General features: G+C 44.6%; 2 protein-coding genes across 4 annotated transcripts in view; one reads left to right on the top strand and one right to left on the bottom strand.

Annotated features, from left to right (window-relative positions):
• NOD1 (nucleotide binding oligomerization domain containing 1) overlaps positions 1-13,999 on the top strand; it is a 33,800-nt gene extending 19,801 nt beyond the window's left edge. The window contains exons 7-13 of one of the 3 annotated variants that reach the window (XR_014796133.1): positions 512-595; positions 1,851-1,934; positions 2,619-2,702; positions 2,792-2,875; positions 6,993-7,076; positions 8,069-10,013; positions 10,177-13,998. Coding sequence is in view for 1 of the 3 variants with exons in the window: in XM_084896843.1 (XP_084752969.1) it covers positions 512-595; positions 1,851-1,934; positions 2,619-2,702; positions 2,792-2,875; positions 6,993-7,076; positions 8,069-8,141 (493 nt within the window). In the remaining 2 variants the exon portion in view is untranslated. Of the gene's footprint in view, positions 1-511; positions 596-1,850; positions 1,935-2,618; positions 2,703-2,791; positions 2,876-6,992; positions 7,077-8,068 lie in introns of all 3 variants that reach the window. The other 2 variants (XR_014796132.1, XM_084896843.1) reach the window with 2 other exon arrangements.
• A 13,381-nt stretch (positions 14,000-27,380) lies between these two features.
• Positions 27,381-87,447, bottom strand: ZNRF2 (zinc and ring finger 2). Its single transcript, XM_084896818.1, has 5 exons — positions 86,231-87,447; positions 48,140-48,235; positions 32,596-32,701; positions 30,934-31,013; positions 27,381-28,889 (listed from the first exon to the last, which is right to left on the bottom strand). Exons 1-4 carry the CDS (start codon positions 86,685-86,687, stop codon positions 30,956-30,958), a joined length of 717 nt encoding a protein of 238 aa, XP_084752944.1. The 5' UTR covers positions 86,688-87,447; the 3' UTR covers positions 27,381-28,889; positions 30,934-30,955.
• Between the last annotated feature and the right edge of the window lie 56,732 nt (positions 87,448-144,179).

Genomic DNA, 144,179 nt, shown 5'->3' with positions numbered 1-144,179 from the left:
TAAGCCACTCACCCCAATCCTGAGGGCTCCATCCTCATGACCTACGCACCTCCCAAAGGCCCCACCTCCTCATGCCATCACCCTGGGGGTGGGGATTGTGGAACATGACCTTGGGGAGGACACACACATTCAGACCAGGGCACCCATTTGGCTGCAAGGGGGAGCTTGCCTTACCCGGTGGCAGAGCAGCAGGCCTGGAGGAGGGCACTCACCTTGACCATTCGCGGCTGCAGCCAGCACCTCCTCACTCTGCTGACGGACACGAGTGACACTCAGAGGTCACTTAACCCCAGGGGCCGCTCCGGTCGCCGAGCTTCTGCAGGGGGTTACCATCACCTGGAGTGGAATCCTGACTGGTCTCCTCTGGCCTTCGGGTCCTTCCGAGTGGGAGTGTGGGTCCCAGAGAAAGGCCACGCCCCCGAGAGGGCCCAGAGGGGCTCTGTGCTGGGATGAGGGTGACCGAGTCCCCTCCCAGCAGGAGGCAGACGCGGGCTCAACTCTCTCTCTGCAGACTGGGGAAAAACCAGATAACCAGCGAGGGAGGCAAGTGTCTTGCCCTGGCTGTGAAGAACAGCAAATCCATCCTGGAGATCGGGTGAGTATGGACAACTGCACACGTGGAGAGACCAACAGCCTGGTCTCTCCGTGAGCACCTGCCGCTCTTCTTGCTCCGAACACACCACAGGCCGCTGGGCAAGCCGTGGGAGGCACAGGAGCTTTCACCGGGCGCTCGGGGCCCCACTGGCTTCTGCCCAGGAGATGCTCTTTATCCTTTTGACTCTGAAACCCCAAGCAGCTCACTGCAGGGCTGATAGGTCCCTAAAAGATGACAGCTCACTACTGGGCTGACAGCTCACAGTGGGCTGATGGCTCACTAGGGGGTGACGGCTCACTAGGGATGACGGCTCACTAGGGGGTGACGGCTCACTAGGGGGTGACGGCTCACTAGGGGATGACAGTTCACTAGGGGATGACAGTTCACTAGGGGCTGACGGCTCACTAGGGGCTGACGGCTCACTAGGGGCTGACGGCTCACTAGGGGCTGACGGCTCACTAGGGGGTGACGGCTCACTAGGGGATGACAGTTCACTAGGGGCTGACGGCTCACTAGGGGCTGACGGCTCACTAGGGGGTGACGGCTCACTAGGGGATGACAGCTCACTAGGGTGTGACGGCTCACTAGGGGATGACAGTTCACTAGGGGCTGACGGCTCACTAGGGGGTGACGGCTCACTAGGGGATGACGGCTCACTAAGGGGATGACGGCTCACTAGGGGGTGACGGCTCACTAGGGGATGACAGTTCACTAGGGGCTGACGGCTCACTAGGGGCTGACGGCTCACTAGGGGATGACGGCTCACTAGGGGGATGACGGCTCACTAGGGGGTGACGGCTCACTAGGGGATGACAGTTCACTAGGGGCTGACGGCTCACTAGGGGCTGACGGCTCACTAGGGGATGACGGCTCACTAGGGGGATGACGGCTCACTAGGGATGACGGCTCACTAGGGGGTGACGGCTCACTAGGGGATGACGGCTCACTAAGGGATGACAGCTCACTAGGGGGTGACAGCTCACTATAGGATGACGGCTCACTAGGGAATGACAGCTCACTAGGGGCTGACAGCTCACTAAGGGATGACAGTTCACTACGGGATGACAGCTCACTAGGGAATAACAGTTCACTACGGGATGACAGCTCACTACGGGTTGGCGTTAAGAATTGCCTCCAGGCCACAGTTCCAGGGATGGAGCAGCAACGCCCACCTGCGAGTGGACAGCCCGCTGTGGCCCCACCAGCAGGCCAGGGGGAGCGGGCGCTCCCTTCACTGTCTCGCCTCTGCCCTCAGGATGTGGGGCAATCAGATCGGCGATGAAGGAGCACAGGCCTTCGCAGAGGCTCTGAGGAACCATCCCAGCTTGGTCAACCTCAGGTAACCGCTGTTGTCTGACCCCATGGACTCCAGGGGCCAGCCTGTCCCTGGGTGGCAGGGGAGGAGCCAAAGGGAGGAGGGCGGCTGGCTTTCCTAATGAGAAAGGTGTGTGTGTTTCTTTTTAAACGTTTCTGTGGACATACAGGAGACATTACATTAAGTGAGTCAAGTCCACGGCTCTGTGTTCAGCTCGGTGCTCTTACACAGGCACCCACCCATATAACCACCCCCAGGCCTAGGCAGAGGATACTGCCAGCCCCTCGGCCATGTCCCCTTGCCCCGAGGGGGCGGGAGGGATTCTTAAGTCCAGATACACTGAGAGGGGCACTGGGCAGCGGATTCCTGCCCTTCCCCATTCTCAAGGCGGGTGCTGGACAGAGGGACCCCTTGTCCTTCTGGCCAAACCTCAGAGCCTCAGTGTTCCCACCACTGGTGTTCTTCCTGCCCCTGGAATGAGTCTGAGACGGTGGGGCAGTGGCAGTCCCTGCTCTGGGAGGGCAGACCGTGCCCGCTGTCTCCACCTGACCTCCCGCGCTGAGCCTGTGCCCTGGAGCTGCAGCGCCTGGTGGCTGCCGGTGAGGCTTCCTGTCTCCAGGCAGCTGGGCCTCCAGCCAGTCTCCGGGCTGTTCGGGCTGCGGAAGCCAACGCCTCCTGCAATGATCCCCTCACGTGTCTTCCTCCCAGTCTGGCTGCCAACGGCATTTCGACAGGAGGAGGAAAGAGCCTCGCGCAGGCCTTGCACTGGAACACGTCGCTGAGAATATTCTGGTAATTCCCAGATCCCTCCGCAAGGCTGAGAATCCCTTAGGAAGGTGCCCCAGACAGACCCTCCGAGTCACCGCCCCCTTCCTCTCCAGGCTCACCCAGAACGCACTCGACGATGAAGTGGCAGACAGCATGGCAGAGATGCTGAAAGTCAACCAGACGTTGAAGCATTTATGGTAACTCAGAACCCTGGGATTCCACACTGGGCTGCTTTTGAAAACGTTTGATTAAAACCAGTGGTCGGCAAACTCATTAGTCCACAGAGCCACATATCAACAGTACAACTATTGAAATATCTTTTGAGAGCCAAATTTTTTAAACTTAAAACTTTTCCTAACTCCACTTCTTCAAAATACTTGCCCAGGTCGTGGTACTTTGTGGAAGAGCCACACTCAAGGGGCCAAAGAGCCGCATGTGGCTCGCGAGCCGACCACGGATTTAAACTGCGTATGCCATACAATTCACCCTTTTGATTCACCACTGCAATATTTCTCAAGGTTGTGCAATCATCACTACTATCTAATTCTAGGACAGTTTTACCCACCCACCTCCCTACCCCCAATACCTGTATGATTAGACACTCATTCCCCAGCCTTCCCCTCCCCTGCTGGTCCCGCAACCACTACTCCGCTTTGCCTGTTCTGGGCATTTCGTAGACGTGAATCACAGCATGTGACCTTTTGTCTCTGTGTTCTTTCGTAGTGCACGTTTTCAGGGTTCACCTACATTTTAGCACATATCCGTGCTTTTTACGGAGGGGCGACATTCCATTGTATGGTTCTTCCACATTTTCTATGTCCGTTCGTGAGCTGGCGAACATCTGGGTTGCTTCTCCTTTTTCACTATCATGAACAATGCTGCTGTGAACATTCATGTGCATGCCTGTGTGTGATCGTGCATCTTCATTTCTCTTGGGTGTCCACTTAGGAATGGAACTGCTGGGTCACGTGATCACTGTGAATGTGTGAGGAATTGCCAGACTGTTTTCCAAGGCATTGCTCTACTTTGCATTCCCATCAGCAACGCAGGAGGGTTCCCCTTTCTCCAAGTTCTCTCCAACCCTTGTCATTGTCCGTCTTTCTGAATCTTGCCCTCCTAGTGGGTGTGAAGTGGTGTCTCGTTGTGGTTTCGATCTTCATTTCATTGATGACCAACAGTGGTGGGTGTCTTTTCATGTTGCTGTTGGCCGTTGATATATCTTCTTTGGAGAAATGTCTCTAAATCCTTTACCCGTTTTTAAATTGGATTATTTGCCTTTCTTATCGCCGAGTTGTAAGAGTTCTTGATATATTCTGGGTACCAGACATTTGTTAGATATTAGAGGCCTGGTGCACGAAATTCACGCAAGGGGCTCAGCCCTCGAAGCCCCGGCTTCATCCGGGAAGGTTGTCCGGCTGGTGGTTCTGCTGTTCTGCCATCTGGTCTGATTAGCATATTATGCTTTTATTAGTATAGATAGGATTTGCAAATATTTCCTCTGTGGGGTTTCTCACTTTTTTGTTTTTAATGGAAGTTGTATTCCTGTATCATCTCAATAGTTTCTTCCCTGTGCCCTAGCTGGTTTGGCTCAGTGGATAGAGCATTGGCCTGTGGACCGAAATGCACTGGGTTCGATTCTGGTCAAGGGTACCTGCCCCGGTTGTGAACTCAATCTCCAGTGTGGGGTGTGCAAGGAGGCAGCTGATCAGTGATTCTCTCTCATCATTGATGTTTCTATCTCTCTCTCCCTCTCCCTTTCTGAAATCAGTAAAAATGTATTTAAAACAAAATAGTTTCTCCCGTGTATTTGCCCTTATCCCTTCCTTTGTGGTGCGATGTGGCTGTTTGTGTGGGGATCTCCCTGTGGTCTCTGTCCAGCGTTAGTGGAGTGCTGGCGGCTGTGCTGGGGATGCCCATGTGAACAGGCGCAACGTTAGCTCCCTCCCGCCGCCTCCTCCAACGGAGACCACGTATTCCTTCCTGGAGCCCTGCACTTCCTGCCACTGTGTGGCCCTTCGCAGTGTCCCCGCACGCCTGAACTTCATCAGCCCTTCGGGCCGGTGTGGGCTGAACTCCGCATCTCTGCCTCAGCTCCTGGGAAGAGGGTGACGGGAACGTGGGAAGGAGCCGGCGCCGGTCAGGAGCCACAGAGATGGAACTTCCCTTTGACCGCGGGCGCTTCTGCGATGGCCGCAGACGGGACGAGACCCAGCGCTGCTCTGGCTTTTCACTTTCTGGATGGAGGGCGACCTCTGAAGCGCAGCAGCTTTGAATTTGGGGAAGTCCGGTCTGTCTGTTTCCCCTTTGGCTGCTTGTGCTGTAGGTATCTTTCTAAGATGCAGGCCCCAGAGGTTCACCTCTCGCCACTCTCTGAAGTGTTGTGGTTTTGCTTTTGTCTTGGTCTTCCATCCGGGCAGGTTGATGTTTGCGTGTGGAACGAGACAACGGGGTGCAGCTTGGCTCTCTCGCCCCTGGTTGTCCCAGCACCACTCGCTGAAAAAACCATCTTCCCCTTTCCCACGGCCCTGGCACTTTTGCTGAAAGTCAGTTGACCACCAGAGTAGCGTTTCTCGGGTTATTTCTGGGCTTTCTCGTCTAGTCCACGGATGCCCGTGTTCGCCCTGTGCCAGCAGCGCTGTGCTGGTTGGTCAGTGCCCCTTCCTGGGAAGTGCTGAGCTCGGGAATTGGGAGTCCTCTAGCCATGTTCTTTGTCCTCAAGGTTGTCTTGAGGACAACCTGGGTCTTGGCCATCCTGGGCCCCTTGCATTTCCTTACGAATTTTAGATCGCCGTGTCAGTTTCAGTGGAAACAGCCAGACTGTGCTTTTTATATAATTTGACTGATTGGTTGGTTTCCTTTCTTTTTCCTGGCCGGTAGATTTCCTCTTATGCGCTTCCCGAGGCCAGGCCAGCCCCCCCGGGGGGAGCGAGCTGGCTGGGCCTGGAGAGGGAGCCTGGGCTGCTTCGCGCCAGCTCAGCTCTACGGGCCCGGGTGGGGGCAGCCTGGAGGGCGTGTGCCTGAGCCCCCCGCAAGGCCAGGGGTGGCTGCCGCGAAGGAAGTCACTGGAAAGCGGCAGAGCTGAGCTGAACACAGTTGGACTGAACGCAGAACTCCGTGCCCACGGCCAGGTGCTAGTTCTGCTTTTGGCAAGCATGTCAAGTGACATGCAGTCATGCGTGTTAGAAGGTCATCACCTCTGCATGGGGTCTGAGGTCCAGCCTTGAGGAGAGGGGGCTGGAGCACTGGGTCCCAGCTGCAGGCTGCTGTCACTGTCCTGCGTGCGTGGGCAGTGATGGCAACACGGGCGCCCCTCCCCTGGGCACCGCGGCACGGACTGCGAGAACGGCTTCAAACATGTCGTCCCATTCAAACCTCACACCCTGCGGGTAGGAAGATGCTCTCAGTTGCTCCCATTTTACAGATCAGGCACCTGAGGCACAGAGAGCCTGTGTATTTCTTCAAGGACCCATCGCTGGGGAGTGGGGAGTTGAACCGCTGTGATCTGCCGCCTCTTTAAGGGGTTGGCCCTTTCACACTTTGGTAAGGCTGCCTGCTTGGGTCAAAGCCCAGGAGGTCCCAGGGTCCAGTTCGGTAGTAGCCTCACTGCAGATGGCCAGGAGTGAGGGGAGAGCCCGTGGTGAAGGCAGACACACTGCTGCGGAGGGAGCTGCCCAGGGGGGCGTTTCAGGGACAGCCAGGCTCCCGGCGGCCTGCACCCACTGCTCCATCCCGATCGCTGCTGCCCAATGAAACGGGGTTGCTCCTCGAGGCCCCGTTATCACTGCTTCCCCACGAGACCCCGAGGGGCATCAGGACTGTTGCTCCTCTCGCCCTCTCAGGGCGGGGAGGGCATGGCCCCCTCCTGAAGCCGTTGTTCCCCCCAAAGAAGAGAATGGCCAGCTGGTTGCTACTTCAGCTTTGAAAACTGCCCTGCCTTCCCCTCACCACCTGGAAGGAGGCCTGCCTGCCCACTCCCCGGTGTGCGTCTGAGAGGCTGTGTGGTCTCCAGACATTCCTGATTGGGCTCCTCTGCAGGGAGCTGGGCCAAGCACACACACACATATATGCTCACCCGTTAAGCTGTCTCTGTGGGAACGCACGGGTGTATGATGCTCACTGGGGAAGAAAAAATAGAGAAATCAAGCATTCCAAAGGCTGGATTGGATGTAGGTGATCTTACCCAGGTTAAAGGTCATGAGGATTCAGTTCTCCCCGGCCCCATCTTCCCCCTCCATCCTGTCAGGTACCCCGGCGAAGGGGGCAGGGTTGATCTGGTGTCGTGTGCCTGACACCAACAACACATCCTTCTTCCAGGCTTATCCAGAACCAGATCACAGCCAAGGGGGTTGCCCGGCTGGCAGACGCCTTAGAGAAGAACACCGGCATCATGGAGATTTGGTAAGACCCGCCCACCCCTCGTGCTGATGGCAGTGTGTGCTCAGCACCACTGGCTGCGTGCCAGGTACCCTGGAGGGCAGTTCCATCTATTCCCAGCGCCGTGAGCCGTCCCTAGAAACCAGTCCAATCCCACACTGCATGCAGCAGCTTCCCGTGAGGCTGTCTGTGAGGGAGGGCCGGCGTCCTGTCACCGCTGTGTCCCCAGGAACTGGCGCTGCTCTTCGTTCGTTTGCTGAATAACCGAGTGCTTGTGTTGGCACTGACAATCCAGTGGCGAAGGGAATGGAGCTGCCCTCGTAGGTTTATCATCTAGTGAGGGTGGCACAGTGAAAAAAACACATTCAAACCCAGCCGGTGTGGCTCAGTGGTCGAGCAGTGACCCATGAACCAGGAGGTCGAGGATGGATTCCCAGTCAGGGCACATGCCCAGGTTGAAGGCTTGATCCCCAGTGTGGGGCATGCAGGAGGCAGCCAATCAATGACTCTCTCTCACCATTGATGTTTCCATCTCTTCCCTCCTCTCTCTGAAATCAATAAAAACATTAAAAATTATTTTTAAAAATCACTCAAGTAATTATTTAACTAAATCGTGGTGAGTGCTACAAAGGGGAAAGCTAGGAAGGGGACCTACCACAGGTGAGGACCCGGGACGGTCTAAGGCAGTGGCACGGGAAGCCAGCCATAAAAGATGAGGAGTCAGCCGGCGGAGTGGGAGGGAAAGTGTCCAGGCAGGCGGAACAGCATATGCAAAAGCCCGGAGGCAGGAAGGAGCATGATGTCAAGGAGCGGTGCGCCTCGGGGCTCAGACAGTGAGCGAGAGGGTCAACGGGGGCCGAGGACGGGGAAACTGGACCACAAAAGGCGTGTGTGTCCCGTGACATCGTTGGGTGTTTATCCTAAAAGCTGTGGGAAGTCACTGAAGGGTGTGCAGCAAAGGGGGTGTGATCAGATTGGCATTTTACTCTGACCATCATCTTCTCTTTCTCCAACAGCCTAAATGGGAACTTGTTCAAGCCCGAGGAGGTCAGAGGCTTTGAGGGTGAGAAGCGGCTGGTCCTTTCCTGAGAGAACGCCTTCCTGTCCGAGGCTCTGGCCCTGGAGGGGCGCTGGCAGCAGCAGCCGCTCTGCGGTCACCCGTCTTAGGTGGCATCTTGCTTGGGGCCTGCCGGGAGCCCAGGGCCTTCACAGATGCTCTGACGGGCAGTTTCACGGAGAAGCGTGGGCTTTGTGAGCCATATTGTTACTGAAAGCATACATGCAGAGACGGTCCCGAGTGCCCACGATCATGGAAACCGCATCCAGAGGAATGGCTGAGCTCATACGACGCCAGCCCTGGCGGCTGGGGGAGCGGGATGTCGATGCTCCCCTCACCGAGCCGCCGAGGACACGGTGCAGAGATGCTCCGTGAACAAGAAGTGTTTTGCCTGCAATGTGATGCTGTCCCTCCCACTTCGCAGCTGCAGCTCTGAGGGGTGCCCCGTGTGGGGTGGCAGTGAGTGCCAAGGAGAAGACTTGGCACAGGCTTTTTCTTTTCTTTTTTTTTACATATATTTTTATTGCTTTTACACAGAGAGGAATTGAGAGGGATAGAGAGTTAGAAACGTCGATGAGAGAGATGCATCGACCAGCTGCCTCTTGCACACCCCCCACTGGGGATGTGCCCGCAACCAATGTACATGCCCTTGACCGGAATCGAACCCGGGACCTCTATCCACTGAGCCAAACGGGTTTCGGCTCGGCACAGGCTTTTTCATCCTGGGGCCTCCCTGCCAACCAAGACCACTGGCTGCTCTAGCTGAGCGCGAGGGCGATCCGGCTTTCCCACGGTGAGGCTGGCCTCCAGAGACTCCCGCTGAGGCAGAGCTGCTCTGCGCCAGGAAGACTGTCCGCCCCAAGGAACAGGCGTGGCTTACCCTTGTGTCCTGGCACCCACAGAGCCCCTCTCCCCTGCCCGCCTCAGGTCTCCGGCCTGAGGAATTGTGAGGGTGACGGAGTTGGAGCCAAGAGTCAGGCAGCTCTGAGGATCCGTTAGCACGTTGGGTGCTAACGGGGGAGGGTGGAGATGGGACCAGACGACCTGCCCTTTTGCCAGTTCGTTTGTTAATAAAAATAAATACTGAACACATTGTTTCTGGTTGCCTGAGTCCGGGATGCCCTAGGGACTGGATCTGGTGAGCACAGTTTCCTGATCCCCACACTGGCACCTCCAGTGCACTGGGCGGGGCCCTGGGTGACCGTGGGGAGAGCCTGGTGCTGTCAGAGGCGTCTTCATTCTGGTCTTTCACAGGCCTCTCTGTCCACCACCAAGTCCAGACAGTGGCTGCTGGGAAGGAATGACTGAGGCAGGGGCGGGGGCCAGGGCATGCTGGCTTGGACCAAATCTCAAGGCCTCCCCGCTGTGCCAAGAGAGGTCCTGGCAGGCCAGGCCCAATGTCCACTCTGTTCCTCGGCCCTTGGGCTGAGTGGAGGACCCAGAGGTACTGAGCTGAGGGGTCGGACACGAGAGGGGAAGGGGAAGCAGCACCTTTGTGTCCTCGGCAGCCTGTTGGGAAGGGTGCAGTTCTACCGGTGCCTGGGCTGCGGGGGAAATTCTGTGCAGTCACCAGCCGCGTGGTGGCCATTCCCATAGGCGCTGTTTGGCAGTTCCTACCCACCTCACCTCTTCCCCCAGATCTGCACATTCACCTACAGTCACCCTGAGGCAGCAATCCTCCTCTACCAGAGAATCGGCACAGCTATGCCAAAAGCACCACGGCGGAGGCACAGAGCCAGAGAGCCACATTTCTTAGCCGACACACTAGTACTGGATTACACCCCTCGCTCTCAACTTTTGAGTCTAAAATTTATTCGGAAACGACCACAAGTGACGGCTTTTAGAGACTCAAAATCTACATGCTGTTGGCTTACGTTCCATTTGGAAATACCTTGGTCTTCTAGGTGAGGAATGACAGGTTTTTTCTCTCACAAAAGTAGACTCAGGACCTTAACTTGCTGGGCAGAGACGTGGGGACTTTCCTAGGCAAGACAGACACAATGGAAAATGGGAAAGGAAAAGAAAAAAGAATTCCGAAAACTCGGATACAATTCCTTCTTTCCACAGGAAAGAAGCCACAGCTCCCACGTTTCAGACGTGCATGTCTGGCTCGTGCCTGCTGACTGTGAACTTACCGGGCGGCGTCGGGCTGGTCCTGAGTGAGGCTGACTGGAATCTCATCTCCGCCTTGAAAAGGGAATGGAGAGCCCCGACTGGCAGGGTGGGTTGAGGATGAAACAGCTGATTCAAGGAAAGCAGTCACACACAGATGGCGCGGCCGCTGCTCAACACGCGCTGATTATTATCAAACCGATGTTTCTCTTTTCCGCTCACAGTAGAACCCACAGGTTGTCCACATCTCTTAGGTTTAGGGAACTTCTCAACAAGGTCAAACATAGGGCTGGAAGGTCTCAAAGTCAAGTCCAAAAAATATTCAACACTGAGCTTCCTGCAACAGCCTAGCTTTGTCAGTGAAAAGCACAGGCATTAGTTTCCATCATTGTTACCAAAGAGCCCTGCCATGTACGCATCACTCACTGAACTGGAGGCGGGCCCATGTCTTCCTGGCACCGCGGGGAGCCAGCCCCAGCACACGAAGCCGGCCCAGGAGCCTTTGCCAGGCATTTCCAGCTCCTGAACTGGGAAGGAGCAGTTGGCACTCATCTACTTCAGTAATTACTCAAACAACCACCAACCAACCAACCTTGTTGTGGAGCTGGAAGGCAAAGCCATGACCATTATCCCGGCACATGGATAGGAATTTTAATAAAAGTGGAATTCACTCGTGAGGAGGCCCTGGATCAAGTGACCCCGCAGATGGGCAGAGCTGCAGGGCCCAGGGCCATCCCAGCACCATTCTCTCAGCCTTAAAACTGCATCAGCTGCACCTACGATCAGCTTAGAACCTTTAGTGGCACTAAGCACTGAAACAGTCATGGGCCCCTGATGATCTGTAACTTAAAAAAAATAAATAAATAAACAATAGTAAATTATAAAGTAAGTGCCAGGATGCTAAACAAGTTTCTGGTTTTTCCCATGACAACTTGGGTACTTTCTTGGAGAATAACAAATATCAAAATATCTCAAATTTCTTTCATTATTTTTTGTCTCAGTGCTTTATTTTTTAACTATAAAAGCAATATCACAATATGGAAATAAAAATTTAAACTTGTGATAACATTATACTAACACAGTATTTTACTTTTTGCATGTCATCTTCCCGGGTTTTGCCTTCTTTGTTTTTACTGTGGTAAAATATATAACATAGAATTTGCCATCCTACCCATTTTTAGTGCAGTTCAATGGCATTACATGTAGTCACACTGCAGCGCAACGATCACCACCACCCAGCTCCGGGACTCTCTTGTTCTTGCAAAACCGAAACTCTGTCCTCATTAATGCCACATCCTCTCCCCCGAATCCCCACACCCATGTTCCTGGCAACGAGCCCTCTACTTTCTCTTTCTATGATTTGACTACTCTAATGCCCCTATATACAGGGATCATGCAGTGTTTATCTGTTGTGTCCGGCTTCTTTTCCAACCTGTGAGCCCATGCAGTGTAGGGGTGAAGCAGGTGGTTTGGAAGCAGGTGGAGTGAGAGAACAGAAGGAAGCCAGCAGTGTCCCTTTGAATAGGATCGACACTCCTGCCCTGGACTCTCGCCTCAGATCAAGCATGTCAAACTCAAAGGCTAACACGGACCAAATAAACAAGGTTTAAGTTTGTGGGCCACAAAAAAATCAAAAGCTTCAATTCTCATAGAAAGGTAGGTTTATTTCGGGAAGTGCAGTATAAAAAGAACAAGAGCGATGACAAAATTAATGTTTCTTCCTGACACTTGGCTTCTCTCCTCTGCCACCATCTTTCCTACTTCAGGGGAAACCTTGTTTGCAGTGATTACTTCCAAAACTGACCAAGGTCAGTGTCAATAATTCTGGGATCTGGACAGGAGACCCATTTCCTTTCATAACTGTCAATACTGCTCACACCATTCTGTTGGCTGGGCCGCAAAAATATTCGTCTTGGGCATGCTAGCCCTAGGTCAGCGGTCACCAACCAGTGGTCCAAGGTCCGAAAGGTTGGCGACCACTGCCCTGGATGGTGTTCAGGCTGCCCCACCCCCACTCTCAGCCCTCACTTCCCCACACAGATCATAGCTCAGAAGGGCACAGGCAGTAACTACAGCTGGGCTGCAGGGAAGATGAACGGCCCACAAGTTGGCATCTCTTTGAAGGTTGATGCTGTGCTAGAGCCACTTAGTAGACAGGTCAGCTGCGTTTTCAAAATCAGGTTTCCTTGATATAAAAGTATACATATGTATGGCTCTATCAGTGGATAGAGCGTCAGCCTGTGGACTGAAGGGTTCTGGGTTCGATTCCAACCAAGGGCACATGCCCTGGTTGCAGACTCAATCCCCAGTTCGGGGGTGCAGGAGGCAGCCAATCAATGATTCTCTCTCATCTATGTTTCTCCCTCTCCCTTCCTCTCTGAAATCAATAAAAATATATTAAATAAATAAAATATTCGTATATATGGATGTGCCCTTACTTTGCCTAAACAAACCCAATCTAATCGAGCCCATTCACACTGGGTCTGATGGCAACTTCCTCTCAGCAACCCCGTGAAGAAGGACTGATCTCATGAATAAGAAAACAGACCCAGTGAGTGTGGATAGGCATCATGTCATACTGATCAGGACGCATGTAAAGATGGAACAAGTCCTGGCCGGTGTGGCTCAGTTGGTTGTGCGTTGTCCCATGCACCAAGAGGCTATCAGTTCCATTCCTGGTCAGAGCACTTGCCCTGGCTTCTGGCTCGACCCCCTGTGGGCTGTCATGCAGAAGGCAGCCAACTGATGTTTGACTCTCACATCGCTATTTCTCTAAAAACATTTTTAAAAAAATGGAACAAAAGAAAGGCAAAACCCTTCAATGAAGACATTTTGGCAAACTTAGAAAGTTGACGAAGTCTGAGATGACAAAACCCTTCGTGTGGCCAGTGAGGACACGTGCTAGCACGCCCACGGTCACACACGTTACGGGCAAGAACGAGGACATGGGCCTTCTGCTGGTGTTACTTTGCCCGTTCTGACTGTGTGACCTTCGGCTCACTCAGCAATAACCTTTCTGCCACACCATTCCTAGTAAACCTAGCCATTGGGGCGGTGAAACAATGACCTCCCTGCCCTAGGGTTCACTGGGTAGCCTGGTCTTCACGCCTAGGTCCGAGGAGCTAAAAGCGACAGGATCCAGAGTCCCATGTGCAGGCCTCGCTGTCTGAGAGTCGCAGGGACAGGAGCTCCTGGCGAGTGAGCCAGCGGCTTCCTCACTGGCCATAGGCCCTCCAGCCCCCAGCACCGGACTGACCAAAGCAGTAGGTGCACAGGGAAAGCTGGAGGTCAGAGTGGGCGATTCTCATCACAAGAGGGCAGCACACGCCCAGCAGTGACCCATCACGCACATGGCCCGGAGGAGTCGGGACTGGTGACGGAGGGTGACTGAGGGTTTTATTTCGGTAAGACTCCCTCCAAAGCACATGGTTTTAAAAGCAACTGCATTGCTCCAGCCCATTCGTCTGAGTTCAGAGACACCGGTAAGCAGGGAGGCCGGCCCAGGGCACCCAGAATAGCACTGTGACAGACCGTTCTTGGGTGCTAGGATCTGGGTTCAAACCCCAGTGCTCCCAGAAGCGGCGTGACCTTGGACAAGTGACTCAGCTTTGCTGTGCCCGAGTTTCCTGCCCACACCAGCAGCTCCCCTCGCAGGGCTGTTGTGCGAAGTAGATGAGTGTATGTAAAGCACATGGGGTAGGGCTCCAGCAATGGGAGCTCAGGTTGCCTCCAGCTCCTTTTCCCTCCAGCACTGCCTCAGTGAGGACTAGGGACCAGGCGAGAGCAGAGGGCCGGCGGGCCATCCTTCCCGCACCCCCTCTCCCTCCCCCCCTCCCCGCCCCCAAACAACAACACAGCTATTTTCAAACAGCGCAAGCTCCCGACTCTCAGCAGCCCGGAGACCGGAGGCCATGGCCAAGGCTGAACACCTGTGGGCTGAGAGCCAAGCAGCCCCGACACGGGCACGCGTCCAGCCGTTCAGAAGCTGCATCAGGAAAGCCCGAGCCCACGTGCATCCCGATCTGACTCCACCAGCTGCTCTCCACACGGAAGCCCTGTGGCCCAAGGGCACTGAGTTCTTTGATGGCAGCAGGTGGCTCCCAGGTCCTAGTGTTTCTTCCTTTCCCTCGTCACCATGGCTCTGCATGAAGCAGAAGGGAAAGAGGGGCGTCCTGAGAGCCAGCAGGAGAGGACAGAACAAAACAGACCAAATCAGGAAGGTGGAGGGGGGATGGGCCAACTCCGGAAACCCTGACTTCCACCCTGCTGTCGCCCTGGGGCCAGGAACCGGCCCCGTGTGGACAGAGTCCAGTGGAGCCGGCAGCTCGTGGGCCAGAGCAGCTGTGACGGGTGCCCGTCTGCCACCAGCGCTTCCAGATGGCCCAGGGGTGCCCACAGGCAGCGTGCAGGGCTTCCTGCTGCTGAGAGGCGCGTACTTCGCTCCCCTCCCCCAGGAGGCCTTGGTGGTGGTGAACGAGGCCCTGCCATTGGAATCCAGCTCCACCTGTGCTCACCGCCGCCCCTGGAAGATTTTCTCACACCGTTTCCCTCCTCCCGCTCCCACCATGACATTCTGACACCACAGACAAAGTGTGTTTATGGACTTGATGTACTTGGGATCTTTGGAAGGCCGCAAACCACTGAATACCAAGTTCTTTTCTGTCCCCCAAGAACCAACTTCCACTCCCTTAGGGGTGACATCGCCCTGTTGAGAGTGCTCAGTCTAGGCCAGTGCTCAGCAAACTGCAGCTCTTGAGTGTGGCTCTTCCACAAAATACCACGGCCTGGGCGAGTCTATTTTAAAGAAGTGATGTTAGAAGAAGGTTAAGTGTAAAAATTTGGCTCTCTTGCAGAGACCGGTTTGGCTCAGTGAATAGAGCGTCATCCTGCGGACTGGAAGGTCCCGGGTTCGATTCCGGTCAAGGGCATGTACCTTGGTTGTGGGCACATCCCCAGTAGGGGGTGTGCAAGAGGCAGCCGATCGATGATTCTCTCATCGATGTTTCTAACTCTCTATCGCTCTCTCTTTCTCTCTGTGAAAGATCAATAAAATATATTTTAAAAATTTTGGCTCTCAGAAGAAATTCCCATCACTGTACTGTTGATATTTGGCTCTGTTGACTAATGAGTTTGCCGACCACTGGTCTAGGCAGACACTTGACAGCTCCTGTAACCCTAAAGGCCGACCACTTTCTACACACCCACTGCTCAGCTTCTAATGAAATAAATCTCAGTGAAGGTCACACATTTAACCTCCTCACGCGGCCTCTCACGCTTCCATCTGCCTGAACACAATGGGATCCGTGTGCAGGGACCTGGCTCGTGCCGTGGCGAAAGGGGAAGTGGGCGCTGCAGTGCTGCTGGCTGAAGCCCTAGCCCACGTCCCAGTTCCCTGGAGTGTGCCCGGCTCCTGGCACCAGGGCCCGGGCACAGCCTGAGGCGACCACATTCGCCTTTGCTCTTGCCCCACTTCCCTTTCTCACTTCCCGGTTCCCCCGCCCCCACCCCCCCTGCAAGAGGCCCGGGAATGTCCAGACTCCCCTTCTGAACGGAACCCGGGCCTCTGCCCGCCTCACCACAAACCGCTACTGAGCCCAGCGAGCTATTAGGACAACCAACTGACTCGGAATGAGCGCGGCTGCCTGCCGGAGGGGCGGCCCCTGACGGGCAGTTCACGTCAGGAGAGGAGCTGGCTGACCCTGCCTGACGGAGGGGCGGCCCCTGATGGTAGTTCACATGTCAGGAGAGGAGCTGGCTGACCAAAACCTCCTCCAGGCCGACACACACAGAGAAACTTCTGTCCCCTGTCATCTCCCTCACGGTCCTGAGCAATTCCAGCACGTGGCTGGGTCTTCTGAACGCATCTGACCCCTGCACTGTCTTAACCAGCCACTGAATGGGAGATGTTTGCACGGTCAAATCCAGTAAGAGATTCATACCTAAAACTTATAAAGAGGACTCATACAACCGAGAACAAATCCCTAACGATCTGATTAAAAATGGACAGAGGACCTGAACAAGCGTTTCTCAAAGACACACAGGAAGATGAAGAGGCCAATACGCCCATGAAAAGGTGTTCAGGATCACCAATCAGGGAAATGCAAGTCAAAGCCACAATGAGCTGTCACCTCACTCGAGGCCCTGCAAAAGGGGAGTGGGGGGGAAGAGAGGGTTTGGGTGCCAGTTTGGGGAAAATGAAAAGGAACAGGGGATTAAGAGAAATGAAGATTTCCATCCTCTCTGAAATTTTTATGAAGTATTTCAAATGCACAGAAACTTAAAACACAATGAACATTCATATCCTACATATATTAACGATTATTAGCTTTTTGTTATATTTACCTTTCTCACTATACATTTTCAATGTATTTTTTCTTTTTGTTATGGCACTTAAAAGATATATATATCATTGACTTTATCTCAGTAGTATTTTAGTATGCATCGCCTAAAAAAATAGGTAATCGCCTACAAAACCTAATTTAGGAGATACTGGTAAACATTCCATTTGCATTTACATAGGTCCGAAGAGTAACTGAAGAATAAAATAGTCATTTAAACCTCAGTAAAACCGAAATTTACAAGAAATGAAAACCAGGATGACCTTTCCTATAAACTGGACTGTCTCTGAATGAACGGCTTTAGATATTTTCTCTCATTTAATCCTCACAACTACCCTAGGAGGAAGGTTGTAATCATCTCCATTGTGCAGATGAAGAAGTGAAGGTGCTGAAGGATGAAGGCCCAGAGCCACATAACTGATAAGCAGAAGTGAAGGTCAGTGAGCCCGGGCACCTGACGCTTGACCTTTCGCCTCCACAGGGAAAGCCAAGAGCTCTGCTGGCGAGAGCGCATCCTGTGCGGAAGAGGGATGCAGGGCGCCCTATAGCTGTAACTGCACCGCTTGCTTACGGCACTCTAAGTACGGGCAAACCTAAGGTTAGCCTTTCAAAGACTGCTTTAGCAGAAGTATGGATTTGGCCACAGTCAGCCCATGGGGCTTTGAGAAACTGGGCCAATTAAACCTCAGGTAAAGAGGTTTGGGCCTTAAGCTAAAACATCATGGCTACAGTGGTTGCAAGAAATGAGATTTCATTTTTTTAAAATATATTTTTATTGATTTCAGAGAGGAAAGAAGAGGGAGAAATAGAAACATCAATGATGAGAGATAACCACTGATCGGCTGCCTCCTGCCCACCCTCTACTAGGGATCAAGCCCACAACCTGGGCATATGCCCTGACCAGGAATCGAAGAGTGACCTCCTCCTGGTCCATAGGTCGACGGTCAACCATTGAGCCACACCAGCTGGGCAAGATTCCATTCTTTAATTGCCAATTCTACTACTCTAAATTTAGCATGTACTGGTAAATATTTCTATATACAGACCTGAAATACAATTTAAAAACAAAACCGGTTTGGCTCAGTGGTAGAGCGTCAGTCTGCAGACTGAAAGGTCCCAGGTTCGATTCCGGTCAGGGGCATGTACATTGGTTGTGGGCACATCCCCGGGGGGGGGGGGGGGGGGGGCAGGAGGCAGCTGGTCAATGTTTCTCATCGACGTTTCTAGCTCTCTCTCCCCCTCCCTTCCTCTCTGTAAAAAATCAATAAGATATTTATAAAAAATAAAAAAACAAAACCAATATGATTTTCATTGTAACCAATGCTGATATCCACTTAACTCAGGGTTAGTAAAAATAGCCTCATAGTTCGATGCATCCAAGGTGACGCAGATGTCATTTAAATGTGAATGGCCAGCCTAATTTGTGCATGAGAGCTGTAACAGGTATGGCAGATGGCTGCGGTGAATGCCCCCCAATAAATCACATTTCCCTCTGTGACTTGCACTGGATAATGGTACCATGCCAAACAAACGCAAGCAGAAGCCTTGGCAATCAGGAGGACTCGCCCTCTTTCTGCTGAGAACCCCCCACCATCATGTGACTAATCCCAGGCAAACCTGCTGGGGACACGGGATTCAGCAGCCAGCAGCCAGCACTTCTCTCCCGCCTGAGGCAACGCCAGACCCGTAGGTCCTTCCCCTCGGGCCCACCTGCTGTTGTAGCTGCAGGAACAAGTACAGGCAAGAGCCTACATTTCTGACACAGAATTATGAGTTAATTAATACTGTGATTCTAAGCCATTCAATTTGGGTTGGTTTGTTACCCAGCAAAGGATAATTGAAATGTATCTCTCTCTCTCACACACACACACACACACACACACACAAAAAAAAAAAAATTAAGGAAGGCTAACTGCTATAATAAATGGATTCCTAATTGCATGATGGCTTACATACAACAGAAGTATATCTACTGCTTATATAAATAGCTAAATATACTGTTGGCATACTTTTGAATTATTTTAACTACAAAATTCCTTCTTTTTGAAAAAAAAATTCTTTTAAACATTACTTGCTTTTACATTATCAACATAAAAATTTCTTGCATTTGGATATTTCTTATGTTTACATTTTGTCTCTAACTCTTTGCCTTTACCAATTTGAGAATAGAACTGCCATGTCTTTTACAGCTAAACGTTCTCGAGTATCCTGGGATGACTACAAAGGTAACCTGTGATTTGCCTCTTCACCTTATAAACGGAAGAATAAAAATAACTAAATTTGTTTGGTACTTCATATTTTAAAATATATTTTCATTTACTTCAGAGAGGGAGAGAGAGGGAGATAGGAACACCAATGATGAGAATCGTTGACTGACTGCTTCCTGCACGTCCCCTACTGGGGACTGAGCCCGCAGCCTGGACATGAGCTCTGACTGGGAATCCAGTGGTGGCCTCCTGGTTCATCGGTAGATGCTCAATCACTGAGCCACACCAGCTAGGCAGGTATTTCAAATTTCAACTAACTTTCTCACGTCATTACCCTTTGGTGCCCCCTAGCAGCCACTAATGGTCTCACAGACTGCCTTTACCTCTTCTCACGGGGGCATCTCACTCGCCCATCTTCTCTGATGGAAACAAAGGCAAAGCTCTCTTCTGTTTGTCCCAGTCCACTGCTACTCCTCTAGATCTGACTGCTGCATCCTTTCATCTTGTCTTACCCCCTGACAGAAACTTAACAGCTGTTACTTTATATGCCTCCAAAGGTAGGTCCCTTCTGTTATTTGCATTTTCTTCACATCTGAACCTAACCTCAACGAAATACTTCTGCTGAAATTCTTACAGTACAGACATTACAAGCTCACTAGGAGGGGGAACAAATCCTGGGACTATCTCTGTGGCAACTACCAGTCTATCCTCTTTGGAGACTCTTTACCTTCATTCGGAGAATATGCCTGCCTCAAAGGACAGATGGCTGGCTCATATCTAATGTGGTAAATGTTATTTACACTCCTAATATAGTCTACCCCCATCCTTGCTTTCATTATTTTTTTTCAACCAATATCATGATTTGTGGGATATGGCTAAAGCAAGGCATAGAGGAAAACCTACAGCATCCTGTACAAACCCTTTCAGAAAAGACGAACACTTCCCAACTGTTTAATGAGCCCTCCATTACCATGACACCAAAACTGACGATACTGCAAGAAAACTATAGACCAACAGCCCTCATGGATACAGATGGGGAGTGGGGGGTACCCTAACTAAATAGTAACAAATTGAATCCAAAAGTACTTTAAAAAATTGGCTTAACACTAAAAAAAGAAAAATAAATTCATCATATCAGCAGATAAAAGAGGAAAAACCATATGATTATTTCAGTAAATAAGCATTTAACAAAATTCAACATTTATTCATAAGTCCTCTAAGGAAACGGGAACAGAAGACAATCCCTCAGTTTTGTAAGGGCACCTACAAAAAAACCTGCAGTTAAATAAATGTAACAGTAAAAGACTGAGTGTTCCCTTTACGTTCTCAACTTTTAGCACTTCCATTCAGATCAGTCTGGAGATCTAGCCAATGTACTAAGGGAGAAGGAAAAAGGAACCAAGGAAGGGAGAGAGAGGAGGGGAGGAGAAGAGAGAAAAAAAGGGGGAAGAAAATAAAGAAGAAGTTGACAGGAGCTAAAAATAAAGAAAAGGGAAAAGAAACAGAAAATAAAAGACCGATTACAAAGTAATGATCTATTTATAGACACTATGACTGTCTATGCAGAAAATTTCTAAAGCATCTACAAAAAGCTACTAGAATAAGTGAGTTAAAGAAGATAATAGGATACAAAGTCAATGTACAAAATTCAATTGTTTTTATGTACTAGCAGTAAACAACTGGAAATTAAAAATTTAAGGACAGCATCATTTACAATAACACTATAAACCATGCAATAATTAGATATAAATTTATCAAGATCCATATGCTGAAAACTATTTAAAAATACTGAAGACTGTTTAAAAAACCGAAATGAATGGTGATACTAATGTGCTCAATGGCTGGAAGAGTTCATGTTGTGATCTATAGATTCAATGCAATTTCAAAGTACCACAGGAGTTTTTTTTTGTTTGTTTAATATATTTTATTGATTTTGTATAGAGAGAAAGGGAGATAGAGAGTTAGAAACATCGATGAGAGAGAGTCATCGATCAGCTGCCTCTTGCACACCCCCTACTGGGGATATGCCCGCAACCAAGGTGCATGCCCTTGACCGGAATCGAACCCGGGTCCCTTCAGTCCCCAAGCCGACGCTCTATCCATTGAGCCAAACCGGTTTCGGCCACAGGAGTTTTTATAGTAATTGACAGATTGGTTCTAAACTTCACATGAAGGACCAAAGGAACTAGAAAAACAAACATTTTGAAAAGAAAAAAAAGAAAGTTGGAATACCTACATTCCCTAATTTCAAGATTACTGCAAAGCACGAAGATATAATAACCAAGACAGTGCAGCATTGGGGAAGGGCAGAAATAGGCAAATCAGTTTGGCAGTACCTTACAAAGGTAAAAAAATATTTACCATACCACTCAGTAATTCCACTCCTAGGCATTTATTCAAGAAAGATGAAATCACATGTTCACATAAGGTTTATATAAAAATGTTATAAACACTTTATTCATAATAGCCCCAAATTAGAAATGGCCCAGGTGTCTACCAATAGAATAGTTAACGAACTGTGGTATATTCATACAATGGACTACTACTCAGCAATAAAAAAAAGAACTGACTCAAGCAACAACACTGATGCCTAGCACAGAGCCGATGCACAAAACAAGGGGCATTCTGAGTGTTTCCATCCAGTCCACAGCGACACGAAGCAGGTCAGTGCTGCCCAGGGCTGAGGGCGGATGGGTAGGTGGGACCCGAGTGGAAAGGGCTGGCGGTAACTTTTGAGGGTGATGGTGATACAAATGTTCCCTATTTCAGTTATGACGACAGCTGATCAGGTGTCCAAACTCATCAGACTGTACCCTTCCAATGGATGTTTTTGTTGTATATAAATTAGAACTTAGCCGAGTTGATTTTTAAAAAAAATATATTTTATTGATTTTTGTACAGAAAAGGGAGAGAGTTAGAAACATGAGAGTCATCGATCAGCTGTCTCTTGCACTCCCCCTATTGGAGATATGCCCGCAACCAAGGTACATGCCCTTGACCGGAATCGAACCCGGGACCCTTCAGTCCCCAAGCCAACGCTCTAGCTATTGAGCCAAACCGGTTTCGGCTTAGCCGAGTTGATTTTTAAAAGCTGTGGGGGAAAAATGGGTTAGAAATATAACACCGTTCTTGTTGAGGAAACAAGTCTCTAAAAATGAAAACGAGTTCCCACATCTGTGTCTGGCTGGCTGCACCGCACTCCGTGTTTGCAGCACTCTCACCAGTTTTCATCTGCTTCAGCAGCACTCACACTTACCAGTCAGATGAAGAATTTTCCAGGGACTTTACTTCTCTTACCCTTGACAGGTCTGACACAGATGCTTATTCAGGAAGTAGGTTTCGCACACCCACACTAGTCATATATTTCATATGCCATATCCATTACCAACTTTTGCCTGGAGTTATCATTTTCCCCAGGAGCTGGCCCATGTTTCCTGGTCCTCCTCTTGCCAACCTGACCCACCCATCCCAACAGCAGCATCCCTCAGACAGCAATATTCACCCTTCCCGTCTTGCTACTTCCATAGACTTTGCTCCCAACAGCAGCTTTCTTCTGGTGTGAATGTCTGAGGACACTGGTAGGATGGAGAGATATGGGACAGATGAGAGATATGGGACAGATGGAGGAGGGGAAGCACAGCCCTCCTCCAACGGGCATCTGTGGGTAGGAGGGGGCAGGGATGCCGGGAAAGGTCCAGGTCAGCCAACCTAGACATTCAACTTACCCGCACTTATCGCCTCCTCTAATAGCACTGGCAACAACTGTGTCTAATACCTCCTGAACCCTAACACACGCACGCACGCAGGCACTCCCCTGCTTCCTCACAACTTGCCCAGTATTCCTGACTGGCTTCTCAAGGCTCTGCCTTCCATTTAAGATCCAATCCTTGGTGTCAAAATTGGTGTTCTTTATCTCAGGTTCTCCAGCAGATACTTCTGGCATAATCAGCTTTTCCCAGGCAGAGATCTTGTCCTTAACACACTGCAGACGGATCATGAGAATTCTCGTGTTTTCTGTTGTAAGGCTTGTGGCCAATCCTACTTTAAAAAGGTATTAGCTTGTAAGAACATGTAATAAATAATTTCAAAAGCAAGCCTTTAACATTTATGTAAAACAGTTTTGTACTCGTTCAATAGCAACTTATCTGGCCACTGGGTAAAGCTAGCAATAAAACTATGGGTCCGCAGTGTATTAAGATGTGATAAAAGTACAACTGGGAGTTGTCCTGGTATTGTCTTTCATGCCTTACATTAAATGACCACCAAAATGAGTTGTTTCTACAGCACTCTTACCGCTAGTCTCCTCCTTTTCTTCCTGATTTGTCTTTTTCCTGTTTAAAATCCTTCAAGTATAGTTTGGCACATACATCCCTTCAGGATTTGTCATCTGCTTAACTATCTAGATATAGCAACTCCAAGACTGTCATGTTTGGCTGAGGTATGCTTTCTGCCTTGGGAATACCCTTCCCAAACTTCCCACTCCACACGTCCTTTTATCTGTATCTCCTAGAGCAGTGGTCGGCAAACTGTGGCTCTTTGTTCTCTTGAGTGTAGCTCTTCCACAAAATACCACATGCGGGCATGCACATACAGTACGATTGAAACTTTGTGGCCCATGCGCAGAAGTCGGGTTTTCGGCTCTCAAAAGAAATTTCATTCATTGTACTGTTGATACTTGGTTCTGTTGACTTTGAGTTTGCCGACCACTGTCCTACAGCTAGGATCTGTTTGCTCATAAAGACTTGGTTTAATCATGACTCTCCTTACTACCTGAACAACACACTGTGGAACTGGCAATCCACAGCATTTATTATTCTTTATTATGTTACCCTGGTTCACTTCACTCAATAAAGATTAGTTCCTAGAGGTCAGCTATCTTTGATTTCAATATTCTTGGTCCCCAACAGTCCATAGAACCAAGTAGTGCTTCATATATAATTGCCAAAATAGGAAAACTCTAGATTTTAGCAAGAGGAAAGATCAGAACTCACAATGTCCTCTATTATAGTTAGGTTTCTTAAACACATCAGCTTAGGTCTAAGGCATTACTCCTACACCTTATGACTGGAGAGACTAACAAAAATATTTATTCATAGACGGCACATGAATTTTCATTGTTCATAATAACCACTGAACATTATTAGATGCTCTAGTGTCTGGTGCCTTTAATCCTCACAACTTTGAGGTAGGCAGCAGCATTACCTTTTCTATAGGCAGAGGCGAGGCACGGAGAAGGTAAACTAGGCAGTCTGGTTCCAGATAGAATCCATGCCCTTAACCACTTAACCACTACGCTACAAACAATACTTCTTTCATCCTGAAAACTGTGCTGCAAATACAAAATTTACAAATAGGTTTTACATTAGAAATTTCCAAGTATATCTCTACACATGGTTAAAGTAATGAAGAAAGAGCTTTTTCTCCACTACAACCACAAACAGCCATTTCTTACATTACCACAAAATTTTAACCAATACTTTTGGATCCAATTTTGTGATAATGATTATACAAAAGCAGATAGAGAAACTGTAATATTAATCAACTCATGGTAACCTTTTAGCATTCAGATAACTCTATTTAACTGTTATGTACTGTAAACTTGTAGACATAAAAGTGGGAATGGCAGATTTTCTTGAAAGCATTATTCTAAATTACAGGATACTTTGGCAAGATCATTTGGAAGCTTTATTAAAAATATCAATTAGGAATTGTTACATTTTAATTAAGAACTAGATATCAAAGAAACAAGTTACTCTGTGTCTAAGACTTAGGTCCTGACAGGTGCTCCACAGTCCAGGGCAGAGCTAAGCAGTACAATACCACTTCCAAAAATTTCATTTATTGCTGGGGTGTACGTTCATACCATGCTGCTCTTTGCCTCTCTATAAATAAGCAACCAACAGTCTACCTTATTATTAGCTGCTGGTCTAAAACTAATGATGGCTTCAATACCTGAAAATGTACTGACTCCGTTAAGAAAGTAACGCTGTATTTTCATCAACATCAACACATCTGGTTTTCTTCAATGCCTTTTACTTTCCACAGTAAAGTAATGTGGAAAGTAAACTTGCCTGACATAAAAGACCAGGTATTCCCCATTCAATGCAGGAATTCTGTGTTTAAAAAGAACATTCAATTCCCTATCTTAAGCACAGCATTCACAGAATATGATAGGCACTGCAAGTGTTCTCTGGCTAAATCATTACGGAAGCTGCACCAGCTGTTCCTGAGTAAAACTCACCACTGGAGCACAAGTAGCCACTTCCTCTGTAGAAAGCCAAGTGGCAACTTAGTTTCTGAACGGAAAGATCCCAGTAGAGATGAAAAGTTCCCAGAAAAAAGATAACTGAACTATTGTTATTCACAATACAGCAAAGAAAACATCAGAGGTTACATATCTCAGGGGGAGGGGGGGGAAACACAAAATATTGGCATGCCAGAGTTTTTAACTTAGAAAATATCTGTACAAGAACAAGGGACACATCACATTTAACCACCATTGCCAATACGTACTGAGCTCACCTCAGAATAAATCAAATTGCAAGAAAATGGCCCAAATGAACTAGAAGACTTCCTGCAACACACAGTACTATATTTACTAAGCAGCATTTACCTCTATGCAGTTTTATAAAGTTCCCAATAACCGAATCTATATGGACACTTCCTCTGCAAAGAGTAAGATGATTTCGTTATTATTATCAATGCATAATGTGGATGTCAATTAGATGTTAATTCAATCATTCATGAGTTTTTAATTAAAGAATCTCATGCTTTGTTCAAATGTAGCTTACTGTTAGAAAATTTCCCTTCTTCCACTCTCCAAGTCAGTAAAAAAAAATTAGGCAATATTTACAATGAATTTACAATCTGTTTCATTTAAAGGAAGACCCGTATGTCTTGTTATGATTATGTTAATTTAAATGATTGCTCTTACAGGTTACTAGACCCAACTTTAGAAAGTAAAATAAGCTTTGAAACAGAATCTGCCATTTTTATTAACTGAAATACATATTGCAAATATGCTGAGGGTGCCCTCAGGCATTTGGGCTAAGTATTCCACTAATTTAGTGGGTGAAAACTGAAATAATTGTATAACCTATAAAAGAAATAGAAAACATATATAGTAAGTAACAGATAACAGCATGTTTTTAAATGTTTCAGCTACTACAGAAAAATCAGTTATAGAAACCATTATTTGTATTTCAATCATAAACACTGCTCTTAGAACACAATCTATATCTGATTCATAACCACCTCTGAAAAACACAGGTTAATGTGCTTACTTAGTCTTTTTCTCTGGCAAAGAGCCAAAAGTCAGACAATAATTCTGCTCTCTTACACCTCCTGAGAGGGGGAAAAAGTCAGATCTCAGTAAGACAGAGTCAAAACTGGCAGTTAAATCCATTATGAAGAAGGTGCCAGTGAAGTGAAATTTCAGAACATACTGCTTCCTATATTTGCAAGTGTGATCTTATTTGAAAATAAGTATTTACAAAGATTCTAGAAAGCTATCACCAACTTGACAACTTAGGTTTTCAATCTTTATTTTGTCTCCATAATATTCAGCTGCCAGTACTTTGAGCTACACATTTAAATATCTAATGTCATTTTATGTCCTACTTACACTATTCAGTGTCTGCATTCAGGTTATAAATATTATGTGGCATTATGTAGAATATTACTTATAACATCTTCCAGAAGAGCAACACTGAATAAAAACTAGAGCATTGGGGGCTTGAAAAGCATTTTCTTTTCAATTTCTCAGTTCTTTTTAGAAAGTTATTGATGGAGACTGAATTTAAAGTAAAATTTTTTTTAACTTTTTTAAGTTTTAATTAAAAAAGGACTGCTATAAACAAGTTAATAATGTTCCAGACAAACGCAGTGACAAGTCGCGCTTGACACTAACAGACGCGGAGCAGCTGCAGCACAGACCTCACAGAGAAAGACGGAGACGCGGCCCAGGATCAGCGCAGAGGGGAACCGAGGGGAACCTAGGCCGACACACTCTAAAAGTCAGTGAGCAAATCACATCAGAAAGTCAACTTCCAGAAGAGCTCTGGCAGTGAGCCACCACTGCTACAGTAAATCCTTTCCTTCCAGAATGGAAGAAAACAAAGTAACATTATACCAGAGGTAGAAAAAAATGAATTATTCACATTATAAGAGGTTTTTCCTGCGGTATGGGTGTGTGAAAGCTTACAAAATTGAAAATGTGGAATAGATTCATAATAAGATTTCGTGATAACAGAAAAAATTTAAGAATATTTCCCTTGAGGGAAAAATATTTTCCAAAACTGATTCAGAAAGCACCTATGAAACTGTGCTGTCAGCTGTCACACTGGAGGTTTGGGCTTCTTTTATCAAGTACAGCATAACAAAGGCATTTCACAGCATAACTTTAGGGAAAATGTTATCTGGTCCAAAATCACACAGAAAGCAATAAAAAACTCTTTTAATTGTTTATAATACACAAATTTTGCTGGGTAGCAGCAGTTGCTCCTGTACATGCCCTTTAAGAAAACAAAAACAACACACACACACACACACACACATGAGAAAGAAACAGAAGCAATAGAGAGGAAAAAAGAGAATAAAGAATAGAAGCATTAAATAGAAAAACAAATACTTAAATACATGAAAGAAGGCTTAAGACAAGAAAATGTTTCTGTGCAACTTTCACTTATGCCGAGAGAAGTGCACTGCTTAAATGCTCACTGATAACATTTCCCCAGGTTGAAAATAGCAATCTACTTATTGGGATTTCTGATATTCAAACACAAAAAAAGGAAAAATAGGACATTTCCGTATTGCAGCTCTAATCACTCTCTCCCAGTATTTTTTAACCATTCAGATGTATTTTGTGGGAATATTTATTCACATCATTTTGTTTAACACATTTCTTTCTACACAAAACTGAATTTAAATGTTCTATAACATTTTCAATTACAGCAACAACACACTAATAAATTATAAATTAACAAAATCTTCATATTTGCTTTAAAAATCATTTATCAAACACTAACTTCCAGATTATCTGGAAAATTAAAGATGCAAACTGCTGTAAATCTGACATCCTAATTGATTTCTGATTTTTAAAAGTATATAAAAGTCCCTCAAATTATTCCAAGTTCCACTCAAGAAAATTTTATTTTACTCTTTTCATAAGTTATGAAGCTTACAACCTGCTAAAACATTTTACCCAAATGTGGGAAAACTGCCTGGAGATGCAAAGCACAATTAAATAATTACATGAAAAGAACAAATGAAAATACCCGTTAAAACAACATTACTGCAGCTGGCAGCACTTAAAACTGATAATTTGTATTTTTTTTAAATTGCATAGCTGCAAGATGATTCGTTGCTGATTGGCTGTCGAGCAGTTTTATTTAAGAGGAGAGAATATGCTTAAGAAATTACAATTCAGTAGACAATCCAATATTTAATTCATTAAAATGTAATTATGTAACCTGATTTACTCTTTGGACTGCATTCTGTTAACATTAAACTTTTAATTTAAAATGTTTAAGTATTTTAGCTTTCCTATGTAGAAGTCCATTTTCCACTTTTTTTGGGGGAAATATTAGAACTTGAGATCATGGTCTACATTCAGAGAATGTTTCACTGCTTGATTACATTTCTTGGTTTCACATTTAAGACTTTAATTTATAGGAAGAAAAGTATGTAGTCTTCAACTTAAAAATAGATGAATGCAGAAACATCATGTTGGAGAAAATAAAAAGACCCCCAAACTAAAAAAAAAAACAATCAAAACACTAGTTGCGCGGCTCTAGAGAACTTAATAAAAAGTAAATCAACTTTTAAATCAGTTAACTTTGGCGTCTGCATACAAAATGTTTATCAGCATTACCGATGTAGATGACTAGTAAGGGATGTGCAGCATTTTCAAAATCCCTGTGAGTCCTTATGTCATGTTTGGTGCACTGAGTTCTGTGGCAAATGTCCTCCCTCCAGCAGGGTTTTTCCCTATATGATTGTCCACCTCTGCATCAACTGAGTTGCACAGAACTCAGATTTTGGCTGAGTATGCCTGCATTTTTTGTTTTTCCAGAGACAGATCCCCATTTCCTCTTGTTTTTTTTAAGCATCTTGAGAAGAAAACCTGTGTAAAAGTAGATACATTTTTATTTAAGCAAAGGTCCACACTAGTAATACAAATCAAAACAAACATTCATTTCCCCATGAACACTGCTTCAGTTACCGTAAATTTTCACACACTATTCTAAAAACTCATAAAGGTAGTGTTCTTCAAAAGAACAGATCAAGAACCAATTAATGCTTAAAATATCATAAAAAAATCACCATCACATAGTACTTTCTCTCTACAATAAAGACTATGTCAACACTTCAACTTTGTCATCATTCTATTTGTTATGGTGATCCGTGATCAGTGATGTTTGACATTACTAACGTCATTGTTTTGAAGACCACACGCCATGCCCACATAAGACAAACTTAATGCTGAGTGTGTTCTGACTGCTCCAGCAACTGCCCAGTCCCCAGTCTCTCTCCTTCTCCTTGGGCCTCCCTATTCCCCGAGACACAACAATATTGAACAATGGATAATTACTAACCCTACAATGACCTCTAAGTGTTCATGTGGAAGGAAGAGTCCCACATCTCTCACTTTAAATCAGAAGCTAGAAAGGAGTAAGCGTAGTATGAAAGGCAGGTTGAAAAATAAGATAGGCTGAAAGCTAGGCTCTTGTACCAAACAGTTAGCCAAATTATGAATACAAAAGATAAGCTTTTCTTTTTCTTTTTTAATTATTGATTTCAGAGAGGAAGGAAGAGGAAGACGTAGATAGAAACATCAATGATGAGAGAATCACTAATCAGTTACCTCCTACATGCCCCCCCACTGGGGATCAAGCCATGACCTCCTGGTTCATAGGTTGCTCAACCAATTAGCCATGCTGGCTGGGGCCAAAGGATAAGTTCTTAAAAGAAGTTAAAAGTGTTACTGCACTGAATGCTCAAATAAGAAAGCAAAACAGCTTTATTGCTGATATGGGCAAAGCTCTACTCGTCTAGAGAAGATCAAACCAGCCACATGCCTCCATGCCAAAGCCTAATCCAAAGCAAAGCCCCAACTCTCTTCAATTCTATGGAGGCTGAGAGGTGAAGAGACAGAAGAAAGGTGTGAAGCTGGCAGTGGTTGGTTCATGAGGTTTAAGGAAAGAAGCCATCTCCATAACATAAAAGTACAAGGTGAAGCAGCAAGTGATGATTTAGAAGCTGCAGCAAGTTATTCAGAAGGTCTAGCCAAGGTAATGAAGGTGGCTACATTCTACCACACACTTGCATGGAGACAAAACAGCCTTACAGATGTCATCTAGGACTTTCACAGCCAGAGAGAAGTCAGTGCCTGGCTTTGAAGCTTCAAATGATAGGCTGACTCTCTTGCGAGGGGCTAATACAATTAAGTTGAAGCCAATGCTCATTACCAACCTGAAAGTCCTGGGGTCTTTAAGAATGCTCAACCTACTTTGCTACATAAACAGAAAAACAAAACCTGGAGAACAGCATGTAAACCATGGCTTACAGCATGGCTACTGAATATTTTAAGCCTACTGCTGAGACGTACTGCTCAGAAAAAAATTCCTTTCAAAATAATACTGCTCAGTGACAATGTACCTGGTCACCCAAGAGCTCTGATGGAGATGTACAATGAGATGATTGCTGTTTTCATGCCTAACAGAGCATCCATGCTGCAGCCCAGGAAATCAAGCACTAATTTTGACTTTCAAGTCTTATTCAAGAAATACATTTCGCAAAGCTGTATTTGCCAGTCATTCCTTTGAAAACCCTCTGGAAGGATTTGATATTATAGATGCCATTGAAAACATTAGTGCTTCATGGGAAGAAGGCAAACCATCAACACTACAGGGGTTAGGAAGTTGATTCCAACCCTCATAGGTGACTTTGAGGGCTCTAGACTTTAGTGGAGGAAGTAACTGCAGATGCGGTGGAAACAGCAAGAGAACCAGGATTAGAAGTGGAGCCCGAAGGTGGGACTGACTTGTGGCAATTTCATGAAATGCCTGAAAGATGAGGAGTAGTTTGGATAAGCCAAGAAAATGGTTGATAATGTATAATACAGATAACACTTCAAAAGGCAATTAAAACAAAAAAGGTAGAATTACCTATAAAACAGGAAGCTGATGCTTAATCTGAAGGGTGCTCAGGGCAAGATCTATTTACTTCAAACCATTCATCTATGCAGCTAGAAAAGAATAAAACCAGAAAAGGTGAAACACTTATGCTTAATTATTAACGTCATGATAGCCATAATAAAAATGCTTACCTCTTTGCAAAAGAAAAATGAGATACTTTTAAGTTATCATATTTGGCATATACATATAAGTAAAAGATAAAAATATGTTTATTACATTTTGCTTATTCTAAGCAGTTAAAGAAATATTCTTTGTAAAATTATGCTATAAAATACTTTAAAATTTAAGCAACAATCATTATAAAAAGAATCAAAAGAACTACCACTTTACCAATATTCAAAATCAAAGGACAAATCTGAAAAAAGCTGTTTCTTTTCAAAAGTCATTCATTTATATAAATATCAACCTAACAGAGTAATCAAAAACTGCTTTTAAATCTTGACAATACTGCATCACATTTTAAAAGACCATATTTATATGTGAATATTAAATACTTATTTTAACTCTATTCTATCCTGTAATACATATACATACACAATAAGTATATCATTATCCACTTGCATTTATGAAGTGTTTTATGATTTTGTTGGGAAGTTAAATATTAGGGTGCACACCATTATCCTGTCAATCTGCACTGTTCAATGCAGTAGCTTCGTACCACATGGGGGTGTTTAGACTTAAATTCATTAAGGTGAAATGAAGGAAAAGTGCAGTTTCTTAGTCACACCTGCCACACTTCAAGTGCTCAGCAGCCACAGGGCTGGTGGCTCTCTGCTAACAGTACGGATACAGAACCCTTCCATCACCACAGAAAGCTTCCTGTGGCAAATGATAAACTTAAGTAACTTGCCCAACAGCTAGGAATTTTCCCCAGCAAGATGCAAACTATTTAGCATTCTCTCCGTTGACACATCTCAAGTTTGCACATGCCATAAACCAAGGTGGTTTGGCTCTTGCTGGTTTGGTTTAGTGGATAGAGAGTTGGCCTGGGGTCCCAGGTTCAATTCTGGTCAAGGGCACCTACCTTGGTTGCAGGCACTATTGCCAGCCCTGGTCGAGGCAACCAATCAGTATTTCTCTGTCTCTTCCCTTCTCTTTAAAAAAAATGTAAAAATACATCCTCGGTGAGGATTAACACAGAATACACGTACACACACACACAAACAAAAACCACCACCAAAAAAAACCAGCATGGCTAATACTCTTCTTGTAGTTAATTTAAAATTTTTCCTGTGTTGCTCTAAACCACAAATACGTTAGAAGAAACCAGGCCGAATCTGGAGCCAAACAGACATGGGCAGAACCTGGGCTCTTCCATTCACTAGCCAGGTGACCTAGAGGTTTTTACTATGGTCCCTCAACTTATTTCCTATTGTGAAATGAGACTGATACGAGGCTTACAGGAGAGACCTATTTTAGAAGCTGTGAACAATACCTGGGTCACAGTAAATGCTGGACAAATGATAGATTTTTGGGTATAAACAGATATGGGCTAAAATCTTAATTCTAGCAGTAAAAAGGGGCATTATTTGTTAAGAAATGGGGGGAGAGCCTTTTCCTCCCTCAGTACAATGTCTGAGACGCTGAGGGAGATCTTGGCCAACATCGGTGTGAGCGAAGAGATAAACTCACCCTTTATGGTAGATGCACAGACAAGGCAGCCGTGCTATCGTGTCCCCCTGCTGCAGGTCTTCCAGGCAGATCGCACATTCCCCAGTGTCTTTACTCAGGACATCCTCTGAGGAAAGAGGAAACAAATGCAGGACAATAAGCAGAAAAAAGCACCACGTGAATGCTAACTGATAAAGAGTGATGACTAGCATGTTTTGTCAGGAATATATAAAACTCAGCACCCGTATTTGAAGTAAAGCGGAAAGAATGCACCAATCTCTACCTAAACGCTGAAGACAGAGTAAGGTAAGGAAGTTTCCAAAAAGTATTTGTACTATAAAAACCAACAAATTTAGTTGTGCCCATAAATGTAATAGTTCCTTGTAGAAAAGTACATTCCATAAGCATTCCCCTTTAGTTATTAATTTTGAGACCGCAAATTACGAGGAAACACAAACTCCATGTGGCCTATAAAAGAGAAGGTAGCAGCAGATGATTGACCCGAAAGGCTGGAGGGGGTACCAGGGCAACTTCTGCAGGAAAAAAAAAGGCCTTAGCAGAAGGATTTATGCTTTTGAAATCTAGGGAATACGGCTGAGCTGAGTATTCCTTAGATAACTACTGAGTAGCACACAAGCTAATATGTCACAGCCAGAGTCTTAACCTGAAAAGGATTTCCAGACAAGTAAAGCTCGGTAAATGAAAAATGCTGCTTAATAATGGCCCCTCAAGTGTTGTTTTTTTTCTTAACCCTGGAGGTCCCACCCACTACCCTAACTCCACTTCATCCCCAACCCCAAGTCTTGCCTCCTCCTCCTTTTTTAAATTCCGGACAGCTTTCCACAGATAGGGAACCAGTTTAATGTAAAGCACCTATCTAATTAGTGATAAAGTTAATTGGTATATGGAGACCCACAAAATAAGGCCATCCCAGTGGCCCCATCCATGTCACAAACCTAACCCAAAATCAGCATGCACTAGGGGAACACCTCACTGCCAAGGGAACCTAACACCAATCAGTCCTCCCACTCAATTTCAGCCAGCTTACCGTACCCTAGAAGGTAGGACCTGGAGCTCCCCGCCAATCATCCCTTTCTTGTCTCTTTGAACACTCTATCAAACCTGCTCCTGCCCCAAACCCCTCAGAAAGTGATAGTTAGGCAATGCACACCCCCAAACCCTGGGCTGGTTTCCAATGAATAAAGAACATCAAACTTATTACTAAATTGTTTTAGATTTGACACTAGGATGATGATAGTAAGAACAAAAAGAAAGGGATCTGAAGAAAACACTGAGAGTCTATAATTCCAAATAATCTATAACAATAAAAGCGTAATATGCTAATTAAACCAGTTGACCTTCCAGATGAAGCCAGGGCTGTGAGGGAAGCCTGGGTCCCGAATGCCAAAGGGAAGCTGGTGCTGACAGCTGAGTAAAGGAAGGCCCACCCTTTTTAAAAATTATATTTTATTGATTTTTTACAGAGAGGAAGGGAGATAGAGTTAGAAACATCGATGAGAGAGAGTCATTGATCAGCTGTCTCCTGCACGCCCCCTACTGGGGATGTGCCCGCAACCAAGGTACATGCCCTTGACCGGAATCGAACCCGGGACCTTTCAGTCGGCAGGCCGACGCTCTATCCACTGAGCCAAACCGGTTTCAGCTGGAAGGCCCACTCTTACACGAATTTTGTGCATTGGGCCTCTAGTATGATACTAGTATATTCTCACCACTTAGATTTTTTTTTTTACCACAAAGATATACCACACATCATAAATTTTTTAAAAAAAAGAATCATCACTTTTTATCAAGCATAAAACATCAATGATTACCTATTAGTTTTACATATCATCAAGTAAGGGGGTAAAATGCCTCTATTAAACTATAATACAAAAACAAACAAAACAAAAAAAACAACCTATCATACAAATCAATTTTAAGATGCATCTCATTTTTCAAAGTATGAAGAAGTGTGTCTTAAAATTGATGAAATAGGGTATCATGTTTTCTATATTAGGAATACATGAACAATGCATCTAGATTTAAGGCTAAATGAGCCATAGAATCTCAAATGTCATAAATTAAGAAAATAAGATGGACCAGATTTTAATAGAGAAAAAGTATTACATTTTTGCCATAGAAGTCTACATAACAGAAGTAGAAATTCACTAAGTACAGGCTTCTGAATGCTTTGTTCACAGAAAAATAACTGTCTATGATTGTCAAGTCTCATTTGTTTACTGCAATAGTATTTTTATTAATCTTTGATTTGGGATAACTTTAACATCTTAAAAGGCCTTGGTTTTATCTTGTTTATAAGACCATTTATTTACAGTGCAACAAAGATAAATCTAATCCTATCTAAAAAAGAGGGAATATGCTAATTGACTACCACGCTCTCAAAGATAGCGGTGCCCACAGCCAATAAGGAGGGCATATGCTAACGGACTGCTACAGCCTCAAAGATGGCAGCACCCTCAGCCACAAGATGGCAGGACCCAGTTCCCTCAGCCCTGGCAGGCGTGCAGCAAGACCTGCCTCTGAAGTTCCCAAGTCCCTTCATCCTCCCAGCCGCTCAGGGCCAGTCTGAGGCACGGGCAAGCCTCGGATGGCAGCTGCCCAGCTGCCCAGGGCCGTCTGAGGCTTGTGCTGCTGGCAGTGGCAGCAGCAGAGGTGTGATGGTGGTGTTGCCTTCCCCTGATCGCCAAGTCACCTCCTGCCCGAGGGCTCCTGGACAGTGAGAGGAGCCAGGCTGGGCTAAGGGACACCCCCGTACCATGCATAAATTTTCATGCATAAATTTTCGTGCTGGGCTGAGGGACCGCCCCCTCCAATGCATAAATAAGTTTGCATATAATATCTATCGTAACAATGTATTTTGAAAAATAAGAATGTTATGTTATACTTTGTAGGTATTAAGTTTAAAACTTTTTGTTTAATCTAGAATGCCATATTAAAATCAGTCATGTTAATCATAGGCTCCCTAAATCTTAGTAATGAAAAATTATCAGAACTATATTTTTTATGTTAAGAAAGGCACACCTATATAGAAGGACATTCCAAGTACATTAATTTCAACACAGGAGTAGCCCTCTGTTTATTCACTGTAAAGTTTCTAGTGACACGATCTCTGATCAGAAAATTAAAAGCCAATGTTAGCATATTATTGCTCCTGCTCAACTGCATTTTGATAAGAATTTCTGAGTTATAAGACAGTTCACTCACTGCAAAACCTCAGTAACTGCCTCAAATAGCAAATGCTTAATTTTCAAATTTGAAAGTAATTTCCAATAGAATCTGTCTTTGTATTTTTGAAAATATGTTTTTTTGAAAATCCACTACACAATGTGATTAACTGTAGCCTACATGAGGGTTTGCTAGAGTATGCACCTCTCCCACTTCATCAAGACATGGTCTTTTCATTCACTTTTGAGCTTATTAGTAATGTGGAGCATTCAGAGTTAAAAATGGCCTGCAAATACCACTAAATCCAGGACAATGAAGCATCTTCAAGATAGCTGATGAAATATTATTAAAAATCTTCAGCCAAGCCCTAGCTGGTTTAGCTCACAGGACAGAGTATTAGCCTGTGAACCAAAGGGTCCTGGGTTCAATTCTGGTCAAGGGCACATATCTTGGTTGCAGGAGGCAACCAATCGATGTGTTTCACATCAATGTTTTTCTGTCTTTCTCTCTTCCACTTTCCCTAAAAATCAATGGAAAAATATCTTGGGTGAAGATAAAAAACAAAAAACAAAAAAACTTCAGTCAAGCAACTGAAAACATTCATGAAGCTACTTATTGCCCATGGCAATAAGGAAGCAATGCCTGAGGCCTGGACACAATGAGAGCAGACCATTAGTATTAAGGAGCCAAAACTGATCTCGGGGAAGCAGAAGGGGAAACACTAATGGACTTAACTTCCAGAGCTGGCTACTCTGGAACCCTCCTAGCCACCAGCACTGATCAAATGGAGAGACAAACCATCAAGACTGTGAACAGGAAACGAAACTGAATTGCTTTTTCAAGTGTTGTTGCTCATCTACCTACATATCAGTCTTATTCATGTGGTCTACACACTAAGTTATCTAGATGTACTGAAACAGGAGAAGAAAGATTAAACCTGGAAGAAAGCAATGATTTTTAGCCAGAGGTGGGCACCAGAATCACTTGGGTATGCATTCTGTCTCAATGTAAGAAAAAAAATTACATATACCTGGACGCAACCCCAGAGACTCTGAAATATACACCTACCTGAAAAACACAACTACTATCAAGGAAACAGCATATTGAAGTAGAAAGAGCATAAGACTTAAAGTTGAAAACATAATATGAATTTCCATTCTCACTATTGGTTAGCTAGGCAACTGCAAAATGTTGGTCAACCTTGAGTTTCCTTTCACTCTTTTTTAACATAAGTATAATAAAGGCACTCAAATATTATGGAGATGAAATTTTAAAGAATTATATGGAAAATTTTGTTGTAAAACTATATAAAATATTAGAAAGTACTTTGCAGACTTCTCCAATAACCACGTTTTTTTTTCTTTTTTATTTTCCCCCCTCCCCATTCTGGTATTCTGGCTGTTTCAATTTTACATGATGTCAGAAATAATGCCTTGTCCACCAGAAACTTCTACAGAACACTCCTGACCTGGCCACTTCTAGAGACCACAGGCTGGGAACAGCCCCAATCAAATGATACTGCCCAATTAATTTAAATGTTTTGGCTTCATTCTACATTTAAAGGTATTATAAATGTCCTCTTTGTTACATGCTTCTAGACATTTAAGTCTTTTAAATTTTTTAATTTTACGACTTAACTGATGCTACCTCCATTTTACTGATAAGCAAATTGAGGCTCAAAGAAGTTAAGTAACTTACCAGAAGTTACTACAATGAGTCCTGGACTCAGAATTCAAATTTAGACTAATTACTTGGCCTTTTTACTACTTCATGAATTTTGGTACAAGAAACAATTTCACTTTGAAATAACATAATTACTAACGCAAATGAATGTTTTAGGCAACTGTAAGTTTGAAATACTCAAAATGGAAATGGCTACCATATGTGAAGAAAATGGCTCAAGGCTAGTCATATACTTCAACTTGGAAAGTTACTAAACTGTTATAAAAACTGGCACCAGAAATGAGCTCACATGTTGCTGCTAACTTCCTCCTACTGGACAGGAAAACAGCGCTGTCCTCAGAACTCTCCGTGACCACAGAAACAGTCCCTCCTCTGTGCTGCCCAAAATGGCAGCTGCAAGCCCTGTATGGCCCAGAAGGAGCACTGAAATGTGACCAGTGCAACTGAGGAATTACAGTTTAAATTTTATTTAATTTTCATAAATATGAAACCTAGAAGACCAGGAGCGTACAATTATAAACTAATTAAAAAAAAACAACTTTGATATTTCACTTGTAGCCTCAAGCTCTTAATTTTCATTGCCCAAAGAAATTACTTAAAATTCAAGCAGCCAAATACATAAAATTAAAATATTTAGCAAGGACAAGCACATATCCATACAATAATTGCAGATCAAGACACATGAATAAAAGCAGACAGCCAAAATCCTTTGGGGGGGAGGGGGGGGGGAAAGAAAAATGACAAAAACAACCAAATTTGTTAGAGTCAGCCAAGAAAACTCCATGCGAAAATTTCATAATCATCACAATTTTCCGATCAAGCATCCAAACAGGTATATGATCTTTTCAGCAAAATACAATGCCAAGCACTATTATGTATCAGGCTTTTTACCTGAAGACTTATTTTTTGTTCTTGAACCCTCAATGATAGCAGTAGAAAACAAAAGCAGCTGAAATGTGAAATAATCCCTAGAAAAATCAAGAATTAAAAAAAAATTCACAACATTAGTAAGAAGCATTTACTCAAAGTATGAAAAATTGGGGCTTGCAAGGTTTATTAATAAGTATTTTTTGACAAAGTTATCTCTAATGAACTTAAAAGAAGTTAACATTATTCTAGATTTAGATCCAAGAGCTGTTATTGTATACCCAAGAGAATAATATTTTAACAAAGGGAAATTGTCATTTTTAGTGTAAGACAAATATATCAATAAAAACATGGGATAGCATTCATTAAACTGTTTAAAACTCAAAGTTCCTAGTCAGCATCAGTTTTTATAACTTCTTATGAAACTTACTCTGTTTCCAGTAGGAATTACTAGCTTCCTCTGCATTGACAATTACTGCATGATGCTTTCTTTAGTTTAAATATAACTGAGAACTGACAAAAACATAGCCAGTTTTCATCTGCACTGTTAGAAACTTAATTTAAAACTACGACTGACCTGGCTGGTACGACTCAGTTGGTTGGACCGAGAGGTTGCCAGTTGGATTCAGTGCACATGCTGGGGTTGGGAGCTTGATCCCCAGTAGGGGGCATGCAGGAGGCAACCAATTGTCATTTCTCTCCCTCTTCCTAACTCTATCTCTCAAATATATATATATATATGAATGACTAATTCCTCAAAAGGGAAAAAAACTTGTAACTTTCTGATGATTTTTAAGAAAAAACGTGTATTCCTGGGAATATTCTGAAAATTGAAATTGGGCACCTTCTCCAAGAAAATGTAAGTAAAATAAAATGGAACCCAAACTGAAGGTAAAATATACAAAAGGACACTAACTCAATACTTACATATTTAGCTTTCTTGGGCCTTTTTGTTCTTAACTTACCTAAAAAAACCTAGCTCAGGATAAAGTACTTTATATAATTAATTATCTCACAAGCTGCAAAAAGTCATACAAATCACCTAAGAAATTATTATACTGCCTAATCTTTAAATCAAATTAACTTTCATATGCCCTCTTTGTAAAAAATCAATGATAAACCAAAATTTAAAACCAATTGCTACACTGATTTGCTGAACCCTAAACAAGTATTTTCTTAAATATGCTGTCCACATTAAAAAGAAAACAAATGTATGTATATATGTTTTTTGAAACTGCTGAAAATATACAAAAATAGAGTAAGTATACTTTGAATTAAACTTAAGTTTCAGGTCCCCTTTTGTTTTGAATCACTGCAGAGCAAAACAGCAATCGGAAAAAAACCCCACACCAAACCAAATGTAGCCTCATAATGGCAACAAAAAAGGAACCAAACAATCTGATAATATGTTATTATATATAGTTCTAGGTTCAAACTCCAACTCTCCATCTTATTCAGGAAATAATGGGGATAACAATACCTACTTCATACAGCATGGTAAGAATTAAAAAAGATTATACTTGGTACATGTCTAGCACTGTACCTGGCAAGAGCAGGTTTGCTCTGAGGAATAGCTATGTGATTAATGGCAAGAAAGAAGTCTTCTTGAGTTTGGTTCCTCCAATCTAAAAAGCGATGAAACCTGCAGGCTGCACCTGTCTCTCCAGATTGCTGAGAAGATGTAATGAGACAAGCAAATGAAAGGCAGTCTCATGGAAAAAGAACAGGCTTGAACTTGGCACAAACCTCTTTGAGCCTCATTTTCTTCAAATAAATTGTAGGTCATTAATATTATACCTACACCTGACATTTTCTTTAATATTGACGATTAAAAATAAAAGAGCTGATGAACGTAAAAATACTTAAATACAAAAAATTTACATATCACCTTAATGAAGTAAAGTGGAAAAAGTCAACTCAAGTGTGTATGCCTATTGCTTTTGTTGATTGAGGCTAGAGTGTAACAGTCTTTCCCTTCTGCTTCCACCCCATCTGTAAGAAAATTAGTAGGCTGAGTGATAAACATTGTACAAGGATCACAACTCAAATGCCTAAAGGGAGTTGCCAGAAAACATTAAAGTAGCTCATTTAAAAAAAAAAAAAAACTGTTTAAAAACAGTCCATTTGTGACAATAAATGCCACCTGAACTTGGCCTAGGTTTCAGGGATTAATAGGTAACAGTGACAAATTGGTACACACAGTCTTACTAAAAAGGCATATATATTGAAAGGAGCAAGCTGCAAAGTTAAGTTTTCAGGTGACATTTCTTATTTTCAAAAAACACTGACTCAAAAAACTTTTTTGATACTGTGTAAGCCAAACAAAAAAAGTCTGTGAAACAGATGTAGCCAATATTTTGCAACCTCTGTATTTAAGAAATAAGAATAAATTCTATCAGAGCACAGAACCTAGATTTTGCTTATTCTAGCAAGTAGCACAGTATTTTACACATAGTAAGTTCACAATAAATATTTTGAACAGCTAATGAAACATAAGATCTCAGGAGACTTAGAGAAAACACAAAACAACAAATGAGCAGCCAATGGACAAAGAAAATGCCCAAAAGCCAGGGGTTTGCTGCTTCAGTGACAAACTACAGACAAGCAATATCATAAGTCCAGGGTATTATTTCCCACCACTTCTTCTCAAAAGATTTATATGAGGATGAATTTCACCTAACCAAAGATACCTGGAAAAACGCAAAACCAGTTTGAAATTCAAATGGTAAAAACAAATGTCATTCGTATCAGTAACAAAACTATAAAATGCCAGACATTAACTTAAAAAAAAAAAAAAAAAAAGCAGCATTGAGCATAAAACAGTGTATATTTTTCTTAGTTATTTATAAGTTAATAAGGGCAAAACACACAATCCAGTTGAGTCTTACATTAATAAATAATAAACTATGTGCACTCATCTGTACACTGTAATTACCATAAAATGTCCAGAGAGGAAGACTTCAGAATAGAAGTCCTCACTAAGAATTCCACAATATAAAACCTAACAAAACTAACTCACATTTTCCCTCTAAAACCTGGGGCTTCTAAGAGTGGCTCTCTCATCACCCTAAATCCATTTCATCAACTATTATAATGTTGATAATACACTAAGATTATGTATTTCAAATTATATACGTACCACATACCGTATGTTTTAGTGTGATCTGGGGATATTTAAAATCTTTATAGAAAGCACATGAGAACATTTTGAAAGAAAAAAATCTTATACATACAACTAATGGAAATGTTAACTTTTTTTTTAATTGAAGAAATAAATGACTTGCCTCGTAGGATTAAGTCTCAGGTTAAACTTTTACACTTCTGTAGGATGTATTGATGGGCTGATCCACTCATATATTTATTTCATACTTTGGATTGTAATCCAATACCATGCCATATTAATCGTGTTGCTCTTTCAGGTTGTTTTGCGTGTCCCTGGACCAAATCTCCTGTTTTTGGTGTTGAGCAACTCCTGGCTTTCAGACAAATAGATCTCCAGCCTAGAACTAACCCTTTATCCAAGGAGCCTGGTTCTCTTTACCAGAAAATGGTATTTCAAAACCAAGAACTGGTGTCAAAGATTTTTTTCAGTTAAAAAAGCATTACAAGGGAAGTGCTAGGAAGTGAGGTGAATGCTAAGAAGTACAGTTTAAAGGGGTTAAAAGTAACTAAAATCTAGGAGGTGCTGGAGGGTCAAGGACCCCCAAGATCCCAAAATCAGTTTAGCAGAAAATGAAAAATGAAGTAAATCATAAGCACTATAAATATTTAGATGGCAAAGGAATAAGACTATCTAGAATATTTTTCTTTTTTACTTTTACTCTTACATTACCTTAATACACTGTTAAGATGCTAAGAGTTAATACAATTCTCCAAAGGCAGAGCCTACCCTGAAACCAAACCCCCAGGGAGTGGCTGGGGAGATACTTCTCAAGGCCACTCTGAGGCAAATCCAGGCAGTGTTCTGAATTATCAGGGCCAGAGTGACTTGGGGGGGTGGGAGTGGGGGCGGAGAGAAAAGCATTTTTTTTTTTAAAACGTTATACAAGCAATAAGTGGTCACTGAAAAAATATTCACAAGTCCAGCAATCACTAAAACCCAAGTCTTCCTATGTTTCTGTATTAATTTCCTCCTCCCAGCACATCATAACCACTTCCCACATAAAGTACCATACTGTTCTCCAAACTGGTCTTAAATAAATTTTTAAAATCTGTTTTCATGTTGACAGTATTACAGATGTCCCCATTTCTCCCCTCCTGGCAGCTGCCCCAACCGAGGCCTTCAAGGCATTACAGTCTGTGTCCATGGGCTATGCATACATATGTTAATAAAAGCATAATATGCAAATTGACCCAACAGTAGGACGACCATCCAGGTGACCTTCTGGATGACCATGCTATGACACCCACTGGTGTCAGGCCAGCCACAAAGGGTAGGATTTGATTGGTTGGGGGCCTGGCCATCACCCCATGATCGCCCTGCAAAGGGAGGCCCAGGCCACAGGCTGGTGGGGTGATCAATCAATTGGGGGGCTCCATGATCGCCCCAAAGAGGGAAGCCCAGGACACCAATGGTGGGCTGTGGCAGGTGGGTGGGGCCTCCCTCTGCAGGGGTGATCCATCACAGGGCTCCTGGACTGCGAGAGGGCACAGGCTGGGCTGAGCCCCCTCCCCCACTCCCGGCTTGCACGATTTTCATGCACCAGACCTCTAGTCTACATATATAAAAGGCTAATATGCTAAGTGTCTGTTCGACCATTAGCTATGACATGCACTGACCACCGGGGGGCAGATGTTCAACACATAGGCAGGCATGGAAACATGGAACAGACTGTAGAATCTCAGAGGAAAAGTGGGGGGAGGGCAGAAAGAGATTAACCAAAGATCTTATTTGCATACTAGAGGTCCAGTGCATGCATTTGTGCACCAGTAGGGTCCCTAGGCCTGGCCTGTGCACTCTCATAATTCAGTACCCCTCGAGGGATGTGGGACTGCCAGTTTCAGCCTGATCCCCACAGGCTAGGCCAAGGGACCCCACCAGTGCACCTGTGGGGATTGGGCCAAAACCGACTTTCCAATATCCCTCTAGGGGTCCTAGATTGGGAGGGTGCAGGCCTGGCCGAGGGACCCCACCGGTGCACATTCCCAGTGGGGGGTGTGCAAGAGAAGCCGATCAATGATTCTCTCTCATCGATGTTTCTAATTCTCTATCCCTCCCTCTTCCTCTCTGTAAAAAAAATCAATAAAATATATTAAAAAAAAAAAAAAAAAAAAAAAAAAAAAAGGTAAGATCACTCCACAGCTGTCAGAATGCCTGTCATCAATAAATCCACAAATAACAAATGTTGGCAAGAATGTGGAGAAAAGGGAACCCTGGTACACTGCAGGTGGGAATGCAGATTGGTGCACCCACTGTTATTGGATTTGGTGCCTGTGTTCATGTGTTTGAATTGGTGATTTCTATGGCTGAGTTTTAATCTAAGTGTGATTCCCGATTGCAGTTTTAAGTGACTTAACAAAGATTACATTACAGAGCGGAGCATTATGGAGTTACCCCCCAAAATGTAAAATGGAACTGCCTTCTAACTCATAGATTCCACTTCTAGGAATTTGACAGAGGAAGCCCAAAACACTAATTCAAAAGAATATACACAACTATGTTCACTGCAACATTATTTACAATAGGCGATAGTTGGAAGCAGCCCAAGTGCCCATCAGCAGATGAGTGGATAAAGAAGCTGTGGTAGCCATAGCCGGTTTGGCTCAGTGAATAGAGCTCTGGCCTGTGGACTGAAGGGTCCCAGGTTCGATTCTGGTCAAGGGCACATGCTCAGGTTGTGGGCTTGATCCCCAGTAGGGACTGTGCAGGAAGCAGCCAATCAATGATTCCCTTTCATCATTGATGTTTCTAGCTCTCTCTTCCTCCTCTCCCTTCCTCTCTGAAATCAATAAAAATATATATATATATTTTAAAAAGCAGCTGTGTTATATTTACAGAAGGTAACTATTTTTCTATAGAAATCCCATGTAGGTTTTAGAATAGTTTTGCCAACCTCTTCTGGGATACTGCCTATTTTGAAATTTCCATAATATAGAGTAAGAGATGTGACACTTCCTACTGCATTAATTTTTTTACTTCATGGCTTGACAGCCAATTTATAGTACAAAAAAAAATCACTTCACTTCAATGCCGTTCTATAATGTAATCTTTATTAAGTCACTTAAAACTGCAATCAGGAATCACACTTAGGTTAAAACTCAGCCACAGAAATCACCAATTCAAACACATGAGCACAGGCACCAAATCCAATAACAGAAATCAGGCACTGTCCCTTCTCCAGGAGCACATCCCTGCCTTTCCCCTTCCCTTGCCTCCTCCCTCCCCTCCAGCCTGTAATTATCAACTTCCTCACTCCCAAGCTCCAGTGGCCCTTCATCTGCCTTCATAACTTGTTTCCTAAGCCCATTTCTTCTAGAAATTACTTCTTCTACCTCTATAATTTACCAAATAAATGTTCTCTTACAAAAAGATAAATAACAGAAGTCTTCCACAGAAGGGCAAGTTCACAGAAACTCAGGCAATAACCACCTCCTTATTTAAAATTCTGCTTGGTGGTTGCTGGCAATTTTTTTTTAGCCTCACTTGTAAGAGACATGCCCATTCAGAAAACATCCTGAATTGAGAAACATTAAAAAGTATGTGTATGTAAAGGATGTGTGTCTTAAAACCAAGAAAATGTAGTATGTAAGGCAGAAAGCAAAGTGTATAACTTACAATGGGAACCACAACTGGCTGAAAAGCCAGACAGTACCCAGAGGGAGGAAGCACGTTGCCGCCGCCTGCACCGCGCACACGGAAGCCAGGCACCTGAAGGCTGCGGGAGCACACTGAACAGGGGGCCTGCAGCATCTGCCTCCACATTCCAGTGAGCTTGACAGCACTTCCTTCCAAGGACAGCACACGGGTGGATTCCTTTAACTCACTTTCATTACAGAATCAGTTCCCTACCAAATGACTCAATACTCATTTTTTCAAGTATGTCAATTTAACAGAGTAACATCTTACTTCTTTCTGATGATTTGAAAAAGCTCTGCTTTGATTCACTACATGAGTTTATCATGAATTCTCAGAAGACAAACTTATTTCAAGCTACCCCTCCCCTCCAGGTACAAGTGCACATACACAAATAAAAGATACCAATTAAAGATAAAACAAAGTTTTCTTAAATACAAATCTTACTGCCCTCAACCACAGAATTCTAAAATAAAAACTGAACTTTATATAGACACAAAACATGCTAAGATCCGGTGAAGTTTAAAAACCAACAAAACCAAGACTAAGAATTTGCTGACAATGTTTACCTCATGTTTTGGCTCGTTCTTAAACATTTTAGAAGATGGGGAACAAGGAAATGAAGAATGAGTATGCTCGTAAAATTTGTATCATGTTCACCGACTACACAATGAATCTCTAGGAGCATAAACTGAAGTACGAGAGAGAGGGAAGGTATATGAAGTAGGCAGTCCCTGATTTAAGGGCAATCTATACAGACGGACACTCACTGTGGCGTTTTGAAATTTTCCCCATCCTACCAAAATACCACCAGTAGTAGATAACCACCCACAAAACTCTGAATCCTCCCTCTGTGATCACTCTGGACCTCCTATCTGAACCTCTGCTGAGCCAGCTGCCTAACCCCTGAGGAGCTTCTACCTCATCAGTCAATTCTGTTCTTCAGTTACTGGGACTTTGATATTTTGATATATTCACAGGTGTTTTTTTTAAGTTGTTGTGGACTAGGCTAACCTTTAGAATATCATCTCTGTGAGTATGAATTTGAAACTGCAAATTACCAACTTATATTCAAGTTTCTACAATTCATCCGCTTCTAGAATTTGATTATAAATACATCCAGCATAAAAAGTCCAGTTCTCCTTGCTAACTATGAATGTTTGTACAGTTAAGTCAATATACATATAACATATAGAATTCAAAAATTCAGATCTAGCTACTTTAGATAAGACTGCAAAAGGTATAAATTAATAACCACTATGCTGAATAAAATTCTCTTTTGAGTTGTTAAAAAAGAGACAACAGGCCAAAGATGGAGTCACTTGTGCTAAGTCCCAAGTCAGCAAATCAAAGCTCAATGCCTCACCTAATTGCAGTTTCAGCCTCTCCCAGGAATGTAACCTATAACCAGTCAATCTGAAATTAGCTGATCAACACTAGCTAGGTAATCTGCTGGACAGACCCATCTTCCCCTCAAGAAAGATGGTCTTGCCTCAAACTACTGGCTCTTTCATAACAACTTCCTTATCTGGCCCCACCTTTGCCTGGAAAAGCCCTTCGTTATGTACAGTCCCAGTATCAGCTAGATGGGATATTGCCCAATTCCTGAAACACTGAATAAAGTCAATTAAATATTTAAATGTATTCAGCTGAATTTTGTTTAACAACACAATTTAGATGCATATTTCTCTAAGGAATCAACTTCTAGCAATTCAAATATGAAGCTGTGAGGTGTCCAGGTGATTAAAAAGAGTCTTGTTTCAAAGATTCTGACTCACCTAAATCTTCTGTTTACAGTATCTCCAAGCAGAAAACTACCTATTGGTTCTTTAAGATCTCAAACAAGCGATATAGAAAACTTTAATGACTTTATCCAAATATTGACACATAAAAGACTGTTTTCTAAATATATTGTACAAAAAGTAAATGTACAGAATACTAAGACTGTGTGCAACTATTTTACATGGTCAAAAGAAATACATTTGTGCTTTTAAAGTTCAAGGCCAGAGTAATTAAGATTTAAGGATATTTAAAGACATCGATAATAAACATAATAATTATAGAGTTAACAATAAGATAATGGTGTAAGTATAAGAAAGCCCAATCACTTTTGCCTGAAATTTAAGGGGAAATGGGAAAGCTTTTTTATTTCTTAAGTAACTGAAATTCAACTGCATTATGCAAAGTAGCCAATTCAATTTCATAACATAAAAAGGTATGGATATAATCAAAAGGTACATTTACTAAACCCTACTTTTTACTTAGGGAAAATGGGAAAATGGGAAAAAGTGTTCTATTGTCACTACTATAATAGTGTGGCCGAAACACTATCTTATAAGAGATTCCTAAACCAATTTGCAAAAAAAAAAAAAAAAAAGCTACTCAAAGTAACATGTCCATTTCAATGCTAAATTCTACCTCTCCCAACATTATTTTTTAATGAGAAATCCCAGATTATTAAATGTTCCTACGCAGATTAACCTGTAGATGATCCCAGATTGAAGGATCCATTCTGTTTTAGTCAGTTTCATCTCAAGTTCCTAACACCATACTTTAACTTAAGTGTATTCACAAAACATTTGTTGAATTAAGTCAATCTTTCAATTGGATTCACTATTTACTGGTATTCTTCATACTTATTCTATTTCAAACCAAACTGTACATCTGAAAAATCTGAAATTTCTCATAATTTTTGAATTTTGTCCTTCTATTCATGAAATTTTAGGAAAAGCTCTCATTTTTCCTTTATTTTATTCCATTTATTTAAAGTCAGGAGTGAACTATTTGATTTTTTGTTTTCAAGTCTATTTCAAAATGTACCAAAACCACATGGAAAATCTCTCCTGGGGTTTTGAATATCTAGAGACATTGTGGTCAGGAAATAATGGCACAGCCAAAGCACCAAGCCTAACTGAAACACCAGCAGGCCTCCAGGGCTCATAGTGGTGCTTCCTGGCCTTTTAAATTTTAACTGAACCAGGAAGTTCATTAAATCTAAGGTAATTCTCATTTAAGACATTAAATTACAGGACTTACCATTATAGGTTATTCTTGGCTTGGTTAAACACATCACAAGATGTAAATCCATTTCATCTGAGGGTATAAATTTTGAGCATACAGGGCACTTAAATCCTAAAAAGTAAAAGAGAGACATGTTACTTAACTATTACAAATATTCAACTATGATTTTGTTTTACAAGCATGAAAGATAAAGAGCATTTAAAACTTTAATATTATACTTACAATACTATACTACTTATGTACAACTTGGGATATTACAGTTTGTGACTATAATATCCAACTTAAATCAGTTTATAAGTTCATCCCATTTCCAATAAAACAAGTTCAAATGAGGAGAATTTGGTTCACTACAAAACACCCCTATCTTTTTTTAATTTAAGGCCCCAACGCTCTCATATCTTTCTCATTTTTTTACATTAACCTGAACTTATGATTGTATTCTAACTGTGCTGTGTTAATTACCTTTCCCAGCTCAGTATAGAACAACTAGAGGCCTGGTGCACGAAAATTGGTGCACTGGGCTGGAGAGGGGAGGGGTCCCTCAGCCCAGCCTGTCCCTCTTCACAGTCCAGGAGCCCTCAGGGGATGTCCTACTGATAGCTTAGGCCTGTTCCCTAAGCTGCAGTCTGGCCTCTCTCTGTGGGAGGTGACCGGGCTGATCAGGGGAAGGTGCTGCCCCCATCACCCTGCTGCTGCTGCCACTGCCGGCCACCACAGTTGCCTAGGTGTTTTCATCAACATGGAGTCCAGTCCCTTCACCACGAAAAAAATGACAACTTTCTTCAGAAATTTTCAAGATTTCTCTTTCATAGGATATAACATTTCTTTCTTTTTCTTCTTCTTTTTTTTAATCCTCACCTGAGGATCTTTTTCCAATGATTTTTAGAGAGCATGGGAGAGAGAGGGAAAGAGAGAGAAACATCAATGTGAAAAGGGCACTTCAAATGGTTGCCTCCTGCATGAACCCTGACCTAGGCCCCGGCCAGGGAGGAGCCTGCAACCTAGGTACATGCCCTCGACCAGAATCAAACCCGGACCCTGTGGTCCATCCATAGGCCAAGGTCTATCCACTGAGCCAAACTGGTTAGGGCAGGATATGCCATTTCTTAGTCCCTCCAGTAGGGGACCTTTGTTTTTTCCTCCAGGAGTGAGATTTTGTTAAGGGCAAAAACAGAATATTGGGGACTAGCTTTGGTTATGGGAAATATTCATCATGCTGTTAACCGTGATTGCCTGCTTAAAAGAAAAAACAATCTAACCTGGCTGCGCATTGCATGTCCCCAGGGAATCTGGGAGACAACCTGGAAGTCAATGTTAGAATGTGGTCCATTCCCATTCCAGAACTGCCTATTATCATGGAAAGATTAACAATCTTGTTGTCCAAACAATAGAGTCCCAACCCAGCCTGCACTGCCTACTTCCCCATGTAATCTTTGTCCTACCCTATATAAGCAGCTGGCTTATGGGGGGCTGCAGAGCAGACTTCAGTGGATGACCTGCTGCTCTCCTATACTGCTGGCAGTATTGGAATAAAAGCTCAGATATGATTCAACCCTATCTCTGCTTAACAGTCAGCATGGACCCATTGACGGTCTGGTTTCATATTCGAACACTATTTTCCACACTGTATTAAAAATTTTTTAAGCCGAAACTGGTTTGGCTCAGTGGATAGAGCATCAGTCTGCGGACTGAAAGGTCCCAGGTTCAATTCCGGTCAAGAGCACCTACCTTGGTTGCGGGCACATCCCCGGTGAGGAGTGTGCAAGAGGCAGCAGGTCAATGTTTCTCTCTCATCAACGTTTCTAGCTCTCTATCCCTCTCAATTCCTCTCTGTGTAAAAATCAATAAAATATACATATATTTTTAAAAAACATTTTTTAAATTAAAAATTCAGTTTTGTATATTGTTTTCTCTCCTTGGGCTTTAGTTTATCACTACATTAAAATATTATTACTCATCCCAGATCAGCAAAAACTCAAAAGCTTGACAATGCACTGCTGGCGAGGCTGCGGGACACAGGCACTTCATCCACTGCTAGTGGGAATATAAAATTGTACAACTCCACACAGGTACATTGCAGTAGCTCACCCTGAAGATGTGTCGCCAACAATACCAAATTACATATGCAAGATAGAAGATTCTGGGAAGACAGAGTAGGAAGAATCTCTCCATCTAGACAACCGCTGCACGAGGGCATCTACCTGACGTCACTATTTTGGAACTCTGAAGTCTACTCAAGGCTCCTAACTCCCAGGGGAAGACTGGAACAGTATACTGTGGTTAATTTTAGCTCAGCTCAGTAGCAGCTTCCCTTCCTCCACTCCAGTCACATGACGGGCGGCAATAAACTGGTTCCTGGAGCAGCTTAAACAGAGCTTGCAGGAGCCAAGGTGGGCAAAAGACTCTGCCCACCAAATACTGGGAACCTATGCTCTGATAGCTGATTGCTGCTTCTGACCCAAGGGATCAGAGGGGCACTTCTGTCCTTGGGCCACCATGCCTTTGGTTTAAGCTCCTTGCACTCTGGCTGAAGAGACTGCAGCCCGAGCTTCCACCTACACTTGCTTGAGAGACTCCAAGTGAGAACCCCTGAATCCCATCAATTGATCCCCGTTACTCACAGAACCCTGAGAGAAAAATAAATTTATGTTTTCATTAAATACACACACAGTAATTTACTGTAGCACTCTTTGAAATAGCCTATGGTCAGCAACAGATCTGGTGAATAAAACATTATTCATCTATACAATGTAGTACTATGCAGCTATTAAAAAAGAAATGGAAGGTAATATAAACTAATAAAGAGAGGTTGATCCAGGCTTAACTCTGCAATGAAAGTTTCTTTGCAAATTGAAAAAAAGATGTGCAGTGGGCAATTTCTTTTCCCTTGTTTGGTTCCTGATTTTTCAGAAAACAAAAGTACTCAAGGAATAACATTTTTACACCCTTGGGACTAGGTTCACCCGTGCTGTTAAGAAGAGGGACTTCTCCATGTTCACTATAATTAACTCCCACACCATCTGGGTGCAGGTTTAGGAGAATGTGAATGGGACCTATGGAAGCATCTAGGATCTACTCTAATCTCCTTCTAAGATAAGAAAACTCAGTGAAGTGAAATTTTTGCCAAAAGTCATAAAACAAGATAGCAGTAGAGCTAGGGCTCTCTTCATTGCACTCTGTACTACACACACCTACCAGATCTCTCTCATAAGCATTTGTAAATAAACAATTTACAGTACTGTGAAGGGTGGGGTCACCACATGCTAACCTACACAAGTTCAGGGAAGGCCTGCATGGCAGTACCACAAACCTAAAGACCTAAAGTAACCACAAAAGATGGTCAAATTAAAACTTTAACTAAAAGCAGTTATGGTGGGTAGTCATGTCCTAGGCCAGTACTTTCGCCGACAAGATCAACCTTCACCTTAACTGAGCCTATCCGTCTTTTGGCATCTACAATAACATAGCCTTCAAATGTTTGGATAATTTGCAACTTCCCTTTTTCCAGACCTTTTGGGGCACAATCTAATGTGCCTGAATGCCAGGACAGACACCAGAAATACCTCCATTGTTATTATCATTAATTGCTGACTGTTAACGATCCTGCACCCACCTAAGTATGTGTCTATCATTTTACTTTTTATCCAATACCGAGGTCCGCCCCCGCCCCCCGGCTTTGCTTTCTCCCATCTCTAATCTATCACCAATGGATTTCATGTAACCCGCCTAAGTCCCCTCCTTTAATTGCAATGTATAAAAATAGATGAGAAACCAACATTCCCTGGAGCATTATCCCAATCCCTTGAGATACTGCTTCCCAGTAATTGTCGACAGTTTGGCTCAAATAAACTCACAAAAATTCTTTGAATATTTTTACGTTAACAGTATCTTATACACAAAAATGTTCTATCCATGCATCCTTTAGAGGGGATCTATTCTGATCTTGCTTGTTTTCAAAAAGAAGGAATGACAGACTTTATGTCTTCAGCAGATTCATAATCTACAAACATGTCCAGTTTTTGCTTTTCCTTTTTTCTCTCATTATTTTATCACCTTACTACCAATCCCCCCCCAATATCCCATAATCTATCATCCTATATTTTGCCTTTTTTAATTGTCTAGATTGTTTTAAATACATATAACCTACAAATATGATATAATAGAGAAACTCTGAAAGATATTGATGGTCAGCCATTCAGATAGCTGTTACAAAATACTAGAGATTAGGTAACTTATAAACAAGACATTTATTTCTCCCAGCTCTGGAGACCAAGGTGCCAACACAGTCATTTGTGGTATCCTCAGCTGGTGTAAGGGGCTAAGGAGCTCCCTGGAGCCTCTTTCATAAGGGCACTAATCCCATTCATGAGGGCTCCACACTCATGACCTAATCACCTCCCAGAGGCCCTTATCCTACTACCATCATCTTGGGTGTTAGGCTTCAACCTGAATTTGGGGGACACATTGAAACCACAGCAGTATGTAATGCATTTTTGGAACTGAGCATGAGTGAACACATTCAGAGCCTATTTGTTTATTTTCATAAATAGGACAAAAATAGCTTCTGCTATGATTTTTTTTTTTTTTTTTTCTCAGTTGGGTGAAAGGTGAAGTAAAGAAGAGAGTAACTGCATTTGCTCTGGGAATTCACAGAAAAGAAGGAAAAATACATCTTTGAGCCACCGTTTCTCATCTAAGATACAGTGCAGCTGAATAAAGCCCATCAGCCGCCATGGTCCTAGAGTAACACAGAAGTCAAATAAAGAGCAACAAAAGTTTAACTAAAATTTTCAGAATTATTACAGAACCCTAACCATTACAGTTACTGTTTGCACTCAGTGGCTTAAAGCAAAAACATTTAAAACTCTGATCAGAACACAGTTAAAATTCACAATAAATTCAATGTCCCAAATAGTTTGCTTCTAAATATTTGTTTCCAATTCCGTTCAGTTGCAGAAAACTTATGACCAAAGTTTGATCATTAGCTCTAGAAACAGTATCAATGGAGGTAGAACCTCCATGGCTTGCAGTTGTTTGTCTGTCAAATATACACATTATTCCTATCAGATTTATATTTATTGTCTAACCAAGTTTTAGCTACTATAAAATCAATTTACTAAAGATTCAGTGAATTTTACTAAAGCTCTAAATTTCTAAAAGTACAAATGAAAACAAAATTCAATATGTAGTACCAGATTTCATTAGACTTATTTTAAAAATACAGGTACAGTTATCATCTTAATGAAACTATTGTCAAACATCTTCAGAACTTTCAAATAAAAACACCAAATATTCCACTGAACTCAGTAATGTAAGAATGATTTTAAAATATATCTTCTTCATATTTCACATCAAGGTTTTTTATTTACTTCACAGCAGCATGCCAGATCAGAGTAGACAACTCAAAAAAACATTTAATGAATGACAACTACATCCTCCCTCTTATGTATACTTTCGCCCTCATTGAAGACTAGAGTCCTGGTGCACGACATTCGTGCACTGGGGTGAAGGGGCCCCTCAGCCCATCCTGTGCCCTCTTGCAGTCCAGGACCCCTCGGGGGGTGTCTGTTTGCCAGCTTATGCCCACTCCCAGCAGTCGAACATCCCCCCAAAGGGTCCTTAGCACTGCTGCGGAGGCGGGAGAGGCTCCCACCACCACTGCAGGGCTTGCCAGCTATGAGCCCAGCTTTTGGCTAAGTGGTGCTCCCCATGTAGGAGCACAGTGACCACCAGGGGGCAGCTCCTGTGTTGAATGTCTGCCCCGTGGTGGTCAGTGTGCATCATAGTGACTGGTTGTTCCGCCATTTGTTCTATTTGCATATTAGGGTTTTATTACATAGGGTAAGTGTGGAGTTCTCAGTCCACAACTTTTTCCTTAGTGCTCAAATTAAGAGTCACTCTGAACAGCTAGCTAAAGGACATTTTTAAAGTATGGCTCACTGTGTCTCCTTCCTCCCTTCCCCCTTCCTTTACCCTCCTACTCTCTCTTGCACATGTACATGCACTGACACACAACACGGAGATTTTACTATGATGTTAACTATCAGATTTAAATTTAAGTCAAAGATAACACAACATGCCTAGAAGAAGATGGGATGGAGACCTAGACAGAAATTCCAAGATTTGTTACTTTCTTAATGGAAATCTGTTTTAAGTCTCTATTCTTGGGGGAAATCCTTGCTTTAATTTCTAATTCCATGTCTATCAGTAGATAAAGTATCAGCCTGCAGACTGAAGGGTCCCAGGTTCGATTTCAGCCAAGGGCACATGCCTGCGTTACAGGCTCGATCAATGATTTCCTCTCATCACTGATGTTTCTCTCTCTCTCCCTCCTCTCCCTTCCTCTCTGAAATCAATAAATACATTAAAAACATAAAATAAGTGAATAAACAAATAAGCAAATAAATAGCTAATATACAAAGTGTCCCCACAGAGACCTGGAGCTTGATTGCTTGCTATGACATGCATTGACCACCAGGGGGTCGTACGGAATGAAGGAAGGCCCTGGCCAGGGGCCAGAAGGCCCCTATTGGCCCTGATCACTGGCCAGGCCTAGGGACCCTACCTGTGCACGAATTTTGTGCTAGTCCTATATAATAAAGATGTAATATGCAAATGGTCATTATGCCTTGAAGCATAATGACTGTGTAAAGACCAGATCATGGATCAGGAGGGTAGGACAGCAAGCTACAAGTGGGCAGCAGAGCACTACAGGAAGGGGCAGGGCAGCAAGCTATGAAGGGGGCGGGAGGGCAGGGGGAGCTACAGGAGGGCAGACGGGGTGGAGAGCTACTGGAGGGTGGCAGCAAGCTACTAGTGCATGGATTTGTGAGCTGGGCTACTAGATTTTTAAAAAAACCCTAAAAATTTGTGGGTACTTTGTTTCTAAAGGAGATAATCTTTTATCTTGATCAAATAAATCTTAATATCCCATTAATAGACATGGAATTAAAAACTAAAACAAGGATTTCCCCCAAGAACAGAGACTTAGAACAAAGGGTGATTACTTCATAAGCTATATATATTTCTGATCATTATGTTGTACAATTGAAACTGATATACTGAATGTCAACTAACTGAAAAATATTTGGAAAAAAAAGAACACCAGGTTAAACAAATATATACCACTTAACTATACTATTGTTTTCCATGAAAAGTTTTATGGCTTTGATGTTGCAGAGATTTTAAAAATATATATTTTATTGATTTTTTTACAGAGAGGAAGGGAGAGGGATAGAAAGCTAGAAACATCAATGAGAGAAATATAGATCAGCTGCCTCCTGCATACCCCCTACTGGGAATGTACCCGCAACCAAGGTACATGCCCTTGACTGGAATCGAACCTGGGACCCTTCAGTCTACAGTCCAATGCTCTATCCACTGAGCCAAATCGGTCAGGGCCAGCGGTTTTTTAAAATATATATTTTTTATTAATTTCAGAGAAGAAGGAAGAGGAAGAGAAACATCCTATATAATAAAAGTTTAACAAGCAAATTGTTCCCTCCACCAGGAGTTCAACCAGGGTGCGGGGCTGGCCAACCTCCTGCGGCCCATCCCCCAGGCCAGCCTGGCCCCATTGGCCCAACTGGGGTGGGCCAGCTGGATCCCATCCATGCACGAATTCATGCACCAGGCCTCTAGTCAATGATAAGAGAAAATCATTGATTGGTTGCCTCCTACAGGCCCCACACTGGGGACTGAGCCCAGCAACCTGGGCATATACCCTGACCGGGAATCAAATCCTGACCTCCTGGTTCATAGGTCATCACTCAACTACTCAGCCATGCCAGTAAGGCATAGCAAAGATTTCTTATCCTATCGAATAAAAGAGCAATATGCAAATTAATCATCACTCTGCTACACCCAGAAGCCACACCCATCATCCAATCAGAGAGAATATGCAAATTAACCCCAACCAAGATGGCTGAGGCCACAGAGAGCAGGAGGGAGGCTTGGGTTTCCCTGGCAATGGAAGAAGCCAAGCTTTCCACACACCCTGGGAGGCCCAGGCCTCCACTCACGGGTACAAAGTTTCAATGACAGAAGGTAAATAAATTCCAACAGAAATGGCGGCAGCCATGGAACTGGAAGAGGAGGAAGCTAGGGTTGCCCCGGGCGATGGAGGAAGCCAAGCTTCTGCAGTCCTGGCTGGCTCAGGCCTTCACTCCAGGCTACAAAGTTTCAATTATAGAAGATACATTAATTCCAACAGAAATGGCTGCCGCCACAGAGAGAGCAGGAAGCTTGGCTCTGCTCTGAGCTACAAAGTTTCAATTGTAGAAAGTAAATAAATTCCAAATACCAGGGCCTCTGCTTGCCAGGGGGGCATGGCTGGCCTGCAAACCACCATAGGTTCCTCACTCAGGCCACCCCATACCCCAAGGGAACCCTCACCCTGATCTGGGACACCCTTCAGGGCAAACCAGCTGGCCCCTACCCATGCACCAGGCCTCTATCCTATCTAATAAAAGAGTAATATGCAGATTGACCAGCACTCCAACACACAAGGTGGCTGTCCCCCTGTGGACACAAGATGGCCACCACAAAATGGCCAGCAGGGTAGGGCTGTTGGGAGGGACCAGGCCTACAAGAGAGGGCCAGGTGGGGGTGATAAACCCTGCAAGGGAGGGCAGTTAGAGGTGACCAGGCTAGCAGAGGAGAGTAGTTGGGGGTGACCAGGTCTGCAGGGAAGGGCAGTTGAGAGGGACCAGACCTGCAAGGGAGGGCAGTTAAGGGTGACCAGGCTGGCAGAGGAGGGAAGTTGGGGGGCAAACAGGCTGGCAGGGGAGCAGTTAGACATCAATAAGGCTGGCATAGGAGTAGTTAGGGGGTGATCAGGCTGGCAGGCAGAGTGGTTAGGGGCAATCAGAAAGGCAGGCAGGCGAGCAGTTGGGAGCCAGCAGTCCTGGATTGTGAGAGGGATGTCTGACTGGTGGGATCAGGTCTAAACAGGCAGTTGGACATCCCTTGAGGGGTCCCAGATTGGAGAGGGTGCAGGCTGGGCTGAGGGACACCCCCTTCCCCGTACACAAATTTCATGCACCAGGCCTCTAGTCAACAATAAATGTGAATATAGTAATTCAAAAGCATGTGTATGTAACATAAATCTACTTATCACAAACACTACATCTTTACCAAATAACTATTTTTAGATACCTAATCAAATGCAAAATGTACCTAACAAAATTTGGTAAGGTTTTTAAAATGCTCTTGGCAACTGGAGCTTTAAAATCTTAAACATATTTGGCTAAAAAGTGTTTTCTGTTATTGTTGATAATTTAAATTTTTTATGGCCACCATGACAAATGAAGAGATAATTATGAAGGCTAAAAATACATTAATATTTAGTATCACAATAAAAATAATGCCAATTGTAGCAGTTGAGCACCTGACTGTAATCATATTGTTTTTAAGTAGATTAAACTTTGCCCACATTTTTAATCATATAATCAGACCCAATGTTGCCAGTAATTCCTAATACTATGCATATACAATTTAATCCTTGTGACTTAACTATGTCAAATTTGATTTAGAATTAAAGGGCTGGTTCAATAAGAATTTTTTTAAGTTTAGCAGAAGACATATAATCCTATCTAATAAAAGGTTAATATGTAAATTAACAGTCACTCTGTCACAAAGACGGCAGCACCCATAGTCACAAGATGGTGGTGCCCAGTCCTCTCAGCCCCACCGGAGTCCTCCAGTCCCAGAGGGGAGGCCGCTGAGAGAGGGCAGTGATTGTGAGCGGCCTGGCAGAATGCTTGCCTCAGATGGGCCTCTGGGCCATGGAGAGTCTAGGTCCTGCAGAGAGCTACTGAAATATAGATTCCTGACCAGGGCTACTAGTTGTTAATATTTGATATTCCACGCATAGCATAGGCTAAAAGAAATGCCAGCTCCCAAGCACAAATCAAGTTCCCAAACTACTACACTATAACCCACTTCTACTTTTTTAAGATATCTGTATTCAGTCTGACAAAAGTTATTGACTTCCTTTCCCATAGGGGCTGGCCTCTGGAAACCCTCATTGGTATGGTGTTAATTATCTTCTTAAAGATACAGTTCTTCAGGGACTTCACTCTTCATTAATTATTTCCATAGCTTGCTTATAGCTCCTCGTTTCTATGTGTATACCTGACTCTTGGGACTCCCCAAAGTCACAAATGAGAAGAATGAGATAATAACATTACAGATTTGACAATTTATAACTCCTTAGGAATAAAATGCATTATCTTACAGCCTATTTGCTATTTATCTTGAAAGTTTCTCATAAAGAAACTTACTTGAGATAACTCTGGCAAACTATGGACCCTTGGGCTAAATGTCTGCTTTTGTACAATCCTTGAGTCAGGAACAGTTTTACATTTTTAAATAGTTGGGAGGGGGGAGAAAATCAATATTTTGTGACACATGAAAAATAGATGGAATTCAAATTTCGGTGTCCACTAATAAACTTTTGTTGGGAAACAGCCATGTGCATGCATTTATATATTTCCTATGGCTGGCTTCACACTACAAAAGAGATGACAGATCAAATGGCCTAAAATATTTACCATCTGGCCCTTCACTGAAAATTTGCTGATCCCTGAAGTGAGTCATTAAAAATTGTTCAAATGTCTGAATATTTGTTTCAAAAGGGGAAACTAGGAAAACCCATTTGAAAAATTTTGGTTATGAAAAAACCTGTTAGCAAGCTACTAGTGAACTTAATTAAAAAAAAAAAATGGAGTTTACAAAAGAGCTGAGGAATAATGATGTTCCAGTCAGGCCAGTACTGTCACTGCTTCCCTGAAGCCACACCTGTTTATTCTGAATCCATTTCCAACCTGTATATTTTCCCTCCCAAGTATTTGTCAAGTTCAACCACTTCTCTAGATTTCCATCACCACCCTGTATCTAGCTACTATATTTTTTTTTTCTTGGACCCATAGTTACCTCTATACACACCTGCTCTAGCCCACCCTCTCCCCAAAAGCCATCTTCAAAACAGAGATCTGATTATGTCACTCTTCTGCTTAATACACACTCACACATACACACTTACACATTTTTATAAGCCATCTTCAAAACAGAGATCTGAGTATGTCACTCTTTTATTTACTACACTCTAAAACACACACTCACACACAGACTTTTTATTCATTAGAGAAAGCCTTGCATTATCTATTTCCTCTCACCTACGTCCAGGCCTCATCTCTTCCAACCATTAATCAACATTAAAAAAAAAAGATATATTACATGCTACATATCTGTAGAGTAAGCATGATTTAGTTTAACTGAATCATTATAATGCAAAAATTACTGAGCACCTTTTATCCTGTATAATTACATGTAATGTTAGAATACTGAATTGCTGCCTTCATCTACCCTATAAGTTATCTATATTTTCACAGGTATCCAACAATGACCAACAAAATAGACATTCAAAATATACTTATTGCTTGATTCACTATAAAACCTTAACTGTGTTCTTATTTCTGCTGTAAGTTTATTTAGACTGGGATGTGCTGATTCAGGGTACTGAACTCAGCAAACTCGACTGCAAGTACTGACAGATGTGAAAGATTGTATGTATGGGCTTTCAAAGGGCTGCTTCTAATAATAAAAAATTAGAATAAAGTCTCTTTTATTTTTTTTTATTCTTTTAATATATTTTACTGATTTTTTTTTTTTTTTTACAGAGTAAGGGAGAGATAGAAACATTGAGAGAAAAATTAGCTGCCTCCTACAAACTCCCTACTGGGTATGTGCCCGCAACCAAGGTACATGGGACCCTTGAGTCTGCAAGCCGACGCTCTATCCACTGAGCCAAACTAGTTAGGTCTAAAATCTTTTTTAACTGTCATTACATCATTATATAAACTGAGTTTATTCAAACTAACACATTTCCTTATCCCTATGTACCAATAAAGCCTAGGTTAATCAGTTTAAAAAACCTGAACTTTTGACTGTTGGGAAACAGAACACATTCAGTATGATTATCTAACTGAATATATTAGAAGAGTGAATAGAATGCTGAAAGACTAAGTTCATTCAAAATCTCACAATATTGCCAATGGTAATAATCTATAAACTGTCCTTTGCCCTTCAGATTTTTTACATATTTTAATGTGATGTTGCTCTAACTTTTTAAAGTAGAAAAGGCATTCAGTAATAAACACATCATCATGTAAGAAAATGTGTATTTCAGACATGCACATTTAAGTATGTGGGGTGAAATGATAGGGTATCTGGCTTAAAATATTTCAGAAAAAAGAGATAGATGAGATGAATATGGTAAAATATAATTAACTGGTAAACCTGGGTGATTTATTAGTTCATGCAATCTCTCTCTAATTCTGAATCTATTTGAAAGCTTTCCTAATAATATTGTAAAAGGCTTCATTAACTCTAAATCAATTTTTCCCCCAGTAAATCTGAAAAGGCAAATTCCAACTACAGTTAGAAGTGAATTCAGAAACTACTGAAATTCTAATTCAAAAAAGCAAAACTGACAGTAGTAATTGTTGGAGACTGCTGAGCAATGACGGACTCTCACCACCACCAATCTGAGCAAAGTTGACACAACACACCGGAACCTCGGTTAAGGGAGGCTGAAGGCATGCACAGCCCAGGATTCAGAAACTCCAGTTCAAGGTCTACCCCAGAACAGTGATTTTCAAACTTGCGTGAGATTCATCTGGAGAGCTTGTTTCAGTTCCCTGGGCCGGAGACACTGATTCAGTAGGTAAGGGTGGGGCCCGTGATCTCGCAGTTCTAACTAGCTCACAGGTGACACCACTGCCGCTGCTGGTCAGAGGACCACACTTTGAGTTAATACAAAGAGAACTCACACATGTGCACCGAACACATTAACAAAATATTTACATCAGTAGTGTTCTTAATAGCCACTATTAATGGACACAAATATCCAACAATGGAATGGTTAGGTTGTGGTGTATTCATGGAATGGGATAATTAACCACAGCTACCAAAGAGCAGCAAAATAGACCACCCCAAAATATGCCTCTGGGGTATTATTTTCAGCTGTAGGGACTTAAAAAACAGCAAACGGTCCTAGCCAGTTTGGCTTGGTGGATAGAGCATCAGCCTGCAGATTAAAGCATCCTGGGTTCGATTGTGGTCAAGGGCACATGCCCCGATTGCAGGCTCCATCCCCAGTAGGGGGCGTGTAGGAGGCAACCAATCAATGATTCTCTCTCATAATTGATGTTTCCATCTCTCTCCCCCTCGCCCTTCCTCTCTGAAATCAATAAAAACACACATTTAAAAAAAAACAAAAAACTCTTATCTGCCTGAAGATGGATCTTCCAAAAGGAAGGAAGGTATTTGTCAGAAGTGTCCTCCTCGGAAGTGTCATTAGCCAGGGAAAAATGACTCTTATCCCTCAGGAGGAGACTAGATGTGACACTACACCCAGGCAGACTTCATCACAAACTATCGTACCTCCCATCTATTCTTCTAAAGGCCCACTTACTTATCCTAGAAATCATTTCTTCTCCCCTGAGGCCTACTTCCCCTCCCCCCTGGCCCTGTTAAGATGATGGTATTTAAGCCTGAATTTGAAGCCATCTTGAAGGATGACTCATTTTTTTCCTGGGTGACAAGTAGATATTACTGTGATAAACATATTCCTACCTTTTTTAAATAATTAAAAGATTCAAGAATCTTGACGTATGAAACAAGAAATTGAACACAGAATAGGATATTTAGCAATTATGAGTCAATGGATGAAAACAGTATCATTTAATGAACCTGGGCTCAATCTACAATTCTGCCCAAAGACAATAGTAATTATGTTTTTAATGTATAGAAAAACATCTTACAGATAGCTAACTGGCAAAATTTGGAAATATTCCAAATACAGTAGGAAAAATAAAAATGCGGGTATGAGAATCTTTCTCCTTCCAAACCCAATGACCCCTGCCCCTCCCCCCCAAAAAAAAGGCAGAAAGAAGGGGAAGAGTGCAAGCTCCCAGAAAACATCACTATGAAACACACAAATGATGGATGCCATCTGACACAGCATGCAAGGACAGAAGAACCTCCAACTAAAGTCTTATTCATCTACACACAAACAAGGCAATAATGAAAACCTGGGAACCACAGAGATAGCTGAAGTCTACAAAGTTTTCACCAAGACAGGTGAGGTTAAAAACTTCCTCACTAGGTCAAAAACTTTGTAAATTTTATTTACATACTTACCATTAAACTACTGGTTCCAGAAGGGATACAGGTAGCAGAGTAGAAAAAAAAGGGAAAACCCAATCAATACTAAGAACAAAAAGTGGCAACACAATCTTAACTCTAGGCACCAAGAATAAAACAGCAAATAAACACAAAAGACACACCTTCTGGACTCTCATTCCTGTTTTGCTTATTAATTGGACATAAGAGTTTCTTAACAAAAAGCAGACTTGGGTAGGCAAAGAGAGTAAAGCCTGTAACTTTTATCATGGACACCAGTCAACATGTAACTTAAATTACTAAGGGACACAAGAATCCTTTTCTTAAATTCTATTCTACAGAAGCTGGACTATGCAGTATCAGGAAAATCACCTATTTTTATCCAAAATATTTTCTAAAACTAAAATAGCCACTGTAACATGTCGGTGAATAAAGTAGATGGTTTTATTATTTGCAGGTATGGTTGGAATCTAACTGTTATCCTGAATAAATGAAAGGTTATTATCTCTAGATCCACCTTGATCATATGCATCTAATGTGCTATCAAAAATTGGATTTACTCTTCATTACTGTTGCAATGCTTTTATCACTTTAAGTATTTCGTGTAATCTTTTACTGACTATAAGCTTTCATACCCACCATTTACGGCAATGTGCAGATAGAAATTACTTTGATAATGTCAGCTCCCACTTGCAGAGCACTTTACTATGAGCCAAGCAATTTGCTTCTGCTACATTATCTCATCTAATCTTAAACACCACTACATGAGGTAGGTACTATTATCACCACTTTAATTTTGAGAAAATAGAGGTTCAGAGTTTAAATACTTGGGCCAGAGTCACAAAGACCCAATGATAGACCCCCAAATTTAAACCACTATATTATACAGATAGTAATAAATAAGCAACTTAGAATATTTTCACAATGTTTCAATCTTGTTTTCTTATTCCTGTAAGTACTGAAAATATGTATGACAGATAAATGTAACATAAAACACAAGTCTTATGAAATACTTTCCAACTCATTATCTAAAGTACCAGAACATAAAGACATCAAATATAAAACAAAACTTAAAACTTACAAAGTATCAAATTCTAGTCGTAAGTAAAAACACGAGAGAAGTCATGTTTCTTAGCATCAAGAGGTCAACCTCATCTATACCACTGGTACAAGAATTAAGTCACACACACACATCCACATTAAAAAGAAGAAAGTAGGAGAACCAAGATGGCGGCATAGGCAAACGCCTAACTGCAGCCTCACACAATTTCAAAAAATACAACTAAAATATAAAGTGGACATCATCCAAAACTACAGGAAAGTCGACTGACTGGAAATTCTACAACTAGAAGGAAAGAGAAAACCAGAAGGAAAATCAGAGGAGCTGTAAAAGCCTAAGGTATGGAGACACAGTGTGCACGTGGGGAGAGGAAAGTGCCTGGCTGGTGTTCCTTAGCGGGAAGGAGATAAAAGCTCCGGACTGTGCTGAACCCCAGATCTGGCAGCACTGAACCCCAGTTCTGGGTGAGACCCTGGGGACCCAGGCTCATACAGAGGGATTCTAAGCTGTAAGGCGGAAACTCAGGAGAGCGGCAAAAAGCAGAGCCCCTGAGTCGAGTACATTGCGTGCAGAGGACTGACTGTTGACTGTGCCGCTGGATTGCCCTAGCAGGAAGTAGACAAAAGCTCCGGACTGCACTGAACCCCAGTTCCAACTTCATTGGACCCCAGTTCTGGGCTCATTGGGGAAGAGACTAGACTGTCTGGTAGTGGGCGAAACTCGAGGGCACCTTTCTCTCAGAGGTGCTTGCAGCAAATACCAAAGCAGTGAGTACCAAAGGACACCAAGGAACACAGACTCAGGAACCTCATAGGGCGGGGCTAACAGGAAGCCAAGCCTGTAGGCTCCTCCCTGAAACTCCGCCCCATCCAAGCTGAGCACAGAGGCTTTTGAATAAGGCTGTCTCCCGGCATAGACACAGCTGATCCTCACAGCCAATTGGCCTGGAGGTCAATTCCTTCCAGTGATACCAACAACAATTAAGACTTAACTATAGCCGGACTGGTTTGGCTCAGAGGATAGAGCGTTGGCCTGCTGACTGGAAGGTCCCAGGTTTGATTCTGGTTGAGGGCATGTACCTTGGTTGCGGGGACATCCCCAGTAGGGGGTGTGCAAGGGGCAGCTGGTCGATGATTCTCTCTCATCGATGTTTCTAACTCTCTATCCCTCTCTCTTCCTCTCTGTGAAAAATCAATAAAATATATTTTATAAAAAAGACTTAACTACAAAAAGCTGTACACACAGTCCACAAAGGGGAGCACCAAGAGTGTCTACCTCAGATAACTGGGAGGCTAACCCACTGAACCATATAGGACACCTTAACACACAAAGCCACCCTACCAACTCAGGGAAGCAGCAAAAATGCCGAGACAAGGAAACAGATCACAAACGAAAGAAATGGAGGACAAGAAGCAACTGGATATAGAGTTCAAAACCACGCTTATAAGGTTTTTCAAGAATTTCCTAGAAAAGGCTGATAAAATAAATGAGACCTATGAGGATATGAAAAAGGATCAACTAGAAATAAAGAATACATTGTCTGAAATAAATATTATACAGAACCCTAAAAACAATGGAAGATCGCAAGAATCAAGTCAAAGATTTGGAACTCAAAGAGCCTGAGGACCCTCCTCCACAGAAGCAAGAAGACAAGAGAATCCAGAAAGTTGAAGATAGTATAAGAAACCTCTGGGACAACTTCAAGCGAACCAACATCAGAATTATGGGGGTCCCAGAAGATGACAGAGAGCAAGATACTGAAAACATATTGAAAGAAATAGTGAAAGAAAACTTCCCCCACCTGGTGAAAGAAATAGACTTACAAGTGCAGGAAGGGCACAGAACTCCAACCAAAAGGAACCCAAAGAGGACCACACCAAGACACATCATAATTAAAATTCCAAGAGCAAAAGACAAAGAGAGAATATTAAAACCTGCAAGAGAAAAGCAGGTAGTTACCTATAAAGGAGCACCCATACGATTGTCAGCTAATTTCTCAACAGAAACCATGCAAGCCAGACAGGAATGGCAAGAAATATTCAAGGTGATGAATAGCAAGAACCTACAGCCAAAAATACTCTACCCAGCAAAGCTATCACTCAGAATCAAAGGCCAAATAGCTTCACAAATAAAAAAAAAAAGCTAAAGGAGCCGAAACCGGTTTGGCTCAGTGGTAGAGCATTGGTCTGCGGACTGAAAGGTCCCAGGTTCGATTCCGGTCAAGGGCATGTACATTGGTTGCGGGCACATCCCCAGTAGGGGGTGTGCAAGAGGCAGCTGGTTGATGTTTCTCTCTCATCGACGTTTCTAGCTCTCTACCTCTCTCCCTTCCTCTCCGTAAAAAATCAATAAAATATATTTTTTTAAAAAGATTTCTAAAAAAAAAAAAAAAAAAAAAAAAAAGCCAAAGGAGTTCATCACCCCAAACCAGAATTATATGTATTGCTGAAGGGGGTTCTTTAGGAAGAGGAAGAAAATAAAGATAAAAATTATGAACAACAAATATTTAACTATCAACAAGTGAATCTAAAAACCAAGGGAATTAAAAAACGTGATGAACAATATTAACTGTTGAATATAATAGGATCAGAGGTATGGAAGGGAAGTGGACTGGTGATTCTTGGGGAAAAGAGGAGTGGGGGTGCGGGAAGAGACTGAACATAAACTGTGCACCTATGGATGAGGACAATGTGGGGTGGGAACCTGGTGGAGGGGAAAAAAAATGAGGAACTTTTGTAATATGAATAAAGATTTAAAAAAAGAAGAAAGTATACTTCTGTATTCCTTCTTGCTACAAGAAACTCAATAAATTAAACCAATGGCTTACAAGAAAGATAAATTATATGTGGTTATTTGTTATAAAGGAACTACAGGCCTGGTGCATGAAATTCATGCACTGGGGGGGAGGGGAGGCGGTTCCCAGCCTGGTCTGTGCCCTCTCACAGTGCAGGAGCCCAAAAATCGATCGCCACCCACCTTGGGCTCCTTGATGGATTACCCCAAAGAGGTAGGTCAGAGCCAGAGGTCCCGCCTCTGTAGCTACAGGAAGCCCAGCAGAAGCTGTGCAGAATGGCCACCGGGGCCCCACCCCCACAGTGTGTGTGTGGGGCTGTGGGAAGCCCACCTCCGCTGTACACACAGCCATCTTGTGATGGCACGAGGGCATCACATGTGAGGGTGTGATGACTACTTAGCCTTTTATTAGTAAGGATATTTTTTCAAGGATACCTTTAAATAACAATGTTTCAAAAAACTACAAGAACAAATTTGCAAAAAATACTGTATATCCTATTTAATAAAAGAGTAATATGCAAATTGACCATCACACCAAGACACAAGATGGTTGCCACAAGATGGCCTTCAGGGGAGGGCAGTTGGGGGGGGGGAGGGACCAAGCCTGCAGGGGAGGGCAGCTGTGGGCGATCAGGCCAGCAGAGGAGGGCAGATGAGGTGACCAGGTCAGCAGGGGAGGGCACTTGGGGGAGACAAGGACTGCAGGGGAGAGCAGTTGGGGGTGACCTGCTCTTCAGGGGAGAGCAGTTGAGAGCCAGCAGTCCTGGATTGTGAGAGGGATGTCCAACCACCTGTATCCGGCCAAACAGGTGGTTGGACATCCCTCAAAGGGTTCCAGATTGGAGATGGTGAAGGCTGGGCTGAGGGACACCTCCCCCAAGCATGAATTTCATGCACCAGGCCTTTTATTTTAGTATATAAATAAAAGCTAAATAAAAAGTTGTATCTTTCTTTACACTTCAGATATTTAAAAACAAAACAAAAACATTTGAGTAGAACCAGTAACTCCCCATTTCCCCAAGAACAATGAAAGCTTTATACATAAAATTAGAGGCCCAAACTTCAGAAAATAAGTACATTTACAGAGATGAAAGGCAACTGGTACCTCAGAGGGCAAAATTTTACACCTAGGGGTGTCCTGGTAGATGCTTAGCAATTGTTCTCCAGAATGGGGAGATGGGGGAGGTGTGAGGGAGGGTGTCCTGATTTTTAAGTATTTGCTATTGCCATCGTATAAACTGTCTGTGTCCAATTTTGAGCTTCCTAAGTGTCATCCCTGAACAAAGAACTGGGAAGAAATGAGCAGCAACATGTCATTACATAGTATTTCCACCATATAGATACAATAGATGTCAATAATCTTAAGAATACCGATAATAGGAAGAGATGTAATAAAATAGGAAGTTATGAGTTTTAAGCACTTACTATGCTTTGTCTTAAATATAATTTGTTGAATTGTAAGTCTATATCATTGAATTTTAATGATGGTTACCAAAATCCTAAATTTAACAACCCACTTCAAGAAGAGCCAGTTCCAGCATACCACTTGGCATTCGTTTTTTTCATTCCACCTCTGGTGGCTTCTCAAGGAAGAAAGCTGTAAATGCTTTAATTACCCAGCTCTCTCAATTATTTCTTACTAGAGACCCAATGCACAAAAACTGTGCAAGAGTGGGCCTTCGTTCCCCCAGTTGCCAGCACAGAGGTCCCTCTGGCACCCGGGACCCAGGCTTCCCTCTGACCCCTGACAGGCACCTGGGATCCGAGCTACCCTCACAGCCCTGGCTTTGAAGGACGTCCGGTCTAATTAGCATATTACACCTTTAGTATAGTTAAGTCTATGTGAATGTTCCTTAAGTCTACCTACTCTTGCTCTTCAGGTAAGCAAGGCCAACCACCTCAGACCCCTAAACATAAGAGACTGGCAATATTTGTTCCTATTTTTCTCCAGTCTTCATCACTGAAAAATTGCCACTTGTATTTGCTGCAAACATACTTCCCACAACCTGCTCCTTTGACATGACAGTGTTTGCCTGACATATGCTCTTTTTACATTTCCTAAAAAGACCACAATTTACATGTACATCGATATCATTTACAACCCCTGTCACCAATGATATGTTATTACTTTCTGCCAATCTGACTTGCATAAAATGTTACCACATTACTATTTCAGCTTGCACTTGCGTACAAAGCAATCTGGTAAAACCTACTGAACTTAATAATGGAGAGTGCTGTTTCAGGAGTGTAGTGGAATGAGGGATTAGAGCAGCCCTCCTAATAGAAACAATTCAAAATCCAGGATTTAAAATGGGAGAAGATTGGAAACCCAAAGCAGTAAAGTGAACAGTAATAGCAGACTTTTGCCTTGAGCTAGGATACCCTCAAAGGGTTGTAATTTCACTATTAAGATACATTACAAATAATTCTTCTTTTTACCCGCCTCCCAGCACTAAATGGAGAATCCACTTAACCTCGACACTAGGTGGGGAGGGTGCGGAATATCACCACTGGGAATATGAATATATTATATGCTGCTTCTGCCATTTGAATTCATTTCTTGATGGTCTAAAAACCTTAGGCTGAAATTCTCACGCTTCAGCATGCAATAGAATCACACGGGATGTGCCAAGCCCTGTAGTGGGGGTTTTGCAAATACTATGTCATTTAATCCTATTCAACCTTGTGACGTAGGTTTAATCATTTCCATCTAAAGATGACTAAATTGAAGCTCACAGACTAGCAGAAAAATATTGGTGACAGAAGAGCGGAGACCGGTTTGGCTTAGTGGATAGAGCGTCGGCTTGGGGACTGAAAGGTCCCGGGTTCGATTCCGGTCAAGGGCATGTACCTTGGTTGCGGGCATATCCCCAGTAGGGGGTGTGCAGGAGGCAGCTGATCGATGACTCTCTCTCATTGATGGTTCTAACTCTCTATCGCTCTCCCTTCCTCTCTGTACAAAATCAATAAAATATATTTAAAAAAAAAAAAGAAAAAAAAATATTGGTGACAGAAGAGACATAATGCCCCTTGGGTAACTTGTTTAACAAAGCTTCATTTGGAGGCTCTTTCCATTGCTACAGTCAATTATGTCCTACTTCTGAGATACCTTCTTTAAAAGGAAAACATTACTGTACACACACACACACACACACACACACACACACGCGCGCGCGCGCACACATACACACGGCTAATATGCTGTGTCCCTCCCACAATCCAACCAGTTGGTCTGAAGCACACTGACCACCAGGGGGCAGATACTCAATGCAGGAGCTGCTGAGCTGCAGTGACTTGGCAGCGGCAGTTCTCGGGTGATGCACCCTGAAACCAGGGAAGAGGAAGCCCAATTTCTCATGGGGCCGTGCGATTCCATCTTCGGCTGTAGGTTATGTTATTGCTGGGGCACTGTTGGCCCTGAATCTGGTTTACTGCACAATTGTGTTTTCGTTCCACACTCTTTACGACAGCAACTTTACCGAGTGCCCTCTCGCACGCTTGATGGAGTGCTGGTTTCCGCACCATCACCGCAGGCCAGGCCGAGAGACCCTACCTGCCAGAGGGACCTCATTCACTCCAGAAAAGCCCTTCGAGCCAGGTGCAGCCAGCTGGGGAGGAACCGTGGGAGACTGACTACAGGGCGTGTCCGGCCAGTCTCAGCCACCTTCTAATTAATCTCCTTTCTATGTGCATGAATCCATGCACCTGGTCACTAGTTTAACATAAAAGTTCTATGAGTGTATATCTCAAGGCAAATGGAATTGCCAATCACATAACAAAGGGAGTACAATGAATGGTTCCTGGTCCAGAAGCATCAGCAACACCTGTTAATAGGTTAGCAATGCAAACTCTCAGGCCACGCCCCAAACTTACTAAAACAAAACTGTGGAGGTGGGGTTAATTCTCATGCCCATTAAAATTTGAGAGCCACAAAACAACAACAAAGGATTAAAGAAAAACGAGTCATGTTGCTATTAAGTTAATTTGGAAAATGCTGAATTAAAATGAATTAGCTAGATTTCTTTATTGTAGAAATTTAATAGGTTATAAACTTGCTTGGTTACAGAACACTTCCTTTCAGGAGAAACTTATGGGACCAAATTGAACTCTTAAGGATGCTGTCCAGTATAGGGTTTGCTCCTTAGTCTGAGGGCTAAGGGAACACACACCTGCAGTCGGACAGACTCAACAATGAATCTGAACTCTAGAAGTATGAGTAATGTAGGACAAGAATAGTTAACAGTAAGAGTGGTGATAATGATGATTATCACTACTAATTTTTTTCTGCTTATAAAAGTCACATAATGATTACTATAAAAATAAAAAAAATGATAATCCTAAAATGAAAATAGGGTAGAAGTATCCATACTAGTCAGAAATAACCAATCTGGAATATGTGGATCTTCTGGCCTTTTTTTCATTTATGTACACACCAAAGGCCTGGTGAACGAATTCATGCATGGGTGGGGTCCCTTGGCCTGGTCAGCAATTGGGGCCATGTCGCTGAGTCCGGATCAGGGCAACTGGAGCCAGCTGACTGGAGAGAGGGACCACAGGAGGTTGGCTGGCCATGGGAGGTTGACTGTGGGAGCACACTGACCACCAGAGGTCAGCACTGAGCATCTACCCCCTGGTGGTCAGTGAACCTCATAGCTACCAGCTAGTCATCCAGTCATGATGGTCACTTAGGCATTTATATATATACTAGAGGCCCAATGCATGAAATTTGTGTAAGAGTAGGCCTTCCTACTCCTGGCTGCTGTCACCTGCTTCCCTCTGGCACTCAGCACCCGGGATCTGGGCTTCCCTTAGGCTACCAGCAGGCACCCAGAATCTGGGCTTCCCTTGTAGTCCTAGCTTTGCCTGAAGGTAGTCTGGTCTAATTAGCATATTATGCTTTTATTATTATAGATTATAGATAGATATACACACTAATTTGTTAAGAAAATGGCCAAAACAAATTTTATACCACACTGATATTACTTGTTTCTAAGCTATCTATCCACTTTAAGAGTTGGTTAAGAATGATATATTTGTATAAGCAGATCCCATTCTTAAATTTACCTTTGATATATTTACATATTCAAGCCTTCTACTATATAAACACTTTGAGTATTCTTAGTTTTATTGTCCACACATTAGAGGACAATGTTACTATACAGGAACTGACTGAGGAGGGAGTGACCTTTAGGGGACAGAGCAGAGAAAATAGGATGGGCAAGAAATAACCTCATTCAGCTTTCCAATGTCTCCCATTTCTAACTTACCCTCAACATGAAAGAGTACACGTTGTACACTCCATTTATATGACATTCAAGGACAAGCAAAAGCAAGCTATAACAAAAACAGGCAATATGAACCAGCCCCTGGGTGAGAATGTCTGGGAAGGAGCATGAGAATTTTCTGGATGAAGATAGTGTTCTCTGTTCTGACAGTGTTGCTGACACAGTGCACTGTCAAATGTATTTGTCAAAACTCTTCAAACTAATACACTCAGGTTCTGTGCATTCTAACAAATAAAATGAATCCTATATTTAAAAAAATAAATAAAGTGGCTGCTTTCTTTCCACAAAGAGGTCCGTAGCCAACAATAATAAAATTAGAAGGCTCATAGAGAAAATTAAAATAGTTAAAAAAAAAAACAAGATTGAGAGAACATGACAGTTACTCAGCTCAGTAAAAAGAGGGTCCCGTGTGTTACATTCATTACCAACAGCACCTAGCCTCATAGCAGAATTTAATAATCTGTTTTATACATAAAATTCCAAGTATAAAAGAATCATACAAAAAATCAGAGAACTATGCCAAAGACATTAAGAATTTAGACATTAAAAAATGCATTTATATGGGAGGGGGGGGTAATGGTAAAATATGTACACAGATAATAATTTAATTTTAAAAAGTAAAAAAAAATGCATTTAACTGTCTTTTAGATAAGGAATTCTTTATAACTTTAAGGAACAGGAGCTTATAGCTAATTAAAGTTTTTAAAAAATATATTTTATTGATTCTTCACAGAGAGGAAGGGAGAGAAATAGAGTCAGAAACATCTATCAGCTGCCTCCTGCATACCTCCCACTGGGGATGTGCCCGCAACCAAGGTACATGCCTTTGACCAGAATTGAACCTGTGACCCTTGAATCCACAGGCTGACACTCAATCCACTAAGCCAAACTGGCTAGGGCTAAAGTTTATTTTCAAAATATTTTTTTACAGTTTAATGTCAATCATTTTTCTTTCTATCCTACAGATAACTCATTATATATATATATACACATACACACACACACACACACACACACACACAAATATATATATTATTTATTTCAAGAATTATCACCTTGTGGTGGGCAGAATAATAGCTCTCCAAAGAGACTGCTACCTAATCCCCGAGACCCTCCAGTGTTACATGACAAAGCAGATTTAGGTCGCTAATCACTGCTCTTATCATAGGGAGATCATCCTAGATTATCTGGATAGATCCAATTTAAGAACAGGCTTTAAAAAAAATGTAGAAGAAAATAAAAAAGGGGGAAGGGGACACATAATACTTTCAACAATAAAGATAAATTAAAAAATAAAGAAAAACTTGGAAACAGAAAATGGTTTTTAAAAACGTCAGAGAGATGGCAGTTTGAGAAAGACTTGGCCCAATGTTGCTTGTTCCAAGATGGAGTCACCATAAGCCAAGAACTGCAGACATTCTCTAGAAGCTGAAAAAGGCAAGGAAGCAGTTCTCCCTCAGAACCTCCAGAGCAGCCCCCCAACACCTGCATGTTAGCCCAGTGAAACCTGTTTAGAACCTCTGACCTCCATAACTGTAAAGCAATGGATTTGAGTATAAATATTCATAGATATTTATTACAACACCAGAAAAGTAAGAAGGTATAAATATTTTAATGCTTCTCAACAGAAGGGTTAAAGAAAACACAGCATGTGCATATTACTGAATAGCAAGTACTAAGCAGTTAAAGTTCCATTTATATGTCCTCCCATGTAAAAACCTTCTGAACACATTAAAGAGAAAAAAAAGGAGGTTTTAGAATATAGTGTGCCCACATTCTTGACAATAACAGTCTCCATGGCAAAATCACATACAAAATAAAACTTTTTCTCTGTACTTGTAAGAATGTATATGAATTTATTAAGACGTTAGAATGTGAATATAACACTGACAATGGAGAGAGTGGAATCATCATTGAACTGAAAATGACTTTCATTTTATCTGAACTGTCTAAATTTCAAAGAAATGGATTCATATTTCTTCTACAATTAAAAAATAAGAGAACTTGCAGTTAAAGATGACTGCATAATCAAATTTATCAGTCTCTGTGAAGACCAAACATCCTCCTAAAATTACTAAAAATGTATTTTTTTTAAATACATTTAAATATGTATAAAAACCTAAACAACTGGCTGGTAGCTATGACATACACTGACCACCAGGGGGCAGATGCTCAACACAGAAGCTGCCCCCTGGTGGTCAGTGCACTCCCACAGCCAACCTCTCACGGTCCCTCTGCTGAGCCAGCTAACCTCCCAAGGTCCCTCCCCCTGGCCTGCCCCAAGTGGCCCGATCACTGGCCAGGTCGAGGGACCACACCCATGCATGAATTCGTGCACTCTAGTAAGCCTATAAAAGGACAGAGAAAATGAAAAACAAAAAAAGCAATACCACAAGACTATTAAAAGAAAATAAATGACTAGTAACTTTAATTGCAGAACGAGGAAAGCAACCTAATTTACATCAAGCACAAGAATTGGCAGGCAGAAAAGAGGCCTAAAAACAGAAATATTCACTGCATGTTGTGTAAGAAGCAGTTAAGAGTTTTCCAGCTGTCCTCCTTGACTTCAAGCAAGTAGGCAACTGTTCCTCCGCAATGCTGGCTTTAGACTCTGTTATTTGGAGAGGGCAAGGTTTTTGCACTTGGGGACAACAGAAGTATATAATGGCAGAGGTACCTACTGAATATGATGATTAAATGAAGAGACCATATTGAGTGTTTATGACTCTCAACTGTCTTCTCATTTTGTTCCTAGAACTTGGTATTAAAAGAAGTATGTTTTCCAGGCCAAGAAAAAGGAGAAATGCCATTTTGGAAAATATGACCAGACCAAGACAGTAATTTAACATGGGTGACCCTGCATTCACGGAGAGCTTCCAATCTGCTTTGTTAGTGCCTTAATTTAAAGTATAATAACCAGCCATGATCACTAAACATTTGAAGAAAGAACCAAACCAGTGACTGAAAACAAACAATGAGAAAAAGCAACTGGGAAGAAACTGAGTAAAAAAGGAGGAAAAAAAACATTTACACACACAAATGCACACATAAGTACAAATCATTAATATTCTTAGAAAAAATATTATGCCCATAAAAGAAGAATAGAATATATGGGGGGGGGGGGGGAATCAATCTTTTTTAAAAAGCTCTTGGAAATTAAAAAATTATAGAAACAAACAAAAATCCACTAAAGTACTAGAGATAAAAATTGGGGGGAGTCCCCCAAAAAGAAAAAGCAAAGACAAAAGATAAAGAAAAAGATAAAAAGATAAAGCAAAGGAACAACTCTGTATAAGGCAACAAGGTGGAAGAAGTAAACAGTGGGAGTTATTAAGGAACTGAGAGTTAAGGTGACAAGTGCACTGTATCTGAAAAAGTGCTATACTGGATAAGAAATCTGGAGAATTCCAAATCCAGACCTTAGAGCTCTGAGATTGGAGGGTATCAAAGCCCCAGCCAATGTAGTGAATTGCTTTATCAAATGCCAAGTCATCCAGGTTGCCTGAGATACAGTAAATCATACAGTAACTATAAGAGTGCTAAGTTTTTCAGATTCTGCCCTGGAGAAGTAGCATGCACTAACTGGCCAGACTTGACGTCTCTCCAACCATCACACCCATCTCCAACCACCAACACAGCACATTCAGATTGAGTAAGAATATCTTGCAGCACATTCAAATATTTATAAAAGAAGAGCTATAAAACACAGCATAATTTTATTTCTAAGACAATTTTATAATTGTCCCAATTTGTATAGTCCACATTATATCTATTTGCTTTGGTTCAAAATTCAGTTTACATGTATTTTCTTTATGCAAATAAAACACATTTCTTTTTGGAGCAGTAAGTTTTTATATATGATTTTAGAAAACAATAATTTGGTAATCAAGAACCTTGTTATCAAATACATTTTGAAGAACAGTTTTTGGCATGTGGCTAGAAATGTGCTTTAAACATAACTCAAATATTCAGGGGAGACTCTTAGAAATAAAACACATATAAAAACTAAAACTAAAATTTTTTATTACTTTTGCAAGAGCTGAGAAGTTGAGAAGAGGAAAGTACATGGTCTTCTTGAAGAGGAGGATGTGGAGTGGAGTCTGGGTCTTGAATGCTTTCATTTTTGATAGAGAGGTTCAAGTGTTAGTTAAAAATATATGGTATAATGTAGCTATATAAATGTCTTTAATCCTCATATATCTACAAAGCAAGTATTCTTACCCTGATCTTAGAGATGAGAAAAGTAAGGTGTACGATATAAAGAGGTTAAGTAACTTGCTTAAGAAGTAAATGGACTCAACCCAGGAAACTCGACCTGAAGACCCAAGCTCTTCCCATGTTAATAGAATGCAGCCTAAACACAGGCATCCCATCTCATGCTCAGTGACTGCTCTCTAGTTAGGCACAGTGTGCAAACCAGCGTCCTTCTGTTGGAAAGGGTGCAAAATAGTCCCTTCAGGCCTCTCAGATCACAGGTGAAGAAAGTAGCAATGGCCTACAGGCCACCAGCTTAAAGAAGGTCTACAGAACTCAATAGAAAGGGACAAAACTAGGTAAAATGCCAAAGGAGACCAGGCAGTGGGTGTGGGTACGTTCAGAACTGCTATGTTTCAACTCCAGGAACCTTGATTCCTCCATTGTTCCTTCAATTCCGTGAGCTACCTTTAGGTCCTAATAACTTGAGACAATATAGTATTTGTCCACTTAATGCTATTTTGAGCTGTGTTTCTATCATTTGCAACTGAAAAAGTCTTAAGATTCTCTGACCACAATGCAATACTAAAAATTACAAAAACAGAAAATTTACCACCTAAAAATGTTAAAGTTACACTTTTAAAAAATGCACTAAGAAGAAAAATACAAAATTAGCTTTACAAATGAGAAACTAAGGGTTAAGAGCAGAGCTAATGAAATAAAAATAATAAAACTAGTAAAATTCTTTGTTCAAACCAAGAGCTGACTTAGAAACAAATTACATTCCAACAAAAATTAGGATATACAAGATGGTCAGAATTTATTAAATTCAAACGATGAGATGTACTCTTCTTTGACATACTAAGTTTCTTATTGTTAAAAAAAAAAAAAAAAAAAAAAGGAGCACTGAATAGAATAATGATTCTGACAGACATTACTCAAAATTCAACTACCCATGAAAGCAGGAATATACACTGAGTGGCCATATTATTATGACCACCACATCAGTACTTCGTTGGGCCACCTTTTGCTTTCAATACTGTGGCGATTCTTCTTGGCACTGACTCCATGGGATGTTGAAAGGTGATGCGAGGAATCTGACACCATGCCTGATGAAAAGCCTTGTCCAGTTCTGTGAGATTTGATGGTTGTGGTACCAGCCACCTGATGGCTCTTTTAACTTCGTCCCACAAATGCCCAATTGGATTTAGATCTGGTGATTGTGGGGGCCACTTAAGCAAGGTAAAGTCTCCCTCATGTTCTTGAAACACCGTGCATGGCACATTGTCTTGTTGGAAGAAGCCATCTCCATTGGGATATGCCGTCAACATGATAGGATGAACTTGATCAGCAATGATACTTAGATATGTTGTGCTACTCAGACATTGTTCCACACGAATTAAAGGACCCAAATCATGCCAGGAAAACATGCCCCAAACCATAACACTGCCCCCAACAGCTTGAAAGGTTGTATTCATGCAGGCTGTGGGTTGCATGCTTTCATGTTGTTTCTCCCAGAAATTCTCACTCTGCCATCTGCATGATGCAACTGGAAACGTGATTTATCAAACCACATGACTTTCTTCCAATGCTCGAGTATCCAATCCTTGTATTCCTGTGCGAATTGGAAATGTTTTATCTTGGTAACTGCAGACAGCAAAGGTATTTGAACAGGCCTTCGGCATCCATATCCCATACAATTCAGCGTTGAGCTAATTTGCCTACAAATGTCAGGTGGTCATAATAATCTGGCTGCTCAGTGTATATCCTATTTCTTCAGACAGCACTTAGCAAAGTAGTTCTCATTAAATATTTGAGTAAATTTTGGAATACTGGGCAGTCATTTTAAAAGATCATGTTATAGCCCGGCTGGCATAGCTCAGTGGTTGAGCATCGACCTATGAACCAAGAGGTCACAGCTCAATTCCCAGTCAGGGCACATGTCTGGATTGCAGGCTCAATCCCCAATGTGGGGTGTGCAAGAGGCAGCTGATGAATGATCAAAATTTTTGGGATTCAGCTAATGCAATTTTTGGAGGAAAATTTATAACTTTAAAGTCTTATATGAGAACATCAAAAATGTATAAAATCAAAACATACAGAATGAATGCCTCAAATTTTGAATCTAAAACTAATGTGTGTGCATGTGGGAGTAAACAGTGTGAGGCAAAAGTAGGTTTACAGTTCTGAGTACATGAGACAGTTTATTTTTGCATTCTTACTTACTAGAGGCCCGGTGCATGAAAATTAATGCACTGGAGAGGGGGTCCTTCAGCCCAGCCTTCCCCCTCACAGTCTGGGAGCCCTCAGGGATGGAAGGCAACCCAGAGATCAGGGGAGGTGATGCCCCATCACATCTGTTGCTGCCACTGCCAGCAGCACAAGCCTCGGCTGGCCCTGGCTTGCCAGCACCTTGGGCCAGTCCTGGGCAGCAGGGGAGCTGAGGGGACTGGGGGACTCCAGAGGCAGGCAGGCCCGGCCTTGCCACATGCCTGCCGCCCCAGTGGGGCTGAGGGAACTGGGCACCAGCATCTTTGAGGGCATGGCAGTCAATTAGCATATTCCCTTTTTATTGGCTGTGGATGCCACCATCTTTTGTGATAGTATGAGGATCAATTAGCATATTCCCTCTTTATTAGGTAGGATTATTGTACTAGAGGCCCAGAGCATGAAATTCCTGCATTGGGGGGTTCGGGGGGGAGAAGAGGAGGAATACCTCAGCCGAGCCTGCAACCTCTCCTATCTGGGACCCCTTGAGGGATCCCAAGGATCGGGCCTAAACCAGCAGTCAGACATCCCTCTGACAATCCTGGACCACTAGCTCCTAATCGCTCACCTGCCTGCCTGCCGTCCTGGTCACCCCATGCCTGCTTGTTCAGTCATTTGGTTGTCCCTCACTAAGCATCCTGCCAGCCTGCTTGTAGGCAGCCATCTTGTGATAGTGTTAAAGTCAATTTGCATATTACCTCTTTATTAGATAGGATTATTTTCCTTTCAAACAACTATAACCTACTTTTGCTCCTTCCTGTATATCTGTATCCATATCTATATCTATAAAAAGTAGACATCAATATTTTTATTCTGGTAATCCGATTACAAATCATTTTCAGTTATTTATTTTATTTTTTGTATTTTAATTTACTCTAATGAACAAATACTTTTAAAATTAAAAAATATTTTCCTTCTGTTTCAATTCTAATTTCTGGCCTCCTACTCTGCCTGACTCTTCAAGTTCTTGCTCCCCAGAATTTCATGCTTGCTCTTCAATTTATAGCCATCCCTTAGGAATCCTACTCACTTTTTGGCTTCACTTATCATCTGCAAAATGACAATTTCTCAATTTTTTTGTAGTGTCCCAAATTAAAGACTCATATTTCCTTCCTACTGTTTAAGGTTGCTTCTAGATGGGAAATCCTATAGCCACTCAAAGTTTAACAGGCCTAAAAGAACTCATTATCATTTCTAAAACTTGCTCATCCCTGCTGTATTGTTAGTATTGGTAAATGACATCACTATGCACTCAGGTTTGCAATCCTATCAATTAATTCTACCTAAGAAATCTCAATGAAATTCAACTTTTCCTCTCCCTCACCAATTGCCATGATTTCAATTTAGGCATCCACTAACTATCTTATATAGTAAAGTGGTGATATGCAAATTAACCCTAACGCCCCCACAAGATGGTTGCCTATAACCAGGCCAGCAGGGGGAGATTAGTGAGAGACAACCAAAGGACTGAATAGCAGGCTGCGTGGGGCGACCAGGCTGGCAGGGGGGTTAGTGAGGGACAACCAAACGACTGAACAGTAGGCTACGCGTGGCAATCAGGCCGGAGGGGGGGAGGCCGTGAGGAGTGACCAGGCCAGCAGGGGGGGACAGTTAGGGGCGACCAGGCCAATCGAGTGGGACAGTGGGGATAATCAGGTTGGGGGAGAGCAGTTCGGTGCTACCAGGCTAGCAGGGGAGCAGTTGGGGGAGACCTGGCCTGTAGTGGGGGGGCAGTTAGGAGTGACCAGGTCAGCGGGGGGTAGGGAGAGGGCGCAATTAGGGAGACTAGGCAGGCAGGAAAGTGAGCGATTAGGACCCAGCAGTCCAGGATAATGAGAGGGATGTCCAACTGCCAGTTTAGGCCCGATCCAAACTGGCAGTCGGACACTGTAGAGTGCGCATGGGAAGGCACACAAGCATTTCTTTAATTATTGTCAACTGAATCCAGTGGCATTGGCAGAGCCCTGTCCTGGAAACACACCTTGCCAGAGGCAGGAGTGTTGTCAGCCTGACCTTCAGCCCAGGCACCAGGGAATGGGTTTCATTATCTAAATCCAGCCAAGCACCAGGAACAAACAGAAGTGACAATTACAAAGAATGTTCATAATCTCCTTCGTCTTGGGCTTTAGTAAAATTTCCTGGGTTTTGCTGTATAAAATAAACGAGGTGTATTGGCTCTGGGTCCATCTCTCCATCAGAGGGCAGTGGTCCCATCCAGTCCCAGCTTTCCCTACTGTATTTGTGTGTCTCATTTTCTCAATCCCCCATCACCCCTACTCAGGAACCAGACTACTGTCTAGCCACGCTGGATGCGGAGAAGAGAGAAACATTTATAGGACAACCCCCAAGGGGTCCCAGATTGGGGAGGGTGCAGGTTAGGCTGAGGGGACCCTCCCCACCCCTGTGCACAAACTTCATGCATCGGGCCTCTAGTATTCTAAAGTAGTTCTAGTTTATCTTCCTGGTACCACTCTCCCCTCTTAACAAGTATTGTATACAACTTTCAAGGCTGAGCACTATACTTCTTGGAAAGCTGCTACCCACCATTAACTGACAGTAATGGTACCCTTGGCCTGATCATGACTTACCCTGCTTTTAAACTTGGTAGGGTTAAACAACTTAAGAGTACTATAAAACCCTTCTGCAATTGGTCCAAACCTATTTTTCAAGTTTCATGTTCTAATCATTCCTCCTTGCACCTTACAATCTAGAGACATTTAAATCTTTAGTACACCCTATAAAAATCTGAGGCATTTGTGGGTGCTTCCTTGAATCTGTAGTATCCTTTCTGCATCAAACTTCTAAATGCTTCAAAACAGTTCAAATGCTCCTTGCTCTGAAGTAATCTTTGTCTGCTAGACAACATACCCTACAAAGCACTGTTAGTAGTCCTATTACAGCACCTGTATATAACAATCTCAACCCAGAGCTGAGCAAGACCAGGAAGCAGCCCCATATTAGTACCCCTAACAACACAATGCCCAGCCCCAAAGGGGATCAATTCCTGTTTACTAAACTAACACCACACACATCATTACTTTTTCAAAATGAATAAAAACAGAGTTTGAAATCAGAACAGTTGTATGTTTAGCTGGTCAATCTAAGTCTATAATCTATGTGGCAGACAGACTGCTTGTCCACACTGATCCCTGCCTTTCTGTCTTGAGTGTGAATAGGACCAGTGAATTGCTTCTAACCAATGGGCTGCGTGTGATCACTTCTACATCCTAGCCTATATAATAAAAGCCTAATATGCTGTGTCTGACTATTCATCTGTTCCTTTGACCGTTCGACCAGTTGCTATGATGCTCACTGACAACTAGGGGCAGATGCTTCGACCAGTGGGTTAGCTTGCTGCTGGGGTATGGCCGGTCGATCGGGACTAGGCTAGATGGGCCAGACACACCTGGAGCCCTCCCACAATCCCTCCCTCATCCCGATTGTGCACTAGGTGGGTCCCTCGGCATAGACTGTGCCCTCTCACAATCCGAGACCCCTCAGAGGATGTTGGAGAGCCAGCTTCAGCCCAATCCCCACAGGCTAGGCCGAGGGACCCCACCAGTACTCTAGTATTCACATAAGAGTGCAGCACCAGCTCACCCTGCTAGGTGCTCTCCTTTGCTGTCTTTGAAGAAGCAAGCTGTCCTGAGCTTTAAAACTATGAAGAAACGAGTTCTACCAACAACCTGAGGGAGAGAGGGAGCTTGGAAGCAGACCCAATCCCCATTGAGTCTCCAGATCCAAGTTCTGGCCAACACCTTAATTACACTCTTGCAGAGAATCCATGTTAAGCTGCACCCAGACTCCTAACTCATAGAAGCTATGAGATAAATAAATATATGCTGTTTTAGGCAGCTAAACTTGTATTTATTAAGTATCACACAAACTAACACAAGGTATTTTTGAGCCTTTTATTCATACAATGGGCATATTTCCCCCAATTTCTAAACTGTTAAGTATAAAACAAACTTAATTCATTAGTTAATGCCAGTCAAGTACACGCAAAATTAAAATATTTAGAAAGTACTTTGCTACATAAAGCAGTTTCTATACTTCTCTTTTAACATATTTACTAAATATACCCATTTGTATTTATACCCAGTATATAAAACAAATATAACATTAAGGCAATTCTCCTTATAGACACAAGCTGGTATCTAATTAATGTTATTGGTAACCAGGAAATAAGAACCTATTTACTAGTTACCAGGCAAAACAATCATATTGAAGGGGGCAAGGGGACTTGCTGGAGACACTATCTATTGGTGAAACAGCAGAGCTCTTAGTGGCTTCGCAGCCAGCAGAGCATCAACCGTACTTAGGCCAGGCAGCTGCTATCAGATGATGTCCAGTGCAACACAAACACGCCTCCCAGCAGCCCACCATCCACCTTGCACTGTCAAAACATTCCCAAAGCCGAAACTTAGCTTCCACACTTTAGCATTTAAAGAAGGCATAAAACACACAGTATCGCCTAGAGTTTAAACTATGTGGAATTACAAGTGAGAAACACAAATTATCAGAGTTGTTTTGGGGGAGTGATGAGTTATCATTAAAAGTGTCATTTTCTTCTGTCACACCCCATAAAAGTTTTCAATTGAATAAAAGAACATTCAAGAATAGGAAGTAGATTAATCACAATAAACCCACATCTGTCTTGAAGATTAAGATAAATAAATCTGCTTAAAAATGGAGATTTTATTTGACATATTCAGTTTTAAGAGATAACCCACATTCCTTCCATATAAAGAAGCTTGTTTCTTAGATAACAGGTGGCACCTGAATTACAATCAGCCTACTGAAATACTCAGGGGCACACCACACCCAAACAAACTCAAGCCAATCAGGAAGAAGTCAAAAGCAATCCAGTCCCACCGGTTAATAGTCTATCTAGATTAATTCATTTTACATTTTCACTCTCAGGCTCATGAATATTTTATTAGAAACCCACATGATTTCTTTAGAAATAATCTCTGTTCACTGGTATATTTTTATAGTGCAATTTAGCTCCCTCATCCTTGCTGGATCTTAAAGACTGGATATTATCACCCATAATAATTACCTTTATGAACACTAGCAACTTGACAGCAGAAAAAAATGTAGACATAAAATAAAGCAAGAAAATCCTGTGAGATACTAAATTTTTAAATATTAGACTATAACCTTAAGACCTGTTGTAAACAAAGGTGATAGACAAGAGAAGGCTTTTGTTCACTTTAATACTATTATACTCAGCAGTTTGAAACTAACAACAACAACAACAACACAAGAAAAACATACCTCACCTAAAAACTCCTGTATGGTCCAGCCGATGTGGCTCAGTGGTTGAGCACTGACCCATGAACCAGGAGGTTCTGGTTAGATCCCAGTCAGGGCACATGCCCAGATTTCGGGCTCCATCCCCACTAGGGGGGATTGCAGGGGGATCGCTGATCAATAATTCTCAGTCATCGATATTTCTATCCCTCTCTCCCTTCCTCTCTGAAATCAATACAAATATATTCAACAAAAACAAAAAACACTCCTGTTTGTATTATAACAACATTCTGATGTTTTATCCAACAACTCAGTTCTAGGAAATGTCTGTAAACTAAGACATCTCTATTAAGCGCCTCTACTAACTCTCTCTAAACAGAGAGAATTACAGGAGTGTACATCACCAAAATACATGTCCAAGAGAGAGCAAAACAAACCAACACAGAACACCTCATTTATTGTAATTTGGTAATTCATTATGATGGAACCGAAACAATTCACCTTGCTAAAACTAACAAATTTTAAAAAACAAACATAGTACTGGTTTAGGTTTTCCTTTTCTATAAATTATCTGACAGCCCATAAGAGAATAATTCTAAATCTTATTAGTATCAATGAATGCAAACACCAGTGAAAATAAGTTTTATAGAATTACAGTAATAAATTTCCACTAATTCAGAAATATTCCTTTACTCATTACTCAGATGGAGTTACTTTATATATGCACATTTGTACACTTTGTAACCGAATAAACATTAATTCTATAATACATACTAAAAATTAAATCAATGTGAAATATAGTAAAGTCTAATTTCTAAATAAGAATTATCATCTGGCTCCCTAAACCTCAGGATGAGAAATATGGTTCTATAGAGTTTCCCTGACAAACTCATCCACTGAAATAGAGGTAAAAATCTCATTGAAGCAAATGTCACTGGAAAGATTTGGTGTATTCTATCTTCTGGTCTCAAGTAGGACTTAAGGTACAAGCACTTAGCAAGTTTTTCAAGAATCCTCCTAAATGCATAGAAGAAATAGTTAATTGCATACAATAGATGCTTTAGGTCATTAGTGCCGATTCTCTACAAAGACCTAATTAAGAAAGACTGCCACACGTTCCTCACTGTTTTGCTGCTAGGCCCAATTACCCTAACCACAAAAGTACTAAAAAAAGCTAAACACAAAAACCTAGGGACTTAGATAAAATAGATGAGTGCTTTACCTCTCTAACTTTCAGGAACTAGGTCTTTTTCATTTGCTAATTTACTATGACTTAATAGCATGGGTGCCAACTATTTGTCCTCTGCTCTGACTGGAATGCATTTACTATAAGAAAATAAACCCATACAAATATACTGACTCTTTGTTAAAGGATATCAGCCCTTAAAAAAAAAAAAAAAAAAAAAAAAAAAGACAGTAATCAGTATACTAAAGAAATAAGAACTATTAATTTGACAAGCCTTTTCCTTCTTCCCCTTCTTTAGCAAGCTTTAAACATACATCTTTTGATCATCCTAACTGCTAAATACAAGTTTTCATTTAAAAAAGAAATATTTTTAAAACCAGCTATCTTTTATTGTTGTACTAATCTCCCATTCTCAAGAAACTGGCTTTGTTATTCCTCCATGTGGTGATTACAGTACCTTCAACTGCATTTATTATACTCAAATCAAAAGGAGGAAAACACTAGTTCTTTAAAAAAAAATTTTTTTTAAAGTGGCCCAATTTTAGGAAGCATTAAGAACTTTTATTTACATAGCAAAATGACTTTATAACAAGTTATTGAAATAAGGTAAAGAGTTGTTTTATACTGACTGTGCAAAGCAGTACTGAAAAGATGGAAAAAACTAAACATGACATTCCCATCTTTAATTCATGCCAACGTGAAGGCTGACAGCACAGAACATCAGCACAGAGAGCTAAATTACATTATTGGACATCCCACTTTACCAACTGTCTACTCAAATTTCTCACGTTTATAAACATGAATAAAAAGGGCACAGAAATGAGGGGATGGTGTGTGCAGTTTATCTGTGCTCAGTTGTGGATGTTATATCAAGATACATAATGCAATGAGATGGGAATGTTTACCTCCTACGGCATCTCTAACCAGACTTAACCCCTTTCCCCTCCCCCCTGAAGTGGGAAGAGAGGGGTGTCTTGATTCATTTCCTGTAACTGTTCCGAGGTAGCGAGGATCACCCTAAAACATAACTGAACAATTGCAACTCATTTTCCTCAAATCAAGTGCACCCTTCCTGCCGTTCCTGCATGAAAACACATCACTTTGCTACTAAAAATTTCCATTCCTCACAAGTGACTTTTCCTGAACTCAAGTCAACACTGCTCTGCGCCTAGGCTTCCCTCTGCACCTTGTGGGCAGAGCTGTGACAATTACCAGTCCCTCCCCTTAAACCGTTTTCAGTGTCTCAGATGCTGTCCCAATGGAGCAGGGCTCCCGTGGACCAGCATATAAAGCAGAAGTTTACTGGGGCTAAAACACACACTTCCCATGAATACATCCATCCCATCCGAGTGTGCACAGTAGGTGGGACTATTTGCAAACTTAAGCATTCGTTTCATACTAACAACCACCCAAAGGAGATGGTTCCCTCCGCTTTCAAATACTCGAGTTTAGGTGAGACCCTCTGACTTCTGGCCTTTCAACGCCACTCGCCACTCGAGTCCCAAGATAGAAACTACATTTTGCAACGGGTCTTCTGACTTCCTGATACCAAAACCCACAAGCACCAGGACTGCTGCTGCGTCCGGGCGGTTATAAAACACCATTTGCTCCTTTCACCTTCCGGGGGGTGAGGGTGGGGGGAGAGCCGCGGGGAGGTAAGGGTCCCCCGTTGTTTAAAAAAAAAAGCAAACACGCCAGGGTCTGGCCGGGCGGCGGGCGTCCCGGGGGTTAAGGGGCGACCTTCCCGCCGGGAGGCTGGCCCGGCCCGCGGCGCCCGGGCTGAAGGAGAAAAGGAGAAGGCAAACACACACGTGCCGCCGCGGGAGCCGGGGAGGGGGGTAGGGAGGGAGGACGGAGGGGGAAAGCGGGGGCCGTACCTCCAAACAAGTGCGGCGAGAGGTGAGCCGGGAGTGAGCCGATGACCAGGCGCGGCCCGCCGGGGCCCCCGCCCGCCGGCCGGTCCCTGCCGCCGCCGCCGCCGTCCTCCGGGCTGCTGTGCACCGAGTCCTGCGAGCCGTACTGGCCGCCGCTGCTGTGGGGGATGCTGAGGGAGGACTGCGCGGCGCGGGCCCCCGGCGCCCCGGCGCCCCCGGCCCCGCCGAGAGAGCGGCTGCGCGGGGCCGCCGGGGCCGCCGCGGCGCCGCCCGAGGCGCTGGGCTGGTGCGCGCCCGGCCCTGGAGCCGGGAGCCTCCCGGCGGCCGCGGCCCGCGCTCCGCCGCCGCCCGCGGTCCCATTGGCGCCGCCGCCGCCGCCGCTGCCGGAAGGTACGTCGGAGCCCGAGTAGGCGCGGGTGCGGCCGTTAGCGGCGGCCGGGCCGCTCTGCTTGGCGCCCATGGCCGCCCTGCCCCGGGCCGGGCCCGCGCGCAGCGCCCAGAGCGCCGGGAGGGCGGGGGCGAGCGCGGGAGCGGGAGGGCAGGGCCGGGGCGCCGCGGCCGGCCCGCCGGGGAGCCCGCACGTCCAGGGCCTCTGCCCGGCGCCCCGAGGGGCGGCCGGCGGCCGGCGCGCTCTCCTTCTGGGGGGGACGGCGGGTGCGGGAGGCGCGGAGAGGCGGGAAGGAAGACGGTCCGGGCTCGCTCTTCGCTCCGGGGGCGGGAAGGGCGGCTCAGGTGGCGGTCCGGCTGCCGCTGGTTTCGGTTCTGCCGCGCCGCGCCGGGCCGCTGCCGCTGTCTGCCGCCGCCGTGCTCTGCGCCGCGGGCCTCGGCACCGCCTCCTCCCGGGCGGCCCCTGCTACCGCCGCCGCCATCCTCCGGCTCGCACGGCGGCTCGCGGCTGAGTGGGAGGCGCCCGCCCACACTCCGCCGGGGCCACCTTCCTCCTCCCCCAGCCGCCCAGCTGTTATTAACGGAGAACGAGGAAAAACGGGCGGCGCGTGAGGGGAGGGATGGCGAGGAGTCAGGAACAGCGGCGCGCGCTTCCCGGCAACGGCCGCCGCCGCCGCGCCGCCCCGGGGACGGAGGGGCGGGGGGCGGTGTGGCCCACGAGGGGCGCCCGGGAGGGGAGGAGGCGGCCGAGCCTGGAGCCGGAAGGCCGGGGAGCCTCGCAGGTCCAGGGTGAGCCCGGGCCCGTGTGTTTGGGTCGCACGCGGTGGCCCCGCCCCCTCGTGCCTTGCCGCGCCGCGGATTGGCTCCAGCCGCCCTGGCCCCGCCTTCTCCAGCCGAGGCCTCCGCGCCCCGGTCCCGCCCCCATAAGGTACCGCGGTGTGGTAGGTGCTGCCTCCCCGAGGGCCCGGTGATGGACAGGTCGCGGGCCCCGCCCTCCCCCCCCCCCGGAGCGCGCCCCCTCCTCCACCGCGGGACCCACGCCGATTGGTGGGATTCAGCCCCTCCGGGCACCAACCAAAAGGCGGCCCCTCCTCCCGCACGTGGCCACGCGATGCAGTGTGTGTCCCCTTCACCTTTTCCCGGCTGGAAATGGCAGTAGCCTGTCCCCTCCGCCGAGCCAATCAGTTTGGGTGGGTGTTACGTTCCTTGTGGGTGTTATTAAGTGAGTGTGTCTTTTATTTGAGACAGAAGATCGGCAGTGCTGATGGTAAAAACTAAGAACAGTGGGAACAAAAGAAACAAGGAGGAGGCAGAAGGCAACTTAATCTGAATCAGCCCTATCCGATCAAACACTCGGACCTCCAAGGGAAGAAGCGCATTGTTGGAGGAACTAAGGATAATCCAGCTTAACCTTCAGTTGCTGGACAAGAACCCTGGTGTAGAGAAAGCTGCACCCGATTAGGAGACCTTGGGTCTAGGTCTGGGACCAAATTAAGTTACTGTATTGAGCAAGTTATTTTGCCTTTTTTTTCTTTTTTTCTTTTTTACTTTAGTTTCCTTTCTGGGGTATTTGAATATAAATCCCTAGGGCACTCGCAGCTTAAAAATTCAATAATTCCTCTAAAAAGGAATTTTTAAAATATATTTATTTCAGAGAAGAAGGGAGAAGGGGCGAGAGAAACACCAATGATGAGAGAGAATCATTGATCAGCTGCCTCCTGCATGCCCCGGACTGAGGATCTAGCCAGCACATCCCTGGCATGTGCCCTGACTGGGAATGGAACTGTGACCTCCTGGTTCATAGATCCATGCTCAACCACTGAACCACGCCCATTGGGCTAGAATGAAACTTATTAAAATTACCTGTGACCTAGTATCTTGGTAGTAGAACCTGGCTACATGTCTAGTGACCAGCCTGCTCTAACCCTCCCCTTTTGAAAATGCCTAAAGTGTTTTCTATGCGAAAATAATAGCAACTGTTTTCCTTTTTTTGTACAAACTACAGAAATAAATTTTTAAAAAGTTTCCATGCCTGTAATGCCATTTATGTAATGATTTTCATCACTTTGAAGTATGAGAATCAAGTTCTTAAACAAGAGAAGAATATATATACATATAGATATATAGGGGTGGGCAAAAGTAGGTTTACAATTGTTCGTATGAAAAATAATACAATAAATAAGAATACAAGAATAAACTTAATGTCCTTACAACTATACTTTTGCCCACCCCATAAATACATTGTGTATATGTGTGTAAATATATCAGATACCAGTGAAATATATATCTCTAAGTACATATTTATATTCATATATGTATGTACATGTATATACACATACACATATACATCCTGTTTATGAGCTTACTGAAACCAACATTTACTTGTTAAGCAGAGAAATGTTAGAAAGGCCAAAGTGGTTAGCAGCATGACAAGTTGCAATTCAAGAAGGTATTTAGTGATTTGATTTGGTTTACCTTTTACTAAATGAGGCCTTCATTGTAAAACTCTGGCCCAGCAGTAAATTGTTTCCAATATCCTAAGAACCTACTGCTACTAGAGAAAATTATAAACACCGATTTTCAAAAAGGAGTAAAGGACTTTTGCAAGTCCTCAGGGAGCTAACAGCTGGTAAGTGAGAGTTTCACAGTCATCTTCACACATACATTTATGAAGCACACCTCATTCAGCAGTTAAAACTAATAAATGGAAAGATATAACAATAAAACCTGATGACTCTTAGCTATATTCAGATTTATGTTATGCTGTATCACATCCAAACTTGGCTGTTTTTGTCACTTTTCCCCAGATGGTAATTATACCTTACACGTGCTCTACATTTATTCCTAACTAGGAACAAAAAACCCTTATAGTGCCAGGTTTCCTGCATTCACAACAGTTGAAATGTTACATTTCTTTCATTTATTCCCATGCCTAACAAGACTGTAAATTTCATGGTGGCATGGAAAGAGTGTGTTTTTTCAATCTGCTTGGCACACAGTAGCCTGCAGGTAAGTATTGGTTGAGTAAATGAGTGGTGAGCAGACCACTTACAGGCTGAATGTTGGATGTAAGGGATAGAAATTGGATTTGTAGTGGTCATTCACTCAGTGTGTTCTGTTTTAGTCGAGGCACAGCACAATATCAGGGTACACTAAGCCAGTGTTTCCCAACCTTCTCTCATGATGAGAATCACCTGGTGGAGTTGTTAAAACACAGATTCCTGAATCCCAACTAAGAAGTGCTAAACTAGAATTTTTGGGAACATATAGGTAAAATTGTATACTTAACTAGTGCTCTAAGACAGATTTTATATACAGAGCACTAAGTTAGGTATGCAATTTTACCTATATGTTCTCAAAAATTCTAGTTTAGCACTTCTTAGTTGGGATTCAGGAATCTGTGTTTTAACAACTCCACCAGGTGATTCTCATCATGAGAGAAGGTTGGGAAACACTGCACTAAGCTACACAGAGGGGGCAAACCCCTAACCCTCAGGGCTGTGATGCCACAGAGGCACAATGCAAGGTCTGTTAGTACACCCTCTCATCTCTGTCTAAAAGGTGCCCCCACTTGCGGGGCAATCCTGGGTGTCTCTTCTGCAAGTGGTGACTCAGGACCAAATGCTCTTATCTGTTGCCTAAGTAGGCCCCTGGAATTCTGGGTCCTTCACTAGATCCTGCGCACCTGGCTGGCCAAAGAAAAAAGGCCAAACCTGGAGGGTTTGCAGCCCTCCTTCTCACTATCCACTCACATGGCCTCACCCAGTGGTCAGCAAACTCTTCAGTCTACAGAGCTAAATATCAACAGTACAACGATTGAAATTTCTTTTGAGAGCCGATTTTTTAAACTTAAACTATATAGGTAGGTACATTGTTATTAACTTAATTAGGGTACTCCTTCAATCACGCTGTACGTGCGCGCCCACACGTGGTATTTTGTGAAAGAGCCACACTCAAGGGGCCAAAGAGCGGCATGTGGCTCGCAAGCTGCGGTTTGCCGACCACTGGTCTAAGCTAACTGCAGAGGGGTCAGGAAATGTGGTTTTAGGAGTGCTTCCCAGGAAGAGAAGGAAAGAATTTTGGCAAGCACATGGCAAGCATGCCTTTTGCCACACACAAGAACTGTTGTCTGACTGTCAAATATCTACGGTAAATATTAAATCTTAGTAAACATTTTACAATAAAAATTGTTATATGAAAAATGTATAACAGTTACTAAGCCATCAAAATGTAGTTTTAAGAAAACTAATTTGTGTGTGTGAGAGAGTGGAACAGCTAGATTCTATCAATATTTGCTTTAAATTGTGTTTCTAGCAACACCATCTAGCACAACTCTTAATTCAGACGTTTAGATCAGTGGTCCTCAAGGGATATTCCACATCATCGGGATCTGCATTGCCAAGGAACTTGTCAGAAAGAAGATATTCTGGCCCCACCCCACAACTACTGAATTAATGGTTCTTGAACAAGCCCTGTGAGAGATTCTGACACATGCTAATGTTTGAGAGCCACTGTTGTATGTAATCACTGATTAGTTTCAAAACAGAATATCATATTACAGCGTGATCATCATTTTGATTAAATGCCCTATTCACCAAAACTGGTGTTGCCCAGTGGATAGACCATCGGCCTGCGGACTGAAAGGTCCCAGGTTCAATTCCGGTCAAGGGCATGTACCTAGGTAGTGGGCACATCCCCAGGTGGGGGTGTGCAGGAGGCAGCTGATGGGTGTTTCTCTCTCATCCATGTTTCTAACTCTCCCTCTCTCTTCCTCTCTGTAAAAAATCAATAAAATATAATAAATAAATATTTTAAAAATAAATAAATGCCCTATTCATGTGGATGGCCCATCACCCCTCTCCCAGCCCATTGTCACAGACTGGCTTCAGTTTCCCACTCAGTGCTGTGTTAATACTGCCTCTACAGCACTGATCATGTTGTTGTTGTTATTATTACTGATCTTGATTGTCACTAAGTGATCTGGTTCATGACAGGCCTCACATCTGTACACCCAGACTAGGAGGCTAGTCCTAACCAGTGGATAGAGCATTGGCCCAAGGACTGAAGGGTCCTAGGTTCAATTCTGATGAAGGGTCCCAGATTCAATTCTGATGCAGGCTCAGTCCCTGATCCCCCATCAAGGGCAAGTGCGAGAGGCAACCATTCAACGTGTGTCTCTTATGTCAATGTTTCTCCCCCGCTCCTTCCCACCTTATCTAAAAACTGGGGTGGATATCTTTGGGGAGGATTAACAAAACAAAACAAAAAGAAGAAGAAGAAGAAGACTAGGGGGCTAATGTAAGGCAGGTTCAAAAGCTATTAAGAGAGCAGCCTTGCTGAAACCTGTTTGGCTCAGTGGATAGAGTATCAGCCTGCAGACTGGAGGGTCCTGGGTTTGATTCAGGTCAAGGGTTGCGAGCACATCCCCAGTGGGGGGGAGGGTAACTTTCTATCCCTCTCCCTTCCTCTCTGTAAAAAAATCAATAAAATATATTTTAAAAGAGAGAGAGAGAGAGAGAGAGAGAGAGAGAGAGAGAGAACAGCCTTGCTCAGCCTGCATGGCTCAGTGGTTCAGCGTTTGTCAGCCTATGAACCAAGAGGTCACTGTTCAATTCCCAGTCAGGGCATATGCCCAGGTTGTGGGCTCCATACCCAGTGGAGGGTGTATAGGAGGCAGCCAATCAATGATTCTCTCATCATTGATGTTTCTCTCTCTCTCTCTCTCTCTCTCTCTCTCTCTCTCTCTCTCTCTCTCTCATCAATAAAAATACAATTGGATGCCACTGGCTGAGAAGAAACACCCAGGGTGACAGGTAAGCTTCCATAGCAAGAGGTAGGAAAGATCAAGCTTGAGAAGTGGGGAGATGAATTCAGCTTTCCAGGGCAGAGTGAAAGCAGCCTTTGGGTGTGGCAAGGCAGGGGTTCAGTCCTGTTGGCTAAAGGCGTGGATGCAATGTCCAATTTGCATGGAGGTCTAAACAGGTCCCCTTGGCCGGCTCCTCAGAGCCCTGGCCTGCACTGAGCACAATGCTTCTCGGTGCTGGGGCCACAACTCCCATTCTGTCTGTGTTCAGTGGTGCTGTCCCCAGGGTGGACGTCCTGAAAATGGGGAGCACCGGGCGGCAGAGTTAGGGCAACCGAATACTCCTGCTGGGTGTGGCAAATTTCTTGTCCTTCATTGTTAACATTCCATGAGCAAAGGAAACGGAAGCCTTGTTACTTTCTGACAGTCTACTGTACCAACAGCAGCTTTCTTTCATACCGAATTGGCCTATTAAAACGTTCATTCCCTCGTTAAGCAATAAAAAAAAAAAAATCCATTACCTCAAAAATTGCATCCTATTATTATTTTTGAAATAATGACTGTGATGGGCAGACAAATGCCCACCTAAGGATGCTATGGCCTCATCCCTGGAACATGCGGATTAGTTACCTTCCCAGGAAAGAGGGGCTTCGCAGAGACAAATTAAGGATCGTGAGCTAAGGAGATTGTCCTGGGTTACCTGGGTGGACCCCATGAAATTACAGATTCCCTTACAAATGAGAGGAGGAAGGGAGAGAGAGAGCGGTGAGGTACAGGAGCCGATTAGCTATTGCTGGCTTTGCAGACAGAAGCCATGAGCCCAGGACAAACAAAGAAATGCACGCTTCCCTAGAACCTGCACAGGAAGACAGCCCTGCCCACACTTTATTTGACCCGGTGAGACCCATTTCGGACCTCTGACCTCGAGACCGGTGAGAGAATATACGTATGTTGTTTTAAGCAACTAAGGCGGCGGTAATTAGTCACCTCAGCCACAGGAAACTTATATACTGACTGTTCTTTAAGGTTTCAGAAGCCCCCAGATTACAAACTGCCTCAAAACAAAACTAGTCAGCACAGCCATAAAGTCCTCATGTGGCTAACCATACAGTTTTTCTTGGCTTCCTGCCCCACTCTGAGCCATGGAGGCATAGGCCGCCATGGTTTCCTGAAGGTGAGGTAGCAAACTGCTTTTAAAAGGCCTGGTGCCAGCTGGGACTTGCCATTGCCTGCCCCCAAAGCCCTGTGGGCTGCCCTCCAGTGAGGGACCACTGAGATGAGAAAGCGTGGCGTTCCAAAGAGCTGCCTGGGGCTCAGCGTTTCTGTGCTTTAAAGTAACTGCAAACTTCTCAGCGTTTCTGTGCTTTAAAGTAACTGCAAACTTCAGCTCCGTACATAGACCATCCGGTTTTCAGTTCTGTGAACAGCCCTGTGCCTGCCAGGCTGCAGAAGGGCCCTGGGTGTGACGCGGGGACATCCCCCAGAGGCAGTGCACACTGACACCTAGTGATCCAAAGCCGCACTGCCGAAGGCTGGGACCTGCAGCAGCCGGCAGCAACCGGCTCCTCCTTTTTGATGCACCTATCCCCCCCCCCCTCCCCCCGGCAGCCACCCCCCTCACCCCCACCCCAGGCTCAAGACAGTGCAGACCGCAGTGCAGACTGCAGACCACATGACTTCAGCTGCCGAGGTGCAGCCAAGGCTGGTCATGTTCCTTTGTCTTGTGTGCACCGGTGCAAAGTGTAACCGTCTAAGAGTCTTGCCCCTTAATTTTTGAAATGATTTCTGCACAGTTTAAAGTGCAAGTTTGTACTTCTAAAGACCTCTTGGTGCTCCTGGTGGCTAGACACTTGAATTCCAGCAGAGCCTAAGAGCATTTCTATTTTCTAGGCTCACAGAACAAGCACTGTGTTAGGAGGTCCTGAGCAAGGAATGACCTGCCCCAGGGATAGGACAGTGGCTGTGGATCCTTGCCCTCTGCGCTGCTTCACCTGCGTCCCATTCTCAAACAATGCGTAATGACTGTGATAGGCAGAAGAATGCCCACCTAAAGACGGCTGTGTCCTCATCCCTGGAACCTGGGAATAATTACCTTCCCAGGCAAAAGGGACTTCTTCTGATGCCTAAGGCACAGAAGAGACGGCAAAGAATGCCCCCTCCATCTTCCCCTTTTCTCCTAGCACACAGTGAAAATAAGTCGGCAGAGATAAGAATTCTATTTCCTTCCTGAATGGGAGCAAAATTAGAAGCAAGACTGAATTTTGAAGGCTGTTGCAGTACCCAAGTGAAAAATGATAACGGAGTTGCACAACCATGTGAATGTACTTAATTCCACTGAGCTGTACACTTAACAATTCTTAAAATGGTACATTTGAGGGAGAGAGGGAGGGAGGGCGGGAGGGAGGGAGGGAGGAAGGGAGGGAGTGAAGAGGGAAGGAGGGAAGGAGAGAAGAAGGAGGGAGGAAATAAGGGAGAGAGGGAGGAGGAGGACAGGAAAGAGGGAGGGAGACCCTCAGCAGTAGCAGTAGGAATGGAAGAAGATTCTATAGGTCTTATCAAATGATTGGATGTAGGTACATTCTCACATCATTCTCAGGGGCAAAATGTGCAGATTAAATATTAAACCAGAACACTAATGCCAAAAACACTCTTGCAACCTTCTCACTGAAATAAGCAGATCTAAAATCATGAATAATCAGATTGTACAATTAAATGTGGTTTTCTCCATACATTTATAACATTTTCTTTTATGCCATGTACATATCAAGCACACCAGGCAGATGGAAAATAAAATGTGCTTCACTAAAAGCACACACATTTCACAGAAAAAGGGGGGAAAGAAGCATGCGACGAGGCATGTCTTATTCTGCTTTGACTGTCAGAAATACGAGACAGGCAGAAACATTGCCAGAATTCAGTTGCTTCTGTGACTTGAGCACAAAAGGAAAGGATAAATGGGAAGGAACTTCAGACATGACATGTGCAAACAACAGATTCATAGGTTTTGGTAATGAAGATTTGTTCCTCTTTAGAATTTGTAATCTTTTGAAATAGTGATTCATTAAAATTCTAGGGGAGAATGAGAAGAAATCTGTAATTTCTTCAGTAACATGTAACAATTCAATTAAATGTTCAGATGTGCTTTTCTAGGGTGTCTTTTAACAGATTGCTCACTAATAATAAGTTTGCTCTGTCCCTTCATCCCACCTCCAACAAGGACTGGGTAAATAAGTGAAGAATATTGTCAAGACCAATATAAATGAGGAGTATAACAGCCATAATTAGAATTTCATTTTAATGCCGCAGGATTTTTTCTACTGAATTAAAGTTACTTGGTAATAGCTCATGTGTTTCAACGACAAAATAATTTATTTGGGAGTTCACAAAGAACTTAAAATGTACAACTTAAGCCCTGGCCGGTGTGGCTCAGTTGGTTAGAGCGTCGCCCCAGGGACCAGAGGTAACATAATGCGGGTTCAATTCCCAGTCTCCCAGTCAGGGTCCACACCTAGATTGTGAGTTCAGTCCCTGGTGGAAGTGGACACAGGAGGCAACTGATCAATGTTTCTCTCCCTCTACCCCCGCCCCCCCACACACATTCTAGAATCAATGAGGAAAAACATACCCTCAGATGAGGTTTTTTTTTAAAAAGTACAATTAAAAAATATACAATATAAGCCCCACCAAGCAGAATATTTACTTAGCTTCATACACAGGGACTTCAGAGAAATGAGTTTTGGGAAGCCAGGCCATGTCCGCTGGGTTTCTGTAAGCTCAGTCATTATGCGGGGGAAACCTGCCTTCTACCTTCAAGTCACCCTACTGGAATGACAGGGACCCACAGGCACACTTGAAATGGCCATGGCTTGATAATCTGAATAATAGAAACTATCTTGTTTTTCATACTTAGTGCAATCAAGCTAATGGCTTTTGAATAATTTTCCAAACTGCTTAATGGATATTTCATTATTTAAAATAATTATCTCTCTTGCCAAGCAATAGATGAAGAATCCAGAATTCCTCATGTGGAGAGTGAAGAGCCTCAGGAAGAAGTTTATTTCTGTTGGGACAGTAATTCGAGGCATGGATCTACAGACCTACGCCAGTCTGTGATGACGTGTTCACAGTGAAACAAGAAAAGTTAGGACAATGCAGTTATTGCTTTTTTATCCATGAAGAGCTAAACACTGCCCTGGCCGGGTGGCTCAGTTCGTAGGAGCGTGGTCCCCTACACCAGAGGGTTGTGGATTCGAATCCCAATCAGGGCACATACCTAGGTTGCAGGCTCTATCCTGGTTGAGGCACTCTTTGCCGTGAAATGTTAGCAGAGAAAGGTTAGAGAGCATTGTGCTCAGTGCAGGCCAAGGTGGCCTGTTTAGACCTCCATGCAAATTGGAAATTGCATCCACGCCTTTAGCCAACAGGACTGAACCCCTGCCTTGCCACACCCAAAGCCTGGTTTCATTCTGCCTCAGAAAGCTGAATTCACCTCCCCACTTCTCAAGCTTGATCTTTCCTACCTCGTACTATGGGGACTGGGAAGTTTACCTGTCACCCTGGGTGTTTCTTCTCAGCCAGTGGCATCCAATTGGTCTTCAAGACCGTGAAGGCTACTCTCTTTCTCTTTTTAAATTTATTTTATTTTATTTTTAATTTTTTTCTCTCTCTCTTTTAAAGTGTATTTTTATTGACTTCAAAGAGAGAGAGAGAGAAAGAAACATCAATGAAATGGGAGGCAGTCAATTGATGTTTCTCTCCTTCCCTCTCTCTCTCAAATCAATGAAAACACATCATTGGTGATCATATAAATAAATAAATGAATAAGTAAGTAAGTAAATAAATAAATAAAATGCTAAATGTTCCATGAAACTTAATGTATATTCTGGGATGAGTCATAAAATGTTTCTCTGAATGTGGGCAGTAGTCAGAGAAGTGAGAAGACCGTTGGATTCATTAAATGATCTCTATGATAGATTATTGTGTAAAACTGTATGAATGTCACCTTCACAGTAAACACAGAAGTCCCCCACACCAGCTCTCCATCCCGCCAACAAATCCAGGAGAGCTTTATTCATCCTGGAGGTTAACATGGCTTCTTGAGAGCAATCTTCCTTGATTCCTTCATGCAGATTGGGACATCAGGCCCACCTCCAGATCTCTCTGGTCTTGGGGTACTGATTTTTATAATGCTTATTCTACTATATATTACTTGTCCATCTCCCCAGCATGCTGTGCTTGTACTTCAGGCATACATAAGAGAATGAGTAAGGGAAGGAGGGAGGGAAGGAGGGAAGGAGGGAGGGAGGGAGGAAAGAGAGGGAAGGAGGGAAGGGCTGTGTTTGCCTAAGCAGTGGTTTTCAGACTGCTGTCACACCAGAATCCCCTGGGAAGCTTTTAAAAGCCCAGCACCCAGACCACACTCAGATAAAGCAGAATGCTGTCAGCGGAGCCCAGGCATGAGGAATCTTTAAAGCTCCCCAGGGAAGTTCAACATGCAGACAAGGTTGAGAGTCACTGGTTTAGACCAGGACCCGGTCTGTTACAAAACAGATTCTGATTCCCTGGGGCTGGAGCGGAGCTCAAGATTCTCTCTAACGAACCTCAAGGTGACATCAATGCTACTGGTCTACAGACTACACTTTGAGGAGCAAGGGAAGAGTATCAGATGGATGCTGGCAACAGAGAATGAGCTGGAAGACAGAGAAGGTCGTGACCAGCCATGTAGTTCCTAGAATTAGCTGACTGGCACAGTTTCTCACTAGCTATGTAACCTTAAAGATTTCCCCCTCTGATAACGGAGATATAACAGTATCGCAACTCAGAGAGTGGTTGTGAGGACCAAGCAGCACACTTCATAGAGACCCTCGCACATACATGTGCATTTTTCCAGTATTCTGATCATGCACCCCAATCCACTCACTAGCTTTGTGCCCTTGGTGAATGACCTAACCTCTCTAGCTTCAGTTTCCTCAAATGTAAACTGGGAAAATCACCATATCCATCTTACAAGATGGGCTTTATGTAAAGGAGTGGCATGTAAAATGCTTAGCCCAGTATTTGACCCGTGTGCATATAAAAAATAGTTACTCTTCTAATTAGTTTCATTTGTATTGAGGTAATTCATTCTGACTTCCCGTAGGTACATCCTCTATGTAGCCATCTGGCAGATCTCAGAATCTCCTTTCCCCACCCTCTGCAGGCCCCAGGCTGTGGGGACAGATGACACAAGATGGGGAGGCTCATCTCACTCTTTATTTCAACATGTGATACTTGAACAGCAGGAGGTCACATGGGTAGGTTTGGGCAGCAGCCATTTTCCTTATCCCTTTACAGATGAAGGAGAAATAAACTTGGCTCTGACATGTTAGATTTTCTCAAGCAAGTCCCATATGGAGGATAAAAGCTCTTCATTCTAATGAGAGCCAGAGAAAATACTGGTGGTTTCATGCTTCCTTAAAATCTCTTTTTTAAAAACACTTTGAAGACCTGCTATGTGTCAAGTGTCATACCGGATTCGAAGTAGAACCCATGACTGAGGTTTGAGCGAACGGCCGCTGTAGGATCATGGTGGGCACCTGGGGGGTGCGGGCAGCAGAAGGGGATGTTTCACAGAACAGGTGCTATCTCGGCTGGGCAGTGAAGGTTTTGGGGGAGTTGAGAAGTGGGAAATAGGGGAGGGGAGCGGAAAGAACAACATGGACAATGATGATGCGATGGGAAACAGCTTGGCATGTTTGGGGAATGGGCATCCATCCCTGCTTACCTTCTTAGAGTGGTGGAGGGGGAAGCCAGGCTGCATGCTGCGTGTTGAAGACTGTATGGGAATGAGTACCAGGAGGCAACTGTAGACCGCTCTTTCCAGGGGGTCAGTAACGACCAGCAGGAGAGGGAGTGACAGCAGCTGGGTGGGACGCAGCTTCCCTGCTTCATTTTCCTAATACTGTTTAAGTCTGCTGCAAACATGTGATTAGAACATTAAAGAAAAAGCAGCTGAATTTACCCCAGGCCCCTGAGTCTCACTTTCAGTCATGAGACTTGAACTTGAAGTGCTTTTTCTTGTCCAGAGTATTGGTGGCGTTAAGCCTTTATGTAGAGAATGCTTTTTTTTCTTGGCTTGTAGTCAGATGTAACTTGGTAATGGTCCAGTTAGAACATTTTGGTGTAGAATGCTTTTGCGCATTAGTGTTATAGGCCACTATAGCTTACATATTATGAAGAGTGAAAAGATCAATTAAAATAATTTTATAGGATGGTTATTCATGATTCTTTGTAAGACAAAGATGGCTGAATCAATGCCCTCGGAGCCTGCAGGAAGCAGAGCCTTTCCTAAGATAAAGATGCAGTAGGGCTCCTGGAATTCTCAAGGCCTTGACGAACATTGATCTAAAGACATGCAAGTCAACGTGGTCCTCATGGTGGGTCCCTCCAACAACAGAGACTTGTGGGCCCCTCTGTAATATGAAGCTAGAGAGAAAACTAGTGATTTAAAGTTCAGGGAGAGGAGATTCCCTTGAAGAATGAGCAGAGAGGGCAACTCCATGGGGACATGCAACGAGCAAGGGCTGCAGTTCTTGCCTTCACCTTCTGGTGCATGAAGGGGTAAGTGACAATAATTTGCTGGCATTCCCGAATGTTCCCACTGGCAGAACACATTCGTTTTAATGGTAACAGCTTTCCTCTTTAATCTTGGTATAAATTCCAAATACTTATCGTAATTCTCATTTAAAATTTCTTGGTCATCCTGTACCTGCATCATGTTCTCTACCATTGCTTTATCACGCAGGCTCTGCCTGGAATAACTTTTGTTTCTCACATTTCAAACACTGACTCTGCTGCCATCCATCAATCTCAGGGAACTCCTCCACAGTCATGGGGATTCAGGCACTTGGGCCATCTATTTCTCCCCCAAGTAGTATCATCATCTCAGAAGATTTAAAAATCCATCTGGACATTTTCTGTCTTAGTCTGTTTGGGCTGATAAAACAAAATACCATCAACTAGGTGTCTAATAAACAACAAATTCATTCCTCACAGTTCTGAGGCTAGGAAGGCCAAGATCAACATACTGGTAGATTTGGTGCCTAGTGAAGTTCTTTCAAGAAGGTCATTTTTCACTGTAACCATACATGGTGGAAGAGGGAGCTCTCTGGAGCCTCTCTTTTTATAAAAAAATATTTTAAATTAATTTTTTACAGAGAGGAAGGTAGAGTTATAGAGAGTTAGAAACATCGTTCAGCTGCCTCTTGCATGCCCCCTACTGGGGATGTGCCCGCAACCAAGGTACATGCCCTTGACCAGAATCAAACCCAGGCCCCTTCAGTCCACAGGCCAAAGCTCTACCCACTGATCCAAACCTGTTAGGGCTGAAGCCTCTTTTATAAGGGCACTAATCCCAGTCACAAGACCACTGCCTTCATGACCTAATCAACTCCTAAATACCAGCATCTTGGGGATTAGTGCTTCAACACATGAATTCTGGCGGGGGGAGACAGACACTTAGCCATTATATCCTCTCATCAGCCTAACTCCAAATCCATTGCTTGCTCCCCTCCCCCACAGCAGTGTCATTTACTTATACATCACTCCAACTATCCATTCCCATGATCTTGTTATTACTCAAAACCATTCCACGTCTGAGAGTGTATAACTTCAGCACTACTTTTTCAAAAACACTCACTCTTTTACCCCATCAATAAAGACCCCATTGGAGTAATGACAGTAAAAATGGCAGAGTATGAATCTCCAAAAATTTTCTCTTCCATAAAGCAATGTGAAAATGGACAAAAATGGCCAGAATGAATTTTTTTTAGAACTCTAGAAATTAGTCAAAGACTTGTGACAATCCAGTGAGTGTTTCCCGAGGAAAAAGAGTTGAATCTCTTAAGAACCCTGAGCTCACTTTGCCCTGTTCCCATCACCCACCTCTCTCAGCCCTGTGGTCGTCTTGAACATCAACAGCCCACAATCACGGTGAAACTGGAGGAGACAAAATAGGACCAGAGCGTCTCCAAAGCCTCGTTTTCAGAGAACTATCATGGTTTGACCCGTCTGGTAGTTCCCTGGAAGACTCCAACTGCAAAGCGGTCTTTATCTGTCTTGATTTGGAGCTCGCCCAGTGTGAAAAGCCATTTCCCTGGGGACTTTTCTTGAGAACAGACAGAGGTAATTGTTTAATTGCACATCCACCTGAGACCATGGATAACAGTTGGCAAACAATAGACTAACCAAAAAGCTTAAAAGGAAAAGCTGGGGAATGAGGGGCTTTGCAAACATATTCCTGGGAAACTAGCAGACCATGTGCACACATAGGGCTGTGCAAGTGTCCAGGGCTATGAGAGTGCTCAGGAAAAACCAGAGAAGGCCCTAAGTTCTCATCTCTATGCAACCTAACCTGGAAGCTGTGTACGAACAGGAAGTGAAGGAGAAGGCAGAGTTGTCAATTGTCTGGCTGGATGTTGAAGGCAGGGCCCCCTCTGCAAAACTGGGAGACTTATTGGATTCCAGCATTTAAGAAAAATGTCTTCATTTTTGTGGTACTACACAGGGAATTAAACAGGTGCCACATAACTGATGGATATCTGCCTAACCGTTACCTGCCACTAAGCTAACTGAGCAGACTTATCTGTCAGAAACAAACATAAACTGTCAGATATGAAGGGACAAATAGACAATTCAACCATAATAGCTGGAGACTTCAACATATTGAATAATAATAGAACAACAAAACAGAAGATCAACAGGGAAACAGACTTGAGCAACACTATTAACCAACTGGACTTAAAAACATCTGTAAAACACTCAACAGATCATAATACACACTTTTCTCAAGTGCACCTGGGACACTCTGCAACACTGACAATATCCTATGCTATAAAGCAAGTTTAAAGCAAATTTACACATAAAACAAATGTTAAAAGACTAAAGTGACAAAATGTCTTCTTGGACCCATTGTGGAATGAAACTGAAATCGATTACCAGAAGGAAATTTGGAGAACTGGTAAATAAGATGTAAGTCAAAGAAAATCACAAGAGAAATTAGAAAATACTTGGATAGGAATGAAAATGAAAACACAACATACAAAAGCTTATGAAATACAGGGAATTTTATAGCTGAAAACACATGTATTAATGAGAGGAAAAGATATTAAGTCAATAACATAACTACTAGAAAAAGAAAAGCACCCTAAACTCAAAGCACATAGAAGGAAGGAAACAATACAGATTAGAGTAAAAATAATTTAGAGAATAGAACAATCATAATGAAAATCAATGAAAACAAAAGTTGATTGTTTGAAAACAAACCTATTATTTCTTCCATTTTACGATTGACAAAACTTAGAGAGATTAAATAATTAGCCCCAGATCACACTGTTAATAAGTGGTGGGTTAGGATCTGAAATCAGATGTGGCTCAACAAACAGAATTGTCAATTCACTTAATAGAAACCAGGTTTAATGGCCAAAACTATCTTCCCTCCATCCTACTGCTGTTTCCTCTGTATCGCCCTCCCCTCTCCCCACGATTCCCCAATGGCATTTTTCTACAATTAGCATTAGCAAACAAATCACTTACTGCTCTTTTTAAAACTAAAAAATACCATTATTTCTTTTAATCTTAATGATTTTTAAGGCTCTATGCTCTCAACCCAAGTAATGGCTACTTTTATGTATCAACTAGAGGCCCGTGCACAAATTTGTGCACAGTTGGGGTCCCTCATCCTGGCCGGTAATTGGGGCCGATCGGGGGGCCCAGCCAGCTGGAGGAAGAGACTGTGGGAAGTTGGCCCCAGCAGCAAGCTAACCAAGGGCCGATTCTGAGAGGAATTGGGCTCCCTCCTCCCTCCAGTCTGGGTCCTGGATGTGGGTGAATCAGATTCGGGGCTGTCAGGGCCCCAGCTGCAAGGTCTGGGTCAGTATGCAGTATAGCTACTGGCAGGTCGTCCCAGTCATTCTGGTCATTCAGGTGTGTGTGATTGCTTAGGCATATATATATATATATATATATATATATATATATATATATATATATATATATATATATATTTGGCTAGGCTAAGGGATGCCCAGACCACCGGTAAGATTACTTCTAGGTGTGTCTATTGGGGTTGTTTTGGAAGATTAGCAGTTAATCAGTATGCTGAGTAAAGATGTGTGTGTCTCTCCCTCCCCTCCCCTCTGCCCCCACTGCTCGCAGGTGAACATCATCCAATACATTGAGGAACTGCGTAGAACAAAAAGGTGAAGCTAGGACATCATCTTTTGTCCTTGGATATCACTGCCTAGGTCTTTAGCCTTCATACTCATACTGAACTACACCACCACCTTTGCTGGTTCTCCAAATTGCAGACAACAGATTGTGGGACTCTCAATACACAGTATAATGATCTACACACTGTCTTGATATATAAAGGTAGATAGATAAAGATATATAAAGATATCTCTTCATATATCCTACCAGTTCTATTTCTCTGGAGAACCCTGACTAAAACAACTAAGGACCATAAGTACACCAACCCTCCAAAAGCCCACAGCACAAAACTTTCAGGTCAAACTGCAAAGCAAACTCTTTGATGTCAGAATATTTGGTGGTGCTTCCCAGTGAAATCACACCTTCTAAAGAGAAGGGTGTCCCTGAAGACAAGAGGATTTAACATGGAAGGAAATGTGATTTTATTTAAAAAAAAAAAAATGGCCAAAAGCCAGGCAGGGGAGCAATAAGGAAGCAAGCTGAGTGCCCACTCTATACCATCTCCCATCCATTCAGCAGGACACACAGGGAACCTCAACACCATCCAGTGGAACAGATATTTCTAGAGAGCTCAGTCACGATGGAAAGCCCTGGTGATTTCAGTCATACCCTGTATTAATCTACCATGTGTCTGTTCTGTGTGAAGTCCAGGGACAGATGTTGTAAATCTAACCACGGTCATGATCCACTTCGGGGCATCTGAGGGTGACGGTTGGTGCCAAGGCATGGGAGAACCTGATGCGTTGGACATCTGTGGCAAAGAGAATAAGTGACTACACAGGGAAAGCCACCTTCTGGGATTTCCCTGTTCATAGCTTTTAGAGACATATGTTGAGTGGCTTTTACTGCTCATTAGTCCAGATACCTCTGAGAGGTTCTGCCTAAACTACTATCAATCTCTTATTCAAGCAGCATGTAGATAGCCATGTATATTCATGAGGAGAAGGGGAAAAGCTATTGTGTGTCTTTGAAAAGAAAGATCGTCAAAGGCCAAAGTTTTAAAATGTAGCTCCATGTCAATCCAATGAACAAAATAAACTGATGAGCAAAATAGATCCAGAGACATAGAACCATGAACTGACTGGTGAATTGTATGAGGAAAGGATGGGGAGGGGGAGAGATTAACCAGAGAACTTAAATGCATATATGCATAGCCCATGGACACAGACATGGCGAAGACTTGGGAAGGACAGATCTCGGGAGGAAGGGGTCAATGGGGGGGGGGGGGAAACAAAAGGGACACCTGTATTACTTTCAATAATAAAGATAAATTTAAAAATAAAATGTAGCTCCATGACAACTACAGCATTTCTCTCTCTCTCTTTCTCATACACACACACACACACACACACACACACACACACACCCCTTGTTGAGCTCTTGGCAGACATCAGTAATCAATCATGGTAGATGATCACTGCTGAGATTGTGATCTCTGACTCTGATTCAGCTCAGGGCTCCAGAGAGCCACTACCTGACCTTTCAGCCTTGAGGCTCCTGAAGAAACTTTCCCATCCCTGGCCTAGTTTTCCCACTAGTTGGGGACAGTATTTTGAGTATTTTTAGCTGTATGCTCTGTTCGTCCTCCTGCCACCTTGCCTCAGGTGCCAGCTCTCCTTTAAGGCACCCTATACACCCTTCACTCTTTGCGACCTTCTATGTCACAACTTGCCCAAGAGGCGCTGGGACAGGTAGGGATGACATTCGGTATATTTGACAACTGGTTCAGCCCGGGTGCTGGTCCAGGAGAATGGCGCCCTGCCCGTGAACACCCATGAAGACCACCCCACTCACAGTGTGTGTGACCTTGGAGGAGCGTGGCAGCCAGCCAAGGCGCTGGTATTTTTGTGCAGCATTTGCAAGATAGGCTGACTTGTACACTTGACAAAAACAGAACCAGCTGGGAATTCCAAAGGACTTTTGAGTTAGGGTGACTGCTCAGCTCAGATCTGCGGCCTTCCTGCTGACGGGCCCCTTGTTCCTTGTTCCTGTCCTTAGGAAGGGTTTGTGTGAGGGTGTCTTCTCTTGGGTCCTTAGCATTCCTTGGTTATTGCCCCCACCTCAACCTTCTGGAATTTTCCACAGCTAAAGATTCTTCTACTTGGCCCATTTTTAAAAAATATGGAAACACACGCAGGAAAGGAGTTGTTATTTGGTGGCTTATGCAATTTCCTTTCAGTGTTAGTTAGCGTCAAAAAGTGCTTGTCCTTTATCTCTATTCATTGAAAAGAAAAATAATAAAAGGTAAACCTCCATCTAGCAAATTAATGATTCTATCCCCCTTGAATGACATGTATCTTAGAACTGGTTCCCAATGTGTGTACCTTAGATTTTTCACCTGCACTGAATTCCCTGATTTGTTTTGTTTTTTTTAAATCAATCTTTATTGTTCATATTATTACAAAGGTTCCTCATTTCTTCCCCCCTCCACCAGGTTCCCACCCCACCCTCCACCCCCTCCCCATCCCCCATTGTCCTCATCCATAGGTGCAGTTTATGTTCAGTCTCTTCCTCCCTCCCTTTCCCCGATAGTAAATCCCTTTTCAGATAGTAAATCAGTTACTTAGCATTTTCTCATATCAATAATACCTCCACATGCCCAATGATACATTTCACACAAAAGACATTTCCAAATAGGTCAACCAGCCTCATCCAGGCCCTGATTTGTTTTTTAAACATTAATGCCAGGATCCCACCCCAGACCAACCAAATAGAAACAGTTAGGCTGGAGGGCCAGGAATCCACATTTTTTACTAAGGTTTGCAAGCCTCGAGGGATAGAGACTTCTGGTTGTTCTGCCCAAAGGGTTTGCCCATTCTTCTCTCTCTCTCTCTCTCTCTCTCTCTCTCTCTCTCTCTCTCTCTCTCTCTCTCTCATTACAAAGAGGGAGAGAAAGATAGAAACATCAATGATGAGAGAGAATCATTGATCCACTGCCCTTCTGCATGCCCCCTACTGAGGATTGAGCCTGAAACCCAGGCATGTGCCCTTGACTGGAATCTCACCCGGGACCCGTCAGTCTGCAGGCCGACACTCTCTACTGAGCCAAACCAGCTGGGTGGGTTTGCTTTCTCTTGAACTGATTTCTTAACCTTAAAATTTTGAAAATTTCAGAACATTCGCTTTTCTTTGTCCCTTTTATAGAATTTAGTCACAGATAAAACAAGGAATCTGATACAGAAATAAACACTGGCTCATGTATCTTTAAATACAAGGGCAATTACTGGTCATGGCTCTGGAGGGCAAATGAGTTGCTTGTTTCTCTGTCATGAATCCAGTCAACATCGATTATTCTTAGGGACAGAGGGAGAACCAAGGATAGATGACACCGAAAACAGAAACGATCCAGAACATTTTATGTCTAGCTCTGGAATGCACTCAGGGCCACAGTGTGACTTGGGCACTGGGGTCTCACTTGGTCCCCGGCCTTGGGACCCGTTCAGGTTCCCTCACACACTTGACAGACAGGAAGAGACCCTGGTGTCATGGATGAACCAGGCCTGGTCAAGCCAGGATTGTCTCTGTTAGCAGTGAGTCTCTGTGCCCCGCAAGCCTTTGTATGATTTCTTTTTAGGTCTCAGGATTAAGATGCCAGTCCCCAAATAGCCCTCTGTGGACATCAAAAGTATACCCCCATTGAAAATATGTGTCTTGTGTTTTCATTCTGGGAATAGACTAGTGGGGTTAAAAGTCTGTGGACTTTGGGCTCCAACTCAGTTCAAATCCAGACTTCGCTGGTTAACAACTCAGGAAAGTGATTAAGGGACTTGTCTTTTCTGAGCTTCAGATTTCTCTTATTTTAAATGGGCCTAATATTTCCAATCTCATAGAGTTCCTAAGATGGTAATGCAGTCACAGATATGAAAGGCACCAACGTGTTCCTGGCACAAAGTATAATGCCCAGTGAACATTAATGTCCTTCCACTTAAGAAGCTGGGTACATTTCCAAAGCTCCGCATTATCTTTCCTGGTCAAAGGAAATTAATCATTGACCGGCAAAACCAGGTCACCGGAGATCTAGGAAACAATAACAGGGTTGTCCTTCAGCTCAGCTTCAAGCAGACTTTGGAAACTCACGGACTGGTACATTTTACGTACATTAAAGACACCAACCTACCACCCAGAGAGGAAGGACATTACCTCAGCGAAAAGAACAGCTGGCAACAACACGCACTCTCTCTCCTCTCTCTCTCTCTCTCTCTCTCTCTCTCTCTCTCTCTCTCTCTCTCTCTCTCTCTCTCTCACACACACACACACACACACACACACACACCACCTTTACTCTTATTTGTCTTGTTGGCTGTAGATCAGACCTGATTTGACTTGGCCCTTTGGGGCTGGAAGGGGACCTGAGCCTGGTGGGGGTGAGGATGGGGGGGGGGCGGTCTTGAAGCATCCTGAAGCCAGGAGCAAGCCCCACTTTTCCCCCCACACCCCCTGCCCGGCTCCAGGCCCTCTTGGAGCTGAGTTCCTCTGGCCTTCGCCAGCTGCACTCCTCTCGCAGCCAAGAGGCCACAGAGCAGGAAAGGGACCTTGGCGGAAGGTGGAAGGAAAATTTCCCTCCAAACATCGGGGCCCCACCCCCAGGCTGTCTTCACATGGCATCACCAGCCTCCTCCCTCCCGTCCCGCTTACCTAAGAGGGTGATGACGTGGACACATGACGTGTCAGCTGTGAGTCCACCGGGGACACCGGTCGCGGAGGTGTCTGCTGCCCTGTTTTGCCGCAGCATGCCCGGCCTCCAGGTAGCCGCCCGAACTATTTAAACGAGACTTCCTCCACCTCGCTCGGTTCTTAATATTGGCTTGTTTTTTTATCGGGATATGACGCATTGAGGGACCCGATGGAAGCGGAGCTGGAGGGGTCTGGAAGGGCGAACCGCACGGGAAGGATGCGCACAGCACCTGCTGCATCAGCCTCAGTGTCTGGGGGAGAAGGTCCTCTGGACGCGAATGGAAGAGTCCGAGACTGTGCGGTGTAAGAAGGTGGTCCGGCTTCACTCTTTTGCACCCATCTGTGCCATTTTCTCACGCACCTCCATTGTGCCTGGCTGTGAAGCTGAAGTACAGCCTTGGCATCTTTTTTTATGTTTTTTTCCTTCTTGATTTCAGAAGACAGGAAGGGAGAGGGAGATAGAAATATCCATGGTGAGAGAATCGTCTATCAGCCGCCTCTAGCACGCCCCCACTGGGAACGAAGCCTGGAACCCCGCATATGCCCTGACGGGGAATCCCTGGTCACCTCCTGGTCCATGGGTAGCATGCTCAACCACTGAGCCGCACCAGCTCGACCAGCCATGGCATCTTGATGCTGGATGATAGTCTAGTTCCGTGGTCTGCAAACTGCGGCTCCCAAGCCACATGAGGCTCTTTGGTGTGGCCCTTGAGTGTGGCTCTTCCACAAAATACCACGGCCTGTGCGAGACTATTTTGAAGAAGGGGCGTTAGAAGAAGTTTAAGTTTTAAAAATTTGGTTCTCAAAAGAAATTTCTTTTTTTTATATATATATATATATATTTTTTATTGATTTTTTTACAGAGAGGAAGGGAGAGAGATAGAGAGCTAGAAACGTCGATGAGAGAGAAACATCGACCAGCTGCCTCTTGCACACCCCCTACCGGGGATGTGCCCACAACCAATGTACATGCCCCTGACCGGAATCGAACCTGGGAGCTTTCAGTCCACAGACCGACGCTCTATCCACTGAGCCAAACCGGTTTCGGCTCAAAAGAAATTTCAAACGTTGCGCTGTTGATATTCAGTTCTGTGGACTAATGAGTTTGCCGACCACTGGTCTAGTTCTCGTTGCTCATTTCACAGGTTAGGGTCCCACAGCCGGAGGCAGCCGAAGGGAAAGCCCACAGCTGGCGGTGAAAGCCCAGGCCAGCGTCCTGACGCATGTGCCACCTGTCTCCATCCACCAGCCTGTGGTTGGCCATGAGCGGCTCTGCATGATCACAATCGGCTCTCAAGAGACCTGGGTCATAGACGGTCAGAGAGTAGGTGCCCAGGAATCCTTGTAGAAAGAAATGACTTGTCTGCCTCAGACTTTCTTCAGTTTCTTTTCAAGTTTGCATAGAGTGAAAACTAAGCCAGACAACTTTAGTCCCCTACTCACATGAACGTGTGGTTCATCAACATTCTTTCAAGGAATTGCCCTTTTGCCAGTTAAAAATAGTATTTTATTTTATTTTTTTTTTTTTTTTTTTTATTTTATTTTATTTTATTTATTTATTTTTTTAATATATTTTATTGATTTTTTTTTTTACCCCCTCCCTCCCTCCCACACATCCCCTCCCTCCCCAGAGTTTTGTGTCCATTGGTTGCACTTATATGCATGTATACAAGTCCTTCGGTTGATCTATTATCTCCCCCAGATCTTCCTCCCGTCCCCACTGTAACTTGACAGTCTACTTGTTGATATACTGTCTCTATATCTATCTTATGGTTCACCAGTTTATAATGTTCTTTATTATCCACAAATGAGTGAGGTCATGTGGTGTTTCTCTTTCATTGATTGGCTTATTTCACTCAGCATGATGTTCTCCAATTCCATCCAGGATGCTGCAAATGATGAGAAATCCTTCTTTTTTATGGCAGCATAGTATTCCATTGTGTAGATGTACCATAGTTTTTGGATCCAATCATCTGCTGACGGACACTTAGGCTGTTTCCAAATTCTGGCTATTGTAGATTGTGCTGCTATGAACATAGGGGTGCATATATCCTTTCTGATTGGTGTTTCAAGTTTCTTGGGATATATTCCTAGAAGTGGGATTACTGGGTCAAATGGGAGTTCCATTTTCAGTTTTTTGAGGAAACTCCACACTGTTCTCCACAGTGGTTGCACCAGTCTACATTCCCACCAGCAGTGCGCGAGGGTTCCTTTTTCTCCGCAACCTCGCCAACACTTGTCGTTTGTTGATTTGTTGATGTTGGCCATTCTGACAGGTGTGAGATGGTACCGCATTGTTGTTTTGATTTGCATCTCTCGGATAATTAGTGACTTTGAGCATGTTTTCATGTGCTTTTTGGCCTTCCTTCTGTCTTCTTTTGAAAATATTCTATTTAGGTCCATTGCCCATTTTTTAATTGGATCATTCATCTTCCTTTTATTTAGTTGTATAAGCTGTTTGTAGATGTTGGAGATTAAACCTTTATCAGTGGTAACATTTGCAAATATGTTCTCCCACACAGTGGGCTTTCTTGTTGTTTTGTTGATGGTTTCTTTTGCTGTAAAAAAGCTTTTTATTTTGATGTAGTCCCATTTGTTTATTTTCTCTTTAGCTTCCATTGCACTAGGGGTAGTATCAGTGAAGAAGTTTTTTTGGCATACGTCTGAGATTTTGTTGCCTGTGGATGCTTCAAGTATTTTTATGGTTTCCCGTCTGATGTTTAAGTCCTGTATCCATTTTGAGTTTATTTTTGTGTATGGTGTAAGTTGGTGATCTAGTTTCATTCTTTTGCATGTATCTGTCCAATTTTCCCAACACCATTTATTGAAGAGACTGTCTTGACTCCATTGTATATTAGTGCCTCCTTTGTCAAATATTAATTGAGCATAGTGATTTGGGTTGATATCTGGGTTCTCAATTTGATTCCATTGATCTATATGTCTGTTTTTGTGCCAGTACCAGGCTGTTTTGAGAACAGTGGCTTTGTAATACAGTTTGAAGTCTGGTATTGAGATACCTCCTACTTTACTCTTCTTTCTCAGGATTGCTGTGGCTATTCGGGGTCTTTTATTGTTCCAAATGAACTTTTGGAGAGTTCTTTCTAGGTCAGTGAAATATGCCGTTGGTATTTTAATGGGGAGTGCATTGAACTTATAGATTGCTTTAGGAAGTATGGACATTTTGATGATGTTGATTCTACCAATCCATGAACATGGTATGTTCTTCCATCTGTTTACATCTTCCTCTATTTTAAAAATAGTATTTTAAAAATTTGGCTCTCAAAAGAATATTTAAGGAAAATGGAGAATATTTAAGGAAATAAAATACATGAAATGCATCATTATGCCAATCAAAGAAATTCAGTAGTACCCAAAATAGGTTTCTTTTTTAAACAATACATTAAATATTGTGGGAGAAAGAATAGGTTTCTTTTTAAAACAATACCTTAAATACAGTGGGAGAAAGGCTGAGGTAGGTAAGGGGACAATTAATAGGTTATTTCACTTCGAGGAGAGATCATGTTGAAGAAAAACCTAAAATCACAATTTTTAATGTCAACAAAGGTGATGATAACAATTAGATGGTTTGAACTAATAAAGTTTGTGCTCCGAGTGTCTTTCTTAGTATAAAGAACACCAGGAGAAGGCATGAGCGGCATTTCCCTGAGAACATATTAATACACACTATGCATGTGTGTATATGAGAGAGCTCCTGACACATGAGCACAGTGCTGTTTCCATGGCAAGAGGGGAAATGTATGCCTTGCCATGAAGCAATCTTCTCAGATGCAGACACACTTATATAGATTCATGTACTGAAAGCTGAGAGGGAGATATTTTGAAATCGGATAAAAAGAGAGAGAATCACTGATGGGCTGTCTCCTGCACGCCCCACTAGGAATGGAGCCGCATGTGCCCTGAGTGGGAAGCGAACCTTTGACCTCTTGGCTCATAGGTCTGCATACTCAACCACAGAGCCGCGCCAGTCAGGGCATTTTGCATTCTTCACCCGTAGTCTGATATTGGCTGCATATGTGCCGCCCAGCAAGCAGGAGTGTATGGATCTTCCAGGCTTAGCTCGTCACGCTCAGAACTGAATTCAGCATCAGGGCCCAGTTTTTTAGAGCGAGTTCCACTGAGAATAATGTCCCTTCACTCTCAGTCCATTAAGCATGTAGCTGAGCAGAAAGCAAGCTCGTCATTCAACTGTGAGCACTCAAGGGGGCGTGCACCTCACTAAAGAGCAGTGTCAGGCTGAATCACAGACTGTAAGCGGGGCACAAAGGCGATAAGAGCAGAGTGCTGGCGCAGAGGAGGCCATCAGTAAGTATCCTGGATGCTCATCCCCGCCTACACTCACCTGTCGTACAAGATCAAATGATGCTCCAGTTCGTCTTAACTCCCCTTGCTTCACTTAGAGAGGATGAAAACACCACGCCACCGATGGCTGCCTCCCTCACCGGGGACAGCTCACCCTCCTCTCAGGAGCAGGAGGGGTTAGTCAAACCCGGCTGGCCACTGCTGCTGTCCCGCGTGGCATCCTGTAGGTGAAGTCTATGAGGAAAGAGGAAAGCCAGCCTCCCTTGAATTCCCACAGCCACAAGGTGTCCACAGTCACAGGATCAGGGACAGTGAACGAATACACGCATTCTTCTGCTTCCCTTCCTCCTTCTCTTTGCACTTCCCAACAGATTAAAATAACTCAAGTTCAGCTTGAAAAACAAAGAAACAATGGTTCCTAAAATACTGTTACCCTTTCGATGGCTGCACACAGCACCATCACGAGGACGCAGTCACAGCGAAGTGGCTTTGCTAGCGAGGTTTGCTTATTGGCATGACTACTTTGAATTTAACGATATAAAAAAAACAAAGACTGCCCTAACCAGTTTGGCTCAGTGGATAGAGCATCAGCCTGCAGACTGAAAGGTCCCAGGTTCAATTCTGGTCAAGGGCATGTACATCCCCAGTAGGGGTGTGCAAGAGGCAGCTGATTGATATTTCTCATCGATGTTTCTCACTCTCTATCCCTCTCCCTTCCTCTCTGTAAAAAGTCAATAAAATATATTTAAAAAAACACCAAAAAAAAAACCCCCCCAAAAAAACCCCACCAAAACAAAACAAACAAAAACACAAAGACTGTATTATGGGCTCTACTTTTTTTTTTTTTTTTAAATATATTTTATTGACTTTTTACAGTGAGGAAGAGAGAGAGATAGAGAGCTAGAAACATCGATGAGAGAGTCATCGAATAGCTGCCTCCTGCAAACCCCCCACTGGGGATATGCCCCCAACCAAGGCACATGCCCTTGACCGGAATCGAACCCGGGACCCTTCAGTCCCCAGGCCGACGCTCTATCCACTGATCCAAACCAGCTTCGGCTACGGGCTCTACTTTTACAATTGCCATGCTTTCTGTGGGGTCATCCTAAACATAGTCCATTTCTTGGTTTTTAAAATCACTTTCGCAAGTTACTACGTAATGTTCCCCTTTAATAAAAACAGCTTTCCTTTCTCCAGGTTTCAGTTGGCCTAATGATCTGGTTAACCTGCAGCATCTGACTCCTCACCATCTCAGGCCGAGTGAGCATCACCTTTACCTGGATGGCTGCAGGGGCCTCCTGACTGGCCTCTCTGCCTCCCCCAACTCGCTTGGGGCTCCTTCTTCAAACAGCAGCCAGGGCTGTGCTGAACCACAGACACCAAAACATGCTGGTCCTCTGCCCAGCACCTGACTCAGAGCGAAAGCCAGTGTTTGCCCAACGGCCCGAGGCCCGCGTGGCTGGTCCCACGTGTGACACTATGCTCTGCCCTGTGGCCACGCTGCCTTCTTACTGTTCTTCGAACGCATCACCCATTGTCCTGCCCTCCGCCTTGACTGCTGTTTCCTATGGAAAGGCACCATTGCTTCTCTCGTCTCCTTAGTGTTGGTACTTGAGTGTCACCTTCTCACTAAGACCTCGCCTGCCCACCTTATTTACAAGCGCGTTCTGTCCCCCGTCACAATGAGGGATAGAAAATACTTGTTGAATGAGTGAATGAATGCATGCATCCCCAGAGTCTAGAGCTATTGACACAAAGGAGGCTCTTATGCCTGTTGAATGTCTCTCCCTGTGATATGACCATGAGCATATCACAGGGACTCGGAAGATTGCGGGCTCTGCCTCAGCTGACTTGCAGCCTGGGCTCTGCCACATCCTAGTGGTATGGCCGGGGCAAGTCACTTAGCCTCTCTGAGCCTCTCTGTTTTGTCATCTTCGAACTGGGGGTGAGAATAGCACCTCCCTGATAAAGCGGGGGTGAGAATTAAATATGAGAATTCAGAAAAGAAGTCTGGTGCATGATCAATACACTTGAGCTAGGATGCTGCTGATGCTGCTGACGCTAATGCTGATGCTTTGACTCCTCGTCCCAGGGAAACCACTTCTACATCCATGCTGACCCTCAGGGAGGCAAAAATACACACCTTACGTGAAAACGGCGTGTAAACCATACACCACTCTACAGATGGCGAGTCTTCTCACTGCCCGGAAGACCAGGTGACCACGATGGGCTCTGAGTCAATTGGGGAACGGTCCCAAGTCTGAAAAGCACACTGGCTCCCTTCTGTGGCAGGGCCCCTTCACGTGGCCCCACAGGGGTGGGGGAGGGCTGTGGCTGTACTTCCAAGTCTTCCTCCCCCGCCCCCCTTTATCCCTCCTCCCCCCCTCCCCTTCTCCTCCTCCCCTCTTCCTCCCCAGGCTGCCAGAACTTTGCCGGAAGTGAGAGCTGCACTCGGCCCCATGGGTGGTTCCTGCACCTGGGCTGCTCCTATTGTTCAAACCATTAAACTGTCTGCAAGCGGGTTATTTACAGAGATTTCTCTTCCCAGAGCCGCTCGCATGTGGCAACTCAGTCCCTATTTGCCCTAATGCTCATTTTCTCTCATCCTCCCCACCGAGAGCCTCCGAGTGTGATAACGTCCGGCTGTGCTGGGCACCGGCCTCGCCTGGCACAATCCTCTCCAATCCCTGGAAGGCACAGCCCTCACCTATGCAGCGGGGAGGAAGTCAGGCTTCTGCTCCAAGCCAGCAACCTCTCTCTGAGGTCATGCCACAGGGGCACAGAGAAATAAACATGCTGTTTCTCCTTTTAAATGGCATTGGACGAGAAGCCCGTCTTTCAGACAGACCATGGAAACGTGCAGTCAGGTATGATTGCCTGTGAGTATTCCTCGCAGGAAAAATAGCTCTTAATTGCACGAGAGAGAAAGGAGCCAGCTGCTGCTTTCATGATTATTTAAGCACCCATCCACCATCAAAACACGCCTCATTGTGTCATTACCACCGAAATGTGATTGCCGCTACAGTTTTTCCTCGCCTCTCCTCTGTGCAAATTGGGGAGAAGAAAGAAACTCATCAGGCACCATTTGGTTTCTAAATGTATTGTTTGCAGATAGACGCCAGCAGCCTGAAAAGAGTCTAGCCCGGGAATGTCAAACTGACAACACTGTCTGCTCTTCAATTGTTCTCTCAGAAAATATAATTTTTTACGTATCCATAGAGGCAGGCCTGACTGTTTTATCAGTGATTTGGTCAGAGACCAGAGGCCTGGTGCTCCAACCGTGGGCCTTGGGCAGCAATGAAAACCATTTTTGGTGCCGAAGCTGGTTTGGCTCAGGGGTAGAGCGTCAGTCTGCAGACTGAAAGGTCCCAGGTTCGATTCCGGTCAAAGGCATGTACCTTGGTTGCGGGCACATCCCGGGTAGGGGGTGTGCAAGAGGCAGCTGGTCAATGTTTCTCTCTCATCGACGTTTCTATCAATAGCTCTCTATTTCTCTCCCTTTCTCTCTGTTAAAAATCAATAAAATATATTTAAAAAAACAAAACAAAACAAACCATTTTTGGGAGAGTCCAGTTCCTAGAAGATTAAAAGAATTCATCTACTTGAAAAAAATTTTGTTCCACCTTTTCTGCTGACAGTTGGTGTTTGTGCTGGGGGCTGATGATTAGAAATGATTTGTACAGCATTTGATAGAGTTCAAAGGTTTCTGCCTGTGGCGCATCATATGACATTCCCAAGACCCTGTGAGGGAGGTAAGAGCAGTTTTCTTTTCTTTGTCTTAATATGTGTGTAGTGGTTTTTTTTGTTTGTTTGTTTGTTTTTGTTTTGTTTTGTTTTTAAATTGATTTTACAGAGTAAGGGAAAGAAGGGAAAAGAAACATCAATGTTGAGAGAGAATCATTGATCAGCTGCCTCCTGCACACCCTTCTCCCTACACTGGGGATCGAGCCCACACAACCCAGGCATGTGCCCTTGACCAGAATCGAACCCAGGACCCTTCAGTTCGCAGACTGGCCCGCTATTCACTGAGCCAAACCAGGTAGAGCAAGGGCAGTTTTCTTGTATGGGGCTGTTTCCGGCTCTAATAGTTGTGACCTTTAGAGGATTGAGGGCTACTTGGTTTTAAAAGAGTTTCAACAGGAAGGCACTTGCTCTTCTGGTTCAATAGGTTTTAGTTCTGGGCCCAGGGAGGAAAAATCAGTATTAATAATAGCCAACACTTACCACCTGCGTGCCTTGTGCCAGCACAGTGCCGAGTGCTTCGTGTGTACTGTGTGCACTATCTCTTTTTTTGCTTCCAAATGCACCCCTTTGAGATATGTCCTATTATTATCTCCAGGATACAGAGAGGGAAATAAAGCTCAGAGAGGCTGAGTAATTTCTTCAAGGTCACACAGTAATTAATGGTAGAGGATGGGTCTGGGTCTGATTTTGAGGTCTATGCTTTTGACCTTCAAGCTGTACTGATTCTTCCTACTATGGATCTACCTACCATGTGCCCATGCAACAGATAACAGCACACCATAATAGAACAGTAATCCTATTGGGTATCTCTCCAGGACCAGGAGCTGTAAATACACTATCATATTCAGTCTTTACGACAGCCCTGCAAGGGAGGTATCAAGTATTCCCTTCTGCCTACCAGGAGAATGACATTCAGCAAGGCTAATTGCTTTCACATTACAGAGTCAGTTAGTGGGTGGCAATGGTATTTAAACCTACACCTTTTCTACGTGTTATTTTGTTTTGTTTTGTCTCCTCACTCTTCCTGCCTAAGGCACCCAATGCTGCGTGATACATTGGACGAAATATATAGGTGTGCACACAATATGAGAGAATCCCTATGCACAAGAAGCAGGATGCTGTTAGTATACTTGGAGTGGTAGGTGTTTGGTTTCATTCCCCAGCCTTTCTTGCAGCTAGGGTGGCACTGTCCAAGCCAATGAGATGTTAAGGGGAGAGTCTACAGTGGACATGGGTGGGTTCTTTCAAAGCTTCTGCTCTCGTGATAAAAGGGAACATTTCTGCTGTCAAGGGCCTTCTCCCATTCTTCCTTCCTTGAACACAGAAGACAAGGTTGGATCTGCAGCAGAAATCTTGTAACCATGAGCACAAGCTCAATGAATCTCAGCAATGGCTGCCCTCATATCACCGAGCTACTGAACCAACACCAGTAACCATCTACCTCTGTACTTACATAAGCTACTCTTAATTGGGTGTTCTGTTACCTGCAGACAATTACAACCTTACCTACTACAGAAAGAAGACTAGTGTGAGCAGCCTCACTTCCCTTCTACCTGGCAGTTACGTCTGACTTCTTTGTCTATGCCAGCTGATTTTTCCCGCCTTCATAAAGAGAGTAGCCTAAATACATGTTCAGATATCTTGGTGGTATGGACATGTCCCTCCAAGTACCTGCTGTGCCCACCGCCCCTTCTGAGGAAAGGCACTATCGGTTCTTCACACGTGCCAGGTGACTGTGATTTTCAGGCCAGAGCTACTCAGCCAAAGCACCCATCCCTGAGTCAGTGAGCAGCCTATGAGGTGGTTAGGCACACATACACTCCCCAGCCATGGCACTGTGTAGATGTCCACTGGCTCACCTATGAGACAGAAGCTGAGTGATACAAGAATGCAGAAGCCACAAGACAAGTCATAGCTAAGCAGGTAATATGCATCAACAAAAGTCAGGAATAAGCAGAAACCGAGAGACAGAGAAGAAGAAAGTCAGAGTGTAATGGCAAGAGAATCCTAACTCTAGGGCAGGGAGCCATCAGGGCTGCTACTAAGGGAACAATAGATGGCCAGGCCCCTCCCCGCTGGCCTTTTAGGTCGGTGTTCGGCAAACTTATTAGTCCACAGAGCCAAATGTCAACAGTACAATGACTGACATTTCTTTAGAGAGCCAAATTTTTTACACTTAAACTTCTTCTAACGCCACTTCTTCAAAATAGACTCGCCCAGGCCGTGGTGTTTTGTGGAAGAGCCACACTCAAGGGGCCAAAGAGCCACATGTGGCTCGCGAGCTGCAGTTTGCCGACCACGGGTCTAGAGTTCCGGGAGCCATAGGAGCTGCAGTGATCCTGACTGATCCATGTCACCTAGCTTACTCCCCAGATTCGCCCACTACTGCCCCTTGGGTCACATTGATCCTGGTCGCCTGAAAGAGCTTAACCAACATGTGGGCCACTCAGGGCCGCCATTCCCGTCATTGTCTCCCCGGGTGTGGCACACACACACCTATGGAGCCCAAAGGGTATAGGCAGGGCGCCTGTGGGCCATATTTGGCCCCAATACATGTCTCATTCAATTCACATGGTATCCTAAGAAAATGTACATTGGATGCCTTTCCATGGGGTATACTCCTTCAGTTTGTCATGAGCCCTACCCCTCTCCATGCCTGACACCTGCCTACTCTGCACATTCACGTTACCTGCCTGGTCCCTGCAGGCACTTGAGTGGCAGCCTCTGGCAGGAAGTTGTGCATGTGGTCAGGTCAGGTAAGCTTCCCCTGAGTTCCCGTCAGCTGAGTCCCCTGGCAGCTGTAGGCCCATGCCCTCAAGGCAGGGCATGAAGCTGCGGTTTCCAGAGTCTTCAGGAGGGAGAGAGAGAGGAAGAGAAAGAGAAAGAGACAGAGAGAGAACTGTTGCCACCCCACAGACCACAGAGCTGGTATCTGTCACTTCATCATCTACTTGCTTCTCCACCGCAGTATCCGCTGCTCCCAACTGCCATCGCCACTTCTAATCACACCCAGCTCTCCACCGCAGCCTTCTCGCTCCCTGCCTCCTGTTGCTTTTAGTGTGCCAGTCCTACCGCATGTGCGTGTGGTTGGCCTCCGTGGTCACAGCCAATTGGCAGGTGCTTTTCCTTCTGCCCAGCAAACCAGGAATCCAGGCACCATGTGGTCCCTGGGACAGAGGGCTGGGCCCTCAGGGGCTGTGTTTTACTGGCAATCGGTTCTGTTTTTGTTTTCCGAAGATTTTTGAGTCCGGGGGGATTCTGGAACCCCGAGGGATCTGGAAGATGTGGCTTGTCTCTGAAAATAACAGCCTGTGCAGAGAGTGGAAGGAGAGATCATCGTGGACTGTTATTTGAGGTGGTAAACAAGCTTTCCTTACAGGGCGGGTTAACCAGACAAAGAGAGGATGACAAAGAACATCCAAAACCGCAGGGGAGGCAGCCCCAGCTGAAGGGGGATGATGGTGCAGGGCATGGTGCACACACGCAGGAGTAGGTGTGTAGGTGCCCAAGTGAATGCATGAACACATGTGCACACATGTGCACGTGTGTGTAGAAATATTAGCACTGGAGAGCTAATAAAGTCAGGTAGGAGCAAACTATGCAAAGTCTTAAAAACTAGGTGAACTAATTCAGAATCATCTCAGGGGGAAGCTTAGAGCTATCGGAGGAGAGAGAGGTTTGGGCTGGGTACCCATCTAGGTGATGCGCCAAAGGCACAATAGCAGGGGAGAGGAAAGCATCCGGGGATATCCTGGAGCATCATCCACAAGCCTAGATGTTTGGCTCACTTTGAAGGGGTGGATGGAGGAACCAGTCAGTGTTGATTCCAAAGCTTCAAGCTCAGAGTCCCCATGGCGGGAGCTGAGGGATGGAAAGGCCGGGAGAGCTGAAAGATGATGAGATCATGGGACATTTCATTCTTCAGACAGAGACCTGCCTTCCTCACGTGCATGTGTCTGCCTCTGTGGTTGCCAGAACAGATCCACATCTTGGGTGCCATGGGGAACAAGGACAGGCCTCTCTCTGACCCACATCCCTGGGGTTCTTAGCCAACAAGACCACAGGACCAGAAGCTCCCGCTAGGTATCCCATGGCTGCTGGTCTCTCAGTGAGCGTTCTGGCCAGAATGAGACACATGCAAACCAGTTAGTTCAAGACCAGAGCTCAGAAGCTCATTGCTCGCCGTGACATCAGAAGAATGCTCACATTCTTTTGCTGACAAGTGGGTCCTGGCCAAATTTGGCCTCATCAGCACACTGGCAGGCAGCGAGCCAAGTTGGAAACTGACCCACCCCAGGAAAAAAGTGAAGGGCAAACAATCATTCCACTCGACATCCCTGTTCTCTGTGGTCCAACAACTTGAACTAGCAGCAGCCCCCAAACCACATCAAGAGGCGAGGCCCCAATAAAGGCAATTGCTCTGAGACTGTTCAAACTTCTGCTGGGAGTTTGAGGCCCTTTCTGCATCCCAAGCACCTAAATGGTGGCTCCCTGGGAAGGCAGTCTTTGGCATAAACTGTCCAATTCTCACAACACTTTTAAAGTCCTATGGATTTTAGACCAACAGCTACCTCTTGGGTCTGTATCATCCCGGACGCTAGCATCTAAACCTCACTGTCACTAGACCACTCAGTTCATTTAGGGACATTTGGCTTTTCTCTGCTTCCAGGCATTCTGGAGATCGCAGGGGGGTCCACACAGCCTGTAGCATAGTGAGCGGGTATTCTGTGCACAGGTTTTGTGCACAGAGAGCTAAGCTGGAGTCCCAGCTTTGTTTCTACCAGCGGCTCTGACGTTGGGAACATTAACTAATTTTTCTAAGCTTCACTCTCCTTATCAGTAAAATGATAATAATACCTAGTTCAGAGTGCTTTTGTGATGAATAAATTATATGTAAAGGCTGTGTTAGTTAGCTATTGCTATGTAACAAATCCTCCCTCCCCCAAACATGGTGACTTAAAGCAACGAGAAGCATTCATTATCTCAGTTTCTGAGGATCAGGAATTTAGGTTTAGCTGGCTGGCTCTGATTTGGGATTTCTCATACATTCAGTCAGATGTCAGCTGGGGCTACGGTGATCTGAGGACTAGACTGGGGCTGGCGGATCCAATCTAAGGTTGCTTGCTCTGTGGCTGACAAGTTGGTGCTGGTTCTCAGCAGGAGGCCTCGGTTCCTCTCCACAAGGCCTTTGTAGGACTGCTAGAGTGTCCTCATCGCACGCCCGGTGCCTGGCTTCCTCTGGAGCAGGGGTCTTCAAACTACGGCCCGCGGGCCACATGCGGCCCGCAGAGGAGTCTGATCCGGCCCGCCAGGTTTTTTGGGCAGTGAGCGCAGCCGAGGTGTTACAGTAGGAATTAGTAGTTCATATAGTCCGGCCCTCCAGCTCTCTGAGGGACCGTGATCTGGCCCCCACTTTAAAAAGTTTGAGGACCCCTGCTCTGGAGCAATCAATGCAAGAGATCACGGCAGAGGTTGCAATGCCTTTCATGACAGCCTCATAAGCCAGATGTCTCCACTTCCACTGTACTCTATAGGCCATACAGGCCAGCCTGATTCAATAGGGGAGGAGTACCAGGGAGTACCAGGAAGCAAGCATCATTGAGGACTGTCTTAAATGCTGACAACCACAAGGGCTTCACAGTACCTACCTAAGTGGTAGCTGCTAATAGGATTATTTGCTTCTTATCATCTACACACACACACACACACACACACACACACGCACGCGCACCCACAGAACCATTCTTTTCCCTTTGCTCTAACGTGTCCAGTCATTGCTGTTCTCTCAGATCTCATGGTCTGCCAGTCCCAGGGTGATGTCAGAAAGGACAGCACCCATGGCCTCACAAGCATGACTCAAATACTCGGACACTTTTTCCTCGTCCAGTTCTTTCCCCATTTATATAATTAGAATCCTCCCAGGCACATCTTGATTTGTCTGATGACTTGAATGTCACAGTCAGCCAGGCTCTGCAGGACGTAAGCAATCGCCGCAGCAGGGAAGATGCTGACTTGCAGTTTGCGGTGCCGCCCTGCTGGGCAGAGAGCCGTGAACCAGGTCACCCCTGGGACAGCAGCAGAGACGGCGCTGGAAATGAAGTGTCCATTAAAAGGTCAAGTAGAGAAGGGTGACCTCCCTCGGGCCGTGCTGAGCAGCAGCAGGCCAAGCACCTGGCTCCCTGGAAGCCACTGTCACCGTGACTTTCCCTGTATCGTCAGAGCAGATGCTGCTTGCTCCGTGAGGCTCAGGGTGGCTCGTGATAGGACGGCTGAGGACATCTGAGTGGCAGAAGTTGCCAGTTGTCCCCCAATGTCATTTCTTCCCGTATTCTACAGGAACAGAACCCCTAATCAACAGCTGAGCACAAGGCACCCCAAAAGAGAACCATATTTGTCAGGCTCCCTTCATAAAATTCTGGCCAATGGGACATAAGCAGAGGTCATAATTGCAACAGCTGGAGAGGAACCATGCCTTTTTTCTCCTCCTACTCCTTCCTGCTTGGTGGGATCCTTATGAAATGACTGGACCCCCAGGAGCTGTTTTGGACCAGGAAGTGACCTTGGGAATGGCTGCCGCTTGCAACAGAGCAAAAAGGGAGGAGAAACCTGGGCCCCTGACTCAGAGTGCCCCCTTGCACCTCTGGGCTGCCTGCCTCTAGATTTCTTGGACATTAGGTTTTTAAAAAAGCCATTCTTACTTTGTTTGCTTTCTTTTTCTTTGTGACACACCTAACCCCAGCTCACAGCTTCCTATTGCAGTGGCCATGATTACAGCTCTTGCACATGGTCTGCCACCAGGGTACACCCCTGCCTGCTGGAGGGCAAGTCTGCAGAAATGACCTCAGTGGGAAGAGGGTAAACCATCCTTTATAGTTTCGTGTAACACTGGCTGAGCTGCCCTACTACGTACAAGGATCTGTGGAGGAGGTCAAGCAGTTGTCTGCAGAGTTTACTGTGAGTGGGTCTTCCTGACCACCACTCTGCTCATCCATTTGTTCTTCCATTTATGTTATGAAGAACTTCTGTATGTGAGGCATGATATGAGGTGTCAGGGTCACAATGACAACATCCCATCTAGCAAACAGAAAGGACCTGTGAGGCGCGGTACAGAATGGAGGAGTTTTATAGGCAGAAGAGATCAGGACAAGGAAGTTACTACCCTGTTTCCCCGAAAATAAGACAGTGTCCTATATTAATTTTTTCTCCCAAAGTTGCACTAGGTCTTATTTTCAGGGGATGTCTTATCTTTCCATGCGCTAGGTCTTATTTTCGGAGGATGTCTTATTTTCGGGGAAACACGGTAGCAAAATGTGAATAACTTCGGGCACGGCCACCTTCCTGTAGGGGGAGTTAGGAGGTCCACCAGGCAGATTACCTTACTGGTGCTGAGCAAGTAACTCCATGTTGACTGGTTAAGATCACATTCCTGGGAGAGGCTGAAACGGTAACCAGGTTAGGTATTAAGGCTTGGTTTGGGGACATGGGCTGAGCACAGGTGACTCTATTTGGGGCCTCCTGTGTCTTTTTAACCCTTCCTTTCTTAGATTAAAACAGAGAAAGCTGGTATCACAGCCAGGATTCCCATTATCTGTTACAAAGGGGTAAAACTAAAGTGACTATAATTTAGTTGAAAAAATATATATAACCCAAAAAATTGCTGAAATTCAGTACTGCTCATACATTAAAGCCTGTGTGTGTATGTGTGTGTGTGTGTGTGTGTGTGTGTGTGTTTAATCTATATGGTATGTTCACACACAGGCACACACAGATTTAATTATTTATATAGAGGAGGGCATATATCTCAGGGACTTACAAACATGTGTATATTGACATGTGTATATTTTAATTCAGAACAATATAGCCCCTTCTTCTCCAGCTCTAGACTGGTAATTCCTACAAAAATATTAAATATAGTAAATACTTATTTTCCTGGTTTTCACAGCCATTGCTGACTTACACCTGGATCTCTGAAACAAGCCTGTGCCCTAAAACAAGAACAGGTGAGGCTGCTGGCAGTGAGAATCGATGAAAAGGTGGGCACTGGCAGCTGATTCCTTGCCAGCTCTCCCTGCCACCCTCCACTCCCCTGGGAAAAAACCCTGCATATGGAGACTCAGCTACTCCCTTCTTTGACTCCATATCCGTAGGAAAGACATAAAGAGGTTTCAATCATGTTTTAACATTCAGTTGTATTCTAAATTTCTCAGGGCAAGGAGCCATGCAGAGCCCAGTTGGACGATGAAGTTGTAATCAGATCATCTGGTCTGTCTGCCTCCAGCCAGGCTGTCACTTCCCAGCAATGAGTTCCCTGGAGCGTTCTGGCTTGGAGTCCAACCCCTGGGACACTGCCTCGCTGGTAAGTAGACCATGAAATGAGGCAGAGGAGAGCTGGCTCTCGCTCTGGGTTCTTCTTTTTCCCCAATGTAGTTCCATCTGCGGTTTGTGTCAGTTCCAATAAGCGTGGTTAGAAGGCAAACCATCCCGCCCTCCAGCCAAACCTTAACAAGAAGAGAAGGTGGAAAACCGCATTAGGTCCTTCGTGTTTTTTAAATTCCTCGCCCAAAGATAATTTTCCATTGATTTTTAGAGAGAGTGGAAGGGAGGGAGGAGAGATAGATAGATAGATGATTGAGATAGATAGATAGATAGATGATAGATAGATAGATAGATAGATAGATAGATAGATAGATAGATGAATAGAGAGAGACTAGAGACACATTAATTGGTTACCTCCCACACGCACCCTGACCCAGCCTGAAACTGAGGCACACACACACACACACACACGTCTATAAAATGTTCAGTGCACCCAGAATTTCATACTGCTTTTTCCACTTGGCCTATGGATTAGAATTTCTCAGCGTTACTTCATGCTCTTATCACTGATGACAGCTATAAAAGATTCCACCTAATGGGTCTACTATAATTTACTAAACAATTTCTCTATTCTGTAAGTAGATTGCTTTCTTTTTTTTAAAAAATGGTGTTATTGAGGTGTGATTGGTATAGAATAAGTTGCACAAATTTGCCTATGAATCAGAATTTCTCAGTTTTTCCAGGGTGTGGCTTTGCAGACACCCCTGGGTTCAGTTGACAATAATTAAGGAATGCCCACGTGCCTTCCCAGGGGGCCCTCTACAAAGAGCAGTTTTAGGTTCACAGCAAAGTTGAGCAGAAAATACGGAGCGTTCCCATATCCCCCTAAAGAAACACACCCACCTCCGCCCCCGCCACTAACCTCCTGCACCAGAGGGTGGATTTGTAACAATGGATGAACCTACAGGGATGCATTATTACCCACCAAAGTCCACAGTCAACAGAGAGGGTGCAGGGCAGGACTAAGTTTTCCTTGACCTTCTTGGAGTCGCTGGCTGGGCCTGGAAATGAAACTGACAAAGACAGATGAACAGGAGAGAAGCAAGCACGCTTACTTAGTCCGAGTTTTACATGACTTGGGAACCTTGGTAAGGAAATGAAGATTTCCAGTCAGAGGTGAGCGTTCTTATGCTGGTGTGATGAAGGTGGAGGAATGGTCACTCCGATGAAGTAAGTGCAGTCAACTGGGGGAAACTGAGCAAAGCCTGTTTGTGAGGGCTGTTCTAAAATGACGCTCTTTTCCTCTGGGAATAGAGGCCCCGCCCACATGAGGGTTTTATGACCTGTTTCAGGGGTGAAGGAGGGAGTCAGAGTGACCTTCCTGATTTGGCTGTTTTCAGATTAACATAAATATGCCAAAATGACATATTTTGGGTCTACAAGGTCCGAATCCCCATCAAGGGCAAGAGAGAGAAAGAGAAAGGAAAAGAAAGAAGAATAGAACAAAGGCAGGCAAACATCTGGGAATGTTCTTGCTTTCGAACCCAGGAGCAAAACTTGGTGTTATAAAAATCTATTAAAAATACACCAGCCCATCTCTAGCCCTGGAGCTGTGAATTCTCCACTGAATGAGGAAGTGTTGCATTGCATCTCCTTTGCATATTAATGTAATGCAAATACCAGCACGTGGGGAAATGCGAGGGGCTTGGGGAGTGCCACTGGCTGGCTGTAAACCCTTGATTAAAAAGTTGAACACAGCCTATCACCACGGGAAGGGCCACAAAGATAACGGAGAGGAGACTGAGGTCTGATGAAACAGAGTCCGTTTATTCCAAAGACCTAAGGACAGGCAGAAATGTTGCAACAGACAGACAGCAGCAGGCTAAGCGGGCCGTAAAGACAAGACGCGTCTTTGTTGAAAGTTCGCTTGAGATCAGTTCCAGTGGACGCAGTGCTCTGCGAGGCGGGAAAACATTGGCAGGGAAAGTGCTGACACGGCTGTCTGCGTGCTGCACGGAGAGGAGCTGGAGGAAACACCCGTTTTCACACCCTGCTGCCGACAGCCTGCCGAAAGCGAAACTCAGCCTCACAGCGCACCCTGCATGAATGGCTTCTTTCTGCAGCTTTGCTGAAGACCGCAGTGCTATTTAAGTGCTTTTTGTTCGTAAAAGAAAAAAACCAGTTTTGTTTGGAATTGACTTCACTATTAGATTAGGACATTGTTCGTCGCGGTCTGCTCAGCTTTTGGATGGAATGTCTGTTGAATGCTATAGGTTTCCTGGCCACGTTGGCTTTCCTTTCTCCTAGCTGCGTCTTCCACGCCCGGCTGGCCCCAGCTTCTCGTCCGTCGCTGCCAGCCATGCAATTGTTCTGGTGGTTCAGTCTACCTGGTGCTCACTAAAACTTAGAGGAAGAGGAGGCAGTGGATAAAGGAGGCACCACTGGGGCTGGTGGCTTACACAGCTGAGTACAGCAAGGGATGTGGGGTTGGGGACAAACTAGAAGCCAGGGATCAGGCTGGAGGGGGCAGGGTGTGAAAACTCTAAGAGAAGCTGGAAAGGCGGACTTCCTGTGAAATTCCTTGATTCTTTTCTACTAGCAAGTAATTGGAAAAGAAGGAATACTGTGAGGTGTAGAGAGTGCCTGGGAAGGCACATGGGCATTTCTTTAATTATTGTCAGCTGAATCCAGTGGCATGGGCAGAGCCATGTCCTGGAAACACGCTTTGCCAAAAGGCAGGAGTGTTGTCAGCCTGACCTTCAGTCCAGGTGCCAGGGGGTGGGTTTTGTTATTTAAATCCAGCCAAGCACCAGGAATGAATATGACACAGGCCCACCCAAGAATGCACATAATCTTCTTTGTCCTGACTTCTGGTAAAACTTCCTTTTTTGCTGTATAAAATGAACACACTGTACTGGCTCTGGGTCCCTGTCCCTGTCTCTTCATCAGAGGACAGCATTCCCACCCAGTCCCAGCTTTTCCCTTCTATCTCTGTGTCTGTCTCTTTCTTTCATTTTCTCTATCCCCAGCAGCTCCTACTCAGGAACCAGACTGCTCTCTTGCTGTGCTGGATGTGGAAAAGATAAATATCCACAGTGAGGGGCAAATGGGACATGTCAGGGGCTACATCCAGTCTCCAGTTCTCCCCTTTACAGTGTCTAGACTAGAGAAAGCTGGTAGGCGAGTGGAATGACGGCACGGCATATGGTGGGCTTTGGATGCCAAGAAGCACGGCTTGGCACTCACTAAAACTAACATGTCAAGAAGCTGCATTCATTTTTACAAAATAACATCATCCATCCCATCAGTCAATTTTAATTTTGTTGGCTTGTTGTTTGGTTCCTACTTAGTTGTAAGGCCACCTTTGGTTTTATAGTAGTATGAGTATTTGTTGATATTTAAGAAATATCCTAATTTAAATCAACAGTGGGAATCTGTAAGATAGTATCTTTCTCAAGTCTGAGAAATGATGTCCTATCTCATCTAATCTTTACATAAATCCCTAGGGATGTGAATAATTATTCAGATTTTTAACCATGAGAAAATTGGAAACTCAAAGAGGTTCAGCAATCTGCTCAAACCCACCCAGCTACTAAGAGGCAGAACTGGGATTTGAACCAGGTCAGCAAACACTCCAAAGCTCATGATTTCAACCCTGACTTCCAAACCAGCAGCACAGGACTTGTGAAGGACACTATCTATGCCTCTCCCACCGAGCCCTCTCACTGTGCTTTTGACCACTGAGGTCTGCCCAGCCGAAGCTACACACCCTCAGAATTTATTAGAAAGATCCAAGGCAAGGGGGAAGGGTCAAGACTTGGAAGTCTGGGATTTGGGTCTCAGAGGGACCGGGAATTCAGGAGGGTTTAGGAGGAATCTGTGATCAGAATTTTTTTTTGTTTTTTTTTTGTTTGTTTGTTTTTGTTTTATTGGATGCATGTAATCAGAATTACTATCAATGATCTCTCATTACATTGTCACTATGTTTTTTGGGGTCTGGGCCATCTAACCACCATTTACAATCTTGTATTTTCTTCTTTATACTTTTCTACAGTATCGAAATAATACATTGCTTTTGATATAATGAAAGATTATTTTTGGATGGAGTAAAAGGAACTTATGGGGATAGACCCCCACTCCTTAAAGTGGGGAAAGAGCTGGGTTGCCACACACAACCATCTGCTACATCTTCATAAGTGTCCCACCGTGTAAGTCCCACGGGAGCCGCAGATTGCGTGTGGAGCAAAACGGGGACACGAGTGACAGCTGGGAGTGCTGTGGGGTGCTTGTTAACGGTGTCAGCAGTGACACACGTCTTTGTTTCTTCCTGGCTGACTCAGGTCCAGCTCTGAGCACTTGAAGCTTCTCCATAGCAGCTTTTCCACAAACAAGGAAAGAGGGAGGGGACTCAGGTGCCTTCTCCCAGATCTAAGGTAATCTTGATGGATTCCTGTTTGAAGCTGAAGCGTTGACTAGGAGACTCTCCAGGCTTGTTCTTGTTCTTTTTGTTTGAGTTTATTCTCCCTCGGGAGAGCGTATGATGGCCGGCTCATAAGCCCACACCAGGTTCCCCATCAGCCTGTGGTTGTCCATCACAGGCTCCTGTCCTCAAGCTGCCAAGCCGAATTTTCGGCAGAAGGGAAAGTGAGCTCCCCAGTTCTACTGTCACCTGGTGGGTGGGGAGAGGACTGAGCAGCATTGTCTGGGCATTGCCCCTTCATTCTCCTCCCTACTGTCGTACTCCGGTATCCCAGGCCACTTATAAGAACAACTTCTCCAGCTTTAGTCGTTAAGCCTCCTCTCCCAGAGGGCTCCAAAACTGTCCAGGAACCAGAGCCAGGCACCTACAATCTCCTGGCTTAGAACCCTGCAGCTCACCACCTCTCTCTCTCTCAGTCAAATGCAAAGATCCCAGGCCACTTAAAGAAACCAAATTTGGGGGCCTAGCTGCCTCACTCAGCAGGCCACCCAATAAACAAGGACACGCATTTGGTTTGAAGGGCCTTGTTTAGGCTCAGCAAGGGCCATCTAACTAATTCTATGGAATTTCTTCAGTTACAGACGAAGAAAACCACGAATGAGCGCATGAATGTGGTAAAATTAAATATGGTGGACTGAAGAGCAGACACAGAGCTGCCTGACTGAGCGTTGTGGCCACACAATGATGGCGACAACAGTCAGAGAACAGGACAGGCTTTGGAACGAAGGACCAAGGGGAAAGGGCCGATTCAGGAAACATTTCTGAGGAAACAGCAGCTAGCCTGCTGATAGGCGGGTGAGGAACGGGTCCGAGTCCTTGGCAAAGTGAATACAATTGAATGTGAAGTTGTTTGGGATTCTTTGAAAACTCTGGTATTAATCCAGGTCTATTATTAGCACTGCCTTCTCATTTCCTCTTCTCTCTTATGTTCAGATTTCTTGTTGTCCACACACTAGTCCTGAATGGTTTACCTAGAATTTTACATACAAACAACACAAATATTTTCAACCACAGCGAGGTCACCATCTAACATGATTAATAGCCTTTCCTTCATTTTAAGTGAGAGGAAAAAGTCTCCAGTTCCTTCCGTAGACCTTAATGGGGCTCCAATAGAAATTAATTTCTCCTTTACTATTTATTAAGCATCAGACCATGCTAACATTTCTCCGGGGGCTCAAATGCTATTGCTGGAACAGTGGATGGAGGGAACACCAACCCCCAATTTCCCCTCTCTTCCTCCTTGGCCTCTTACTGCCCTCCTTCCACACCACTTCTGCCCTCAAAAAAGTTTGCCTCATGGGTCAGTCAAAATTCACAACAGAACCTTCCTGAAAGCTACATGGAGTCTGCCCTCTTCCTCCAAGGCCAATCTGTCATCCAGGAGTCAGTCCTTTGTCCTCACCTCGCTAATGAAGCTCAGGATTTATTACAAACTTGGTTCAAGGCCCGATTTCAGTTCATAAGACCCTGTCATCTTGGGATGAACCGTGCTGACGAAGGGCCAAGACGATAATGAAACCCTGGCCAGACAGAGCACAACAGCGGGAGTTAGGAAATAACAGCAGAAGTTGTCTCCAATGCTGAACAAAGACGTTCAGAACACCCAGGCTGCCTCCATTCGCTCACGGTGCTAGCATTTCCCAGCCTGGATCTTTACACGTTTATTGATCAACTCTCCTTGGGAGCCATCCAAGATCCTTATTTCAGGTCTTTCGAAATGACACCTCTTCTAAGAAGTTCACCGAGGTGAAGTGGGAGCGAAGCCATGCTCTCCCTTCCTTGTTCTGCTGCCTTGGAACCGTGTCTCACCTCCGGGCACCCAGACCGGAACCAGCTGTGCATCTCACTCCTCTCCAGATGGGTTGTTTTTATCTATACATGTGTTACTGCAATGTTTTCTAGAACATAAATGGCTGGAGACATCAGAGCTGGCCCAGAAGCTATTAAGAAAATAAAGACTTTGCCTTTTTAACTTTGTGTTTTCTGTAGGGCCCAGTACACAGGAGGTGCTACACAGTAAGTGTGTGAATTTATTTAGTAATGAATCAGCGGCTGATGTAGCCCTGAAAAGATGCGGAGTTACCCCATGTGACCCCCCACCCTCTTGTAGGGCGATTGAAGCCTATACTTGTGCTTCACTAAAGAACGTATAAATAAAAGAAACAGCCTGGACCCTGGAGGAACAGTAACAGAGCCAGAGGAGCCCAGTCTGCGAGGAGTAATGGCCATCCTCCAGCCATTGATTTTTATTTTATTTTTTTAGTATCTGGACATTTACTGGAAGGATGAGATTGGCCTGGACAGTGATTCCAAATTGCTGCTTCTTAGTCTCTTAGCTTCTACAATATAATATTTTCTCTAACCACAAACCACAGCGGTCAGAACCACAGAGCAATATACTGTAACAAGAGCAGTGTGCACGGTCCCAGCATTCCTCAATGGGTGACCCGCGTACGACAGCCCCAGGAGCTATCTGTGTCACAATGTCTTGGGGGCCAAGTGAATTAGTCCTGGTGGCAGGAAGCTTCGGAGTCCTGGTCAGTCACAGCATTGTGCTTTTCCCGGTGTGGTCAGGTACCACACGGATGTTTGTCCTCTTTCCTTCCATCCTGTTACCCTGTGTCCTTTCCCCATCAGTCAGCCTGCCACCCAGACTGCCTCAGAGATGAAGAGGCACTGCAGAAAGCTGAGAAATACTTTAAAAAGTCCGTTCTGGCCCGGCTGGTGTGGCTCAGTGGTTGAACATCGACCTATGAACCAGGAAGTCATGGTTCGATTCCTGGTCAGGGCACATTGCCCAGATTGTGGGCTCAAACCCCAGTAGGGGGTGTGTAGCAGACAGCTGATCAATGATTCTCTCTTATCATTGATGTTTCTATAGCTCCCTCTTCTTTCCTCTCTGATTATATATCTATATCTTTATATCTTTATGTCTTTATATCTATATCTATATCTATCTATACCTATATCTATCTATCTATCTATAATTTTTTAAAAAATATATTTAATTGATTTTGTACAGAGAGGAAGGGAGAGAGATAGAGAGCCAGAAACATCAATGAGAGAGAGTCATCGATCAGCTGCCTCTTGCACACCCAGCACTGGGGATATGCCCGCAACCAAGGCACATGCCCTTGACCGGAATCGAACCCGGGACCCGTCAGTCCCCAAGCCGACGCTCTATCCATTGAGCCAAACCGGTCCCGGCTATCTATAATTTTTTAATCTAGGCTTTCACTTTTCTACAGCCTAAGCCTCAGGAACAAGAAGCTGAGGCCCATGGTCACATAGAAAAAGGCCGATTTGATATTTGAACCCAGATCTTTCTGGCTTTAGAACCTCAGCTCTTAAACACTCAGCTATACCAACTCATCATCTTTATCCTCCTCCCCCCACTGTGCTGATGTGGACCTGGCCAGGTAACCTGGGAGAGGACCAAGGCATTCTATAGGGGTGCCCTGCCAAAAGCAAGGGCAGAGCCAGGCATGAGTAGGCAGCATGAATGATCTAGCTGGGGTATTTCAGCCAAGGCTAATTTTGTGCCAAAATGAAAACAGCATCTTTCATAACAACCACTGGGGCTTTTCACAGACTGGATTCTTCTCCACTGGAAATGCCCAAATAAGAGTGATCACTGGTGGGTCTGTGAGGATTGGTGAGTAAAATCTGACATTAACCAAAAGAACTGGATCTGTGGGTGGCTTCTTTTTTCCCTTCTTCTAATAGTTCCTTTTTTTCTTTTTCTCTTGGAAAGCACGTATTTCATCCCACAGGCCCATGTGCCAGCATCACTGTAATCTTTGTTTCAGAAACTTTCTCCGGACCAGCTCCAAACAACTGGCTGCTGCCACTTGTTCGAAGCAAAGAGTCCCTATGTCTGTCCTGAATGGCGAGTATTTACTTTGAAGCTTAAATTTCGTTTTGTTTTTAATGCAAACACATCTGCAGAATAGATAGCAGGGACTTGTGTCTCTAGGAGGCAGCCTAGAGGTTCTCTTTGGCTCATTATAAACTGTCTCACATCAATCTTGCATTTCTTACCGATTTTTCTTTCCTAGCATTCCTTTCTCCCTTTTCTTCTTCTTTCTCCCATATGGTCCCTCGAAATTTGGCTTTTCAGTTGTCAAGACTTAGTCTCTCTACTAGTACTTTTATTTATTTTTAAATATATATATTTTATTGATTTTTTACAGAGAGGAAGGGAGAGGGATAGAGAGCTAGAAACATCGATGAGAGAGAAACATCGACCAGCTGCCTCCTGTATACTCCTTACTGGGGATGTGCCCACAACCAATGTACATGCCCTTGACCAGAATCGAACCTGGGACCTTTCAGTCCATAGGACGACACTCTATCCACTGAGCCAAACTGGTTTTGGCTCTACTAATACTTTTTAAATAAGTCATAACATTGCCAAAGTGAATAAATCTAACTTGGAATAAGTAGGACAGTTTTTCCCCAACATGAGATTTCACAGGAAACACGCTAAACTCAGGATGTGGGGAAAATTCCCTTGGAATCAAACCGTACCAGATGGTCTTCAGGCTCTAATTGGGCCTCTTCATACCTACTCTAAAAGGGAAAGTGAGTGGATGACGGAGTGAGACCTTCACCAACCTCACTCCCAGCACCACGGTTCTCTTGAACCTGAATATGGCGTTTCAGGTCCAGTCATTAGGCTATTCAATTAAGCGTCCATCTGACATATCAGACACCCTGGGTAATTAGCAATAATGAGAACACAAGAGCGGACGAGTTGAAAAAAATAAATCTCTATTTATGAGTCATATGTCCAAGTTGCCAATTATCAAACATCAGTCAGATCCTGTCCATAATTGAGAATAAAAAACATCTATTGAGAAGGCAGACTTTTGAGATCATGATGTCAGAATTGGGTTGAACTGCATGAGTCAGAATGGAAATTCACTAGGCCCACAAACAGAGTGAATAGTGTAAGATAATAAGCCAGAGAGTCAGGACCAGTGGGCTGGAATAGAAGAGAATCGTTTGGCCAAAGCTGAATATCTATATTTCAAGATTTGGACAAAATTGCCACTAGATTTAATTATGTTAAGTGCATTATAGACATCAAGGGTCCTGGACTACATCTAATTTTACTTCTCATTATATATCCAGCACTATCCAGCACCCAGATTCTAGTAGGAATTCAGTAAGTATTTTGTAAATGAACGAAGTAATAAATAAATGTAGTAAAGTATGTTTTCCGTCCTTTGTCACAAGTACTGCCTCTTGGCCAATATCTCCAGGGTACCCTGAGAAGTTGTATGGCTGCTCAGCTGTCCCAGATGGGCAGACCATCATAAACAATGGTCTGGTCTTCAGCCATCCTGTTTGGACTTGTTTTTCTGCTCTCCATCAAACTTCAGCTCTGCTGGAATCCCTCCCCTGAGAGCCAGTTTATTTCCTTAACTTATTAGTGCTAGGTCAATGCATACACATAAGTGTATGGGAATACGTGTGCCATACCTTGTAACACGTTTTTGTCTTAACATCTTGCTTAAGAACAAGGACTTTGGAGTCCGACCTGAATTGGAACCTGCCACTCAATAGCTGTAAGACCCTGAGCAAGTCACTGAGACTCTCTAAGCTTTGGTTTCTTCATCTCTAAATAAGATATATCAATAGTACGATTCCTACCTCAAAGTGTAGTTGTGAGCATTCAATGAAATTTCCCAGGTAAAACATGCCTGGCATAGTGCCTGGCATATAGGAAGCACGCAGTAAACCTACAGTTCTCAAAGTGGGTTCCCAGACTCCAGTATTAGCATCACTAGGAATCTCTTAGAATTACAAAATCTTGTCCCCTCTCCAAACCTACTGAGTGAGAAACTCCGGGCGTGGGGCCCAACAGTCTTTGTTTTAATAAGATTTCTAGGTGGTTCTGATGCAAGCTAAGTTTTGAGAACCACAGCAATAAATGTCAGCAATGATAATAACAATCAGTAGCATTTATATTTTGATAATGTATTGATAGTATTATTGCTTTGACAGGGACCATATAGGAATTTTAGTTCAGTTGTTGTTTTTGTTTGTTTGCTCAGTTGTTTTCAAACCAAGCTCTGAGAAGCTCTGGGGAGACATGCGAGACCACTGCCTGATGCTGAGGGCAGATTGGAGACAAGATCTAGCTCTGTTCTGACAAGCACTCTCCACCTTCTTAGTTTCAAGTGCTTCAGTTCCAGTCCATGTTCAGTTTGCTTGACAAAAGAGTCCTTCTGGGAGGTAAATCTTGAAAATCACTGTCTTGCCCAACATGCTGATGGGAATTAAGCCAGATTATGGGGAGAAACGGGGGACTAGAAGACTCTCCCAGGCCTATCAGCACAGAGGATGCTTAGCACTGGCTCTGCATTCAGGTCTAGACTCTACAAGCATTCTCCGGGAAGTGTGCTGGGAATCTTTGGTCATACATCATTCAATTACATCCTTGCAAGGTGTTCTATTCTCCCCTTTTCAGAAGAGAAAATGCAAGTGCAAAGAGGGTAAGGAAACAAGGCCAAGGTCACACCATGAGTGCAGCTGGGACTAGGAGCCAGATCACCTGACACTGAGATTTGTCATCATTCTCCAAGCAGGGCTGCTGGTCGCCCTTGAGCAGATGACCTCCCCATACAGGCAAACAGCACATGGGCGCGCTGGAGTAACCCCAGGGATGGTCATATCACACTCTTGGACTGACACGTACAGTAGCAGGCAGATGCTCTGCTCAGCATCAAAGCCTGGGACAACTGATTGGGTTTTTTCCAAAATGAGCCATGGTCACAAGGAATTAGGAAGTCCCCATTCAGAAGGGCTGTTCCCTGTTTGCTCAGTCAGTCAGGATGGGGAGATGACCTCAACATACCAGATATGCAGCAGTGAGCTGAGAATCCAACGATCTCCGCCTCCACCTCCACCTCCACCTCCTAGCCACACCAGACTGTGTGTATGGTCTCCAGCAAGGCAGGATTAACCCTTTAGGCCTTGGCCAAACATCTAACTGAATGGCCAAACCTGTTCCTCATCATCCGAGGTGCACCTTGAAATGGAGTTAGATGCTACTGAGAGATCTTTGCGCCCCCTACAAAGTTGCTTTAGATGAGTATTTTGTCATTAACCGCAGTATTCCTTATTCCCTTATTAAGCCATCCTTCAGATGGCTGTGGAACACTCACCATGGGCCAGGCCTTGTGTCACATACAGAGGACACAGCTGAGAGCCAGACACATGTGGCTCCAGTCTTCTTGGAGGCCACACAGCGGTGAGGATGGGGAGTCATCGCCAATGGTCTGCCTGCGCTGATCACATGGGAATATTGTTAGGGGTTTATGATGTGCCAGGCACGGTACCAAGTGTTACCCACAAATTTTAGTTCACGTGATTCTCACAGCAGCCCCAGCAGTAGGAATAACAATCTCCCTATCACAGGAGGAGGAACAGGGGCCAGGAACGTTTAAATAACTTGCCCACGTAGAGTTCACTGTTACTGAGTGGCAGGATCTATCTGACTCCAAAGCCATGCTCGGAGCCTCTAAGGTCATAGGTATCTGTGTCCATCTATGCCCACAGACAAAGAGCATCTCTTTCTCCCTGCCGGGGAGGATATCTGGCCTATAATGAGTTCCTAGTAAATAGCTATTAGGTAAATACACCCATCTGGGTTATGCTAGAGACAGAAGGTGCAGATGACGAGATAATGGGGTGGTGATGGTGGAAACTGAAGTGGTCATTGGGTGGGGGGAAGGCGGGGAGAGGGGTAGTATGAAGGGAGCCCCACGCAGCAGCAGCCCCAGGAACAGGTGCAGGGGGATGCCATGGGGCTGCCGGGAAGCCGCAGTCCTGTCAGCAGTTCTCGGGGAGCAGTGGTGTTGGTTGGGGTGGGGGTAGGAAGAGGGGGTGCCACTCACCTCTCTCCCAGCTGTTGTCACGGAAGGATGGAAGGACGTTCTGTCTGTCGGGGGCTGATCTGTCACACAGACTGGGAGCTGTGTGTACCCGGGTGGCTCAGAGAGAAGGCTGGTGTGATGCTGTGGTGGCTGTCCCCTCCTCCCCTGACCCATCTCCTCCTCCAGGGTGGCGGCGTCCGGTGAATGGGCTGAGCGCACTGAGGTTATTTTTCACCGGTCTTCGGACGCAGGACCGGTTTAAATAGCGATGACAGTTGTCATCAGCTGCCTTTATAACAGGGCGCCATTTGCTCCTTCCCCCATCACTTCAGCTACTTAGCTTTAAACAACACGCTGTTTTGGAAAAGCATGTTCATTTGAAAGCGTGTGTGTGTGCGTGTGTGCGTGTGCGTGTGCATGTGTGTGTGTTAATCCTCACCCGAGGATACTTTCCCATTGATTTTTAGGGAGAGTGGGAGGAGGGAGAGACAGTGAGAGAAACATCAATGTGAGAGAGAGATGGGGTTGGTTGCCTCTCCCACACACACCCCGGCCAGGGGCTGGATGGAGCCTGCAACGGAGGTACGTGCCCTTAACCAGAATCAAACCCAGGACCCTTCAGGTCTCGGGCCGACGCTCTATCCACTGAGCCAAACCGCTTGGGTGGAAGTCCCAGGTTTTGCTTGTTAATATCAGGTTCCTCAACATCCCCGGCTAGGAGCTGACAGAGTGCACAGGCGCTGTGGGAGCCGTGGGGAGAGATGGAAAGGAGGAAAGCAAAACCACCTGGGCCAAAAGAGAGGGTTTATGTCCAGGAAAAGGACACTGTGCCTTCCACTGTGTTTTCTGGGCTGCTCCCCGTGGCCCCCCCTCCCCCCCCTGCCCTTCAGGGTCAGCCAGCTCCTGGCTGGGGAGACAGGCCCGACTTCCCCAGGCCGAGCGCCCTTCCTTGACGCGGCGCTGACCCCTAGAGGCTCCCAATTAAAACGCATCCCGAAGGGCCACCACATTCTCCGGCGGGTCTATTGGAGGGTTTTCCTAGAAAATGAAGGCATAACAGCCTCTGCTTCTTTCCGTGTCCCTGAGAGGAAATGCCTGCCCTGTGTTGGCGGCCTGATTACGGCCTGCTCGGGATTGCAGAAATGGCATTGTTTTCTGTTCTGAGGAGGAAAAGCGGAGGGCCGAGGTCAAGTGCTTCCCAGCCATTTGCCTGCTGTGGGACTGCGGGTTGAAGCTGTAGTGCCAGCTATTTGGGGGCGAATGTCCCGAGTTTCCCAGGTGCCAGGCGGCCAAGCCTGCCAGAGGGAGGGAGGGAGGATCAGGCACGCACCCAGGGCTGCAGGGCTGCATCCAGGCTCTGGGCTTTGTTTGGCTAACTTTGCTTCACTTTAACCCTCTCATGTCCACACCGAACCGAACCCTGGGGCAATGAGGTGTCCCACCCGGCCTGACTTTACTCTGGAGACGACACTCATCCCCCTAAAGGCAACGTGACTGCTTGTTGTATCCCTAAACAAACCCCCAACTCTCCCTACTGGTTGTAGCTTTGTATTCCATGTTATTGATCGCAAAGAGAAGGGGCATGTGGGAGGACAGAAGGAATTCAGCGAGGTCAGTCCCGGGCTAACGTGCATCCACTACCTTGGTGGGCCCTTATTTCTGAAAGGGATCCCAGGGAAGGTGGGCTCAGAATCAGAGAAGTTCCGTTTTGCCAACATCAGCTCACCCAGCCCGCTTGCATGAGGCGGTATTTTCTGTATTCACTTTGCTTCCCACCCTCCCTACCCCCTTAGCCAAGAGGATACACACACCACCAGGTGAGGGCCTGAGGGACATGGAAGGAGGCGTAGCTGGCTTTTACAGATGAGGGAACCGAGATGGGGTGACATGCTCAAGGTCACACCACCTTCCCCCCAGCCCACCGCCTTCAGAGATCCCTGAAAAGGGGACACGGGGGTTGTTCTAATACTCGGTCCCTGCGTTTCAAAAAGAGGCAATCAGGCTCAGCGGGTACAGTGTTGGTCTGCAGACCAAAGGGTCCTGGGTTCTATTCCGGTCAAGGGCATGTATTCCGGTTGCAGACTCCTCCCCAGCCCGGACCCTGGTCCAGACACATGCAGGAGGCAACCAATTGACATATTTCTTTCTTTCTTTCTTTCTTTCTTTCTTTCTTTCTTTCTTTCTTTCTTTTTTTTTTTTAATATATTTTATTGCTTTTATACAGAGAGGAATTGAGAGGGATAGAGAGTTAGAAATGTCGATGAGAGAGAAAAACATCGACCAGCTGCCTCTTGCACACCCCCCACTGGGGATGTGCCCGCAACCAAGGTATCGAACCTGGGACCTTTCGACGCTCTATCCACTGAGCCAAACCGGTTTCGGCTTGACATGTTTCTTTCACATGGATATTTCTGTCTTTCCCTCTCTCTTCCACTCTCTCTAAAAATCAATGGAAAAATATCCTCGGTGAGGATTAAAAGCAGCAGCAGCAGCAGCCGCCAATCTGAGTTTTAAAAAGCATACCTGTGAATGATCAAGTAGCAGTAATAAGGGAATTTCCCCATAAGAAGGCTTTGTCTGGGGAGGACCATACCACACCCCGCCGAGGTCAGAATGGGATTGGTGAGGTTTGGGCCGCTCGCACGGGGCCGCCACTCAAGCAATCATCGCTGCCAACAGGCACGGTGAAAACAAAGAACCACAAGCTATCTGAAACACACACACACACACACACACACACACACACACACACACTGGCCTATCAAGGCGATCGCAAACCTAATTTCACAATCTATAGAGACCTATTCACTTGAAGAAATTTATTCTTCATCAAATAATGGGACTCCCCACCAACTGGCAGACTTCTTCTTTAAATGCTATTATTGTTTACCAAATAACAGTCACTGGGAGGAAAGTAGTGGGAAAGGTGTCAGTGACATCATAGGACGACCACAGATTTCTGGTTGAGGCCACAAAGGATTCCTAAGTAGGAGGGGAAAAAATAGAGTCCCCACATATAAACCTAAAGGCCTAGTTTGGAGGAAAAGTAAAGAATTACTGAATACCAGCAACAGCATCAGAACAGACACACTCACTTCTCAAAACACACCCATTATTTACACCTGAATCCTCTCAGTGGTTCCTGTAAGCACCTCCTCCCTCTCTCCCCATCGCCACCCACCCCTCCCCGCCACCAGCCCCGACAGCAACCACAAAGCTGCCCAACGGTCCTTATTCTTGTTCCCTGATTTTATCCCAGGAGATGTCCCCAGGACCTGCCAGGGTGCAGTGTTTGGAAGGCTCTTTAATAGCAAGCAAATAATGACATCGTCGGCTGGAGAAAGGCGCAGATGTGGGCAGGGTCCCTGCCTCGGTTTCACACTGCTGGACGCGTCTAACGAAGGGCAACAACGGCTGGCAGCCCTTTTCACAGCTCTGTCATCTACAAGAGATTTCTCTGGAAGGAAACAGAAAGGCAAAGAAAGCACATACACCTGCATGAAATGTGTGTGTGTGTTTGTTTTGCCTAAGAAAAAAACCCCAGACGATTCCTTGCTTATGCTTCTCCTTTGATGGCTAAACTGCTTTTGCACACAAATGCAGACCGGTCACAGATAGTCTCAGTTGGTTCTAGAACTGACAGTTTACGCTCTCCCCAAGGAGCGGCTCCGGGCACAGAGTCCCGCTCCCTGCCTTCAGGGGCATGGCCGCCAGAAGGGGCTTCCAGTAAGAACCAGATCTTCAGAAACGGAGATGAGACAGAAGAAAAGCCCAGGGAAAAGCAGTTGTACATAGAACAGACTGTCAGCTTTCTCCCACATGGAGCCTCTTGAACACACAGTTCTCGGTAAGGGAACTGTTTATGTTCCTGCATCCTGGTGCCGCGTTGAACGGCGTATGCCTCCTCAGCCTCACAAGGCTTTCCACGGGCTTTCTGACGCGACCTGTTCACAGCTCCTCAGTTTTTGCAATCCAAATAAAAAAAAAAAAATACATCAAAGACAACATATCATTTGCCCATTTGCCCAAGGAACGTGAGCTGAAGCTATTTTACCGTGGGCACCACGTTGCCATGGACACCAGAGGCTGCCGGCATCCTGGCAAGTCTCAGAATGATTCTGCATCCATCTGCAAGGCTTCAGCCTTTCCTGTGATCACAAAGCCAAGAGTCTTCGTGGAAGAGGATTTGTTTTTCATTCAAAAAAGCTGCAGGCTTCTCTGGTGACCCGAAGACTACGCAGCTGGCAATGGCATCTAGAGTTAATGAGTTAGCGCTCATTCTAGGGAAGAGGGATATGCAGCCCACCTGAGCTCTAACGGTGCTCTGTCCGCAGCCCTGGAGTGGGGTGCAGTGGGTGGGAGCAGGGTGCAATGGGTGGGAGTGGGGTGCAGTGGGTGGGAGCGGGGTGCTGTGGGTGGGCCCCGCCTTCGGCCTGCAGGAGGGGCGTTCCGACCCTCGGTCTCCTCGGCAGCTGAGAGCAAGACCCAGCTGGGTCCCGGTCAGCCTGGAGTGTGACAGGCGCCTCTCTGAGGCCTGTGAGTGCCTCGGACAGACAGGCTTCTCTGGCTGGCAGCCGGCTGACCCGGGACCAGGACTCCTCCAGACACACAGGACCCTGGCCGTCCTCCTGGCTGGGAGGCATTTGCAAACCCAGGCCTGGCCTCTGAGCACGTGGGCAGGCAGTCCCTCTGAGCAAACCAGGCCCCGAGTGGGAGAGCCGAAGAGTTTTCCCGGACCTCCCATGCTAACTGCCTCCTGGCTTCTTTCCTTTTTAAAGACTCAGACCCGAGTTCTGCCTTCCTCACCTTCCCCCCCCAGACTTCAGTCCTGCCTGCTCCTACCTGCCTCCCAAGTCACGGGACACTGGATGCCACAGTTTCCCAACGTGTCTGTCACCACATGCACGGCAGAGGCCGGGGCTGTGGCACCACAGCTCCCCGGGTCCACACATGTGTGCTCTGAGGAGACAGAAACGGTCGGTGGAGACGTGACTGTGCCCAGGAAGGGCTTCTGCTCACGTGAAAAGCGGCAGGAAGTGGAGAGGACAGGGGTTCCCACTGACGCCCGCTGGGAGCCGCATGCTGGCACCAGGACGCCAGGAGCGCTCCTAGGGTAGAGGCTGATGTCGGCCATTGAAGCTGCTCGGGGCCTGGGGCCTGGGGGTCGCCTCAGTGCGGCTGCATCCGAGTGTGGCAGCCGCTGCGTGGGTCTCACCCCCTCCCTGGCTCCATCATTCACTGTCCGATTCCCCGAAGTCTGCTCGGGTGGTTATCAGAGGAAAGCAACCAGCAGCCGTCAGAAACAGGTCTCCGTGACTCACTGAAACCCAGGACCACGGAGTGGTAAGGTTCTCGCAGGCCCGCAGCGATCAACAAGCAATAGTCCCCCGTTCACACACCTGCATGCTCACACTCACTCTCTCCACAACCCAAGTCACCCCTTCCAGCTATCCCTCATGCAATTTCCCCTCTCAGTTAGGTCAAAGTGACTCACTCCCCTTCCGAAGCCACAATCTGCCAGGGCACAGCTAAAACGACGCCTCCCACAGGCAGGGCACGTTCCACGGAGACACGTCTGGTTTCTGTGCCTCCCGGGGCCTGGCTCTCGCTAAGGAGCATCCCATCAGCCCCGCAGGGTCAGGTCCCGGGGGTGTGGCCGCTCACAGACCCACCGAGACCCGTTTTAAGGTAGCTCGGGGGCCGGGACCCCAAGGAGAGCGAGATTCTACACCTACTTCCTGCTCATTTCCCTTGATGGTTGCTCTTCAGACCCACACACGTCTTCGGGCAGCTGTGGGAGAATAGTGGTTAGAGCAGGAAGGGCAAGATCCCTTGCTTCAGACTGGGTAAGTGACCCGCCGGGGTCACGCCGTTACCGGCAGAGTCGGCACTGGCACCCAGGTGCCTCTCCTGACTCCCGGCCTGGGCTCCCCCCACTGTGCCGCGGCGCGTCCCGGGAACGTGTGTATGAGTCTGTGACCGTCCAGCCATGGGCCCGTTTCCACAATGACAGAAACCGCAGGCTGCTCGCCCTGCTGGTCGGCCAGGTGAGACTGCACCATGCCAACCCTGACGCCACACACGACCCGGACATGCGTGCGTGTGGCCGTGAGCCCTGGCGGGGAGCACACAGAGAAAGGGAAGTTTAGGGGAAACAATCGATTTGCCAATGCCTTTGGAGGTTTTGCCAGGAAAGTAAGGAACATGCGGCGATGTTATCCCCAACCCCCGGGGCAACACAAATACCAGCTTTCTCCCCAGACTCTGCCTCAGCTCAGCGTTTATCAACGGGACATGCACACAAGAACACCAAAATGCATTTAGTCAAAACCTAACCCCTTTCGGATAAAGTAACATTTCACATCAGTGTCCACCCCATTTTCAAACACATGCACATTCAGGTGTGAAGCCTCTAGGACACACACATTCCGTTTACCTGGGAGGGGAGCACCCTCGTCCGTCCAGCGCCTTCCTTTCAGCTGCAGAAGGCGAGCACCTGGAGCCGGAGCTGCGGAAGGGGCGGCTCCCCGCACACCTGCGCTCAGGCCTCAGCCAATCAGATCCCAGCACAGCCCGGCGCGCTCACCGCATTGGAGGGAGCCTCAGGGTTTGTTTTGTTCGTAGGCTCCAGGAAAGGAAATTCACTTGGCTTGAAATTAACTTTGCCGAAACCAGTGTGGCTCACAGCGTGGGCCTGCGGACTGAAGGGTCCCAGGTTCCATTCCGGTTAAGGGCATGTACCTTGGTTGCGGACACATCCCCAGTAGGAGGTGTGCAAGAGGCAGCTGATCGATGATTCTCATCGAGGTTTCTAACTCTCTACCCCTCTCTCTTCCTCTCTGTAAAAAAAAAAATAAATTAAAAAAATATATATATATGTGTGTGTATGTATGTATATATATGTGTGTATATATATATATGTATGTATGTATGTGTGTGTGTATATATATATATATATATATATATATATATATATATGTTAACCTTGACTATGTTTTCCCAAGACAAGAAAAAATGTGGCTCCTGACCCCCGGGCGGAAAGCACTGGATCATTTTACCCCGAGACTTAAAACTGCGGGCTACGGGCGCCCGGTT

The sequence above is a fragment of the Pipistrellus hanaki genome, assembly GCF_964339955.1.
Source record: "Pipistrellus hanaki genome assembly, chromosome: 10".
In the NCBI taxonomy this organism is placed as follows: domain Eukaryota; kingdom Metazoa; phylum Chordata; class Mammalia; order Chiroptera; family Vespertilionidae; genus Pipistrellus; species Pipistrellus hanaki.
Note: the sequence above shows the minus strand (reverse complement) of the source record. Positions and strands in the feature narration are given on the sequence as shown.

Coding starts and splice junctions, on each gene's coding strand:
- ZNRF2 (XM_084896818.1), bottom strand. CDS start 86,687: ATGGGCGCCAAGCAGAGCGGCCCGGCCGCCGCTAACGGCCGCACCCGC. Junction 32,702..48,139: donor GCCAAGAATAACCTATAATG/GTAAGTCCTGTA, acceptor CTCTTTCCTCAG/AGGATGTCCTGAGTAAAGAC. Junction 31,014..32,595: donor CTGTGCATCTACCATAAAGG/GTGAGTTTATCT, acceptor ATTCTTTTCTAG/CTGCATAGATGAATGGTTTG.